The sequence below is a fragment of the Carcharodon carcharias genome, chromosome 15, assembly GCF_017639515.1.
Source record: "Carcharodon carcharias isolate sCarCar2 chromosome 15, sCarCar2.pri, whole genome shotgun sequence".
Taxonomy (NCBI): domain Eukaryota; kingdom Metazoa; phylum Chordata; class Chondrichthyes; order Lamniformes; family Lamnidae; genus Carcharodon; species Carcharodon carcharias.
Window position 1 is genome coordinate 45,042,026 of NC_054481.1, and position 104,482 is coordinate 45,146,507.

The 104,482-nt window shown below is 42.2% G+C and overlaps 1 protein-coding gene across 2 annotated transcripts; it reads left to right on the plus strand.

Moving 5' to 3' along the window:
- Positions 1 to 34,820: 34,820 nt before the first annotated feature.
- Positions 34,821 to 88,928, plus strand: LOC121288579 (actin-related protein 2/3 complex subunit 1A-B). Of its 2 annotated transcripts, XM_041207186.1 has the most exons (11): positions 34,829 to 34,957; positions 53,297 to 53,507; positions 55,635 to 55,734; positions 59,804 to 59,908; positions 65,788 to 66,010; positions 69,164 to 69,271; positions 73,080 to 73,292; positions 75,004 to 75,079; positions 75,862 to 76,055; positions 81,880 to 81,970; positions 88,524 to 88,928. In XM_041207186.1, the coding sequence occupies exons 3-11, from the start codon at positions 55,671 to 55,673 to the stop codon at positions 88,560 to 88,562; spliced, it is 1,113 nt and encodes a 370-aa protein (XP_041063120.1). In that variant the 5' UTR covers positions 34,829 to 34,957; positions 53,297 to 53,507; positions 55,635 to 55,670; the 3' UTR covers positions 88,563 to 88,928. The 2 variants fall into 2 exon arrangements, with proteins under 2 accessions (XP_041063119.1, XP_041063120.1); XM_041207185.1 differs by lacking the exon at positions 53,297 to 53,507 and having other exon boundaries at positions 34,821 to 34,957.
- Positions 88,929 to 104,482: the final 15,554 nt, after the last annotated feature.

The window sequence follows — 104,482 nt, forward strand, 5'->3', positions numbered from 1 at the left end:
AGAAGGAGGAACTTAGAACAATCACCATCAATAAAGAAAAAGTACTGAGAAAACGATTGGGATTAAAGGGTGACAAGTCCCCAGGACCTGATGGCCTACATCCCAGGGTCTTAAAGGAAGTGGCAGCGGAGATAGTGGAAACATTGGCTATAATATTCCAAAATTCCAAGGATTCTGGAAAAGTTCCAGTGGATTGGAAAAATGCTAATATAACACCCTCATTCAAAAAGTGGGGAGGAGGCAGAAAGTAGGAAACTATAGACCAGTTAGTTTAGCATCTGTCGTTGGGAAATTGTTGGAATCCATTATTAAGGAAGTAGTAATGGGGCATTTGGAAAGTCAAAATGCAATCCATCAGAGTCAGCATGGTTTTATGAAGAGTAAATCGTGTTTGAATAATTTGCTAGAGTTCTTTGAAGATGTGACAAGCAAAGTAGATAATGGGGATCCTGTAAATGTAGTATATCTGGACTTCCAGAAGGCCTTTGATAAGGTGCCGCACAAAAGATTGATACACAAGATAAGATCACATGGAGTTAGGGGTAATATGTTAGCTTGGATAGAGGATTGGCTAACCAACAGAAAGCAGAGTCAGGATAAGTGGGTCTTTTTCTGGATGGCAAGCTGTAACTATTGGGGCGTCACAGGTTTCAGTCCTTGGACCCCAACTATTTGCAGATTACACCAAAATAGGTAGGAAAGTAAGTTGCAATGAAGAAATAAGAAATTTACAAATGGATGTGGACAGGTTAGGTGAATGGGTCAAAACTTGGCAGATGGAGTTTAATGTGGATAAGTGTGAGGTTATCCATTTTGGTTGGAAGAATAAAAAGCTGACTTATTATTTAAATGGAGAGAAACTTCAGAATGCTTCAGTGCAGAGGGATCTGGGTGTCCTCGTGCATGAATCGCTGAAAGCTAGTATGCAGGTACAGCAGGTAATAAGGAAGGCAAATGGAATTTTGGCATTTATTGCTAAGGGAATAGAGTATAAAGATAGGGAAGTGTTGCTGCAACTGTGCAAGGCATTGGTGATATCGCACCTGGAGTACTGTGCACAGTTTTGGTCCCCTTACTTGAGGAAGGATGTAGTTGCATTGGAGGTGGTTCAGAGGAGGTTCACTAGATTGATTCCAGAGATGCGGGGCTTGACTTATGAGGAGAGATTGAGCAGTTTAGGCCTATACTCGCTCGAGTTTAGAAGGATGAGAGGAAATCTAATCGAGGTATATAAGATGCTAAAGGGGATAGACAAAGTAGACGTGGAGCAGATGTTTCCCCTTGTGGGGCATTCTAGAACGAGAGGCCATAGTTTTAGACTAAGGGGTGGTAAATTTAAATCAGAGATGAGGAAGAATTACTTTTCTCGAAGGGTCGTGAATCTGTGGAATTCACTACCTCAGAGCGCAGCCGGGACGCTGAATAAAGTTGAGGAGGAGATGGACAGATTTTTAATTAGTAATGGGTTGAAAGGCTATGGGGAGAGTGCGGGAAATTGAAGTTGAGGCCGAAATTAGATCAGCCATGATCATATTGAATGGCAGGGCAACTCGAGGGGCTGAATTGCCTACTCCTGCACATAGTTCTTATGTTCTTATGTTCTCAGTCGAGTGGAAAGCATGTCCTGTAATATGTGCAACAACATGGATGTTACCGGTGTCCTAGATGACGAGATGTGCAGGAAGTGCTGCCAGCTCCAGGAACTTGAGCTTCGGGTTTCAGAGCTTGAGCGGCGGCTGAAGTCCCTGTGGTGCATCCATGATGCTTAGAGCTACATGGATAGAATGTTCAGAGAGGTGTTCACACCGCAGCTTAAGGGCCTGGAGACAGAGAGAGAATGGGTGACCACCAGGCAGTCCAAGAGAAGTAGGCAAGTAGTGCAGGAGTCCCCTGGGGTCCCGTTCACAAATTGTTTTCCGTTTTGGAAGCTGGTGATGCCGCGGGTTCTTCAGAGTGCAGGCAAAGCCAAGTTTGTGGCACTATGAATGGCTTGGCTGTACAGGAAGGGAGGAAGATGAAAGAAAGCAAAAGTGATTGGGGATTCATTAGTTAGGGGAACAGATAGGCGTTTCTGTGGCCATCGACGTGACTCCAGGATGGTATGTTGCCTCCCTGGTGTCAGGGTCAAGGATGTCACAAAGCGGCTGCAGGACAGCCAGTGGTCATGGTTCACATTGGTACCAATGATTTAGGGAGGAAGGGGGATGTGGTCCTGCAATCAGAATTTAGGGAGCTAGGTAGAAAATTAGCAAGCAGGACCTCTAATGTAGTAATCTCCGGATTACTCCCAGTGCCACTTGCCAGTGAGTACAGAAATAGGAGGATAAAGCATATGAATGCGTGGCTGCAAAGATGGTGCACGAGGTAGGGCTTTAGATTTCTGGGGCATTGGGACTGGCTCTGTGGTTGCACCTGAACAGAGCTGGGACTGAGCTCCTTGTGGGGCATTTTCCTGGTGCTGTTGGGAGGGCTTTAAACTAATTCGCTGGGGTGTGGGACCCAAGAGAAAATATTAGAGAGGAACACCAGGGTGCACAAAATACTGGGAGGGACCGTTGGCACTAGTATAAAGAATAGTAAGTTAATAGGTGAAGTCGGGGTGAGGGAGAAAGTGACAAAATCTAAATCAGGGTTACTATGCATGTATGCGAATGCATGGAGTACAGTAAATGAGATTGGGGAGTTACATATGCAGATTGCCATGTGGAAATATGATGATGTGGCGACAACAGAGACCTGGCTCAAGGAAGGGCAGAAATTAGTGTTAAATAGTCCCAGGAACAAGGTGTTCAGGAAAGGTAGGAAAGGAAGGAAGGGAGGAGGGGTGGCGTTATTGGTTAGGAAGAGTATTACAGTCCTGGAGAAAGAGGATGTCCCAGAAGGTTCAAGGACAGAAGCAATTTGGCTGGAGCTAAGGAACAAATAGGGTGCAATTACATTGCCCAGGTGTAGTCTATAGATCATAGTCTATAGTGAGAAGGATGTAGAAGAACAAATCTGCAGGGAAATTGCAGAGAGATGCAAGCATTATAGAGTAGTTATAAAGGGTGACTTTAATTACCTGAATGTATACTGGGACAGTGGTAGAGTGAAGGGCAGAGAGGGGCAAAAGTTCCTAGATTGTGTTCAGGAAAATTTTCTACAGCAGAATGTGACCAATCCAACAAGAAAAGATGCACTGTTGGACCTGGTTCTTGGAAATGAGGTGGGCCAAGTAGATCAAGGGCAGGATTTTACGTTCGTTGGCATGCACCCAACCCAATTGGGCATAAAATAGTGCACGATGACATCGGGTGAGCATACCAACCTCATCGCGCACTCAAGTGATATTTCGGTCAGCAGGCATGCACAAGAGTCGGCAGCACCCCCGCCAACAATTAAGAGGGCTATTAAGTCCATTAATCAATTAATTAAGCAGTATTTTTCACTGCCCATCCGACCTTACGGTTGGCAGGCAGGCAAATCAGCCAAGCGACCTTTGGACTTTTTACAAAACCTCATCCATGGACGGGATGAGGTTTCCGATACTAATTAAAAACAAATAAAAATTTTTAAACATAATTTTTAAGTCCGTGTTCATGTGACTGAGTCACACATGGGGACACATTTCCCTTATTTTTAAAATTTTTATTTTTGATTGTAAAATTCTTCAGCTCCCTGAGGCTGCTCTGTACCTTCAGGGAGCTTTCAGTGCGCGCTCTCCCATGCATGTGCAGACTTTAGCACCCACACTTCAACCTCCCCCACCCCGGCAGCGCTGAGGTTCTCAGCATGCGTTTCACACTGGCTGGCCGCTAATTGGCCAGCCAGCGTGAAATTGTGGTCAGGGCCCAATCGCAGGCAGTGGACCATTTCTCACCCATTCCCAGGCCCACCCACCGTGCCCGCCCAAGGAACGGAAAATCCTGGCCCAAGTATCAGTGGGGGAACATTTAGGAGACAGTGATCATTGTATTGTATGCCTTAGGATGACGATAGAAAAGGATGATAGGCAATCCAGAGTAAGAATCATTAACTAGACGAGAGCCGACTTTGATGGGGCAAGAATGTAGCTTGGCCAAATAGATTGGAATGAAAGGTTGGTGGGAAAAACTGTAGCTGAACAATGGGCTACCTTCATAGAGTCATAGAGGTCTACAGCACAGAAAAAGATCCTTTGGCCCATCCCTTCAAAAAAGAATTGGTTTGGGCACAGTCAAGGTATATTCCATCGGAATGGAAAGGTAGGGCAAGACAAGAGGAGCATTTAGGAGGCAGGAATCATTGCGTTGTATGTTTTAGGATGATGATAGAAAAGGACAATAGGCAATCCAGAGTAAAAATAATTAACTGAACAAGAGCCGATTTTAATGGTGCAAGAACTGAGCTGGACCAAATAAACTGGAACGAAAGGTTGGCAGGAAAAACTGTTAGCTGAACAATGGGCTTACTTCAAAAAAGAATTGGTTCGGGCACAGTCAAGGTATATTCCATCGAAAAGGGAAGGTAGGACAAACAAATCCAGAGTTCCCTGAATGAAAAATGAGTTTGAAATTAAGAAAAAGAAAAAGTGTGCTTATGACAGATGTCAGGTAGAAAGTACAATTGAGAACCAAGACAAGTACAGAAGGTTCAGAGGGGAGGTGAAAAAGCATATTAGCGAAGGGAGGGGGGATTATGAGAAAAGACTGGCAGCCAACATAAAGGGGAATCCCAAAGTCTTCTCTAGGTATACAAATATTAAAAGGATGATAAAAGGAGTAGGGCCGATTAGGGACCTAAAAGGGAATTTACAAATGGATGAAGAGGCCATGGCTGAGGTATTAAATGAATACTTTTCATCCGTCTTTACCAAGGAGGTAGATGTTACCCAGGCCATGGTGACAGATGAGGAAACTCTGTCACTAGAAGGGTTCAAAGTTGATGAGGAGGTTGACAAGGCACCGGGACCGGATGAGATGTATCCAAGGATATTGAAGGAAGTGAGAGTAGAAATTGTAAGGGCACTGGCCATAATTTTTCAGTCTTCCCTCAACTCAGGGGAAGTGCCCAGGGACTAAAGAATTGCAAACATTACGCCCTTGTTCACAAAAGATTGTAAGGATAAGCCCAGCAATTGCAGACCAGTCAGTTTAACTTCAGTGGAATAGAATTAGTAGTCACATGGAAAAACATGGATTGATGAGGAAGAGCCAGTATGGATTTCTGAAATTATGTTTAACTAACTTGCTGGAGTTTTTTGAAGAAGTAACAGAAAAGGTCAATGAGGGTAATGCTGTTGATGTGATGTATATCAACTTTCAAAAGGCATTTGATACAGTGCTACACAACAGATTTGTGAGAAAAGTTATTGTTCATGGAATAAAAGGGACAGTAGCAAAGTGGATACAAAATTGGCTGAAAAGTAGGAAGCAGAGAGTAATGGTCAATGGATATTTTTCAGGCTGGAGGAAGATTGTAGTTGAGTTCCCCAAGGGTTGGTATGGGGACTCTTGCTTTTCCTAATATATATTAATGATCTAGATCTTGGTATGCAGGGGACAATTTCAAAGTTTGCAGATGATACAAAGCTTGGGAGTGTTGTAAATTGCGAGGAGGGCAGCGTAGAACTTCAAAAGGACATAAACAAGTTGGTGGGGTGGGCAGACAGGTGGCAGATGAAGTTTAATGTGGAGAAGTATAAGGTGATGCATTTTCATAGGAAGAACTTGGACAGACAATATAAAATAAGGGGTGAAATTTTGAAGGGGGCGCAGGAGCAGAAAGACCTGGGTGTATATGTGCATAGATCATTTAGGGTGGCAGGACAGGTGGAGAGAGCAGTTAATAAAGCATATGGTATCCTGGGCTTTATTAATAGGGACATAGAGTACAAGAGCAAGGAGGTTATGCTGAATTTATATTAGATACTCGTTAGACTTCAGCTGGAGTATTGTGTACAGTTCTGGGCACCACATTATAGAAAGGATGTGAATAGATTGGAGAGAGTACAGAAGAGGTTTACAAGAATGGTTCCAGGGATGAGAAACTTCAGTTACAAAGATAGATTGGAGAGGTTGGGACTGTTCTCCTTGGCAAGGAGAAGGCTTAGAGGAGATTTGATAGAGATGTTCAAAATCATGAGGGGGCTGGACAGAGTAGATAGGGAGAAGCTGTTCCTGCCCGTAAAAGGATCAAGAATGAGAGGGCACTGATTTAAGGTGGTTTTCAAAAGAAGCAAATGTGACGTGAGAAAAAACTTTTTCACACAAGTGGTTCAGGTCATAGAGTCACAGAGGTCTACAGCACAGAAAGGGTCTGGAATTTACTGCCTGTAAGTGTGGTGGAGGCATGTTCAATCGAGGCATTCAAGAGGACATTAGATGATTATTTGAATAGAAACAATGTGCAGGGGTACGGGCAAAGGCAGGGCAATGGCACTAGGTCATAATACTCATTTGATGAACTGGTGCAGACACGATGGGCCGAATGGCCTCCCTCTGTGACTTCAAAATTTTGTGAGTCATAATTTACGTTAATGATTTCAGTTTAGGAATAAGTAACAGAATATCAAAATTTATAGAAGACATCAAATTAACGGGTATAGCTATCACTGAGGAAGAATGCAACATAATACAAGGAAACGTTAAAAAACTTGCAGACTGAGCAGCTAATGGGGGAGGCAGTGGCATAGTGATATTATCACTGGACTTGTATTCCAGAGACCCAGGGTAATTCTCTGCGGACCTGGATTCGAAACTCGCCATGGCAGTTGGTGAAATATGAATCCAATAAGAATCCAGAATTAAAAGTCTGATGATGACCATGAAACCATTGTCAGTTGTCGTAAAAACCCAGCTGGTTCACAAATGTCCTTTAGGGAAGGAAATCTGCTGTCCTTACCTGGTCTGGCTTACAATGTGACTCCAGATCCACAGCAAGATGGTTGACTCTCAAATGTCCTCTGAACAAGGGCAATCAGAGATGAGCAATAAATGCTGGCCTAGCCAGTGATGCCCACATTTCATGAATGAATTTTTAAAAAGCAGCAAATTTACTTTATCATAGATAAATGTGAGGTGATACACTTTAGAGGAAATATAGAAACTTAACTTCCACCTTAGAAAATCAGAAACTGAATGGGTTAAAAGAACAATTGGATCTGAGAATACAGGTGAAAAAATTATTAAAAGTACAATCACTGGTCAGCAATTGGCAATGAAAATACTATCAAAGCCCTGAGATTTATTATAAGGGTATGGAATTCAAAAGTCATGATGTTGTGTTAAACTTGTACAAGATCCTGGTCAGGCTGCCCTTAAAGTACCATGCAAAGTTCTAGTCTTCATGTTAGAAAGAGTATATAGAAATACTGGAGAAAGTGCAGAAGAAAAGGCTTAAAGGTTGGGACCGGAACTAAAAGATGAAAGTTATCAGAAAGATTGAACAAGTTGGGTTTTTGTCTTTAGACAAAAGACTTAGAGGTAATCTGACAAAATTAGGAATCGTTTGAACATAGTAAATGTAGAGAAACTGATTCCACTTTGAGAGAATCCAAAACCAGTGGCCATAAATACAAGGTAGTTATCAATAAATCCAATAAGGAAATAAGGAGAAATTTATTTACTCAGAGTGTAAAATGTGTAAGTCTCTACTACAGCAAGTGCTCATGCAAATAGCTTAGATTCTTTCAAAAGGAAACTAGCTACAATCATGATTGAAAAGGGAATATAAAGATACGTTGAAAGGCTGAGATAAGGCAGCTGAAATGGGAGGGGACTCCTGTGGAGTATAAACACTAACACAGAGCAGATGGGCTGAATGGCCTGTTTCTGTCCTGTATATTCAATGGGCAGAATTTAGTGGGTGGTGGGGTTTCCTGCCCCACCACGAAAAAGTCACCGTGGAACTCACCCTGCTCCTGATGGCTCTAAGGCGCGTTATTTGGTTGGAGGTGGGTCTTCTGCCCACATCTGGGGAAGAACTCCCACCTCCTAGAGATGCTGGACATCTGATTGGGGTTCAAAGGCCAGCGGGAGGGGTCCCCCAATCACAAAAGGGGACCCATGAATGAGGATTACACCCCGCAGCCCCCCACTCCTTTCCTGCTCAAGGACTAAGCAGGCTACCCTGCCAGGCTCCCCATCCCTCACCCTGGTCTCTGCCTTCTCCCACCAACTGAAAAATTGCAGTCGGCAGGGGGAGAAGTGGCCCTTAAGAAGTCATTAATTGGCCACGTAAGGGCTTGAAAAGGGGGTAAGGCAGGCATGGCAGCCCTAGGCCTCACCTGTCACCTGTAAAATTACTTTGAGGATGGGGTTGGGTGGTCAGCCAGCAGCGAAGTCGCCCACCAAATTTTACAGGTTGCCCCACCTGCAAACCTATTGGGTGATCACTGTAAAATTCTACCCTATGTAATTTAGACAGTAATACTCCTTACCTATTTAAAACTTAAATGGTTCCTTGCACTACTTTTTTCCTTATGGCCATCAGTATCTGACACAGCAAACGAGGTAAGGTGAGAGTGACTGCCCTTGACATCAAGGCCGCATTTTACCCAGTGTGGCATCAAGGAGCCCTAGCAAAACTGCAGTTAATGGGAATCAGGGAAAACTTTCCACTGGTTGGAGTCCTACCTAGCACAAAGGAAGATGGTTGTGGTTGTTGGAGGTCAGTCATCTCAGCTCCAGGACATCACCGCAGGAGTTCCTCAGGGTAGTGTCCTCAGCCCAACCATTTTCAGCTGCTTCATTTATAACCTTCCTTCCATCATAAGGTCAAAAGTGGGGATGTTCGCTGATGATTGCACAATGTTCACCATTTGCAACTTCTCAGATACTGAGCAGTCCATGTCCAAATGCAGCAAGACCTGGACAATATCCAGGCTTGGGCTGACAAGTGGCAAGTAACATTCGCGCCATACAAGTGTCAGGCAATGATCATCTCCAACAAGACAAAAACAGAATTACCTGGAAAAACTCAACAGGTCTGGCAGCATTGGCGGAGAAGAAGAGTTGACCTTTCGAGTCCTCATGACCCTTCGACAGAACTTCGACAGAATCCAACCATTGCCCCTTGATGTTCAATGGCATTACCATCACTGAGTTCCCCACTATCAACTTCCTGGGGGTTACCATTGACAGAATCTGAACTGGACTAGCCATATAAATAATGTCGCTACAAGAGCAGGTCAGAGGCTAGGAATCATGTGACGGGTAATTCATGTCCTGACTGCCCAAAGCCTGTCCACCGTCTACAAGGCACAAGTCAGGAGTGTGATGGAATACGGCCACTTGCCTGGATGAATGCAGCTCCCACAACACTCAAGAAGCTCGACACCGCCCAGGACAAAGCACCACATCCACAAACATTCATTCCGTCTACCTCCGATGCACAGTAACAACAGTGTGTACCATCTACAAGATGCACTGCAGGGATTCACCAAGGCTCCTGAGATAGCACCTTCCAAACCCATGAACACTACCACCTAGAAGGGCAAGGGCAGCAGATAGATGGGAACACCACCACCCGGAAGTTCCCCTCCAAGTCACTTACCATCCTGATTTGGAAATATATCATTGTCCCTTCACTGTCGCTGGGTCAAAATCCTGGAACTCCCTTCCTAACAGCACTGTGGGTGTACCTACCCCACATGACTGCAATGGTTCAAGAAGGTAGCTCACCACCACCTTCTCAAGGGCAACTACAGATGGGCAACAAATGCTGGCCCAGCCAGCGAAGCCCACATCCCATGAATTGGTAAAAAAAAAAAGTTTTTTGTGCGGTGAGTGACTAGTCTGGACAAGTCATGAACATGATTTATTTTCTTCCAAATGGTTCTGAATTTCAACGGTCTGTTGTAATGATATGGATACAGCCCAGCATGACGGTAAACATCATGCAGAGCCCAGGTATTTGAAACTGAAATCTCTACTAATCTCTATGGTATGGAGCCAGGAGATTCCTATAAATACTGTCTGGTTGCTGCCTGTAATGAAAACAGTTTACTTCTTTGCTTTATTTTATGAACAATATAATTTGTCAGCCCCCAAATGATCATGAAAAAATGTGATATACCAGTGGTACAAATGAAGAGTAACAGCATGTGGGATTTAATGATTGTGCAAATTAAAATCTTTTAATCCTAAATTGCTGTTATGGAGCTGATGCTGTAATTACACAGTATAATTGTGATCATCAGGAGAGGTAGTTGCATTAACTAGCTGCAGATAATGATAGCATTACATAGATTAGAAAAAATATCCTTGAAAACAGAATAAGTACTGTGTCCATTTTTTGTCACTGAGGTGAAGAATGAGTTTGAAGGAAAAACTGGAGAAACTTGGGTAAATGGGCAAAGTTTGTTTAACAACATTTTAGTAGAAGACAACCAAAATACCTTCAAAGATATCACGCTGAACATGTAGGATAGATACATAATGAAAACCAATAAGCAAACAGTGACCCAAATTGGATTAACTGACAAATTAAAAATGATATAATGAGGAAAAATTGCCTCCTTCAGAGTGAAGGGAAGAGGGACTCACTGGGTTGAATGGAAGAAAATGCAGAAACATGTTTGTTTTTTATTATTCATTCATGAGATGTGGGCATCCCTGAATAGGCTAGCATTTATTGTCCGTCAATAATTGCCATTGAGAAGGTGGTGGTGAGCCACCTCTTGAACCACAGCAGTCTATGTGGTGTAGGTACCCCCACAGTGTGATGAGGTCAGGAGTTCCAAGAGTTTGATCTAATGACAATGAAGGGAACATTATATATGTCTAATTTAGGATTGTGTGTTGTTGGGAGGGATATGGTTACAGAACCATGTGTCTAAATAAGTCTTTGTGGTCTTCAGTAGGTTACCTGTAAGCCTTTATTGACAAGTAGAACTATTTACACATGTACAGTGAAGGGTACAATCTAGGAGCTTTGTCCACGTTTAGGTCTTTACCCATCTCTGCTCAACACCACTCTGACACACACTGAGTCATGTGCCTTCTTTTGTCACTGTGTGTGTGGTACTGTAGTCAGTACCACATTAACCCTATATGTGCCACAGGCCCTCATGCTACATGTGTGACTTGGACAGGAACTTGGAGGTGGTGGTATTCCCATGTATTTTCTACCCATGTCCTCCTAAGTGGTTGCAAATTTGGAAGGTATTTTCGAAGAAGCCTTGGTATGTTGCTGCAGTGCATTGTGTGAATGATACATATTGTACCCACGGTGCACCAGTGATGGATAAATGAAAGTTTAAGGTGGTGGGGGATTGGGTGCCAATCAATGCAGCTGCTTTGTCCTGGTGATGTCAAGCTTCTTTAGTGCATTAGGGCTATACTGATTCAGCCAAATGGGGCATATTTCATCACAGTCCTGACTTGTGTCTTATAGATGGTGGAAAGGCGTTGGAGTCAGAAGGTGAGTTGTTCTCCACAGAACATCCAGCCTCTGAACTGCTCTTGGAATCACATTTGTGTGGCTGTCCTGATCAGTGGTGAACCCACCCTCCCCTCCTTGGATGCTAACGGTGGGGAATTCAGCTATGGTAATGCTGTTGAGTGTCAAGGGGACGTTCGACTCTCTCTAGTCGTTGGTCATGAAAATGGTCATTGTCTAGCACTCGTGTGCTGTGAATTGCCATTTATCAGTCCAAAGCCTGAATGCTGTCCAGGCCTTGCTACATGCAGGCATGGACTGCTTATTTGTCTGAGGAATTGGGAATGGAAATGAAGACTGTGGAGTCATCAGTGAACATCCCACTTCTGACCTTAAGAGAAGATCATTGATGAAACAGTTGAAGGGGGTTTGGCTTAGGAAACTACCCTGAGAAGCTCCTGCATCCATGTCTTAGGGCTGAGATGATTGGCCTCCAACAAGCACAACCATCTGGAATATAGGAACATAGGAACAGAAGTAGGTAATTTAGTGTAAGAAATCTGATTCATCAATGAGATCATGATTGATCTGTAAACTTAACACTTTTGGATAACAAAAATCGTATCAGTCTTGATTTAAAATTAACCATTTAGCATTAATTGTTCTTTGCAAAGGAGAGTTTCAAACTTCTACCACCCTTCGTATATGGAATGGGGCGGGGGGGTGGGGGGTGGAGGGGGAGAGGGGGAACGGAGAGGAGGGGGGAGGAGAGAGAGGGAGGGGGAAGAGAGAGAGGGGGGAGGAGAGAGAGGGGAGGGGAGGTGGAGGAGGGGTGAAGAGGGGGAGGGAAGAGGGGAAGGGGGGAGGGAAGGGTGATTGAGTGAGCACCAAGAGATTAGGATTGAGCCAGACAGATTCCGTCCCTCTCACACTCTAATGGTGATCTTTATTAATTACTCTTTTTTAAATTATCAATTTATTGCTTTGACATAGCTTTATTTTTGCTCAGCAAGTTGTTCCTTTTCTTCATATCTCAACCCTATTTTGAAATTCATATTTAATGTTGTGCCAAACTTTATCTTTCTGAAATTTTCTCATTGGCCCCTTGAGTGAGAAAATGGAAATGTGATTCCCCTAAGTGAAAAGGTTGGACAAGCTTGGTATAGGGGGTAGACAGGAAAATAGAGGCAACAATCAGATCAGCCACAATCTTATTAAATGACAGAGGAGGCTCGAGGTGCTGAATGGCCTAGTCCTTCTAATTTGTATATTTATTCGTATTATCATGAATAAATTTGAGGATTGACTATATAATAATACAACAAGCATTGTCAAATTTTAATTTAGAAGTGGAAGATCATGCCTGATGAATCTTCTCAGTTCCTTTGACGAAAAAAGATTTCAAGTGGTCTGCAGAAAACCATGAAAAGTAGTCAGCCTAGACTTTCAAAAGATATTTGACAAACTCATGGAGAAAAGTCAGTTAGGTTCCTTTACCAGCTTGCACCTCACCTCAATCAGTATTCGCTACATTCTGATGACCCAATTCTCCCAGGCGTGGATCCAGGGAAATCTCCTCCCTCATGTTTAACATGTCAATAAACAGTGCTAAAATAATGGTATACTGATAGACTGTGATGATAGTGAATAATGATAGATCATCTAATCATTAACCCACATTATTTTGCAGTAGCCATAGCGTCAAGTTGGTATTGTTTACTTAACTAGGGTTCAATGTAAAAGATATAATGACTATATCTAATTCCTGAGATAAAAACAAAAAAACTGCGGATGCTGGAAATCCAAAACAAAAACAGAGTTACCTGGAAAAACTCAGCAGGTCTGGCAGCATTGGCGGAGAAGAAAAGAGTTGACATTTCGAGTCCTCATGACCCTTCAACAGTTCTGTTGAAGGGTCATGAGGACTCAAAACATCAACTCTTTTCTTCTCCGCCGATGCTGCCATATCTAATTCCTGGTTAGATCATGGATGACAAGATCAGTGCTCAGGGTGAGATAGTACAAATTGTAATAGCATGTTGCCATCTTTTAAAAATCTGCCATTCCTATTTATAATCCTGTTACATTTTGGGAAAAAGTGCAAAGTAAGGCTTATGTCTCACAAAGAGAAACTTCCCATGCTGCAGTATAGGAAACAAACTGAGATCAGACAGCAATAATCCAACAATGGTACTGTGTCTTCACCAAATCATCACTTAATCCAGTCTCCATTCTCCTACACAGACTTCTGGGTGGGTTGGCAAAGATGACATATACAGTTCCTGGAGAATGGCAGAACTGAAGCCAAGACATTGGCATCAAAGACAAATGTGGTGATGCCAGGACTTTATTTTATAGTATCGGAGGTTCATTCACGTTTGAAACTAGAGCATTCTCATTAATCAAACTTGATTGAAGCCAATCAGATTTCATTGAAGATAGCTTCAATAAGATGCACATGCACAGATGAACATTAATCAGTTATCCAGGAAGAATAGGGTACTGGCTCAAATAGCTATGATTAATTCATAGCAGTTGGTTCATGTGTACCAGTAAAACAAAGAAAGCAGATTGATTGAGCTGTGGATTTGTCCTTCAGAACGACTTTGCTATTCTAAAATCCCTAGAACAACAGAGGTAAAATCCACATCTACTGTCTCAGGATGTTGCTCATAGATTAAGAACTGAAGGCCTGGGAATGAGCAAGTCTAAAATGGACAAAAACATAAAAGGAAAGAGTAAAGGACTGTAAAAGAGACATGGGAATCAATGAGTAGGAGGTTCAGGGGGCAAGCAGATGTCTACAACTGTTAGTGACAATTCCGGGAGGAGGGCCAAGGGCTACAAGTGAAAAAGCAGATAGATCAGGTGTCAAGGTAAGTCAGGACTTATTCCTGTTTTTCTCTGCTTACTACGTTACTGCTGAGCAGAGAAGTGTCATGGCAACTGAAAGGGTCTTGTCCCTGATTGGTTATTTTTCACAATCATAAAAAAAAGTTAATTTTTTTCCCCAGTATACAAGTGATTGATTTGGTGTTCCCAAGAACAAGCAAATAGCTGGGGTATAAACTGACGGTCAGGCAGACATTACAGAAAAAAAACTGCCATTAAATCAACAGAATTAAATATATTAAATACAATTAAAACATTAAATAAACCTATTGATTGATACAGTACAGTGCCCAAAATGTAACAAGGGCAAGAAGACAACGGCCTGAATTGTTCAGGATGGCAAGGTTTCCCTTCCTGCCAGCTGAAGAGTCAGCAAGTAATACATCCCCGCCAACTCCAAGTGCCCCACCGCCATTTCACACTCAAATGAGTTTTACGTGGCTGCAGGCGGGACTTCCGCCCCTTACTCAGGAGAGTCCCACCTTAGAGAGCCGCCTGAGACTAAGTCTGGGCACTAGGGGCCCAGATAAGCTCAAGGGGTCCTAGGGTAGGGAAGGCTTGTAGGGGCGCAAGGGGGCAATTGGGGTCTTGGGAGAAAGACTGGGGTTGGGGAAGAGGTCCTGTGGCCACTGGACCTTAAGGAGGAAGGCACCTGATTTCAGAAGGGAGCTTCTGATGGAGGTGCCACCCCCACCTTCTCGCCTGAGATTTAACTCTGTTGATTTTCAGCCTTCCCCCATGCAAGTTCAACATTCCCGCCAGCCTAAAAATTGAGGTTGGGTGGGAAATGGCCCTTAAGTGGCCAATAATTGGCCACTTGAGAATTGCACTGGGGCAAGGGTGGGCTTCCCCTCTGAGGCCTTGCCACCCCAGCGTAAAATTGCTGTTTGATCAGGGCAGGAACCTGGAGGGAATCCCGTCCTTCCAGTTTCAAGCCCACCTGCCTAAGAACCTGCCAGTGGGGAATGTAAAATTCTGGCCAATGTCAACCATTAAATAAACAACATGGAAAAAGAATTCCTTGGCACCATCTAGGATCTGCGTTTCTTCAGTATATTTATTGACTTGACAGCCATTGGAATAAAGTTATTACATTCGCCAAGATATTTATGAACATATTAAATATGTCAAAAGAGGTTAGTAAACATGTCTTTCGGCAGTGGGGTTAGCATGTGGCTTCCCTGCCTCAAACTACTGTTGAAGTAACCTATAATTTTTTTTTTTAATAAATTAGTTGCTTAAAAAAAGAGAATATTAAAAAGTGTGGGGAGCAAGCGAGAGTGGAATTAGATTGGAGTACTCATGTGGAGAGAATCCCTGGTAAAGGCTATGTGAGCCAAGTGGCCTTTCTCTGTACTGTCACATTCTACGATTCAATATTTTCCAACACAATGCTTACAATTAGGAGTATGTTGAAATAGCAAAGTCTAAAGTTAACAAAAGCATTTAATGAGGGTTTCAGCAACAGGTGAGCTGAGACAGGGGCAAGGTTGGGCAATGTTGCTGAGGTAGGAATAGGTGTTTTTAGTGAAAGCATGAATATGAGGTCAAAAGCTCATTTCAGGGTCAAATGTGATACCAAGATTACGAATGAATGGTTTAATGTCAGACTGTTGCCAGGAAGAGGGATAAGTCAATAGCTAGAAAATGGAGTTTGGAATGTGAACCAAAATTAATGGTTCCAGTCTTTCCAATATTTAATTGGAGGAAATTTCTGCTTATCCAGTACTGAATGTTGAATAAACTGTTTGATAGTTTAGCAAGAGTAGTGAGAATGAATGTTATTTTTAAAAATATTTTTGGAGAATATTGTGTTATTCTGTGAAGAAGGCTGTGTGTGTGTGTAAATGGTTTAATTAAGCTGGGGAAGGTTACTAAGAAGGCGGGTTGTCTGGGGGTTTAAAACTTGGAAGGAGAAAGGCATTAGGTTTGCACATTTGTAATAAAATATTATGAGGGGCTGAGGTATAAGTAAATTGCTTGGATCTAACATTTGCATTTGTAGATGAGTTGAGAGTTTGTTTGAATATCAAAGGGAAGTCAAAGATATTAAGAAACATGTTTGCAATTTGCAGGAGTTCCATAGGTAAGAAAACAGAAAATATTACATTCTATTGACCTGAAAGTGGAGACAAAATAATAAAAACATGAAAGATTTTATATTTGGAAGGATTTGAGTTTCAAAGATGTGTGAGAACAATGGAACATGAGAGGAAGTGGGGAGAAATGTATTTTAGAGTTATTGTAGCTGGAATTGGTAGCTGTTAGCTGTAGCTATGGGCTGTTGGCTATGTGAGGAAGATCTCCTGGAAATAGTACTTGGCTGGAAGAAGTTGCAGGTTGAATCAGCCAATCCAGTCAAGCCAAGAAAAGTCTTGGGCTGCAAAAATCATTAGTGCTCTGAAGTTTTGGATTTCCACGGGAGAGTGGAGACAGTTTAAGTGGTTGTATGGTATCCCTTTATTAAAGCTCCAGCAGTTTGCCTTGGATAATTTTATTGGAATTTTATAGTTAAACAACTCTAAGGGAGTGTTAAAAACAAAAAAACTGCGGATGCTGGAAATCCAAAACAAAAAACAGAATTACCTGGAAAAACTCAGCAGGTCTGGCAGCATCGGCAGAGAAGAAAAGAGTTGACGTTTCGAGTCCTCATGACCCTTCGACAGAACTTGAGTTCGAGTCCAAGAAAGAGTTGAAATATAAGCTGGTTTAAGGTGTGTGTGTGTGTTGGGGGAGGGGGGTTGAGAGAGAGAGAAGTGGAGGGGGTTGGTGTGTGACACCAACCCCCTCCACTTCTCTCTCTCTCTCTCTCTCTCTCTCTCCCCCCCCCCCCCCCACACACACCTTAAACCAGCTTATATTTCAACTCTTTCTTGGACTCGAACTCAAGTTCTGTCGAAGGGTCATGAGGACTCGAAACGTCAACTCTTTTCTTCTCCGCCGATGCTGCCAGACCTGCTGAGTTTTTCCAGGTAATTCTGTTTTTGTCTAAGGGAGTGTTGCCTGGAAGGTGTTTACTTGTGGGTCTGACCAAGAAGGGAGTCTTTTGGGGGAATGTTTTATAAGACTAATTTTAACTGTGCAGCTGTAATCTTGTGTACTTAAGTTTTCTTTTATTCTTGTTAATAAAACTTTTACATCTTTTTAAAACCCCAAAAGTGTTACTGGACTTCTTGCTGCTGAGATTAGTACGTTTTCTTCTTGTTTTTAGAATACAAAAAAATGGGTATGGCCTGTAAGTCAAATTTCCTTCTGGGATTTGGTTTGCACAGCAATTAACATCTGTTGTGGTCATAACAAAGTGTAGAAGTGAAGAGAGATAGTGGTGAGGTAGAGCTGGTATCGTCAGTGATATGTCAAAACAAATGCTGTGCTTTTGAATGATGTCACCAAGGGCCAGCATGTAGAAGAGAAATAGGAGGAAGCCAAAGAGAGATCCTTGGTGAACACCAGAGGTAATGGTGCGGAAGCAGGAAGAGAAGCCATTGCAAGTGATTCTCTGGCTACAACTGAATAGATAAGAATGGAATCAGGTGAGAGCAGTCTTACACAGCTGGGCAACAGTGGAAGGGCATTGAAGGAGAATGGTGTGGTCAACCATGTCAAAAGTTGCAGACAGGTTGAGAAGGACAAGGAGGAAAAATTCACCTTTGTCACAGTTACATAGAATGTCATTTGCTGGTTTGATAAGGGCTGTTTCAGTATCATGACAGTGGCAAAAATCTGTTTGGAGCAATTCAAACATGAGGATCCAGGGAAATGGGAATGGGTTTAGAAGGCGACAGCACATTCAAGGACTTTGGAAAGGAAAAAAAGTCAGAGATGGTATTGTAGTTAGCAAGGATAGTGGGATCAAAGGTTTGTTTTTTGTGGAGAGGTGACTATGAAGGAGAGAGAGAGAGAGAGACAACACCCAAAGAAACATTAAAAATATTGACTAACATGGAGACCAGGAGGGGAAGTTGGGTGGTTGGCAGTTTAGTGGGAATAGGATCGAGGGAATATGAGGTGGGTCTCATGGACAAGATGAGCTGAGAGAAAGCATGACAGGAAATAGGAGAGAAGCTACAGAAATATGTGAGCTGAGGGCAAGGGTAGGAGGAGCATTAGAGGAGGTTTAGACAAGTGAAAAGGAGAGACAAGGTAGAGGCATCTGATCGGATGGTCTTGATCTTAGTGACAAAGAAGTCCTTGAGCTGCTTATACTTACTTTTGAAAGTGAGGGTGGAGGAGACAGGGACAGGGATTTTAAGAAGATGATTTTTCAGTAGAGAAAAGAAGCAGAGTCATCTTCACATTTCAGGATGATCCTGGAACACTGAGCAGATTTAAACAGATGAAAGCAGGACCCAAGTGATCCAGCCAGATCTGGTGGAGGATGGCTAAACCAGTTGTCTGTCATATCCTTTCAGGTCTGCATTCCTTAAACATAGGGAGCAGAGATAAGGACTGTACTAGGGGGAAAAGCCAGGGTAAGTAAGAGTAATGGTTTTATTGGGACTAGGGGACCAAATGTGGAGGTGAGGTTGTGGTTAGGCAACTCAGTAGCTGCAGAAATGTTGTGGTGAACAAAGGGCAAAGGCTAGACAGTTGGGATTTTGAAAGTACAGTTCTAAGTAAATTGGGGATTAGAATATCCAAAAGTTACTGTCCGAGTGTGTGACTCTGCTGCTGGCTTTGTATAAACAACACTTTGCTTTCTCACTCAGCATTGATATGCATTATCATTTGCATTTGTGCAATAGATTTGAACTAAATTCGCAGTGGATATTCAGGGCTAGTAATTATGAGTGTTAAGTACTCTTTAATGACATGATGTATGTTAATGACTGCCAATCAACCTCTCTGACCATCAAAAAGTAAGTATTGCAAGTGTGGAGTCTCATTCCTTCACACTATGAATCGTTTAAGATTTTAATAATGTCAAATATTGCATTTTTTTTGTTATTTTAACTTTGCCTCCTTTCTTTCCCTTTGGATGCAGTCTTTCTCTCACTGTGTTTAACTTTCTATACCTGATTTGACATTGAATTCACCATCTTCAATTAAACATATTTCTCAGCCCTTCTACTATTTAGTTCCCAATTGTTAAATTTCATTGTTTAAGGAGATCCTTGTTCAGCAAGGTGCCGAATGCTGTGTTCCTTTACTCCATTGTTATCAGCTCACTCTTACATAAATTTTGTGATCAAAATAGTTTTGAGCTTAGGGTGCAGGCTCAAGTCTAACTAATGGCATAAAACTGAAAATGCTGGAAATACTCAGCAGGCAGAATTTTCTGGTAAAAAAAAAAATGGGACTCCATCCCATTCTCTCAGTTCCTTCGCCTCCGTCGCATCTGTTCCGATGATGCTACATTCAAAAACAGTTCCTCTGACATGTCCTCCTTCTTCCTTAACCGAGGTTTTCCACCCACGGTCGTTGACAGGGCCCTCAACCGTGTCCAGCCCATCTCCCGCGCATCCGCCCTCACGCCTTCTCCTCCCTCCCAGAAACATGATAGGGTCCCCCTTGTCCTCACTTATCACCCCACCAGCCTCCGCATTCAAAGGATCATCCTCCGCCATTTCCGCCAACTCCAGCATGATGCCACCACCAAACACATCTTCCCTTCACCCCCCCTTATCGGCATTCCGTAGGGATCGCTCCCTCCGGGACACCCTGGTCCACTCCTCCATCACCCCCTACTCCTCAACCCCCTCCTATGGCACCACCCCATGCCCACACAAAAGATGCAACACCTGCCCCTTCACTTCCTCTCTCTTCACCGTCCAAGGACCCAAACACTCCTTTCAAGTGAAGCAGCATTTCACTTGCATTTCCCCCAACTTAGTCTACTGCATTCGTTGCTCCCAATGTGGTCTCCTCTACATTGGAGAAACCAAACGTAAACTGGGCGACTGCTTTGCAGAACACCTGCGGTCTGTCCGCAAGAATGACCCAAACCTCCCTGTCGCTTGCCATTTTAACACTCCACCCTGCTCTCTTGCCCACATGTCTGTCCTTGGCTTGCTGCATTGTTCCAGTGAAGCCCAACGCAAACTGGAGGAACAACACCTCATTTTCCGACTAGGGACTTTACAGCCTTCCGGACTGAATATTGAATTCAACAACTTTAGGTCGTGAGCTCCCTCCCCCATCCCCACCCCCTTTCTGTTTCCCCCTTCCCCCTTTTTTTTCTTCCAATAAATTATAAAGATTTTCCTTTTCCCACCTATTTCCATTATATAAAAAAAATAAATAAAAAAAAAAACCCCACTAGAGCTATACCTTGAGTGCCCTACCATCCATTCTTAATTAGCACATTCGTTTAGATAATATCACCAACTTTAACTTTAACACCTATGTGTTCTATTGTACTATTGTCGTTGACATCTTTTGATGATCTGCTTCTATCACTGCTTGTTTGTCCCTACAACCACTGCACCCCCCCCCCCCCATCTCTCTGTCTCTCTATCTCTCCGCCCCCCACACACACACCTTAAACCAGCTTATATTTCAACTCTTTCTTGGACTCGAACTCAAGTTCTGTCGAAGGGTCATGAGGACTCGAAACGTCAACTCTTTTCTTCTCCGCTGATGCTGCCAGACCTGCTGAGTTTTTCCAGGTAATTCTGTTTTTGTTTTAGAATTTTCTGGTGACGTGCAGGGGGCAAACCCCACATGTCAGCACTTAAAATGGCACACGCTGACATCGGGCGAGCGTCCCAACATCACCGCACGCCATTGCGATATTTAGCTGGGTGGGCACGCGATGAAGTGCGACGCGCACCCGCCATTAATTAAAAGGCTTGGTAAGGCCCTTAACTCGGCAATCGACGCCGATTTTGAGGCACCCGTGCGATCTTCAGCTCAGCACACAGGCACAACGGGCAGGAAGGTAAGTGACTTTTTAACAAGACTCATCCACGGGTGGGATATGTGGGCTCAGTGGGGATGTCAATGCTTAATGTGAAGTATTTATTGCAGCAAGTATTTTCAATTTGCCTGTGTGATCTGCAGCCCTTCAGAACAAAATCCAGCTGCTTTCTCCGTACTTTGAAGCTTCAGCTCAGCACTCTGCAGTCAGTAATCTTTCTCAGGCCTGCAGCTTTCCGGAGGCCTCCATTTAGCCTGAGTATGGGTTCTGACATCTCCACTGGAGGTAGCTCCTCTGAGGAGGAAGGGAGAGCTAGATTAAAGAGGAGGCCAGGATTAGACAATCAGCCTCCAGGGGAGCCACCTTTGGGAGGCCAGGTGCAGGTACAAAGGGCACAGGGCCAAGAGCTAGTCCAAGGTGGAAGGGGCCGCAGAAGATGCCACTATCCTGCCGCCAGAGTATACAGATGGCGAAGCAGCTACCTCAATATGTCTGAGATGCAGTGCCGAAGGAGGCTCCGTCTCTCAAGGGAAACGGTCAACTACATCTGTCAGATGATTGGCCCTGAGATCTCTCCTAACTGTGTGGGCGGACACCCCATGCCAGAAGCACTGAAGGTCACAGTTGCCCTCCACTTCTATGCATCTGGCTCCGTCCAGGGCTCGGTGGGTGATCTTTGTGATGTCTCCTAATCAGCCATCCACACTTTTGTCAAGCAGGTTACAGATGCTCTGTTCAGACGTGCATTGACCTTCATCCACTTCCGCTGCGACCAGGCAAGTCAGGCACAGCTTCGCGGCCATTGCTGGATTCCCCCGTGTCCAGGGTGCTATAGACTGCACACATGTGGCCATCAAGGCGCCAGTAGGTGAGCTTGGTGCCTTAGTCAACAGGAAGGGCTTCCACTTCATGAACGTGCAGATGGTGCGATCACAGGATGCAGATTCTGCAAGTTTGTGCAAGGTACCCAGACAGCTCCCACAACACCCACATCCTCAGACAGTCCCAGGTGCCGGGACTCTTCAGTGCTCCAGCTCAGCTGGATGGATCGCTGGTGAGTGACAAGGGTTATCCCCTCAGAAAGTGGCTCATGATGTCTCTCTGCTATCAAAGAACAGAAGCTGAGGAGCGCTACAATAGGAACCACGGCTCCACAAGGGCTGTGGTGGAAACAGCCATCGGTCTTCTAAAGATGCGCTTCCAATGGCTGGACCACTCAGGGGGCGCACTCCAGTGCCCCCCCAGATTGCACTCTGTGATAGTGATTGCATGCTGCACTCTGCACAATCTTGCGCTGGAAAGGGGGGATGCAGTGGACGATGAAAACCTTGATGCAATGGATGCGGCTGCACACGATGACTCCAGCAGTGGTTCAGAGGATGAGGGCAATAATGAGGGGCAGCACGCCGACCCGCATCTACACCAAGGAGGCAGGAACATCCAGGAGACTTTAATCCAACGAATTCAGCTAGCTCCACACGAATGGATCTGCAGGACCAGCACTGCCTGGCACATCCATATGCAGCACATAAGTGCTACATCTTCCACTTCATCAGCTGCAACTAAGGGCTTAGTACAGAAACATCAATGTCCACTCAAACACTCATGATATGTCTGTGAAACATACAAATGCAGCACAAGGGAGACACCTTCAGCCATGTTAACAAATGTGGACTTTATTCCCATCCATCCATCAGATGGTGCCACAAAAATCAAACAAAGCATTGCTCCAATGTTGACAAATATAAATTTCCTAATCTAGGGCCAACAAAAAAGCACCAGTGAGAAACCCGTGGTGTGCCTAACATGCCTTATGCTTATGTTTGCGGGTGCCTCATCTTGGTGCCACCCCATCGCTCGGAGTGGCTTATGAGACAGGCTGCTGACTCTGCTGCCCCGTTGGCCTCGATGACCTTGGCGGACGTCCTCTGGCCCGTGGAGCCTGTGCTGGCCCCTCCTGGGAGGGATGGGCCAGTTCCAGAACTAGTACCTCCCCAGTTGTTGCAACCTCCAACTGATGCAACGGTCACTGGAAGAGGGGCGGAGAAGCTGCTGCCCTCATCTAGAGCACCCTGAGAGGAGCTCGCACAGATGACAGGCAGCTGCTGCGCCGACATGAGGTCACTTTGGACCTCCCTGCTCACCACAGATGGATGGGCACCGAGCTGGGACACTTGATGCCCAGAACATCTCCCACATTGCCAATGACCACCTCTGGCCAGTAGCGCTGTGGGGGCTTGCAGGTCCGAGCGTAACCCCATCAGAAGCTGATCAATCCGTTGGAAGCCCCTCTCCTTGAGAGTCGCCAATCTCTCCATGGAGGAAGCCTGACACTCTGACATGAGGTTCATGCCATCACTGACATTCTGCCTGGATTCCTCCACCACAGAGACCAAGTGAAGCACACTCTCATGCAACACTGCCAGACGTTCCTGCACAGCTGGCTGCTTTTCCTGCAGCTGCTGCATGGCGGACATCTCCAGAGGCACATCATCACAGCCTGACTTAGCATGTGCCTGGCCCCCTGCAGTCCTCCAGCTGTTGGTGCCATCGGCACTCTCTGTCTGTGCCATCTCCTCCAGTGATTGTGGAGTGCCCTCTCCACTGTGCTCCGGGACACTAGCCGATGTTACATTCCCCACTGATGTGGTAGTCACTGCACTGGTGCCTGGCTCGCTGAAATGATGGGACGCTCGTGCAACTGACACCCCTCAGGTGTGGAAGGGGGAGTCTGGACATTTTCCTGACAGATGCTGAAATTAACAACAAGGACAGTGAATCAGTTAGCGTTCAGTCAGTAACACAATTCATCCCTTTCCTCCCCAGCTCATAACCTTGAAGAACCTAAGGAGACAAACATTGGTAGGGTGGTAAATAGTCAAGAGGAGGCCCAAACATTACACATGCATACAGACAGGCTGATCAGATGGCCTAAGGAATGCCACATGGAATATTATGTGGATAAGAGTGAGGTTATGCACTTGAGCAAAACAAATAAGGTACGGGAATACAGGAGAAATGGTAGGACCATGGAAAGTGAGGATGATTACACAGACCTTGCTGGGCAGACCTATTAAGGTAGCAGAACAGGAATATAAGGCATTTAACGAGGTAAAAGCCAGACTTGCCTTTATTAGCCGAGGAATAGAATGTAGGAAAAGGGAGGTCATGTTGCAAGTGCAGAAAACGCTGTTAAGGCCACAGCTACAGTTCTGTGTTCAGTGATCTGCGCTTCATGGGAGGGATGCATTGGAGTGGAGAGAGTACAGAGGTTCCTGACCAGGATGCGTGCTGGCCTGGAGAGCTGGAGTTATGAGGAAACATTGCATACACTTGTGACATTTGCCGTGGAGCACAGGAGATTGACAGGTCACATTATTGACATTCATACCGTTATGAGGGGCATAGACTGGGTGGACAGAAGGCAACATTTCCCCTTGGCAGAGAGATGACTAACCTGGTGGCATTTATTTGAGTGCCATGAGGTTGACAGGTGAGGTGCTAAGGATCTTTTGGACAGAGTAATGTGGGGCGCACTGGCTGAAAGGGTGGTGGAAGTACAAACCTTCCTAAGATGCAATAAGTATATGGATGTGCAGCAGCGATGCCATGGCATGGTGGGCCATGGGGATAGTGGTGAGAAATGGGATAAGGTGACTTTGGAAGGTGCTGGAGACGCACATCCTCAAGGGGCTGAGGGATCTTTGTGTATGACCCACATGTCTGACTGTATCAGTCTGTGAATGAGCAGTGTTGCCGCATTAACGATTGCAGCAATCATCAGTGCTTTGGATGGTGGGAAGACAGAGTGGATGGGACTGCAGGCATCTGCACCCCAGCCTCACCGACAACTGCTGACCTGGCCACTTGGCTCCTTTCCAGCTCCATGGCTTGTTCTTCAAATCAGGTGAGTATGTGGAACATGGGCTCGCCACCACTAATGTGTGAACGCTCATGGATGTTGTGTGCATTTTTCACCTGCAGAACAGAGAACACCATTTATTGGGGCTAATCACTCATGTACTGTGCACGCGCATGCCGCACCCCAACCACAGTGGCCCATCTGAGGCCTCCAGCAGCTCCTGTCCACACTACCAGTGATCAGTCACCAAAAGATAGTATGGCTGCTCCCAACCCCCTTCCCCAACGGCCACCTTGGACACATTCAGCATCCATCACTTTCAATAACACACAGGTCTTAGCACCCATGGCAAGGAGGTGCAACTAGGTGCAGTGCTGAGGCCACTAGATGGCTCTTGGCCATGACACCTTAAGGCTCCCCTTCCACCATCTCATCACCGTCAATAAGACATGTGTTGGAGTTCTGAGTGTGTGCCTAGCTGCCTCTCCTGCAGGTTGTCCCCAGACTACTCAAGTGCAACAAACAACAACACATGGTTTGGGCAGAATCCATCTTCTCATCAACCACTAAGGCTGATGTAAGCGTGGTCACTATCTGCTTACCCACCCAGCGTGCACCAAATGCCCAATGCAGTAACAACACTAAGACATGGTGGGGGGGGAGCCTCAAAGGCTAAGGCTACCTGCTGAGTTAAATGGCCAAGGCCAACATGGTACTCACCCTTCCAGAGCGCAACAAATCATTGAAGTACTTGCAGCACTGGATCCATGTTTGCCGCACAACATCCCTGGAGCTGACGACCTCTGCCACCTCCTGCCAGGCCCACTTCGTCACGTGGGGGACCCTCCTCCTCCCATCCTGGGGAAACAGGACCTCTCGCCGTGCTGCCACCTCCTCAACAAGGGCAGCAAGGCAGTCAACAGAGAAACGAGGGGCACATTGGTCCTCCGCTGGCCTACCCTACAGCCTGCCCTCCTCCTCTGGCCTTCCCTCTACCACTGCTGTGCAGACCCCCTACAGTGCAACCTGGAGCTGGCCATGGTGATCAGCCTAAAGGAGGCTGCCTGGCCTTTCTTTATACAGACTGCCGGTTCCCCATTGGAACCGGCGGTCTGTACATGCCCAATGCAATTTTAAAAGTCCCGCTCTCTACAGGAGTGCGAAATGTGCTGGGCGGGCCTTAATTGGCCCACCCGCACAAAATGGCGGCGCGCGATCGGGTCCGCGCCCGCCCGCCAAACGAAAAATTAAGCCCAGCCAAGTCTGGCAGCAAAACTCTGACAAAAGGTCATTGACCTTAAAAGTTGACTCTGTTTCTCTCTCCACAGATGCTCCCTGAGCTGCTGAGTGTTTCCAGCGATTTCTGCTTTTCTTTCAGATTTCCAACATTGGCAGAATTTTACTTCTGTCTAAACAATGGCATGTATCATTGGATGCCCTGATACAGCAAAATCTGACAGAATAATTCATTGCATTAAAATTACAAATTTTCTTTTGTTATACTAAGCTGCCACGTAGCATAAAATCTCAATTAATACTAGTGTTCCAAAATAAGATACTTTATATCTGTGACCTTGTTGCAAATTTTCTTTTCAAACAACACATAATCCGTTGTCTGCTCTCACAAGCTAGCTGGTATCCCTCTGTAAGGCACTCGGCTTTATACTTGCGAACAAGTAAACCTCCTTTGCAGGTACTACATCAGAAAAATCTAACAAACGCCAGAAGGATGAGCTGCATAGGGAATACCAAATGACCAGAAGAGCATTCAAATCATTTATGTGGTTCCATATACAAAACCAAGAACAACTAGAGAAACAGCCCCTCCCTTATCCCTGTAATTTATTTCCACACTATTTATTTACTTCATGAAATATCTAATAGATGATTTTCTTCCTTATTTTAGTTTGTGAAATTTGATGAGCCTTTTTAAAAAAAGTTGGCTTGTTTTTTGCTTCAAGAAAGTGTAGCGATATTGAATCTGAAAATAACAAATGTGACTGCAATTTTGTAAAATCAAGTGGGTTGCACTTAGTATTCATCGTTGTGCTCTAAAGTGAGTCATCAAATTGATTTCATAAATATAAAACAAAAATTGCTATTCTGCCTTTGTATAAGGCCTTGCTTAGGCTTCATTTAGAAAGTTTTATCCAGTTTTGGTCCCCTCACATAGTGATAAGATATAAAGTATCTTACTTTGGAACACTAGTATTAGTTGAGATTTTAAGCTACGTGGCAGCTTATTATAACAAAAGAAAATTTGTAATTTTAATGCAATGAATTATTCTGTCAGATTTTGCTGTATCAGGGCATCCAATGGTGTATGCCATTAGTTAGATAGAAGTAAAATTCTGCCAATGTTGGAAATCTAGATGGTTAGAAGGCCCTGAAATAGCTTCAGAAAAGAGTCAGGTAAGACAAAATACTATGGATGCTGGAAATCTGAAACAAAAACAAAAAATGCTGGAAAAACTCAGCAGGCCTGACAGCACCTGTGGAGAGAAAAACAGACAGACAAATGTCACTTGATTGATATCTACTTTAAAAGGCTTTAAAAGTCATAATAGATTTAAAGAGCTGAAGAAATTTACTATCAAAAAGAGTAGAATTCCAGGAGATTTGATTGAGGCCATTACAGTAATTAAATAATTAGATTTGGGCCTTATGGATAGATTATTTGAGTTAGGTGATTAGGGAGATTCTATGATTATGTTATTTAAGCATGGAATTAGGTTAGGTGTTAGGGGGTATTTCAGAGTCATCTATCTATTTCCTGGCTCATGCAATGAGTGCAGATTCACTGAAAACATTGAAAGTTGGCTGGATGACTCCTGAATATGGCTGACATACCTGCATATAAAAAAGAGACACACTTATACACAGCCTTTCATGACCACCGGACGTCTCAAAGCTCTTTACAGCCAATGAAGTACCTTTGAAGTTTAGACGCCATTGTAATGTAGGAAACACGGCAGTCAACTATGCACAGAAAGCTCTCACAAACAACAATGTGATAATGACAAATAATGTTGATGTTTCTACAGGCCGGGATACTGGGAATAATTCCCTTGCTGCTCTTTGAAATAATGCAATGAAATCTTTTAAGTTTAACTGAGAGGGCAGACAGTGGGTGGATGAGAGGGGGCGGTGTGGTGTGTGATTTCCAGTCTCTATGGTCTCCTGGAACATTTTTGAATATCTTTGAGGGTAAGAGGAATTTTTCAGTATTTTTATCTAAATTAGATTCACAGGCTGATTAAGAGTTTGACAGGCCATGACATAAATATTCCTTCCATGCATGTAACCATCTTTTTATCAGCTGATAGGATGTTAGTCCTAGGTGGTTAGAAGGGTTTTATGGGCTCTTACAGCCTACACAATAAGAATGGGAGAGCACCCATACATACCAGGGCTGAATTTTTGGGCTCCACCTGGGATGGAAATGGAGGCAGACAGAGCCTAAAAATAATAGCACGGCCTGGCATACAGGTTTTTTGATGCTGTTCCAGACACCAGCCATGTTCACCAGGATGGTACTTGGAGAGCTTATTAAGAGCTTGTCAACAGAGGGAGTTAAGAGTTTCATGGGGATGCATGGGCTACATGTACTGTCTGAGGTAAACCAAGTGAAAGGAGATGAGTACAGAGTGGGAATCCAGTCCAATCCACAAAATTACCCTGGAGCCATAAAGTTTCAATGGCGCAGAGGGAACTCAGCAACTGGGATTCAGGTGCCCATTGTGCTGTGCAAGTGACAGGGAGAGTAGGAAGTAGGGGTTCAGGCAATGCAGAAGGTTGTCACCCTCCTGGCATTGGGGGGGACGTGGTTTGGGCTGAAGAGCAGGGGACAAGGCAGCCAAGGAAAACTGGGCACCCAGCTGAGCACAAGGAATCAGCAGCTGGCAATGGGGGCACAATTCTCAGATTTTGGGCCCCGTGGTCATGAGGTGCAACACTTTCCACAAGAAGGGTGAAGCCCCAGCATGAAGGCAGAGGAGATGAATGAAAGGCAGGAAGGACCCAAAGCCCATACCTTCCACGTAAAATCTACAACTCAAGAAGGAGCTACCTGGAGTTGGCCAAGAGCCAGTGCCACAGGAGACTGCGACTCTTCAGGTAGATGGTCAGACATCTGTTCCCTTGTCACTGAAGACCTCGAATGTCACAGCACTGGTTACTGGTGACTGTCACTATGATCTTGAACTTCTTCACCTCTAGCTCCTTCCAAGGAACTGCTGCAGACATAGGTGGCATCTTGCAAATGACAGCACATTGCTGCATCTCGCAGATTACTGACGACCTTTTTGTGAGAATCGCTCAGTACATTCATTTCATGATAGCCAAGCCCTCACAGGGACACGGGGCATTTGGTTTCACCACCATTGCTAGATTCCCCCAGGTGCAAGGCATCATCGATTGCACCCATGTGCATTCTAGGCACCCAATAACCACCAGTGAGATTCAACAGAAAAGGCTTCCATTCCTTCAATGTTTAACGGGGCTATACCACAAGAGTTTCCCCCATATCTGTGCTCGCTATCCTGGTAGCTGCCATGACTCCTTCGTTCTCTGGCAGTCCAGGCTGCCGGAAATCTTCACTGTAACCCCCAAAGTCCCAGGATGGATTCTAGGGGATGAGAGATATCCCTTGATGAGATGTCTACTCACCCCCTCCCCCTAGTAAAAAGAGCCCTTGCAAGGACACGGGGCTTTGGGTTTTGCTGCTAATGCTGGATTCCCCCAGGTGCAAAGCATTATCTTTTGCACCCATGTGCCTTCAAGGTACCCAATAACGGGCCAGTGAGATTCAACAGGAAAGGTTTCCATTCCTTCAATGTTTATCTGGTCTTTACCACAAGAGCTTCCTCCATATCTGTGCTCGCTATCGTGGTAGCTGACATGACTCCTTCATTCTCTGGCATTCCAGGCTGCCGGAATTCTTCACTGTAACCCCCAAAGTCCCAGGATGGATTCTAGGGGACAAGAGATATCCTTTGAGGAGATGGCTACTCACCCTCTCCCCCCATTAACAAGAGCCCACAGATAGAGGCTCAAAGGTAATATAACCAAGGCCATCTGCTTAAAAGGACAACTATTGAGCAGGCTTCTGAAGGTGCATAACAGTGCCTGGACCGCTCTGGAGGTTCCATGCAATATACTCCTGCTAGGGTCTCACTCACTGTAGTGGTCTGCTGCATCTCGCACATTGCTGCATCTCCATAACATGGCCCTCCAAAGAGGAGTGAGCCTATGGACAGTGAAACCCTGCAACAAGATAGCTCATCAGAGTAACAGGAGGAGCAGGACGTGGGGGAGGAGGGGGAAGTGAAGGTGTAGGGGGAAGATGCAGAATACCAAGGTGCCCCGGTTGCACAAGGACGTGGCCAGGCATGGGGAAGGATACAAAAGTCTCTCCAGGATGTCATGAGTCTTTTGATTCAGGAACTTTGTCCCTCTGTCCCAGGATGAAGAGCATGGGATGCAAGTCACTCTGAGGTTACTGTGCTAACACATCCATTTAAGATGCAGGCTTAGCATTGATGATGCACATATGCCTAGAACCTTGGCCCTCTCCTTGATCTCCCTCCTTCGCCACCTCATACCACTTTTTTTTGCCACACTGCCAATGAAAGGAGTCTTAGGCATGTGTCTTGAAGTGTGATTAGTTATAAAATGATAAGAAAGGGAAACAATGCACATAGACAGTGAGAAGAAACCCCAGTGACCCAAACAATACGTTCTATGATGAGGTGACCTCCACACTTAGCCACTCCTATGCAGTTTTCTCTTGTACCCTCAGAAGAGGTGGAGGCAGCCTGTTCACCTGGCCTCTGCCTGCGGTGGTGAAGATGCTTGTGGCAGTCATCCACGTTGTGGAGGTGCCCGTAGGGATCAGGTTTTGTAGGCTGTTGCAACTGCACCTTTTCAGGGACAGCCTCTGTCATTTAGCCCTTCTGCACAGAGGCTCTTACAGTCAGAGGAGCCAAGGAGGCTGAGGATAATGAAGGTGCCCTTGAGGGGTGGTGTCCTCATCCTCCTCTGTGACATCCTCAGCCCTCGTCTGGTGCTCCTGATGGAGGGGAACACCAATTGGTATGCAACTGGCATCCACTCCAGACATCTCTGCGCCACCAAGGTAACTGATTGCTCCAGGCTACAGAGTTGCAAGCATCCTGTTTATGCCAGTGCACTGCTCTTGCACCCACTCAGAGTGATGCCACATATGGCTCTCCACAAAGTTGGCCACTTTATGTTGGAGCTCATGCACTCATTGACTTGAACCATGGTGATGCAAATGAGCTGGGTGGACTCCTCCATCCTCAGCCCATAACCTTGCACTGCCTCAGGGAACTTGGACATGTGGAGCACATCTCCTGCTGCTGTTCCAGGTAGAGCCTCCTTTCCTCCTGAGGCCCTACATCTCTATCAAGCTAAGCATGGCTCCATCTGCCCTTCCTCCTTGGAGGGGAACTGCCTCTGACACCACCACCTGAACACTTGAGCCATGCTCTGCACTCAGTGCCACCCTATCTAAATGCCTACCAGGACTCACCGAGGTGAGAGAATCTACACTGCTGGACAATGCGCTTGTCAGGTGTGATGGTGCTTCCTTGGTTTTGAGAGTTTGCTCTTGGGCTTTGGAGGGAGTTGGAGAGGGTGCCATTGGGTGAACACCTGCACTTGTGGGAGACACAAGAACCAGCCTAGGAGAGCAATTTTGAGGCTTCCCAATGCAGCTCTGTGCTCGGCATGCTATTGAAGGGATGACAATGCACATCCAATTGAACATTTTGACCTCTATAATCACCATCTGCACCATGGATTCCCATCTTGCCAGGCCTGATTTTCCCACATCCAGAATCCTGCTCTTTCCTCCATTGGCATTATCCTCTGGTCGTAGGGAACCCCGCCACTTGTCATCGCCATTCCCCAGGCACTGTGTGCCTGTTTCTCCTGCTAACACAAAAGAGAGTGAGATAAGGCACTGCAGTCTTCTTTGGCCAATGACATTGACCCTTATCCATTAGAAGGTGCATGTATCAGTGGTGGAAGCTCCTCAGCAATGCTATGGCTCTGAGCTATTCTGAGGGATGAGTAAATACCAAGGGCACACACCCCTCCCAAAATCAGGTGTAGCATGTGGCCTAAGGGTCCTCAAGTGATGTGTCTGCTGGAGAGTACATGCCCTGAGATTTGTCCTGAGGGTTGGGTGGTTGCATGCATCTTGCCAGAGCGAAAGAGGTCATTGAGCCTTTTAGGGTCTACCGCAAGCCTACCTTCACTAGCCAATACATGCATTGGGATTCTTACAGCTCCACGTGCTCCCAAATTGGCCTTATCGGCAACCATGTAAATAGGGCCCAAGCAGTTTGCTCATCATGCAAGTTTGATGCTGAAATAGGGCACATCAAAGACATCCTGTGGGATAATGCCTTTCTTGATCAGATCATTTCATGCTGTAAATCACGCAAACTCATGAACGGGCTAAGGCTGTCACTTTCGGCCCTGAAAAGTGCCCAATCTACCTACCTGGAAGGGCAAGGTATCTCTCAACTTTGAGCAACAGGTAAAGCTAGCTGTTTCACGCTGCTACTATGCAGTAGCAACAATAGTGGTATGCGCCACTAACAGGATGCTGCCATCAAGCCAAAAAGACATTCTGCCTATCACACAAATGAGTAATGTGGTATATGAATTTCAGTGCCAGTGTGCTAAAAATTACGTTGACAACCAATTTAAGATTGTCACTCAGGCTCGCAGTTTGGCAGACTTATGTGTACTAGAAGCTACACACATAGGGCCCTGTTCTTTGCAGACAAAAAGAATATGTACACACGTTGCACCCGTTTCAGCTAAACAAAGTAATTGATAGTTATTCACTGTTTTTTTTCTCAGGGCAATGCCTTGACTAATCAGAGTCAAGCTGCCTGGTTTAAATTTCAAACAATGTTTGGCAGTTAACTGTCAGTCACCATTAACTGGTGCATTCTCCATGGTAACACCTCTACCAAACAAAGTCCACTTGCTAACCAATCAGGACTCTCTTCTCATGCAGTAGAAAGTTATTGCTTCCCCTAACATTGGTATTTTTACAATTGTCCTGATTGGTGCAAGACGAAACATTTCAACAAAATGTCTTTTTTCAGCAATACTCAAATTTGAAAATTCTCACCCTTGTGTTCAACTCCCTCTATTGCCTCTCCCTTCCCTATCTCTGTAACTTTCTCCAGCTCCATAACCCCTGTAGCACTTTATGCTCATTCAATTATAGTCTCTTGTGCATACCTGATTTTCAACACATACATCATTGGTGGACATGCCTTCACCTGCCTAGGCCCTAACTACAGAACTCCCTTTGTTAACCTTGCTTGGCTCTTTACTTCGCTCTCTTTGAAGTGGCTGTTTAAAACTTACCCCTTTACTCTTCCTTTGGTCACGTGTCCTAGTATCCATGTTAAAGGCACTATATAAATGTGAGTTGTTGTGGCTCTGAATCCCACACTTGTGATAGTTGGAAACCTGCAGTGGGTAGATCAACACCTGAAAGAGAAACAATGCCTTAAGATTTTGATGTCATTATGTGGAACTGTCTTTGTTAAAGTACACATCGAAATGGCACCACACAAGTGTCAGGCAATAACCATCTCCAACAAGAGAGAATCTAACCATCGCTCCTTGACATTCAATGTCATTACCATCACTGAACCCCCACTATCAACATCCTGGGTGTTAAATTGACCAGAAACTGAACTGGACTAGCCATATAAATACTGTGGCAACAAGAGCAGGTCAGGAGCTAGGAATCCTGAGATGAGTAACTCACCTCCTGGCTCCCCAAAGCCTGTCCGCCATCTACAAGGCACGAGTCAATAGTGATGGAATACTCCCCACTTGCCTGGTTGAGTGCAGCTCCCACAACATTTAAGAAGCTTGACACCGTCCAGGACAAAGCAACCCACTCAATTGGCACCACATCCACGAACATTCACTCCCTCCACCACCGGCACACAGTAGCAGCAGTGTGTACCAACTACAAGATGCACTGCAGGAATTCACCAAGGCTCCTGAGACAGCACCTTCCAAACCCACGACCACTATCACCTAGAAGGACAAGGGCAGCAGATAGATGGGAACACCACCATCGAGAAGTTCCCCTCCAAGTCACTCACCAACCTGACTTGGAAACACATCACTATTCCTTCACTGTCGCTGGGTCAAAATTCTGGAACGCCCTTCCTAACAGCACTGTGGGTGTACTTACACCACATGGACTGCAGCGGTTCAAGAAGCTAGCTCACCACCACCTTCTCAAGGGCAACTAGGGATGGGCAATAAATGCTGGCCTGGCCAGCAAAGCCCACATCCTGTGAATGAATAAAAGTTAAAATTTCAAACCCCAAAAACAAATGAACATCACTATGAGGCAAAACCATCCACCAGTCCAGGTTGGACATGGTCTGTAGGGGCATTTGCTGTTGGCTGCCTGTACCTCTTCCACAGATTTGCCCATTCCTGGCAGATCCTGGAAAAAAGGGCACGGAATTTTTGCCAGGACGCCTGAGACCTTCTGCGACCATCAGACACTGCAGGGACTTGCAGGCATCATTGGCACATGTAACAAGATTATTTAATTTATTAAGCTCCTTTTTTAAGCAATTGTTTCCACTAGTTGTGCCAATCTAAGGAAAAAAAGAGGCACTTCTGTTGAAGTTTTTTGACGGGGTCAATGGCCAACCTGGTTGTCTCACCTAAAGAGGCTGACCAGTTGAACTGACCGTCGCCAAGGGAGCGCACCCTAGCAACAGTTTGCGGGCGCGCCGCCGAACTCAGCGTCCGAAATGCACGCGCGCACGCAATCCTGTACGTGCGCGCGCGCGCCCAGAGCCCGCGTATGTGCGTGCTCGCGGGTGCCGCTCCCGGATCCCGTCTCCGCCTGGTGACCGAATTCGTGTCGACTGACCAGAGTCCGCGAATTCAAGCCCGACACCGATAGCCCGCGCCAGGTAACGGCTGGGAAGGGGAATCCGGGGCGGCTGTGTTAGGGGGCACCGGGAATCCGACACAAGGAAGTCGGGCCCCAACTGGCTGAAGAAGCCGTTGAGGCCTAGGCCGGGAACGAGCCGGCAAAACCGACAGAGCCGGCGGAAGGAAGGGGCGGGGGTGGTGGGGGTGGTGGTAGTGGTGGTGGGTGGAGGGAATAGTCGGCGAGCCGAGCGGCAGGCCCTGGTCTGCCGGTCACACTCCGTGGGAGGCTCGACGAGGAAATGACCGCTGAGACCCAGGAAGGAGAAAAGCTGCCCCTGCACCCGCCCCCCCGCCTTAATGACCTGCCCCCGACCCGGGGGTCAGCCCGGCTTGGGAGTCCGCGGGAGGGAGGTGTTTCCAGGGCTGAGGCAGTGTCCTGGGGCCGGGGGTTGGTAACATAGCCGAGGGAAGGGAAAGTGAATACAATACAGTAAACCGGGACAGTTCGGTACTCAGAGTTACTACAGCGCCAGGGTAACGAGGTGGTCAGAAAAAACACATTTTCCACTGGAGTTCATCAAAGTACGTTTACGATTCTGCCTCAAGCTGAAGCTCAAATGTTTAGCAATTCTCTACTCCCTGTAGTAATTCTCTATTCGGACGACTGAAGTGACATAGCTGTCCTATTGTATTCACTATTTAGTTTCTTCCCCCTTAAAATAATTATTTGAGGCAGGGGAAGGAGTTGATTTGTAGAGCTTTTAATTGGAGGGAGAGAAAGAAAGCCTAAGGTTTTAGGAATTTCAGGCATGTTATCCAGGAAACCCTGCTTGCATACCTGGCAAAGGATTTGACCAGATTGCTGATGCTCCTCAGAAAGCTATTAGGTGTCTATCCTTTGTCAGCTAGACAGCAGAGTTCTGCGTTATTTTCTTTTGTCCAAGCACTATAATGTAAAGCTTGAAAAGGAACTAATGTGGAAACTTTTAACCATCTGTGAAGGTTCTTTATAAATTCATTCACGTTTTGTATATGAGGTTTTGCCACAGGGTTATGTAATGGTCAAATGAAATTTTTTTACCCAGCATCCGTCTAAGTTTAGATGTGCCAAGAAAGAGAATGTTTAGCCTTTCAGTACAAGAGTGAAGCAGTTATGGGTTAGCCAGTGCTCAAATTGACACGGTGAATTTAGATTATTGTATTAGTCAGAGAAATGACCAGTTCTGGTAGTGTGATTGAGGGATACATATTGGGTAAGACATTGGAAGAATACCCCTTCTCCTCTGTGAGATAGATGGGGCCTCAGTTTAATCTTACCTGAGAGACAGTACTATGAGCCATGCACACTCCCTCAGTAATTGTGTTCAAGTTCCTGTTGTAGGGCTTGAATCCATTACCCCGTGTTGTGAGTATACCACTGCGTTAAACGAATAGATTTTTAAATCATTACTGCATTTTTTCTGTGGACTCAGGAAACTTTGCAATTATATACTTAAGAAGCAACAGTACATATTTTAGAGAAATTTCAATAATGTACACACTGCATAAAAATGAATGGAGAAGCTTCCATCAAAGGCTTCTTCCAGAGAAGTCTGATATCTTTTTGAATTTAGAATTGAGGTTAACTGTGTCTGAAATGCCTATTATTACAGAAGGTTGTGTTTTACATTGGTTTTGGAATGCTTTGTGAGTTTGAAGTTGCATTGTACCAACCTCTAATGATTTCAGTGTAATGAGACTTGAGTCATTTGGTTGAAGTCCGAATAGGGTGGGGAATAATAAGATAAGAAAGAAGGAATGTAAAGTGTTCCTGTCAAAGATAAGAATCGCAACAAAAATGAGTTGCTTGCGACTGCAGACTAAAATGCTTTGCAAAATTATTTTCTTCAAGTTTTGAAAACACTCATTTGCAGTTTGCACTTGTTTTCATGTTTTCTCCAGGAGCTAGGAAAATCACAATTTGTACTGTTTAATTCGGTTTAGCCGACTTCTATGCGTTGACATGTTGTAAGCTCCATGGTCATTGAATTTAAACTGACAGTTCAGTGCAGAATCGAGGGACTGTTGCATTAATAGACGTATGATAAACCAAGGCCCAACCCTCCTGTAAAGATCCCATGGACATGTTAATTACATATATGTTGTGTTTAATTGTGGGCGTTAACAGGGAATTCACGAGGAGGTCGCTCTGCCTCTCTTCTGTGGCTATACCCGTGCCCAGGTGCCTGCTGGTACGCCTCAGGCCATCTGGTTCTGATTGCCATCCTCAGGCCTCAGAATGTTACTTTAAAATGATTAACTAATCTTCCTTTAAAGTTTTTTTTGTTACACCATATTAGTGGCGCCTCTTTCAGAAGGGGTTCTTAATTCCACAATATGTAAGTGTATGTTTGTAATGTTAAACACATATCGAAATTGCGTAAAAAGTGTCCCTAGTTTTATCCTTTACCAACTGGCTTTCTGGAATATAACATAGTGGCAGGGAATGTTGCTTCAAAGTGAAGATTGAAACCTTTTTAAAACTTCAGACCGAAAACTACAATCCTATTGACTATTGTGAAAAATGGCAGATAATTAATGTCATCTGCTGGGGTATGATTACTCTCCAATAATTATACAGTATTAATCTTCACATGTCTGCTGACACCACCCAGCTGTACCTCTCCACTGACTCTCCCGACTCCTCCACTGTTGCTAAATTATCACTGTTGCTTATCTGGTGTCCAGTGCTGGGTGAGCAGAAATTTCTTCCGATTAAATATCAGGAATACTGAAGCCGTTGTTTTTTGGTCCCCCAGTCCAAACTTGTTCCGAGCTACCAACTCCATCCCTTTCCCTGGTAACAGTCTGAGATTAAATCAGCTTGTTTGCAACCTTGATGTCATATTTGACCATGAAATAAGCTTCCTGCCTCATTTGCACCTCCACTAAGAACTCCTTTTTTCACTTTTGCAACATGCCTGACTTCGCCCCGTCTTAGCTGAAACCCTCGATCATGCTTTTGTTACCACTAGACTTGACTATTCCAATATGCTTCTTGCTGGTCTCCTACTTTCTACCCACCATAAACTTAGTCATCCAAAACTCTACTGCCTGTGTCTCAACTCACACCAAGTCCTGTTCACCTATCACTTCTGTGATGCTGACCTACATTGGCTCCTGGTCAAGCAAGGTCTTGATTTTAAAGTTCCAATCTTTGTTTTCAAATCCCTCCATAGCCTCGCCCCTCCTTAGCTCTGTAATCTCTTCACTCCACAACGTTGAGATTTCTGCATTTTGAGATTTCTGATTCTAATTGCTCCACCATTGTTGGCGCTGCCTTCAGTAGCCTACATATGAATTAAGAGCAGGAGTATATCTCTCCGCATCTCTACCTCACTTAGCTTCCTTAAGACACTCCTTAAAACCCACCTCTCTGGCTGATTTTTTGGTAACCTGACCTAATGTCTCATGTGGCTTGTCTTATTTTTTATTTTATAATGCTTGTGTGAAGCATACCTGTGAAAATTAATGCTGTATAACTGTCAGAGAATGATCATACCCCAACAGTTAACATTATTTTCTGCCATTTTTCACAATGGTCACTAGGATTTTAGTTTTCGCTCTGAATTTTTTAGTTTTCAATCTTCACCTTGTGATGCTTTATTCTTGGAATATGAACAATATGAACAGTGGAAGAATCAAGTGGATATGTGACTGAGTTATGTCCCAACCAAAATGGAAACACAATATGGTCTTGGCAATGTCATTTCCTACAAAAAGTAAAATCCGAAATATTGTATTATGTGAGATGGATGCCCATGCGGTGAATGATGAAGTTTCAAACCTCTAGGGTTCTTGGATGAAATCTACAAGAAAAATGATCTGTTAAATGCCTATGAAGCATGGTCAAATTTTGATAGGTTTTGGAAATCAGATGGTCCTTCCATGGAAAAATATATCATGGATTTTAACAGATTGTATAAAATATTGACTTAATTTAATTTGGGGATTCCTGGATTAGTTCTAGGATTTAAATCACTGAATTGTGCCAAGGCCCCTCTCCTGGACAGACTGCTGGTTCTAACTGGTGTTCAATTCTTGAAGATCAATAACTTTTTCTAGATCAAATGTCTGTTGCCTTGAAAAAATTCCTGTGGAAGCAGCCAATACCTTCAGCTTTCATGGAGCATTCTGCAGCGTCACAGGATAAAGGACACAAGAATTGCTGAGTTTCGAAATGGACCAGATATTGGCTGCAGGCAACAATATGATAAGATTAAAGACAAGCAGAATGACGATGCAAGGATCTTTAGCAGATTTATCTATTACAGCAGAAGACAGAATTGGAACAGCACTAATATGCAGATGAATCCCAGGAATGCCCAAGGAACAGTTGGTACTTCAGTTGTAACTCAAAGTGCCATTCTGCAGTAAACTGCTCAAAGCGGAGAAGCAGGCTCCTAGAAGTGATGCATGGCCAAAATAATTCTAATGAAGATAGTGGAGATAATGGCATATCTGAACAAATTATGCTGATCACGAGGAGTTTTAGTCCTGTGATAAATGTGTTTGTCATGAACACCTTTAACTTTGCAGTACTAGATGGCCCTTGCATTTAAACGGTATTTGGATCAGCAAAGTGTTGATTTCCTAAGAGTGAGGATTAACACAAGGCTAAGGCATAAAGAAGTAATATTTGCTTTAGGTTTGATGTAGTCTCTAGTGCGATGCTGAGTAAACCTACTATGAAGAAGGCACAAATGAAACTTGACATGAGTATGATAAGGCAATTATTTCTGAAAAGTCAGTGGATGTGCAGTTTACCCATCCAGGACATTTTTGTGTCCGCTTAGCAAAACCTGATGTTTCTCATCCAGTGTTAGACAAGTATTAATGGAACCATGTGATAAGAATCAAAAAGAAACATTGTCTTAAAGATGCATAGGCAATTTGCTCATCCTCCTCGTCAAAAGTTAAAATTCCTGCTAAAAGATGCAAGTGTGGTTGAAGAAATCTATACAAGGCTAATAGAAGAGATTAGTGAGAAGTGTGAAATCAAGTGTGAAATCAGTAAAAGGTGTTGGACACTGAGATAAAAACAAAAAACTGTGGATGCTGGAAATCCAAAACAGAAACAGAATTACCTGGAAAAACTCAGCAGGTCTGGCAGCACGGCAGAGAAGAAAAGAGTTGACGTTTCGAGTCCTCAATGACATGTCCTGTTGTAAACCTTTCATTGGCATGTGGCTTTAGGAGGTAGTTGTCACAGTTCTAAAGATATGGGAACAATTAAATATTTGCATTTTACATTTTGTAAACTTGGCGACCAGATTTAGTCTTTCTACAATAATACATGGTAAAGACAAAAGGGTTATTATGGACAAAATCATGGATAAATCCATAGAGGCTGGACTTGGACCACCAGCAAAGTTTCAGACAAATAATGAAGGCAAATTTGGCAATGATTAGTTCAGAGCATTGAAAATATCAACATCATAATCATAAATATTGCAGCTGACAGTTCTTTCAGCAGTGGACTTTGTAACAGGAATTATGCAGTGATTGATAAAATTCTGCATAAAATTTTAGCTGTTCACCCAGGCTGTAAGTTGACAATCGCCTTAGCATGGGCATTCATGCAAAAAATTCACACTGGGTGATATAGTCCTTATTGATTGGTCTTTGAGCAAAATTGCACATTGCCTTCTGTGCTATATGTCGCTCTTGATCCAGAAGGCAGCACAATCAATGTTTTCTGTATATTTGAATGCCTTTCATGCAAGGTGATGGGTTTTCATCAAAGTTGAGATCTCTCAGAAAATTCAGAGGGCACTGAGGCATTGTATAACACCATCAGAGAATTTAACTCAGATTTGTTGTATTACAAAACAAGGGATTGTAGGGAATGGAAAGGCCCTGGTAAAGTAATAGGTCATGATGATAAGAGATTCCTTGTCAAACATGGCAAACAGTTGAGGTTCATTTCACACTGAAATGGAATTAATTACAAACTCTGACTCTGAACAGCATTTGAGGCGCCTTGCACCTCAAATGTACATCTTTTGTGATGAAAGTTTCGAGGAACAGAATACAGCAGATCAAGGACTAGATAGTGGTAATGTGAGTGATCGTGACACATGACAGAGCTGCCATATCCGAAAGACCAAGTCCCAAGGGTAGGTACTCAGGTGAGATATATTCCAGATGGTACTAGTGGATAGAGGGATGCGATACTTGTGGGATGTACAGGAAAAGCTACTGGCAAGTTTAAATATTGGTTGAAGATTGGTCAGGAAGTGAGGTCCATTGATGAGCAGAATGGTGAAAGTGTAAAGTAAGAAAGCGCAGTGCAAGTAATGAAAATTGGTCCAGAATTGGCTCTTGTCAAAAAAAAAATCACGTACTGAGGTAGGATCCTCCAGTAATGCAAGAGAATGATTTCACAGTAGTAGTTCTGACAAACATAAAAGTGCAAGGAGAGGCTTTCGAGCTTGAACAGATTAGGCAATAAATAAAGGCTTCAGAACAAAGCTAGAAGCAGAAGTCCTCATGATCATGAAGCTTCGGTGGCTGTTCACAAACTTAAGGATAAATTAATGAGCGGCAAAAAACAGAATTAGCTTGGAGTTCTGAGGTACCAGATAAAGGGCAACCAGCTTTATCATATAGGTGGATTTGTACAGGAAATGTCATTGTAGATTTGGCAAAAGACTATTGCTGGGAATTTTGAAGAGTGATTGGATAATACAGATGTTCGAATGGACTCACCCACAGCTGGAATAGTAATCTTGAAAACCTTTTTGGCCACATATTCATGAGTGTGTAGATCAATCAATGTAAAGGCTGTATTTCTGCAGTGTGATACTTTTTGAGAAATAAGCGTTTCTGCAACATCCCAAAGAGGCATCAGAAAAGCTAAACAAATGCATCAATGACCTAAATGGTGCTTCCAGGGTATGTTATTTTTCAGTAAGACCTATTTTTCTGAAAATGGGTTGTGTTCAAGTAAAAGCAGATCCCACAATGTTTTATCATAAGGAAAACTTCCACGCATCTTCATCCTGCATGCTAATTTCTTATGGGCTGGTTCAGTGGAATTTGAGAAATTGACTATTAATAAGGTTGGAGCAAAATGTAAAATTGGGAGTCAATCTTATGGGACTTTTAAATGTATTGGTTTCGATATTCAGAGTATGCCTGCATTAACTTTAAATCAACAATCCTATTTGGAGGGTTACTCCCATTCCAGTTAATTGTACTAGGTCCTTGTAGAGAGTTGAGGTTATATCTGAAGAGGAGACAGAGAATTGTAAAGGGTGATTGGTCAATTGAACTGATTGGTCACTTGGACTAGACCAACTATTCATTTTAGTGTGTTGGACTTGAGTAGTACAATGAAACATCCTAAAGTCTAGAATGTTTTGATGGCAAAAAAAGCAGTAAAGAATTAAATCTGGAGAAATGTATACTTAAGTTCTCACTCATAGGTGACCCAAAGACCATACAACTGGTCATTTTTAAAGATGCTTCACATATTAATCTTCCCGAAGGGATTTCTAGTGCAGCTTGTTTCATATATCTTATGGGTGAAAATGGGAAATGTTGTCCTATAGTTTGGGAAGCTAAGAAAATAAGGGTTGTTAAAATACTTTGCCTACTAAAATACTGACTCTTGTGGAGGTAGTGATATTGGATTCTGTTTCTTAAAGTTTTAAGTGAGATTCTGGATATTGGACATACTAAAGATAGTATACCCATTTAATGCTGTATATATAAATGTTCATTTTGGGATAAATGTGCAACCTACGAAAAATGAGAGTGAGAAAAGGTTACAAATTGAACTTTCCGGCTTGAAACAAATGCTGGAGAGAAAAGAAATCGCAAATTAAATGGGGGGCTGTAAGTCATCAACTGTCTGTACATGCATTTCTTTTTGTGTAACAAATAAATGAAGGGTCCTAAAAGGAGGGGCATTTTTCAATGTAATGCTTTGTAGTGCATATGGAGGTTTTTGATTTAATTTTTTATAAAATTTTTGGTTATGCATATAAAGTCTATTTTTTATTTAAAGGGATAGAAGGGAATCTGTTAATTTTATATAAATCGTGTTTCACTGCATGCAGGTGGTGCTCATAACTGGGGATTCACTGTGCCCCTATTAATAGACAAAGACTAAAACTGGTTGTTGAATTAGGGAATGTATGCTTGTTATATGAAGCTCTGGTAAATAAATGCTTCTAAAATTGTGTAGAATACTGGCTCCAGTTCTATCCTTCACCAAGTGGCTTTCTGGAATATAGTGAGCATATTTGAAGATCTAGAAGTTCTAATGGTATCCTGGTCAACGTTCACCAAAGTAGATTAACTAGTGAGTCATCTTATTGCTTCCTGTAGGATCGTGTTGCTTGCAAACTGCGCCTTTATTAACTAAAACAACAGTGACTGCACTGTAGAAGTAATTCATTGGCTGTAAAGCACTTTGGGACACCCGGAGGGTGTGAAAAGCACTGTACAAATTCAAATTCCTTCTTTCCCACGCTTGTCTATAAGCTTAGACAAAAATAATATTGTCATTTATGCCTCAAGATTTTTAATCAGCTGAAAACATTAGTTAATTTTAATTATCCTGTCACGAGTCCATTGGCTAAGTCCTTTTAATGCTCTTGACCTCACCATTCAAGTCCTGCTGCACAGAATCATGTTTATGTACTTGAAAAAACAATATTCTGAAATATGTTTTCAGCCTTAAGTAGTCATGGTTGATGTAATATGTGATAATATACCAATAGGATGCTGGATAAATTCCACTACTTTGAATCCTTTTATGTAAAGGGTAATAGTTACCAACAAAAGGCTGGAATTTTGGAAAGAGCAACATTGTAGGTTGCAATTAATCCTATCATTTTGCTAGAAATGTCAAATTCTATATCAGGATACTGGGTTTAGCTTTGTTTCAGTCTCTATCAGTAAAGTTTTATGGGTAAGTGAAATTTTTATACCGTCTCCTTGGACTGTGGAAAGCATCCAACAGTACGATTTTAGATTTTGCCCTACCATATTTTTTTTTCATGCTCCGTAAGAGCATTTTGAACTATAGAACTGTTTGTGGGAGAGGGGGAGCAATTACAGGCGAATGAATTAAACTGCATTTATTTTGCACTTATCATTCAATATTGAAACCTACTGGTTATTTTTTCTCCATTACCTATTTATGTTATTAAGCACCCTATGGTAATGCACAACACAAGTGAATGAGTGAAGTTCATTGGACCTGTCTAGTCCATTAACTTCCTCTTTGTACCACACAATGTTTTAGTTACTTAAAAGTTCAAAGTGAAACCTTCTACAAATAATATTGTATTCCTGATTAAAAGAGACAGGAAGCAGAGTGTTAGATCAATATTTAAATCCGGCTGACTGCACATTCAAAGAGCACCAGAATTATTTTTTTTAAAATGCTGACTGTAATTCAATGACAAACGGTGCCATAGCATTTCCACTCAGGATGGCACTAACTTCTAGTGATGCACTTCAGCTTTTCACTGTCATTCCTGTTAACCTGTGCTCCAGAGAAATTAGTTTATGTGAACGTGAGATATTGTATTCTTTGGATCACCAAGGTAGTTAAAACCAGAACGCATTCACTGGCAATAAAACCACAGTGATGCTCATTCAGTGATTTTATGCACTACTGGTGTTTGACAATGCTTCTTTTAAAGTGCCTCACAAAGTTGTTTCTTAAATTAAGAATTAAGCTTTTGCATTATAAGACAATGGAAATATATACATATTTGCAAATATATGTAGTCTAGCCTTTAATTATCCTTGTGTTCATTTTTAGCACTGAATTCATCATGCTATATTACTGAATTAAAACGATAATTTTGATTAATCTGTTTTAGTTCCAAGAATGTTTTGCTCAAAGAATAACTTTTAGTAGTCAGTAAACGAACTCTGGTTGTTACTACTTTGATCAAAGTTTTCGTGATATTAAGGTGAACAGACAGGGTACATAGGACCATTTCAACTGGTTAGGGAATCACGGGCTAAGGTACGTAGTCTAAATATTAGAGCCAGACCTATCATAAGTGAAATTAGGAAAGACTACAATGTATAAAGGGTGATATTCTTAAATATACCATATACTCGTGTAAAAGTTGATTTCTTGAGACAATTTTTTCAGCCAAAAGTCATGTGGTCAACTTTTACTTGGGTAACGTTTTCAAGGGGTTGACCTGCATGCTTGATTTGGGTCACACTGAATGGACAAGGTGACCTCTAGTGGCTAGAAAGCCTGAGGCTTTGTCGGATTAATTTAAGTAGTTTTCAACCCATTATAAAAGGGAGTTGCAGTCTGTTAAATTAATTTTTGAAACCAAATTCTCTGCTCAATATTCATTTTCATGTACTGCTGCAGAAAAAACCAAACCTGTAATTGCATTTCTACTGCATAGAAATGTATTTATGAAAATAGCTTTGCTACAATTTGAGTGATATATCAGTGAGTCCACCTTCTACTCTTGCACTATGCGAAGTTCCAGATAATATTCTCTCTCTTTAAAAATGAAACAAAGCAGTATTTATAGCCTCAGCTAGTAACCATCACTGTATTTATCTCTATATAACTTTTATGACAGCTAGGATTTTTTGCTATCCTAACTCACATGGAGAAGTATTTGGTTGGTCTTGTATTCCAATTGCACCTCAAGCATTTAAAGCAATGGTTTCTCTCTTCCCCAACCCCACATAGAGTCATAGACTCTATCCTCTGTCACATACCCTTTAGTTCTGACATTTTTAGGTTTTGATTCCTGAAAATCTAGGGTCAATGTTTACACAAGGTATATGAAAAGGTATGATTTTTTTAGGCCAGAAATCATGAGATTCGCTTTAACATAAGATTGACGTTTACACAGGTAGATATGGACCTTAACAATGGACCAGCCACAATACCCTAGGGTAGTCAGTTCCACAAGAACATAAATTAGGTGCAGGAATAGGCCATTTGGCCTCTTAAGCCTGCTCCACCATTTGATAAGATCATGGCTGATCTAATTGTGGCCTCAATTCCACTTCTCTGCCTGCTTCACTTAACCCTTGACTCCCTTATTGATCAAAAACCTGTCTAACTCAGCCTTGAATATATTCAATGACCCAGCTCCACTGTTTTCTGGGGAAGCGAATCCCACAGATTAACGACCCTTGAGACGCTGTTATCTTGGTCTTAAATGGGAGAACCCTAATTTTTAAACTATGTCCCCTAGTTTTAAACTTTCCCCACAAGGGGAAACATCCTCCCAATGTTCACCCTGCCAAATCCCCTCAGAATCGTATATGATTCACAAAGATTCACAACCCTCTGAGTGAAGACATTTCTCCTCACCTCAATCTTGAATGATCCTAAGACTTTGCCTCCATGCTCTAGATTCCACTGCTAGGGAAACAACCTCTCAGTGTCTACTCTGTAAAGCCCCTTCAGAATCATGTTTCAGTGAGATCACCTATCATTCTTTTAAAGCCCAGAGAGTATAAACCCAATTTACTCAGCCTCTCATATCTCAGGAACCAATCTAGTGAACCTCCGCTGTACTTCCTCCAAGGCAAATCTATCCTTCCTTTGATATTGAGACCAAAACTAATTGTAGGTCTCTCCAAACAAAACCCAGTACAATTTGTGCTAAAATATCCTTATTCTTGCACTAAAATCTTCTTGCAAAGAAAACAATTTTTTAATTCATTCATGGGATGTGGGCATCGCTGGCTACACCAGCATTTATTGCCCATCTCTAATTGCCCTTGAGAAGGTGGTGGTGAGCTGCTGCCTTGAACCACTGCAGCCCATGTGGTGTAGGTACATCCACAGTGTACCTACACATGGAGGGTACCCTCAATGTGAAGGCTCCACAAGGACTCTGCAAGGGGCACTTCTACTGGTACTGTCATGGACAGATGCGTTTGCGGCAGGCAGGTTGGTGAGGATGAGGTCTAGAGTGTTTTTCCTTCTTGGTTCCCTCACCCCATGCCACAGACCCAGTCTAGCTGCTATGTCCTTCAGGACTAGGTCAGTAGTTGTGCTACCGAGCCACTCTTGGTGTTGGACTTTGAAGTCCCCCACCTTGAGTATATTCTGTGCCCTTGTCACCCTCAGTGCTTCTTCCTCAGAGTGATGTTCAATATGGAGGAGTACTGATTCATCAGCTGAGGGTCGGGGGGAGGGGGTGGCAGGGGTTGCAGAATGTGGTAATCAGCAGGAGGTTTCCTTGCCCACGTTTGACCTGATGACATGAGACTTCATGGGGTCCGGACTCAATGTTGAGGACTCCCAGGACAACTCCCTGCCAACTGTATACCACTGTGCTGCCACCTCTGCTGGGTCTGTCCTCCCAGTGGGACAGAACGTACCCAGGGGTGATGATGATGGTGTCTCGGACGTTATCTGTAAGATCTGATTCCATGAGTGACTGTCAGGCAGTTGCTTAACTAGCCCCAAATGTTAGTAAGGAGGACTTTTCAGGGTTGACAGGGCTGAGTTTGCCATTGCCATTTCCGGTGATTAGGTCGATGCAGGTGGTCCATCCGCTTTCATTCCTTTTAGACTTTTTAGCGGTTTGATATAGCTGAGAGGGCATTTAAGAATCAACCACAGTGCTGTGGGTTTGTAGTCACATGTAGACCAGACCAGCTAAGGACAGCAGATTTCCTTCCCTAAAGGGCATTTGTGAACCAGCTGGATTTTTACGACAACTGACAATAGTTTCATGGTCATCATTAGACTTTTAATTCCAGATTTTTCTGAATTTTTTTGAATTCAAATTTCACCCTCTGCGTGGTGGGATTTGAATCCGAGTCCCAAGAGCCATTACCCTGGGCCTCTGGATTACTCGTCCGGTGACTATATACCACTATGCCGCTGCCTCATACTATTTGCCTTATAAATTGCTTGCTGTATCTGCATGCCAACGTTGTATTCCTTTGACGAGTACATCCAAGTCACTCTTTTAACATCAACATTTAGAAGTTTCATAAAAACAAAAAAACTGCGGATGCTGGAAATCCAAAACAAAAACAGAATTACCTGGAAAAACTCAGCAGGTCTGGCAGCATCGGCGGAGAAGAAAAGAGTTGACGTTTCGAGTCCTCATGACCCTTCGACAGAAGTTTCATGCCTTTTGAAAAATATTCCAGTCTTCTATTCTTACTAGCAAAGTGAATAATCTCATACTGTCCCTTTATTATACTCCATCTGCCATCTTGTTGGCCACTCACTTAACCGGTTTATATTTCTGCAGCCTCTTTGCGTCCTCATGACTTACATTCCCACTTAGCTTTGTGTGGTCAGCAAACGTAGATACGTTACATTCAGTCTTTTCGTCGTCATAAATATAGATTGCAGATAGCTGAAGTCTCAGCACTGATCCTTGCAGCGCTTCACTAGTTACAGCTGCCAACTTGAAAATGCCCCATTTATCCCTAATTTCTGCTTCCTGTATGATACCCAGTTCTCCATTCATGCTAATATATTACCCCCAGCTCATGGGCACTTATCTTGAATATTTATCTTTTGTGTGGCACGTTATCAAGGTGGATAACGTTATCAAGGTGGCCTTTTGGAATTCCAAGTGTGCAGTGTCTTTAGGTTCCCCTTTATCTATCCTATTAGCTACATCCTCAAAAGTTCTAACAAATTTGTCGAACACCATTTCCCTTTCATAAAACCTCATGTTAACTTTGTCTGATCATATATGATTTTCCATGTGTGCTGTTAAGACTTTCTTAATACTAGATTCCAGCACTTTCTTAATAACTGATATCAAGTTAACTGTCTTATAATTCCCCATTTTCTTTCTCCACCTCCTTTCTTGAACACCAGTGTCGCATTTGCTAACTTCCAATCCGCTGTGAACATTCTAAAATTATGGGAATTTTGCAAAATCATAACCAGCACATCCACTATCTCTGCAGCTGCTGCTTTTAGCACACTAAGGTGCTAAAGGGGACTTGTCATCTCTTGGTCCCTTAAGTTTGTCTAATATTTTTTCTCTGCTACTATTCAGAATCACAGAGTGCAGAAGAGGCCCATCGAGTCTGCACTGACACGTGAGGAACACCTGACCTACCTACCTAATCCCATTTACCAGCACTTGGCCCATAGCCTTGAATGTTATGATGTGCCAAGTGCTCATCCAGGTACTTTTTAAAGGATGTGAGGCAACCCGCCTCCTCCACCCTTCCAGTTCCTCATTAGCCCCTTGGTTACCCTTTATTTCTGTAATTTGCGTCTTCTAATGTGAAGTCAAATACAAAATATTTGTTCAATATCTCTGCCATTTCTTCATAATTTTTCCTGGCTCTGCCTCTAAGGAACCAGCATTTAGTTTAGCTACTCCTTTTTATATACACATAAAGGTCCAGCAGTCAGTTTTTACACTCTTTTTGTTAGTTTACTCTCATTCTATTTTTTACCTTATCAACTTTTTGGTAGTCCTTTGATTTCTAAGACACTCCCAATCCCTAAATTCACTCTAAACTGTGCACCTGTATGGCCACACACTTGATTGTTAACACTGCTCCTTTGGTATTTGGAGAATATTCTGCTGCTCCACTAATCGATGCTTTGTGAAGCCGTGATTAAATGTATGGCTGGATTTCCATTGGTGCCTGATCCTGCTTGTTGCAGCTGGCCAGGCCACGTAGCAAAAGCTGATTAGTTGACAGGGAGAGAGCGTGCACTGGTAGCAGGAGATGCAGAGAAGGACCTGCCATTTTAGGAATTGGATTTGTCTGATTGCTACGAACCATTTAGTTGTTTCTGAGAGACCGTGAGCTCTGTTGGCACAAATATTTGTTTGAGGTACTGTTATCCAGGAGGGATGCAGCTGCTGACATTGGCTGGTAAGGAACCAGTGGGATTGGGAACATGAGGATTTCCGGAATCAGCTGTGCTCAGGAGAGGCGGTGAGCCCCGGGGTTCAGGAGGGAGGCAGCAAGCATGAGAGTTTGAAAGGAAGTGGCAAGTAGGGAGAGGCAGCGAGCGAGATGGTTTGGGAGGGAAGTGGTGATTCGGAAACGAGGGGTGGCAAGTGAGAGGGCTCATGAGGGGAGCAGCGAATCTGGCTTGGGAGAGGTGGCGAGTGAATGGGTTTGGGGGAGAAGTTTTTATTCTTTCTTGGGATGTGGGCATCGCCGGCCAGGCCAGCATTTGTTGCCCATCCCCAATTGCCCTTGAGCTGAGTGGCTTGCTTGGCCATTTCAAGAGAGCAATTAAGAGTCAACCACATTGCTGTGGGCGTAGAGTAACATGTAAGCCAACCCAGATAAGGCAGATTTCCTTTCCTAAAGGACAATAGCGAACCAGATGGGTTTTTACGACAATCGATGATGGTTTCATGGTTACCATTCCTGAGACTAGCTTTTCAATTCCAGATTTATATTTATTGAATTTAAATTCTCCAAGCTGCCATGGTGAGATTTCAACCCGTGTTTCCAGAGAAATAGCCTGGGCCTCTGGATTACAAGTTGAGTGACCTTACCATTACTCCCCATCTTCCCCAGAAGAGGCGAGCCCAGGTTGGGAGAGGCAACTAAGCGAAAAGTTTCGGGACAGCAGCAGCAAAGTCAAAGAGGCAACGAGCAAGGGGGTTCAGGAGGGCAGTGTTGAGTCTTAAGAGGTGAACAAGAGGGTTCAGGAGGGCAGCAATGAGTTGAGAGAGGCACCGAGCACGAGGGTTCAAGAGGGCAGCAGCGAAAGCGAGGGTTTGGGAGGACAGCGGTGAGCATTAGGATTCAGGATAGGCAGTGAACACGAGGATTCAGGAGAGGCAGTGAGCGCGAGGGTTCGGGAGAAGCGATGAGTGCAAGGGTTCAGGAGGGCAAGAGTCTCTCTCTCTCATCCTCCAAATCGCTACATCGCTATTTGATTCGCTAGGACACTAATTCAGGCTGATTTAAGTTGGGCCCATCCCTACATATCGCTCTCTCATGGAGCACTGGCACCAGTACTCGGGAAAGAATCAGAACCCATTCTTTCCACACCACTCTTTCAACCATTTGTTTAATTCTCGAATCTGCTTGACCCAATGCCAATTGGCATGTGGCTCAGGTGACACCTTTGAGATTCTTTGTTTTAATTTGGACCCTAATTCCTTAAAAGTCTCAGCAGAGCATCATCCCTAGTTCTACTTATATCGTCATTCCTATGTTAACCATGAAAACTGGATCCTCCCCTTCCCAATTTAAGTTTGATTCCAGCCACAACGGGATGTCTTTAACCCTGGACACGGGCAGGCAACACAACCTTTTGAACTCCCAGTCATGGCTGCAGAGAACAGCATCTATCCCCCTGACTATACTGTCCCCTGTCATTACGTATTTCTTTTCACCTCTCCCACGTGCCCCCCCGCCCCGACTCCTTTGAATGGGTTCTTGCACTATGAAGCTGTGGTTGGTTTGCAGGAGCCCTTGTTCTCATCCAAACAGGTAGCAAGTATTTCGTATCTGTTGGCCAAAGGCAAGGGCCGAGACTCCTCCATCACTACATGCTGGATCCTCATACCAGCCTGCTCACAGTCATACCCTCCTGACCATTGACCATCTCTAAAGTTCTGCTAAACCTAAGGGGTGTGACTGCCTCCTGAATGTTCAGGTCACTCTCCCTTTCCATACCCCACTATCTGCAGCTCGAATCCCAGTTCCGAAATCATGCCAAAGTTACTGAAGCTGCCGACACTTGCCTCAGAGGTGTTGTTTGAGATTGCAATGCTTACAAAAACACTCAAGTTGCAATTATGGCACATTACATGTCCTACATCGTGCCTAACCTTATTTATTGATTTGATTAGTTAAATAATCACTAATTTAGTGAAGTAATAATTAGTAAGTTGCTGTCGCTAGCTTAGAGACGACAAAACACTTTCCAGCTACTGGAGGTAAAATAAAAAAGAATAAAAAGCAGTACCTCCTTCATCCTCTGCACTAATTTCCCGCTTGTATCAAATTTCCAACTTAGCACTCTGTTCCCAATCTCTCTGCTTCACATTCCATGCCTGAGCAAATACTGTCTACTTATATTGTTGATATCAGATCAGTTGAAAATTTTAAATCTGAGATTAATAGATTTTTATAAACCAAAGAGATATGGGGCAAAGGCCCCACATAAAGTTAGGTTGCAGATTAACCATGATGCCTTTGAACAGAACAGGCGCAAGGGGCTAAATAGCCTACTCCATTCCGGTGTATGTTTTCCTTTGTAGACTTTACGCAAAAGCATTTCATATGAATCTGTGATTTCACAGGGTGTGTTTTTTTAATCAAGACCACAAACTGCGCGCACGCATACACGTATCAACTGCACTGAATAATTACAATAGTGACAACACAAGTTTTTATTCCTTCAGTTACTGGTATGTTATTATGGTTCATTTATTGGAGTAGGAAAAAAGAATTGAGTGGGTTTTATTTGTGATGTACTGTTGTCAATCCTCGGATTCAACATCTGGAAATGTCATTTTAAAGTTATTTCTGCATGAATGTATTAGGAGTATTTCAATTAACCTTTTATTTGTAGCTAAGCGCAAAATAACCAGCCAGCTCCAGTTGGCAAAAAGCAAACTCTTGAAATTCTTATGAGTGGAATTGTTAATCCTAGCTAGCTAGCAGAATGAGAGATTTTTTTTTGGCTTTAGTAATCAGCATTTCAATCAGCTTTTTACATGAAATTCAGTGCCAAATGTGTCTATATCCTAGTGCTGAGATTCAATTTGTCACCAACAATCCTAACATGTTCTGATGCTGTAAGCAAAGAATTAACTTTGGTGACTGGTATGTAGAATATTTTAAGGTATTCAACAGTGAAGAATGTCCATTGTTCCAAATTCTTGAAGGTTCTGTAATGGTAGTTATGAAAGACTTAGTAATGGTTCATAACAATCAGCAATAACACTTGAGCCATAATGTACTTGCAATCCAAAAGCAGTTGCTCGAATTTGGCATCTCAAATGAAAGATGTTCTGTTACCCAGGCAACCTTAAACCTCCTGTACCATCTGTCATTAATAAGGTAATAAGAAACCTGTTTCTCTTGAATTAATGTATTTTGTTAAGGCTTGTGTTGAATTTCATAAAATCAGCTTAAGTGGCAATTTTTTATTTTATTCTTTCATGGGATATGGGCATCACTGGCTGGATCAATATTTGTTGCCCTTCACTAATTGTCCTTAAGAACCGCTGCAGTTCGTGTGGTGTAGGTACATCTACTGTGCTGTTAGGAAGAGAGTTCCAGGATTTTGACTTGGTAACAGTGAACAAACGGCGATATATTTCCAAGTTAGGATGGTGTGTGCTTGGAAGGGAACTTGCAGGTGATGGTGTTCCCATGCATCTGTTCCCTTGTACTTCTAGGTGGTGAAGGTTGCGGGTTTGGAAGGTACAGTCGAAGGATCCTCGGTGATTTGCTGCAGTGCACCTTGTAAATGGTACGCACTGCTGGCACTGAGTTGATGGTGGAGCAAGTAGATGTTGAAGGTGCTGGCGGACAGGGTGCCAACCAAGTGCTGCTGTATCCTGGATGGCGTCAAGCTTCTTGAGTGTTGTTGGAGCTGCACTCATCCAGGCAAGTGGCGAGTATTCCATCACGCTCCTGACCTGTGCCTTGTAGATGGTGGACAGGCTTTGGGAAGTCGGGAGGTGAGTTACTCACCACGGATTCCCAGCCTCTGTCCTGCTCTTGTAGCTACAGTAGTTATATGGCTAGTCCAGTTTAGTTTCTGGTCAATAGTTACTCCCAAGATGTTGAAAGTGCAGGATTCAGTGATATAGTGATATCTCAAGTAAGTTTATTTTACTTTTGGAATTTTTGAAAGGTTACTTAATTGAGGAACTGGAACCGGGTGTGGTGAAATTGCCACACACTCTAAGACACTTTTTTACAAATATTTGGCTACATCATGTCCTTAATAGTCATTAATAATACCTTCTGTAAATAAATTCGTAACCTTGCTGCCACAGTTCTTTCTTGGCAAGAAGTTTATTTTTTGTCACCAACTTCAGTTGAATTTTGGATAACTCAACTGCACACTGGTGGCTGCTGCTGAGGTAGTTTGTTCCCACATGCATAATACACAGTCTGCATTATACCTTTTCTGAGAAATATAGGAAAAATTGGTCCCATCATTTGCTTAAATGTGGAACAATCAGTATCTTGTTTCTTTGGACTAAAATATATTTGAGTCACAGCTAAGCAGTGCAAGCAGAATGGAATCCTTGATAATCAAAATTGAGGACAAAATTGAGGACAAAATGTGAGCTCTGATTCGGACAGTGAAAAGTTGCTAATTGCAGCTACCTAATTATATTTAATATTGAACACATGGCAACTTCTGCATAGGTTTAATGACTGAGACCAGCAGCCTCAGTTTTGCAGGAGGTTGTTCAGTTAGGAATTTATTGAAGACCAATATATCATGTAAGGTTTCATTTGAGTTGTCAGCTTACAAAACAAATATAAATTAAGTGATTAACTATTGTTATTCTGCACCCATGCTGACTGGAAGAGTGTAGTGAGTTCTCACATTCCATTATAATAGAGTTCAATGACCTTCATTAAACTCGACTTGTCCCTCAGTCTGCTGTACAGGAGATTGGTGCACTCAGTCAAACGGCACAAAATAGAAACAGCTTTTCATGATTTCTTGTTCCACACACTGGTTCTTAATGTGTGAAACAGACTACCAGCAGAGACAGTGGTGATAGATAGTGTTGATCAACTTGAGAGGGAATGCATTATGTTTTTGTGAAAAAAGTCATTGGAACATAAGTAGAGCTATTTTTCAAACGTTGGGACCAGAGAGAGATGACAGTGGTCTTTTCCAGACTCCTACGTTCCTGTGCTTGTGTGTAAATTGTTGACAAGTAGTGATCAAAGACATTTTAGTGTTCAAAAGAAACATGGTTCAGTTGTTTGTTATTCATTCAGGCTGTAAAGGTGTTTGTGGCTGATTGCGCTGGAACAATTCAAGTGCAGATGGTAACTATTCCAGAGTACCCACCCTGTGAACATATTGATTAGAACACGGGTTGGTGCCAGCAGTTTTCCCAGTGATGTGATTTCAATCTTGGTTTAAGAATTTTGATAAAGGTGTAGGTATAGGCTAGATGCACCTCACTAATGAATATCTTTTGTTCTTCTTTGGTTATTTAGATGTATTACTAGAGGCATTAGAGCAGATCAGCTGCCTATTAATTTCAACTAGAAATTAGACAGAAAAACTTGCATTTACATAGTGCCTTACTTGACCTCAAAGTCCCAAAGTGCTTTACAATCAATAAAGTACTTATGGAGTATAGTAACTATTGTAATATAGGAATAATGTATAATGAATAATGTATTTCATGAGAAAATCATAAAGACTAAGGATTGCCTTCACCAAAAAACACAACTAATGTCTAATGTATCCAGAAAAAGGGTTAATGCTAAGGTTTTCATGTAACGTGTAGTGCTGTGATAATATTTGCTTTATTTTTTAAAAGCCTGTTCTTTTATAATTGGTACTTGTTAGCTACTGTTGAACCCAGATGATATCTTATACAGAATGTGTGATGGCCTTCCTTTCAGTAATTTGGTGTGATTACTTAAGATAATACTAATGCCTTAATATTTTTGACATGAGCAGCATTTTCTTTGACTAGGTGTTTGAAACGCTGATTGAAATGTTATTTTACTCTTCATAAAATCTTATAGGTTCAGTGACAGTCATACGGAAATTTTGACACTAGAATGTCTCGTCATCAATTCTTGTTTGAACCAATCACATGCCATGCCTGGAATCAAGATCGGACACGTAAGTTATATTTTGGGATGCCCTTCTAAGCAGACATTAGTAACCAACCTTTAAGGAAAAATGGAAAGATTGTTGTTATGCTATTAGTTTGGTGTTTTTATGTTGGAGGCAATTTTACGCCAATACTTGTTCACAGGGGCCTGATGTCTTTTTGTCATAGAGTCATAGAGGTCTACATCACAGAAAAAGGCCCTTCAGCCATCAAGTCTGCACCAATCAAACAAGTACCTATTCTAATCCCATTTTCCAGCACTAGGCCCATTGCCTTGTATGCCATGGCATCGCAAGTGCACATCCAAATACTTCTTAAATGTTATGAGGGTTTCTGCTTCTACCTCCCTTTCAGGCAGTGAGTTCCAGATTCCCACCACCCTCTGGGTGAAAAAATTCTTCCTCACATCCCCTCTAAACCTCCTGCCCCTTACCTTAAATTTATGCCCCCTGATTATTGATCCCTCCACCGAGGGGAAAACTTCCTTCCTGTCTACCCTATCTATGCCCCTCATGATCTTATACATTTTATCATTTTTGCTGGCTCCTCATGTTTATACCGCTAAACCTCATATCCCAGAGGTAGAATGGTAGACCCAAAAATGTTGCTTTCGAGATTGGAGAAGATAATTTAACTAAGTACTCAGTCCTACATAAATCTCCTATGTTCTGTAATGTAAAAGTGTCAATTCATACCCTGAGTTGTGGAAACTCCATTAAAATAACTGCAAATAAAAAATACAGCACAATTGACAACTTAATTGAGGCTGTGTAAAAGAACCAATGAGAATTTTAAAAGGCTCTACTTCATGAGAGTTTCTTCACTATCCTTTATTTGTTTGAGGAGCAGCTAGTGACTCATGGTTGGCTAACCATATTTTAGAGGTATTTCCATTGCCCAGGAATGTGATCAGTTATACCATTAAGAAAGCTCTGTAGTTGTATTTGCAAGAGATGGTACATTTAATGTGGTCCAATGTGGATGTCTTTAAATTATGAAAAAAAAATTGTCAGTCACTCCTGTGACACACTGTAGCTGGCACAGTATCATCTTGTATATAGTCTGTTACTTCCAGGTTAAGCAGTTCACTACAAGTTTAAGATGCCATGGATAAATAGAAGTTAGAAACTAATTAAAATTGAGGAGGTAGATCTTGGAGGCCTTTAAGAATATGAAAAAAATAACAAAGTTAAGAGCAGGATATGAAAAGCTAAGAGGACGTATAAGGGAATAAAAATCAAAAAGGACAAATTAATCAGTAAAATTGAATTGTTACAGTAAGGTGGTACCCCTGAGATGAGAGGATTCACAGACAAAGATCATAAAATGGTGTAGCTATTAAGTAAGTACTTTGCATTGGTGTTTACTAAAGAGAGGTTGTTCGAACAGTGATGAATCTTGAAGTGGATATGTCAGGCTGAAGGAAGACTAAGTATCACAGCCTGACAGGATACATAATCTTGAAGGATGAAATGACTCAATCTTAGAAATTATACCTCAGGTGTACATGAATATGGATGCATGTCGGAGGAGTAGAACATGGCTAATGTGGTGCCTTTTTTAATAAAAGACAACTAAATCAGGTATTTAGAGGACAGTTAGCCTATCTGTAGTAAAGACATGAGGGGAAAGTCTTTAAGAAGTTGAGAAAATATTTAGAGATAACCATCACAGCTATCAAAGGAAAGTTGTGCTTGACAAATATAATAAAATTTGAGATGGTAATGTATATGGTAGATGGTGAAACACTGTGGATATAGCACATTGGGACTTTAGGAAAACCTTTAACAAGGTAGCACACGTGCGATGACTAGAGTTGTATAAAAGATATGGAAATGAGAGGAGGGTGGCAAACTGGTTTTAAAATGTAATAAGGGAGAAAACAGAACATATGCAGTTTTTCAGGGTGTAGGAAGTAGGAAATGATGCCCCCCAGACATCAGTTCTATTCACTGTGTATACCAATGTTTTGGATATAGATCTAGAGCAATTGATGTTGAAATTTGCAAATGATATGGTGGATGGTGTAGTTAATTATTTAGCAGACCAAAGGAAGTTGTATTAGGTTATTACATCAGATGGAATGTTAATGCCAGTAAAGTGCGAGATGTTATACCTTGAACTGAAATAGTGCTGTGGAAGACAGGACATAAAAGATAGCATCTCAGGTTGATAAGATCTTAAAACCTAGAATTCCAATTTTAAATCAAGAGGTAAAGAGAATGTAAAAACCATGAGGTAATGATGAACCTGTCTAAAACCTTGATATGATTTCCCTTAGAGAAGTGTGCTTAGTATTAGGCTTCACACTGAAGGAAGGTTGCTGAGGCTTTAGATTAATTTGGTTATTTCCTGGTATAAAGCACTACAAATGCAAAGAAAGCTTTGAAAAGTTGGGGCCTGTCTCATTAGAACCATCTAGATTATGGGACAAAACAATGGTATTTAAAATGTGGAAGTATGGGCCAGGGCATATAGGAGCAGAATGTTAAGGTATGTATTAGTTAAAGCAGCTAGGATGAATGCCAAGAGATATATGTAAGATTTAAAACTAAATGTAAGATTTAAAATGGAGAGCAAGAGAATTGTGAGGCTTTGGGATTTACTTTCCTGAGTTAGTGGGTAAGGTTGTGTCAAAATTCAAGATTAAATAAAATAGGTGGATGACAGAAAGAGGGGAGTAATGGAATTTGGGCACCTGATCTATAAGTATTAGTAAGACAGCTTGCTTGTGTTGCAGATGATCATCAGTGCAGGCTCTTTGAGCTGAATGGTTGGTTTCTATACATTGCTATATAAATATCTTCAGTGGTACCGGTCGTCGTTTTTTTTAAAAGCACGCTTTGATTTGCAAATGATTATCATCAACTTGGCACATGGAAGTTGTACTTACATTTTTTTATTGATTTACATAAGAAAATGTGACATAATCCAGAGATCATTAACAAAATCCATGTTTTAATTTTTTTTTTATTCGTTCATGGGATGTGGGCATCGCCGGCTAGGCCAGCGTTTATTGCCGATCCCTAACTTCCCTTGAGAAAGTGGTATGCCCTCTTGAACCGCTGCAGTCCATGTGTTGTAGGAACACCAACAGTGCTGTTAGGAAGGGAGTTCCAGGATTTTCACCCACCAACAGTAAAGGAGCAGCGATATGGTTCCAAGGTGTATGACTTGGGGGGCAACTTGCAGGTGGTGGTGTTCCCATGCATCTGCTGCCCTTGTCCTTCTAAGTGGTAGAATATGTGGGTCTGGAACCTTAAACTGAACTGAGCGTTAAAAAGACAAGTATATGAGGGAGAGATAAGGGAATAGAGGGTTACTATGATTGATTTGGTTGAGGAAAGCTGGGAGGAGGCTTGAGTAGAGCATAAACATCAGCATGAACTGGTCGGGCCGAATGGCCTCCTTCTGTGCCGTATATCCTATATATATTGTTCCCCTATTATTTATACTTTGCTGTCCCTGTCAGCTTGTTAAAATGTAATCTATAATACTTAGCTTGTGGTCCTCAGTGCACTTTTTGAATTAGCCTAATTAATTAACTCTTAATTCAAAGTTGCTCAGTTCAAATTGGCCAAAAAGCTACATTAAGTGAGCAGGAATAGATTTTGCCCTTTTATGATTCCATCCCTTATTCTACAATATGTTGCACTAAATTAAATTTGCATATGAAAAGAACAGCCTCCAGTGCCCACTTTCTTGATTTAATGGTGTAATATTCTCCTTAATTGCCAAAGAAATACATGGAATTAAAAGATAGGTGTTTCCCACTATTATTTGCATGGTCTACTTCAGTGTAGTACAAGATCACTTCAGTAAATTGCAAAAGTGCCTAATAACCTAATGTGTTAGTTACATCACCACCGTACATGAACAGATAATCTGACCCATTGGTGCAATTACAATTCCTTGAGATAAAAGAATGTATTTGGCCTGAAGTCTACCAGTCTAGTAAAGTTCTCCTTCAAAATCTTGAATTTAAAATTCAGGGACCCTTCTTTATATCTGATACTTAATATTGAATGGGTGATTATTAATGTAAATTTTTACTAGTCGTTTTTTTGATTTCTGCAGAGATAGCACTTAGCCCAAATAACCATGAGGTTCATATTTATAAGAAAAGTGGAAACCAGTGGATCAAGAATCACGAACTGAAGGAGCATAATGGTCGAATAACAGGTACAGTAGAAGCTTGAATGCTTCTGGTTCTAGATATTAATACTCCAAATTTATTTGAAGAATTGAGAGCAGCACCAAACAGCAAAGTTATTGCTACTTTTTGACATTCCACATCAAAATGCAAGTTTCTTGAGTCTTATAGCATTTTCATTCAAAGGTGCTACTAAATATCAACCTTAATAAAGGCAGTGACCATGTAATGTTTTTCCTACTGTATTGATTTTAAAGAAGACTTCTTAAGATCATTAATCTAAAAGTCAAAACAAAATACTGCAGATGGTGGAAATCTGAAATAAAAACAGAAAATGCTGGAAAAACTCAGCAGGTCTGACAGCATTTATGGAGAGAGAAACAGATCCTTCTGGTCATACAGCCTAGAAACATTAACTCTGTTTCTCACTCCACAAATCCTGTCAGACCTGCTGAGCTTTTCCAGCATTTTCTGTTTTTATTAAGCTAAAAATCAAGCAGATTTTCAAACTCTTTCTTTTTTATTTTAATTGTTTCAAATGATGAAAGAGGGTTCTAGTGTTCTTCTCCAGAAGCCAGCTGATGAAGGATGGAACAGGAGCCAATATTTACACACTTTATATCTATTTACAGAGTTATGCATTACAAGCCATATACCTCCTAACCCAACCACTACAGTTTCAATCTGTGTCTATTTATAGAAAACATAGGAAATAGGAGCAGTAGGCCATTCAGCCCCTTGAGACTGCTCTGCCATTCAACCAAATCGTTGCTGATCTTCTACCTCATTGCATTTTCCTGCATATCCGTTGATGCCTCTAATATTTAAAATTCTGTCAGTCTCTGTCTTGAACATACTCAATGACTGAACCTCCGCAGCCCTCTTGAGTAGAGAATTCCTAAGATTCACCACCCTCTGAGTGAAGAGATTCCTCCTCATCTCAGTCCTAATTGGCCTACCCCTTATTCTGAGACTATGTCCCTTGGTTCTAGACCCCGCCAGCCAGGAGAAACATCTTTCCTGCATCTACCCTGTTGAGCCCTATAAGATTTTTATATGTTCAAATGAGTTCACCTCTCATTTTTTATTTTCTCATTCAAATAAATTATCAGTTCATCCCCACCACATGCATGCATTTAAACACAATATACATTTAACATTAGGAGAGTGGCAGAAAGTCAAGTTTATGTCCATGCTTTCACCAAATTAGCCCACAATTTGAGTTTTTCCTCAATGTAATACTGAGTAGCATTTCCCTGTGTTATAGAAATTTAAGCAGTTGAGCTGAGTGGAGGGGAGGTATAAACTTCTATTCGTGAAACAAAAGGCAGAAAATAATCGGTTCTATGCACCACCCTGTTCTGTCCTGGTGATATTCCAAGTTGATAAGATTTACTCTTCATATTGAAAATATAAAGTTAGAATGAGGATGCAGATCAGGGAACTGTTATGGCACAGCCAGTGGTAAATGCTGAGTTGTTCAAATCCCAAAGGGAAACTTGAAATAACTGCCACAACTTGTTTTGCAATTTGTATAAATTTTGATATTCGTGTCCTGAATTCAGTAGTAATAAGACCACCAAGTCTTAAAGGTTTTTACAAAACTAGGTTGAACGTTTATTAATAGAAGAAATGACTTTAAATACATATATAGAGCTACTAATAACCCCCAGTCACACTTTTGTTAAGGCAACAGTAAGACGTAAAGATTTTAAAAGACACAGGCAAAGAAACATGTTACCCTGAACAAGTCGACTTCTGAAAAGTTTTCTTAACTTCAGTCCTTTGAGGCATAGATGCCGAAGGCTTTTTTACACACTTGTAAGATCTTAAAAATGCTTTCCCTTACACACAGCTCTTGCTCCTTCTTTATACATATCTTTCTCTTTGAATACAGATACCCATTGTTTCACTATGTCTTTGGACTTTATCTCCCTGATATTAAAACCCTCTCATAGCACTAAGTTTTACCAGTAATCTTTGGGAAAAATAAACACCGCTTCTAAACTTCACCTGGCTAAGTGCCACATTTCACCCATCCTTTGAAAACGATCCAGTCTGGTTCATTTCAAAATGCAAATGTTCCATTGACACCTATGTTTCTAAACTTCCCCATGTTTATCTAATTAACATTTCAAACCTAACCTCTCCTCTTAGATCAAAGCACCCAGACTAGCTGCCTCTAATTCAATTAAATCTCTCTCTTTCTCACACACACGCACACACACACACACATATATAGATGCATCCCACTATTACTCTATTTTACAATAAATTCCAATAACGTTGAAATTTATTATATCTTCTTGACAGATGCTCCTGTTTGCAGTGTGAATGATTTTTTAAATTGCTGAAGTACCTTGTCTCAATGATTATATTCGAACCATTGTTGCTTATTTAGCTCTTCCCTTGAATAGCTTGCTTGAAAAGTCCATTTTGGAGCTGCATGTGAGAATCAGGAGAAGTAATAACTACAACAGCTGTATTTCCTCCAGGGCAAATTTCTGTTGTGCACTTTCTGCTGACATGCCAGCTTTTATCTTTGTTTTTTAAACTCTTCCTCAAGTCACTTATCACTGCACTCAAATTCCCAAATATCTTGCCTTTGGCCTTCCATTCATCATGACAGCTACTGATGTGCTAAATCTCACTCACTCATGCCTTTGATGCCCTTGTCCACACTAGAAGTATCCTCTGCCTCTCACCCACTCCTCTGTCTTCCTCTCTCCCCTGTCTCCATAATTATTCCCCTTGTATACCCCTCATCTTTGCTCCTTTGAGTCCAAGAGATGCAGACTTTAACATCTTTGAACAATTGGTTTAACCACTCTTGGCCAGATTTGGCTAGACCACTTAAAGCATTATCAGACAATGCCCTCTGTCACTAAAACTGTTCACTATTCAAAGATCAATGAATGGAAAGATGAGCTGAGGTAGTGGTGAAGCTGGGCAATACTAAGCAGGTGCAAGTATGCACCAGTGATTGTATGGATATGTGGACACCTCATCTGTCTCTGATTTATCAATGTTTGTCTAACATCCAATATTGGATGAGCAGAAATGTCCTCTAATTATTGTTAAGACAAAAGCCTATTGTCTTTGGTCCTTGTTTAAGCTGAACAAAACATTCAGAACCTCAGATTTGGGATTGATCCCCAAGTTGAGTTTCCGACCACATATCCATACTGTCACCAAAGCTGCCCACTTCACCTCCATAACATTGCTCAACTCTGACCTTCCCTTGGCCCACCTACTGAAACACTCATCCATGTCTTTGTTACCTATAGACTTGACTATTCTAATGATTCTCTGGGCGGCCTCCCATCTTCCACCCTACATAGACTTGTGCTCATCCAAAGCTTTGTTGCCTGCATCTTAACTCACTCCAAATCTCATTCCCCCATCACCCCTTTGCTTGCTATCCTTCGCAAGCTCCTGATGTAACACTGCCTAATTTTAAAACCCTCATCCTTGTTTTCTGATCCCTCTATGGTGTCACCTGTCTGTGTAACATCCCCCTGCCTTACAACCTTCCAAGATCTCTGCACTCCAATTGTGGACTGTTGCACATTCTCAATTTTCATTGCACCACCATTGTCACCTGTGCTTTCAGTTATCTGGGCCATAAGCTCTGGAATTCCCTCCTGAGATCTCTCCACCTCTCTACCTCTCTCTTTTAAGATGTTCCTAAAAGCCTACCTTTTTGATCAATTTTTAGGTCATCTTTCCTGATTTCTGCCTTAGTGGCTTAATGTTAAAAATGTCTTTTTTTTACTAATATTGCCTTGGGATGTTTTACTGTGATAAATGTGCTTATTTAAATGAGTTGTTACTATAACTGGGCTTTATGATTGGAAAATCTTCATTATGCATGCCTAAGACAAAAGTGTTCACCAGATGTGTTTTAGTGACAGCACATTAACCTTAGTTCTGCTCTTTTGGGCTCATTGATATCCAATTTGCCATATGCCATTTGCATTGCTCATCTATGTAAATCATTCAAAATTAAATTGGAAAAACCAAATCTGTGTTCTTTTCAAGTACTGAAATTGGATGTTTCTATTTTTAAAGTGTATCCCAGGCTCAATTACAAACGTTACTGGAAGATAGATGATCTTTGAGGCTTACCTACAAGATTACATGCTAAACACTAACATTTATTGTTTAACAAGTTAAGCAGATCATTAATCAGCTAATCATTTTCTCTGAGAGTATTTGGGTCTGATCAGAGGTTTACTGTTGTCAGACAAAAAGTAATAACCAAACTAAAAATTCTTCAGTATAGTATGTAGGTTTTGGCTAATGGACAATTAAATCAGTTGCAAAGCCTTAGTGGCTTAATGTTAAAAATGTCCTTTTTTATTAATGTTGCTCTTGTTAAGTGCCTTGGGATGTTTTGCTGTAAAAAATGTGCTTATTTAACTGAGTTGTTACTGTAACTGGACTTTATGACTGGAAAATCTTCATTATGCATGTCTGAGACAAAAGTGAAATTGAGGTGAAATCTCAACATTAGGGATGTTAGGGACATGTTGGTAATTAATAGAAACTGGGTCATTGAAAAATTTATTTATTCTTTCATGGGATGTGGGTGTTGCTGGCAAGGCTAGCATTTGTTACCGACCCCTAATTATCCTTGCTCGGCCATTGTCAAGAGTCAAGCATGTTGCTGTGGTCCTGGAGTCACACGTAGGCCAGACCAGGTAAGGATGACAGATTTCCTTCCCTAAAGAACATAGTGAACCAGATAGGTTTTTTACTATAATGGATGATGATTGTCATGGTCAATCCCAGATTCATTAACTTAATTTCAATTCCATAAGCTGCCATGGTGGGATTTGAACCCATGCCCCCAGAGCATTAGCCTCTGGATTACTAGCCAAGTAACGTTACCACTATGCCACCATCTCTCTAACTGAGCTCATTAACTGGTTTAGCAGTAATTTATTGAGTGTACATTGTTATTGTAAGTTATAGAATCATAGAATGGTTACAGCATAGAAGGAGGCCAGTTGGCCCATCAGCCATCACGTCTATGCTGCCCCTCTGAAGGATCAATTCACCTAATGCCACTCCCCTGCCTTTTCCCCTTAACCCTGCACAATCGTCCTCTTCAGACAATGATCCAATTCCCTTTTGAAAGCCTCAATTGACCCTGCCTCCTCCACACTCCCAGGCAGTTCATTCCAGAGATCCTAACCACTCTGCTATGTGAATGAGCAGGTACTTTGCAAGCATCTAATTCATAGAACATAGCATTTTTTGATATTGATTGTGCTAGAGGAACCAGATAGGAAGAATATTTCAGGCTTGCTAAACTCTTTTACCTTGATTTTTTTTTTAACCATGTAATTTATATCAAATCTACATTCAGTCATGATACACGCAAGTACGTGCGCACGCACATGTACAATAAGAGTTTTTGTTTAATATGAACGGATAGGGAAAATTACGTTAGAATGCTTGTGTCTCCTCTTGGCTTGAAAGCATGATTGGCATGTCACCTGGTTGTATTTTCTGTATGATAAATGAAGTAACTTGAGCCAATAAGCATTGTAGAATCTTTGGACATAGCATCTCTGAAACACAAACGTAGTGATGTAGAGCAAAAAATAATTAAACTTGTTATAATTAGTGGCTAGTTCTAATACGCATCCTTTAAATTAGACTTGGATAGATGTTACCACCATGACCATTATTTTTGATTAACCAGCAAAGGTTAGGTTATTTATAATTGAAATGTTAAAGTCAAGAGCTACCTGTTTTGGCTGGGTGTTTTTTTGACATTTGAAAGCAAAGAAATGTAGCAGCATGAATAAGATTTACTTTCTCTGTGCTTTTATGGCATGTTTTGGTTGTTGGATTCCTAAACAGTTTAAACTAATTGATTGCTATATTATCTGTACAGGCATTGATTGGGCTCCCCAGAGTGATCGCATTGTAACCTGTGGCGCTGACCGTAATGCTTACGTGTGGAGTCAGAAAGACGGTGTGTGGAAGCCAACGTTGGTCATTCTAAGAATTAACCGCGCTGCAACGTTTGTGAAGTGGTCTCCTCAGGAAAATAAGTTTGCTGTAGGTAGTGGTGCTCGGCTGATCTCAGTGTGCTACTTTGAAGGAGAAAATGATTGGTGAGTGAGTATTTGATCAAATCAAGAGTGCAGACAGAATTAAGTGCCTTCCAAGGAATTTGGGTTTTCAGCAATTGGCACTGTTTTGTTAGATGTTTATGATCTATTTCCTGTAGTCAGATGTACAATAGCTATGCGAACATTGCTTTTATTGTAAAATTATATATGATTGTTGATTAATGAGCTGTATCAACAAATAAATGCTTGAGAACAAATGCATTATAGTTTTGAAAGCACAATAGATAGGAGCAAGAGTAGGCCATATAGCCCTCAAGCAGGCTCCGTCATTTAATAATATCATGGCTGATCTTGACCTTAAATTTTATTCAAATTTAGCATCCTCAATATACTCAATGACTGAACATCCACAGCTCTCTGATGTAGAGACTTCTAAAGACACTCAAACTTTTGAGTGAAGAAATTTCTCATCTCAGTCCTAAATGGCCGTCCCCTTATCTGAGACTATGACCCCCTAACTGTAGACTTTAGCTAAGAGAAACAGTCTCTCAACATCTATCCTGTCAAACCCACTCAAAAGGTTGTTTCAGTGAGATTACTTCACGTTCTTCAAAACCACAAGAATATCAGCCCATTTTACTTGATCTCTCCTATAGGACCACCCTTTTGTCCCAAGAATCAATCTACTGAGCCATCATTGCACCCCCTGAGGCAGGTATATCCTTCTTTAGGTATGAAGACTAAAGCATTATTTCAAAGCGCTGTACAATTGCATCAAGACTATTTAATCTTGTACTGTAATCCCCTTGAAATAAAGACTGACATCTTATTTACCTTCCTAATTGCTAGCTATACCTGTGTGTTAACTTGGGTATCCATGTACTGGAAACACAAAATTCCTCTATGTAATAGTTTCTCATCATTTAAAAAATAATCTTTTTCTATCCTTTTTACCTTGCATTTCCCTGCATTATGTTCATCTGCCATCTTCTTTTCCATTTACTGGGTCTACTTATCTATCCCTTTGCAGACTGTCCTCTTTACAGCTTACTTTTCTTCCAAGCTTTGTATCTCAGCAAACTTAGGTGCATTACACTCAGTTCCCTCATCTGAGTCATTAATATAAATGGTAAATAACTTGGTTTGAAACTATGCCTGGATTCTTAATACATTTTGTTCATTTAGACTGAATCAGTGTTAAGTAATTATTCATTCATAATATTTGCAAATGCTGGGACTTGAATGCAGAACAAGGCTTGACAATACTCAGGGACTGTTTAACATATAAACAGATGGAAGGAAATTGAAGAATTTTTTCTTTCTTTAAGTCATTATGGACAAGCTACAGTGTGCACTTTCAGTAATTATTCAGGTCATCATCTGCAGAAGATAGGTGACATTGTTTCAATGGCAAAAGTATTTTTAGCTGTGGAGTTATTTTAGCCTTTTTAATTTGTTCAGGATGGTTTTAACTTCCAGCTGATGCGAGAAAGACATTTTAAACTGCTTAAATATTTTTCCTTAGTAGCTTTTAAAATATGTACTTTTTATTCAGCATCTTGAGGGTAGAAGCGGACACTAGAATAGAAGGATCTCTAAATAGAATATCAGTTTTCAGAGACTGTTGGTTAAAATGTTTTGTTTTGTGGTATTTTCCAACCTTTGCCCTAAACGTTCAGCTCATCTGCTGAATGTGTTAACTCCTTGCTTGCTCGTTTCATAGGAGTCCTCCACTACTAAATTCTGCATATAAAAATATAAATAGTGAGTGTTGGCTAAATATTCAACCACAGACCGCATCACAGCTAAGCCACACCTTCATTCACATCGTGTCCCTTGCAGCAGAAACTGGTAGATAGATATCCAGTGTCTCTGCTTACCAAAACATGGGCACTGTGGACAATTGTTGCTCTACTGATAATCTGTGCCAGTTAGCAGAGTGCTGAGTGTCAAATATGGGACCTTCCTGGTTTGTGCAGTTCAGCTACTCTCTGCCTTAACTAGCTGAGCCATCTTAAGAAGTGTTAATCAATAAGGAAGTACAAGAATGGAAAAGATGCTGTAGTCTATTTTCCTGACCCTTGAATACTTCTCAATCATACATTCCCTTAAAATATCTATCCAATTCCTCCTGAAAAGGTTCCATGCTCCCTTCCTCCCAGGGCAATCTTAAGCCTCTTAAGCAAACGCCCCAGTTCTGGAATTTGTGACAATCTCAAATGTATTATTGGGGTTTGAGTTCTTTAATGCTTTAAGAATGCTTCAATAGTATCACCATAGAAACGTGCCTTCTGCATAGTATCCCAAGTTTTTCCATTTTTCCTCATGAATCCTGTGCCTTAAAATATCAATTTGGTTACACTTTTCTGAGCTGCCTCCAATCCTGGATATCCTTGCTGTAGTAAAGCACTTGGAATTATACCATTTTTCAGGTATAGCCAGTGTAGTTGCTTGTACACGTTTGATTTTTTTTATCTATTATCTCTTGGTTTTTGCCTAAATGTTTGGTTAGCTTTTCTTACTGCTGGCAAACACTACTATCGATTGCAATGAGTTGTCCATTAACGCTTTTAGGTCTGTTATGTCCTGTAGCTTAGAAGCATTTAGTTTCAAACTATGCCATTTGTTCCCCTTCTCTTATCAGCTCATCATCTAAACCTATACAGATCCCTTTGTGTTCGCTTTACTTCTGCAATTGTGTGAATCTCCTCTCCAAATTTAGCATCATCTGCAAGCAGATCTTTCCATTAACAGTTTGGTAAACCTTTGGTTAACTTGCAGTATGTAAATTGTGCTGCTGCATTGCATTGTGATGGAATGCAGGTTTATGTCTACAATTCATACAGCTGCAATTTTCTTGTCTAAACCTTCAGAGGGAGATGCTGAACTCAGACCGATGCTTTCCTCCTTGAGGGTAAAATGGAAAATTAAAGTTAAATTAATCTGTGAGGCTCTTGTGTATCTAATACACACCATTTGCACAGCATTTGCTAAAGCCTGGGAACTGAGCCCATCTGCCTTCTTGCTCATGAAATGATGCACTCCAAAACAGTGAAGGTGTGGAACAGGGAGAGATCTTTGAATGGAAGTTTCAAGATCATAAATCTCACTTTAGGTGAAATTTATATTTTGTGTATTTATGAAAGAGCGCACTTGTTAAGCTTTAACATAATTAGCTGTAGTTCTCTGTTTTAGGTGGGTGAGTAAACACATCAAGAAGCCAATTCGTTCTACTATCCTTAGCCTTGACTGGCATCCCAATAATGTCTTACTGGCAGCAGGCTCATGTGACTTCAAATGCAGGTGAGAGGCACTGCAGCTTCTGTTTGAGGTTTTTATGTAATTTACAGATACTGGTTTTGGTCATCCTGTACCACATCAAAATTAATTTCATACAGCTTCCTATCAATTTTGAAGAAACATATGCATAGTTTCTTCAAAAAGTTTTGAATGTGGATAGTAGCAATTCAGTTTAAGGATTCAGATTATGTCTTAAACTCCTGGAGTGAAGTTCTGATTATTGTAGTCATTAAAATTCTAGTGTAGGAGAAAAAGGTCATTCAAATGCTGGAAACCTGTTTGCCCTTTTCTAATCCGTGGCCCCTATGAATGATTGTAATAATACTACCATCACCCTACCTGTGGCTTGTGCTGCAGGTTGTTCTCACCACAACTGTTTGCTATCATCCCATTTTAGTTTTCTTTTCCTGTATTTTATGCCCATATTTCAATTCTCTATCTAATTCCTTCTTAAATATAATGATTGCTTGTTTCAATAACCACTTTTGATACAAAGAATATCTTTCTGATCTCCCCAGTTTTTCTTTGTATTAATTCCATTTATACTTTCAGTACCAACTCATCAGAGAAAATAAATCTTCCTACTCACTCTTCAAACCCTTTCAATTTTTAGAAGCATTTCTATTAGATCCCTTTAAACTTCTGTGCTCCAGTGAATACAGCCTTTGTCACCAAACTATATCATTTGATTCCTATTATAATTTCAGTGAACCTACTTTGCTACTTTTCTATGGCTTGACGAGCTTCCTCTAACAGCATGCCCAAACTGTGGCATAAACAGTAACTTCTCCCAATTCACCAACTCTTAGCTATATATTCAGTGCTGCTGGAGATAGCACCAAAAATCACATTTGTTTTGTTCTTTTTGCCCTATGATCCTGTATCCATAAATCTCCTCTTCCCTCAATCCATTAAGAATCTTACAGTTCTGATCTTTGATATTACCCCAAAATGTACTTCACATTGTTCTCCATATAATTTTCCACATAACCGTACACTGCCTAAGGCTTCATGTAATCTCCTGCATTATGCCTGAGAGAGAGCTATCTGAACTCTGAAGTTGAGATACTGATCTAAGCTCTTCATTTTGAGTGATTTTCTTGCTATACTGTATATTACTGTGGAAGATTTCCAATGTTTGAAGATTAAGTAGGCCACAACAAACAAAGGGTGCTTTCAATTTTATCACCTGACAATTACCTTTAATGTTACCGTTTATTTGGAAGTACAGTAGATTGAAAAGTATTATTTCATGGCGAATTGAGCATTAGAATTTAATGAACTGAACATTTCTCATGAAAGAGCATGATATAAAAGTTAACAACAAAGCAAAATACTAGATGCTTAAAATCTGAAATGAAAATAAAAAATGCTAGAAATGCTCAACTGCATCTATGGAGAGAGAGAGAGAGAAAAACAGGGTTAATGTTTCAGGTCGGTGACCTTATGCTAATACTCAAAAAAAAAAGTTAGAGGTAACTGGTTAAAAACCAATGCAGAGGCAGGGAAAGGTATGAAGGAGAGGAAAGAACATGCTTGTCATTGGATGTGGTGGGGAGGCAGAAGTGATTTAAATGACGAAATGGAATGGTGCAAGACAAAGGAGCTGGTAATGGGACAAATGAAGAAACAAAAGAGCCGAGAGGAAGCGTAAATGGGAAAAGCAAAATCATCACCAGTAGCTGCCGTCCAAACTGTTAGTGCTCGCGTTGTGTTAGTGCTGTTTCCTACTCTCACCTTGAATTGAAAATTTCATCAGCTTTGCTTTCAATTTGCACCCTTTCAAATGCACATAGCCCATCTCTGACGCTTCCCTTCCTCGGCTTCTTTGTCTCCATTTGTGGGGATAGGCTATCGGTTAATAATCAACATAAGCTGACAGGCTCCCACCATTACCTTGACTGCTTCCTTCTACCTTCTATTCCATTCTCCTAGTATCTCAGTATCCGTCACATCTGTTCCGACAATGCCACCTTCCGTAAAAGTGCTTCTGATAAGTCTTTCTTTTCCTTAACTGAGGATTCCCACTCCATCCCCTGTGGTTGACAGCCCTCAATAGTGTCCATCCCATTTTCCCCACTTTGCTCTCACCTCTTCCCCTCTGTTCCAGAACCAGAGCAGGGTTCTGCTTTTACATAGCGCCATGCATTTTATGTAATTCTGAAACAGGCTGTTTGGCCCAACTGGTCCAAGTCATAATTTATGTTCAATGCAAGCTGCCTCCCATCCCTCTTCATTTAACTCAATCTGCACAAACTTCTATTGCTGTCCCTCACATTTTGAACTAGCATATAGGAACACTGCTGGTCAGCTGATTTCTTGTAAGGCCAATTGTAGGTATCAGCTACTGATGATATTCAAGATGAAATTTATAATGACATAGAATTTACAGCACAGAATCAGGCAGTTTGGTCTCACTGGTCTATGTCAGGCTTGATCCTCCATGCAAACCCCCTCTTACTCCACTCATCTCACCTTGTCCCCTCATGGTCCTCTATTTGCTTCTTCTTCATGGATGAATCAAACTCCATCTTAAATGCAGATGGGGAGATTTAAAGAGTGAAATCCGGAGATTTAGCGCCTAGGAAGCTGATAACACTGCCATCATGGTAGAGCAATTAAAATCAGGATGCTTAAGTGATTTGAATAGAGGAATGCTGATATTTCGGAGGATTGTGGGCTGCAGCAGATTACAGAAGTAGGAAGGGGCAAGGCCATGGAGGGATTTGAAAACGATTTTAAAATCGAGGCATTGCTCAACTGAGAGCCTGTGTAGGTCAGCAAGCCGAGGAATGATGGGTAGACAGGATTTGGGCAGCAAAGTTTTTGATGACAAATTTACAGAGGGTAGAATGTGGGAGGCCAATCAGGAGTGTATTAGAATAGTCAAGTAACAGGCATGATCAACTGCGCAAATATGTGAACGAAAGTTTGTTTTGGGGTCAAATATAACACCAAGGTTGAGAACAGTCTGGTTCAACCTCAGGCAATTGACAGAAAGAGGGAGAGATGGAGTTGATGGCGAGGGAGCAAAGTTTGTGGCGGGGACCGAAGACAGTGGCTGCAGTCTTAATATTTAATTGAGGAAATTTCTGCTCATCCAGTAATATGGAGTTGGGGCAGTGTCAAGGGAGGTGGTGGGGAGGGAGATCTGGGGGCGTCAGTGTACATATGGAGACAGAAATTGTGGTTTGGGTGATGTCGCCAATGGGCAGCATTAGATGAGAAATAGGATGGGTCCAAGAATTGGTCTTCAGGGCACACCAGAAATAACTACATGAATAGGAAGAGAAGCCGGTGATGATGGTTCTCTAGCTATGATTAGGTAGGTAAGAACGGAACCAGGCAAGTGCAGTCCCACTCAGCTGGATGACAGTGAAGAGAATTTGGAGGAAGATGGTGTGATCAACTGTGTTGAAGACAGCAGATTGGTTGAGGTCAAGGAGGGTTAGTTTCTCTTTATTGCATTCAGAAAGAATGTCATTTGTGACTTTGATAAGAGAAGTTTTGAGTACTATGGCAGGGGCAGAAAGCTGATTGGAGGGAATCAAACATGGAGCTTCGGGAAAGTTGGGATCAGATTTTGCGGGGTGGGACGGTGATGACAATGTGTTCAGGGATAAGGTTAAATTATAGAAAAATGCTTGGGTAGTGTTAGCAAGTTAACTCAAGCATTTCTGTCCTACACCAAATACTTTGTAATACTTTGTAATGCTTTGTGATGCCATGTTATCTTATATTTGACCATGCAAAATGTCATAAACCCTCCTTCAGCATATTGTTCTGACAGTTCAATTTCTATTTTCTTTAGAGTTTTCTCTGCTTACATCAAAGAAGTAGACACAAAGCCTTCTGCCACACCCTGGGGTTCCAAAATGCCTTTCGGACAAGTGATGGCAGAGTTTGGGGGTGCCGGTAGTGGTGGTTGGGTCCACAGTGTTTCTTTCTCTGCCACAGGAAACCGCCTGGCATGGGTCAGCCACGACAGCACTATATCTGTTGTTGACGCTGGTAAAAATATGACGTAAGTGCCATTCCTTCTCTTAATTTCAGGTGAAAGTAGGACCATGCTAGCCTCAAATTTAAAATCATTGAAGAGAAACATAGGAGGATGGGTTTTGAATCTAAGCATATTTGTGAATCACCACTGTTCTGATGTTTTTATTTCAAACTTACAGAGCAATTTTGATACTTTGATTTTTGGAAATATCTACTGTAACCATTGTATTGTGAAATGTTGATCTTTGGTATCCTTAGTAGTGGTGTTTCATTTTCACTTGCAAATTAAGGTTAGGTTGTGTGTTTATTGTGGGATTCAAATACATTCAAATTTGGTGTTTGACATTTGGACTATCACAAATCAGTTAAGCAGAGGTGAAGAGACAATTTGTGTTTGTACAAAGTAAATTCATATCAGTTGCACTGCTCACTTTGAACATAGTGAGCAGTCGACTCATGTTCCTATGTTTCTGTGTAAAGTGTTGGGATTTCTTTTGTATTGAGTTGTTGCATTTGCATAGTGCTTTCCTGTGTAATGCATGTTCATCCCACATGGTGTCAGTAGGATGCTATGTAAACTTGTACATCTAACAGTGGGAGGAAAATGTCGGCTAGTAGTCTTGATCAAAACAATCCCTGATTTTATAGAAAGTACATTATATTGTTGCTAGACATAAATTCTTAAAAGCAATTTTATTTTTATCTTTAGTCCCTTAAGTAGGTTCTTCTTTCATTCTAGGCTGTTCCTAGGGTGTCTATTATGAAATATCAACCATAAATCCAAGATTTATTCTCTTGCAAGCAGCAGTTGGTGCAGCTTCAGGCCAGAGTGAGGAAAATTTAGAAAATCTTGCTGCAGGCTAGGAAATTGACATCCCAGTCTTAGCATTGATTCCAGTGAAATCTTGCATTCCATCATGCTTGTAATGGAGCCACTCCCTATAATTGACATCACTTGAGCAGTTGGACAGGGAATAAGATCCTACTCGAGAGTCTCCTTGGGGCAATGGTGATGATTAAAATATAAGTCAAAGTATTTCACAGGAATATAATTTTCTTCAATACGAGCAAGGAGTACTTGAATAAAATGTACTCTTCCCATACCTTCGCTCCCTGTAAGCTATGGCCGTGCTTATTACGAAGACAAAAAAAAAGGACATTAGCAATTTCTCACTGTGGTTGGATAGTTCAGTTTAGTTCAACACTGAAGTGTAAGAAATAGCAATTTGATTAGTGACTAGATATTTTGTTCTATTTTCCCAGGCTAGTACAACTGTATAGACCAGAAGGAGCCTGATCTGTCTTGCGTTATCTAATCTCAGCTGACACAGTGGTTTAACTCTCTACAATTGTCTTCAGTCACTCTTGGTTAGAGACAGGGGAAAAGTTAGCCAGCACTTCTCCTGAACACATTCAGTGATGTCAACTGGAAAGTGTGTATGTGTGAATGCCTAGTCGAAAACAGAATGGTGCTTTACGACACTTTCCACAGTTGAACAGTCTGCCAGCACCTACTGTCTAGCTGCATTCGTATCAGAGAGCTGGCCTGCAAACTATTATAATAAGGACCTGCTCTGTCAGGAGAAAATTGGTCAAACAATTTTGACTAAATTTGTGTCAATTCTACCTACAACTGTAGGAATTCTACCTTTTAAAAGGGAAATAGGTGAATAAATAGTGGCTAAGAATGCTTAAAAGATAAGTGGTTAGAATTAAAGTGCAATCTTTCTTTATAGGGTTTCTCAAACGAAGACCGAATTTCTCCCTCTGTTGAGTGTGATTTTTGTCTCTGAGAATAACATAGTGGCAGCAGTGAGTACAACCTAGTTTCATGTTACAAAAGTCTATGAGAATGACTCGAGCTTCTGTATTGTATAGTCCACAGTTGCTATTAAATGTCTTAAATGTAGTGTTTGCCACTATGTGGCAGAATGCCACTCATTGGATCCTCACTCGTACTTTGATATTTTAGAACCAATCTAGCATGGGTAAGTCAAAGAAAAGTTGGATCCCTTGGGATATACTGTACAACTCATCACTGGGCCCTGGACCAGGTAGAAAGGAGGAGGAATAAGAGAAGAGAGACTCAGCCTTGTGTGTTGTTCAATGGCCTCTGTTAGGAAAAGCACCTATCAAATGGGGCAGGTTTGCACTTAGCCAGGATTTCACCCTCTAGCAACTAGTCTGCTGGCAGTTTGTGCCTAAGCTTCCATATTACTAATGGCAACCAGAGGGCTCAGCCACTTGAGATATCTTACTCCCGGAGGGGTGAAAGTCTTCAGGACTAAAGGTGAGGAAACTGAGGGAGCGAAGGAGGTAAAGGATTCTGATCCCACTAGCAGTACTGCTTCCTGATGCTCTGTTTAAATTAACACTGTTAAAAACTCATCTCAGTATTAATGTTTAAGTGTGTAATAGGTTGGTAATGCTATTTTTAATAAGATTCCACTTACTGAACACTGATTAGAAGTAGATTTGTATGGTAGTATAGAGGATCTGGTTTTTGATTCTAAAATTGTGCACATTTATCAGTATTTATCCATGATAAACATTAAACTGGATAGCCTGTTCTACAGCTTTCTGTGTATCTGTAGGGCCATGATTGCTGTCCGATGCTGTTCATGTATGATGATCGTGGTTCTTTGACCTACATCTCCAAGCTAGACATTCCAAAGCAGAGCATTCAGCGCAACATGTCTGCCATGCAGCGCTTCCACAATCTGGATAGAAGGGCAACCACAGAAGATCGAAATACCACACTCGAGACTCTCCACCAGAACAGTATCACGTAAGTTTGAGACAGTCAAGGCTAGCAGTTTTTCAGCCAAACTACCTTGGGGCCCCATTTACGTGTACTATTTCGTTAGACTTGAGTGTTTATATTGCTTGTCAAAATTCATCTAATTGGAATAGTTAGGTATTTTATGCATCAGGAATGTTTTCCAAATCCAAAATCACAGTTGATGAGTTCCTATTCTTAGCTGCTTGTCAGTTAGATCACCCCGTCTCAGTCATGTTGAGCTTCACCTGTTCACCTGTTCTCATTACCACCCCAATTTGCAGGAACCCATGAGATGGCAACAAGCAAAATACATCATCATTCTCATTTACCTACAAGTGGAACTGGTACCTAGCAATCAGGAACATCATTGGAATCAAAAACAGAAATAGAAATACCTGGAAAAACGCAGCAGGTCTGGCAGCATCGGCGGAGGAGAGCACAGTTGACGTTTCGAGTCCTAGGGTCATGAGGACTCAACGTCAACTGTGCCCTCCTCCGCCGATGCTGCCAGACCTGCTGAGTTTTTCCAGGTATTTCTGTTTTTGTTTTGGATTTCCAGCATCCGCAGTTTTTTGCTTTTACATCATTGGAATTACTTGTTTTGAAATGTCATTGCTTAAACCTTTTTATCTGTCAGTTTGTTAGAGGTGGTGTGTGTTGTGATGGGAAGACAAATGGGGAAATTGCAGAAATTTGAAGGGACGAAGAAAAGGATTTGGTAACTTAATTCTGTTTAAGGGTTTTGGAGTGGGTGATTATTTCATGCTTAGATCTTTGACTTGTGGATTAACCAGGCAGCTTTCAAACTATTATTGTCAATATTCTTGTTCGGTTCTCTGCATGAAAGCAGGTTCCAAATCTGCCCCAGCTAGAACGGGGACTGTGCCATGTGCTGTTGGCACCAATCTGATCCACACTGGCCTTCCAGCCAACCAGTCAACCACCACCCCCCATGAAGTCTGAGTTACTGTGGCAACATGCACATTTACACGCATATTGTAGTCCCGGAGCTTGAACAGTGATGGTAGAGGCTCCAGTGTTCTTTCATGGCTGATCAGGAATTTTTCCTGCCCTTACCAACTGCTTTTGGCATATTTTGGAAGGATTTGCAAGTTGAACAACTTGTCTGGCACGTTATAAGCAAACCTTCCTTTGCCATAAAGTCCTGGAGTGAGACTTGAAACTGGAGCTTCTGGCTCCAAGGCAGGGATGCTATCAGTGCAGCACAAGACCTCTGTATTATCAGTATTGTGAATGCAGAAATATATAGCTTATTAAATTTTTTAAACTTTTTTTAAAAAATCTGAATGGGAAGCTTTTGAAGATTTGCAAGATGAATGTTTTTTTGGTAAGGGATAATCAGATCTGAGCCACAAGAAGGATGAGTCTTCAATCTGATGGTTTTCACCTGTGTATTCCAGGATATGTTTATGCTACCAGTACTCAGGAATACACTCAACATTATAAATAGGGTGGATTCCAAATGACAGCAGTCAAGGCAAACAACTTGTACTAGAAGCAGTTCTGTACATTATAATGACAGCATTTTAGGTTATAACCTACTCTTTGGAACTAACTAATGGACACTTGAGATTCTGTAACCAAATCATATTTTTTCTTGAGGAGCTGGGTGGGAGTGGACCCTAGAGACCAAACTGGATAGGCAAGAATGTGTTGGATAAAGCTATAGTTCTTCCCCTTTACAGTATAAGAATGTTTTTCCAACAAATAGATTTGAGTGTGTTGTTCTTAGAATTTTAGCTCATTTAAATTGATGTCTTTAGAGAGAATTAGACAAGCTGCATTAGTCCACTTATCAACCAGTAAAATTTATCTGTAATCTAATAATGTGTACATTTGATGTATGTGTTATTTCTTTGAAAAATGTGGTATGTTTTATGCAAGAAATCCCCTCTAGAAGCAATTAGTTGGAAGTTTTGGACCCCCAAGGCTGGCACAAATCCTAAAGCTTAATAAAATTATGCTATACTGCTGTTTGTTTTGGTTTTGGACTTTGACTTTTACTTATCAAGGGCTTGAGAGGAATGGTTTTATCTTTAATATTGCTGAGTGCTCTGGTCCAGTACCCTGGAAGTACCCTGTTACCGAGCCTGATTGTTAATGCCATTTGGAATTCAATGGTAGATATTGACTACAATATGAAACAATCTGATGTTTAATTTTGTTTGTTAAATGACAAGAGTTCTTTCCCATAAACTAGATCCTTTATAAGGCTGGTGGTAGTTTCAGACCATAAATGTTCCATAAGAATATAAGAAATAGGAGTTGGAGTAGGCCATTCAGCCCTTCGAGCCTGCTCCACCATTCAATATGATCATGGCTAATCTGATTGTGACCTGCACTCCATTTTCCTGCCTGCCCCCACAATCTTGGACTCCCTTACAGATCAAAAATCTGTCTTAACTCAGCCTTGAATCTATTCAATGGCCCAGCCTCCATTGCTCTCTGAGGGAGAGAATCCCAAAGATTAACAACTGAGAATAAATTCCTCCTCATCTCCATCTTAAATGGGCAACCCTTAATTCTGAAACTTTTCCCCCTTCCCCCTTGTTCTCAATTTCCCCATGAAGAGGAACATCATCTCAGCATCTACTTGTCAAACCATTTCAGAATCTTATATGTTTCAATAAGATCACCTCTCATTCTCCTAAGCTCCAATGAGTATAGGCCCAACTTGCTCAAATTCTCCTCATAATACATTCCCTTCATTCCAGGTATCAACCTAGTGAACTTTCTCTCAACTACCTGCAATGGAAATATATTCCTCAAATTAGGAGACCAGAACTGTACACAATACTCCAGGTGTGACTCACCAACGCCTTGTACAGTTGTAACAAGTCATCCCTACTTTTATACTCCATCCCCCTTACAATTAAGGCCAAGATTCCATTTGCCTTCCTAATTTCTTACTGTACCTCCATGTTAACTTTCTGTGATTCCTGTAAGAGGACACCCAGATCCCTCTGTACTGTAGCATTATGTGGTCTTTCCCTATTTAAATAATATTTTGCTTTTCTATTCTACCCACCAAACTCACATTTTCCCACATTATACTCTTAAATTTTTGTATACTTACTTAACCCATCTATATCTTTTTGCAGACGCTTTGTATCCTTCTCACAACTTGCTTTCCCACCTATTTTTGTAATGTCATAAAATTTGGTTACAGCACATTCTGTCCCTTCATCCAAGTTATTAATATAGATTTTAAATAGTTGAGGCCACAGCACTGATCCCTGTAGCATCCCACTATTGATAGGCAGTTGGTGAAGGAAAACACAAGTCAATCTTTGCTCAATTTGATTTATTTGCAATGTAAAACATCGCAAGTGTTTAGCTCCTAACTCTACAACCCACCACCAGTACCAATAAGTGTGTCTCATTATTTGCACAAGTAATTATCCAATGAGTGCCCACTTGTATGTTCTTAATCTTATTAATTATTATTAATCTTAATAACTACTTGATCGCTAACTTGAAAATTACTCATTTTTCATGATTACTGTGTCCTCTTAGTTAACCAATCCTCTATTCATGCTAATATATTATCCCTAAACCATGAGTTCTTGCATAATAGCCTTTTATATAGCATCTTATCAAATGCCTTTTGGAAATTCAAAAACTCTACCTCGATTGATTTCCCCTTTATTCACCATGCTTGTTACTTCCTCAAAAAACAAAAATAAATTTGTCAAACATGATTTCCCTTTCACAAAACCAAGTTGACTGCTTGATTGTATTATGGTTTTCTAAGTATCCTGCTAATACTTTCAATAACGAACTGCAACATTTTCGGAATGATATCAGGTTAGCTGCCCATAGGTTACTGCTTTGTCTTCTTCCTTTCTTCAATAGGTGTTAAATTTATGGGTTTCCAGCCTGCTGGGACCTTTCCAGAATCTAGAGAATTTTGGAAGATGACAATCGATGCATCCACTGTCTTTGCAGCCACCTTTTTTCAAACCCTTGAACGCATGCCATCAGGTCCAAGGGACTTGTCAGCCTTTAGGCCATTAGATTTCCTAGTACTTTTTCTCAAATTATATTGAAACTTCTTTCCTTTTTCCCTTCAGATTTTTTTACTGTTGCTGGGATGCTTTTCATATCATCTACTGGGAAGACGTATACAAAATACTTGTTCAAAATCTCTGCAATTTCCTTATTTCCCATTAATAATTCCCCAGCCTTATCCTCGAAGGGTCTTGCTGCTAGTTTTAGCTGCTCTATTTATTTTTATATACTTGTATGTAAAATATATATTCTCATACTTTAATATCACCCTCTTTATTATTTTTTTAGTTCCCCTTTGCTGGTTTCTAAAAATTTTCCCAATCCTCTGGCCTACCACCAATCTTCACAGCTATCAAACCCTTTCTTTCAATATTATGCCATCCTTAACTTCCTTAGCCATGGGTGGTTCATCCTTCTTAGTCTTTCTCAATGGATATGTCCTTGTTGAGTGTTATGAAATATATCCTTAAATGTCTACCACAGCTTCTCTACCATCTTACCTTCTGATCTATTTTCCCATTCCACTTTAGCCAACTGTGTCTTCAAACTTTTGTTCTTTCATTCATAGGATGTGGGGCTTCCCTGTCTAGGCCAGCATTTATTGCCCATCCCTTAATTGCCCATGAGAAGATGGTGGTGGTGAGCTGCCTTCATGAACCACTGCAGTCCATGTGTTGTAGGAACACCTACAGTACTGTTAGGAAGGGAGTTCCTGGATTTTGACCCAGCAAGAGTAAAGGAATGGCAATATAATCCCAAGTCAGGATGGTGTGTGACTTGGAGGAGACTTTGCACATGGTGGTGTCCCCATGCATCTGCTGCCCTTGTCTTTCTAGGTGGCAGAGGTCACGGGTTTGAAAGGTGCTATTGAAGGAGCCTTGGTGAGTTGCTGCAGTGCATCTTGTAGGTGGTACACACTGCTGCCACTGTGTGTTGGTAGTGGAAGGAGTGAATGTTGAAGGTGGTGGATGGGTGCCAATCAAACAGACTGTTTTGTCCTGGATGGTATCAAGCTTCTTGAATGTTGTTGGAACTGCACTCATTCAGGCCAGTGGTGAGTATTCCATCACACTCTTATGCCTTGTAGATGGCGAACAGGCTTTAGGGAGTCAAGAGGTGAGTTACCCTCCACAGAATTCCCAGCTTCTGAGCTGCTCTTGTAGCCACGGTATTTATATAGCTGGTCCAGTTCAGTTTCTAGTCGATGATAATTTCCAGGAAGATGTTAGTGGGGGATTCAGCGACAGTAATGCCATTGAATATCAAGGAGAGACAGTTAGATACTCACTTGTTGGAGATGGACATTGCCTGACACTTGTGGGCACAAATGTTACTTGCCATTTATCAACTAAAGCCTGAATATTGTCCAGATCTTGCTGCATATGGACTGCTTCAGTATCTGAGGAGTTGTGACTTGCAATTGCCTTTATTTAAGTTTAGGTCACCAGTTTCAAGCCGACGTTTTCCAAACTGAATGTGAAATTCTTTCTTGCTCATTGCTTCCTAGAGGTTCCTTCACTCTGATTATTAATCCTATTTTATTATAGATTACTAGGTCTAAGTAGTCTGTACCTGGTTAGTTCCATGTTGTATTGTTCGCACTACTTTGTCCAACAGATGAAGTAGGATGGAAGGAACTAGGGATTATGTGCTGTAAACTCAAATGTAATATCAAACCCCTCATATCTGAAGTTAAAGAGAGTTGCCTGTAGACTCCTGGTTTCTAAGCGGACTGAAGTGTTTTGGTGCTTTGTGCCAATTGTGTGTATTATATAAAATTATGATTTTCTCTCCACAGCCAAGTCTCAGTATATGAAGGTGATAAGAGAGATTGTCGGAAGTTTTGCACTACTGGTATTGACGGCGCAATGACAATTTGGGATTTTAAGGTGAAGTCACATTTATTTTAGGGGGTTTTCAATTGGTTCCAACCACATGATAAATGTTTAAAAATTGTTTGTAATTAAAACTTCTAGCTTATTGCATGCATTGTATAAAACTCTATGCAGTTGGAATTTATATTCAAGCCGTTAACCAGTTCAATGCTCTGTTACCAGTTTCTTCAGAATTACTTGGACTGATTTGAGAAAGGCTGTGTTTGCTGGCAATGCAGTGCATGTGCAGTTGTAATGTTTTACTTTGTGACACAATTGCCTGCAGTCTTTCCTGCACTGCAACCATGGCTACACCTCCCCAAATACATTTCACTGATGACCTGATTGTGGATTACTTCCATTCCCCCTTCTCCCCCCTTCCCTCCCCACAAACCATTTCTCAATTTAAATCATTCATAAGTATGAAACATGGCCATAGTGTGTCATAATTTAAAATGGTAAGAAAGAAACTTTTCAGAATGCATTTCAATCAAAATTAATCCTCAGATGGGGAGAGAAAAAAAAGAGATTTTGACCAACATTAAAGAGCAGGAGAAAGATGAGCAGAGATGGGGGACTAGATAGGTACAGAGAAAAGGGGAGAGAAACAGAGCAGGAGAAAGAGAAGTGACTCTGCTAGAAGTGGAAGATTCAATGTTAATACTTAATATTACCACCACCACCTTCTCGGGGGCAACTAGGGATGGGCAATAAACGCTGGCCCAGCCAGCGAAGCCCACATCCCATGAATGAATTTTTTAAAATGTACAAACAGCACCAATTCTGGACTAAGCTCCACAGAAATTTTTTTAAAGACAGATTTTGCTGGCACTGTCAGTGGCATCATGGGTTTGTTGCACATGCTTAGATGAGTATCGGTGTATTTTTGTTGGCAGGAAACAATGTTTGAGAAATATCAGGTATTAACTGTAAAATTGTGTACACCCCTGACATGTTAATCATCCATCCACTAGTTAATTAGATAACTAAATCAGGTTTTCAGAGATTAGGTTCAGCGAGTATAAAAGTAGACTACAATATAGTGCTGACTTTGTCTGCACTGGAGTACTGTGTTTGGCTGCAGTAGAGTGCTTCAGTTGGAGTTTGGTGACTGAGAGAGTTCGGTGAGAAGGGAGGAGATGCTCCTTTTTCTACCTTTGCTCAGAAAGAAGAACGGCGGCCTTGGTAAGTAGGAACTTGTGAGTAAATTAGAAAAGTGTAATATTTTTAAAGTTCCTATACTTGGATTTGATTGTGAAGCACCAGGAATAAGGAAAATTTAACGGCCAATATAATAAAGTAATATAAATAATCCAAAGTAGAATAAAGTTAACGTAAGGGAAGTAGAGTTGAGACATGGCAGGGCAGGTCAGTCAAGTGGAACGCGTGTCCTGTAATGTGTGCAAAGTCATGGATGCTACCGGTGTCCTAGCTGACCACATGTGCAGGAAGTGCTGTCAGCTGCAGAAACTTGAGCTCCGGGTTTCAGAGCTCGAATGGCAGCTGGAGTCACTGTGGCACATCCGCAAGGCTGAGAGCTACGTGGATAGCTTGTTCAGAGAGGTGGTCACACCACAGCATAAGGGCCTGGAAACAGAGGGAATGAGTGACCACCAGGCAGTCCAAGAGAGGTAGGTAGGTAGTGCAGGAATCCCCTGGGTCCCACTCAAAAATTAATTTTCTGTTTTGGAAGCTGGTGAGGGGGCTGGCTGCTCAGGAGTGCAGTCAGAGCCACGTTTGTTTACCATGAGCAGCTCGCCTGTACAGGAGGGGAAAATGAAGAAAGGAAGAGCGATGGTGATAAGGGAATCATTGGTTAGGGAAGCAGACAGGTGCTTCTTTGGCCATAGACATGACTCCAGAATGGTATATTGCCTCCCTGGTGCCAGGGTCAAGGATGTCAGAGTAGTTGTAGGGCATTCTTATGGGGGACGGTGATCAGCCAGAGGTTGTGATCCACATTGGAACCAATGACTGAGGCAGGAATGGGGATGTGGTCCTGCAATCAGAATTTAGCAAGCTAGGTAGAAAATTAGCAAGCAGGACCTCAAATGTAGTAATCTCCGGAGTGCTCCCAGTGCCACGTGCCATTGAGTACAGAAATAGGAGGATAAGGCAGATGAATGCATGGCTGAAAATATGGTGCAGGAGGAAGGGCTTTAGATTCCTGGGACTGGCTCTGAGGGAGATGGCACCTGTACAAGCCGGACAGGTTGCACCTGAACGGAGCTGAGACTGAGTTCCTTGTGGGGCATTTTGCTAGTGCTGTTGGATGGGCTTTAAACTAACTCGGCAGAGGTGTGGGAAGCTAGAGAAAACATTAGAGAGGAACACCAGGGTGCACGTAAATCTAGGACAGATAGCTCTAGAATAGAGAATAGTAAGTTAATGGGTAAAGTCGGGATAAGGGAGAAAGTAACAAAATCTAAATCATGGTTACTATTCATGTATGTGAATGTATGGAATCTTGTAAATAAGATTGGGGAGTTACAGGCCCAGATTGCCATGTGGAAATATGATGATGTGGCGGTAACAGAGACCTGGCTCAAAGAAGGGCAGAACTGGGTGTTAAATATTTCCAGGTACAAGACCTTCAGAACAGATAGGAAAAGAGGGGGGTGGCAATATTGGTAAAGGAGACCATTGAAGTGCTGGAGAAATAGGATGCCCCAGAGGGTTCAAGGACCGAATAATTTGGCGAGAGCTAAGAAGCAAAAAAGGTGCAATTACATTGCCTGGTGTAGTCTATAGACCGCCAAATAGTGAGAAGGATGTAGAAGAACAAATCTGCAGGGAAATTACAGATGCAGGCATTGTAGAGAAGTTATAATGGGGAACTTTAATTACTCGAATGTAGACTGGGACAGTAGCAGTGTAAAGATCGAAGAGAGGCAAAAGTTCCTAGAATGTGTTCAGAAGAATTTTCTACAGTAATATGTGTCCATTCCAACAAGAAAAGACGCACTTTTGGATCTGGCTCTTGGAAATGGGGCGAGTCAAGTAGATCAAGTGTCAGTGGGGGAGCATTTAGGAGACGGTAATCCTTGCATTGTACGTTTTAGGAAGATGATAGAAAAGGACAATAGGCAATCCAGAGTAAAAATAATTAACTGAACAAGAGCCAACTTCAATGGGCCAAGAACGGAGCTGGGCCAAATAAACTGGAACGAAAGGTTGGCAGGAAAAGCTGTTAGCTGAACAATGGATTTACTTCAAAAAAAGAATTGGTTCGGCCACAGTCAAGTTATATTCCGTCGAAAGGGAAAGCTAGGACAAACAAATCCAGAGCTCCCTGGATGAAAAATGAGATTGAAATTAGGATAAAGAAGAAAAAGTGCGCTTATAACAGATGTCAGGTAGAAAATACCATTGAGAACCAAGTGGAGTACAGAAGGTTCAGAGGGGAGGTGAAAACGCAGATTAGAGAAGCGAAGAAGTATTATGGGAAATGCCTGCCATCCAACATAAAGGAGAACCCCAAACTCTCGTATAGGCATATAAATAGTAAAAGGGGGAGTAGGGTCAGTTAGGGACCTGAAAGGAAATTTACACATGGATGAAGGGGCCACGGCTGAGGTATTAGGTGAATACTTTGCATCCGTCTTTACCAAGGAGGTAGATGCTATCCAGGCCATGGTGACAGATAAGGAAACTCTGTCACTAGAAGGGTTCAAAAGTGTTGAATAGATTGTTGGTACTTAAAATTGACAAGGCACCGGGACCGGATGAGATGCATCCAAGTACATTGAAGAGAGTAAGAGTAGAAATTGCAGAGGGACTGGCCATAACCTTTCAGTCTTCCCTTGACTCAAGGGAGGTGCCAGAGGACTGGAGAATTGCAAACATTACGCCCATGTTCAAAAAAGGTTATAAGGATAAACATAGCAATTGCAGACCAGTCCGTTTAACTTCAGTGGTGGGCAAGATTCTAGAAACAATTATTCGGGATAGAATTAGTAGTCACATGGAAAGAAATGGGATGATAAGGAAGAGCCAGTTATGGATTTCTAAAGGGGAAATCATGTTTAACTAACTTCCTGGAGTTTTTTGAAGAGCTAACCGAAAAGGTCAATGAGGGTAATGCTGTTGATATGATGTACATGGACTTTCAAAAGGCATTTGATACAGTACCACAAAATCGACTTGAGAAAAGTTATTGCTCATGGAATAAAAGGGACAGTAACAACGTGGATACAAAATTGGCTGAAAAATAGGAAGCAGAGAGTCATGGTCAATGGATATTTTTCAGGCTGGAGGAACGTCTGTAGTGGAGTTCCCCAGAGGTCGGTATTGGGACTCTTGCTATTCCTGATATATATTAATAATCTAGATCTTGATGTGCAGGGGACGATTTCAAAGTTTGCGGATGATACGAAGCTTCGGAGTGTTATGAACTGCAAGGAGGATCATGTGGAACTTCAAGAGGGCATAGGCAAATTGGTGGAGTGAGCAGATAGGTGGCAGATGAAGTTCAATGCGGAGAAGTGTGAAGTGATGCATTTTGGTAGGAAGAACATGAACACAATATAAAATAAAAAGTGAAATTTTGAAGGGGGCGCAGGAGCAGAAAGACTTGGGTCAATATGTGCATAGATCTTTGAAGGTGGCAGGACAGGTGGAGAGAGCATTTAGTAAAACATATAGTATCCTGGGCTTCATTAGTAGGGGCATAGAGTACAAGAGCAAGGAGGTTATGTTGAATTTATATAAGACACTTGTTAGACCTCAGCTGGAATACTGTGTACAGTTCTGGGCACCATGTCATAGGAAGGATGTGAACACGTTGGAGAGAGTGCAGGAAGGGTTTACAAGAACGGTGCCAGGGATGAGAAACTTCAACTATGAGGATAGATTGGAAAGGCTGGGACTGTTCTCCTTAGAGAGAAGAATACTGAGGGGAGATTTGATAGAGATGTTCAAAATCATGAGGGGGCCGGACAGAGTAGATAGGGAGAAGCTGTCCCACTCGTAAAAGGATCAAGAATGAGAGGGTGCAGATTTAAAGTGATTTGCAAAAGAAGCAAGTGTGATGTGAGAAAAAACTTTTTCACACAACGAGTGGTTCAGGTCTGGAATGCATTACTTAGAAGTGTGGTGGAGGTAGGTTCAATCGAGGCATTCAACAGGACATTAGATGATTATTTGAATAGAAACAATATGCAAGGGTACAGAGAAACGTCAGGGCAATGGCACTAGGTCATAATTCTCATTTGGAGAACTGGTGCAGACATGATGGGCCAAATGGCCGCCTCCTGTGCCGTTAAGATTCTTGAGTCAGCAGGTTGCACTTTTGCTTCTTTTCTCTACGTCTGTAGCATCCAAAGTCTTAAACATAAATTTATCGACTATGGATGTTAAAGGATAGAAAAGAACTGGTTAGTACCTTGGCAGAAATATTCAGTACTCAAAGGATGAGAGCTGAGAGAATGGAATGGTCCAAATAACTGTTTTGAAGAAAAAAAAAACAAAGAAAGAATTTGGATTTATGTAGCACCTTTAACATCCTTGGGTGGCCCCGTAATACTTCAGAGCTATTTGATTACTTTTGTGTGTTTTCATTGTTGTTTTGTAGGCAAACATAGTGATCAATTTGCATACAAAGTACCACAAAGAGTAATGAAATGAATGACCAGTTAATTGTTTGGGTGACATTGGTTGATGGAAGAATGTTGGCCAGGCCATTCCCCTGCCCCCTCGCCCCAACTGCCACTGATCTTCAAAAGAGTGCTCTGGAATCTTTTACATTACCTGATAAGCAGGCATGGTCTCAACTTATTGTTTCAAGTACAACATGGCCCCTTCTGCAGTATCACTCCCTCAACATCATAATGAAGTTTCAACTTTGTGTATGTTCAGGAGTCTTTTGCATGGATTTGACCTTTTAACTTGAGTGCAAATGCTACCACTGATCAAGGTGACATATAAAGGCATTATAAAATACAGAGATTGGTCAGCATCTACAAACATAACTTCTGAAAGGGCAAGAGGGAATGTTTTAAGTGACAGGACTAAATTTTTATGTTGCCTCCACTGGGGTAACTTGCTAATTTTGGGCTGAGGTGGATAAGCTCCTAACAATAGGAGAGAATATTGGAGGGAATTGAAACTGATATGGTGGAGGGCAGAAAGGAAATCATTTAATGATCCCATTGCCAGCTGTTTAGCAGTATTATTGGGGTGATGAAATCTGCTTGAGACACTGTAAGTATTGCAATTGGGTCAACAGCAAGCACAATAAGGGGCTGTAATGAAGTTTCAAAGTGTCAATTCCGAAATCTGGTAACAGCTAAACTACAGAAGAATTAGCCTCTCAGGTTGCATATATTATCATTAAGCTCCTGCTTTGCATTTCATCCCCTCAGCTGTTACATTTCTAGCTTGCGTGGTGTATTGTTGACTTGCTCCACCTTTGCCGCCCCCAATTAGGATTCCCTCAGTATATATGAAATGTACAATCTGCAAATTTTGGGCTCAGTTTTTCCCCCCCAGTATTTTCATCCAGTTTGTCAGAATACTATTCCTTCCTGCTGCTACCACGCACTTATTTGGAACTCTTATTTACTTTCAGTCTCTGGAATCCTCGATCCAAGGTGTGCGCATTATGTGAACAGGAATCCTTGTGATCTAGCATGACAAAACGCCATGAGAAAAGAAGAGCTTCCCCCTGCCCTCCCAGCAGCAGCTGACCAGAGGCCGGCGAAAAAATCCTGAAAAGAAAAACAAGGAAAGGCACTGAAAAATACTGAAATCAATGCTCCACCGCTTTATCGTTCTGGGAATTGTTTTTTGTTTTGTTTTTAAAGGAATTGGTTTGAAGTGGGTTTTTTTTTTCCTTTTTTCTTAGCTAAAGCTGCCTTCAAAGCAGTTTCTACAGCATTCTGAGGGACATACCCCAAAGAGGGTAATAATGTACACTAATTTAAGGGGACTTTTATGAAGTGTGTCTGCTAGAAAATAAACACTACAAAACTTGGCTGTTAACATGCCTCTTTATTGTCAGTTAAGTTGCCGAAGAAGCAATCCAAGATAGTGTCATGCTTGTTTCTGGAGAATGATGTACATAGGCATATTAAGGGGGATGAGTGCTATAGTGCCAGAGTGTAAAGTGTTTCCCTGCAAGGTATTTCTCTCTTCACCCACCTATTTGTCTTTAACAGGGGAGATGGAGGCGTAGTGGCAGTGTCATTGGGCTAGTAATCCAGAGACCCAAGCTAATGCCGTAGGGACATGCATTCAAATCCCACCAAGGCAGCTGGTGGAATTTAAATTCAGTTAATTTTAAAAGAGAGTCTGAAATTGAAAGCTAGTCTCAGTAGTGTTGACCATGAAACTATCAATTGTCATAAAAAAAACTCATCTGGTTCACTAAAGCCCTTACCTGGTCTGGCCTACATGTGACTCCAGACCCACAGCAATGTGGTTGACTCTTAACTGCCCTCTGAAATGGCTTGGCAAGCCACTCAGTTCAAGGGCAGTTAGGGATGAGCAACTAATGCTGGCCTTGCCAGTGACATCCACATTCTATGAAAGAATTTTTTAAAGTCTCATATCATTGACTATTGGCTAACCTCTTTGGAGTTTAATTGCTGAAATGACATGCTTGGGAATGAAAGATATCCCCTGGATTTTTATTCTTTCGTGGAATTTGGGTGTTGCTAGCAAGGCCAGTATTTGTTGTTCATCTCTAATTACCCTTGAACTGAATGGCTTGCTAGGCCATTTCAGAAGGCTAAGAGTCAACCGCTTTACTGTGGGTCTGGAATCATGTAGGCCAGACTAGATAAGGATGGCAGATTTCCTTCCTTAAAGGACATTGTTGTAAAAACCCATCTGTTTCTTTAATCTGACAGATGTCATGGTCACCATACTGACACCAGTTTTGTATTCCAGATTTATTAATTGAATTTAAATTCCACCAACTGTCGTGGTGGGATTTGAACCCCTGTGCCCAGACCATTAGCTTGGGCCTCTGTATTACTAGTCCAATGACATCACGGCTACCACAACACCACTGTCTGCCCATCGGTCCTGTGATATATTCATTAATTCGATATCCAAGACTGCAGATCTGCAGCACTATAAGGCACAATAGGTGATTGATCTATTAATGAGACTGGAGGGTAGACCTGTCACTGCAAGTTGGTTTTCTTCTACTGTGCTTCAGATACCCTCAAGCCAGTAGCATGATCCTGACTTAAAAAAAAACAGCAGGAAGTTTTCCATGTTGGTAAGCTGCTTGCTATTAGATGGTTAAACTCCAGCAGTAGCCTTCACAAGCTTGGGATTCCCTAAGCCTATTGCCAACCAGTGCCTAAGCTTTGCTGAGCTTGCAGAAGTCAGTTATGTCCCTGCAGGGTAAAGAGTATGCATTCCATGTAAGCAAACAGAAATGAATAACCTGTGATAATTTTTAATCGGCTGGGTTTGGAAAATCAATGTAGTCAGACACTGGGTTGGCCAAAGCAAAATAAAACCTATTTGGAGAATTCATGGTGGCACAGTGGTATATTTCCAAAGAGATTCTGCATTTTAGATCAGGCTAAATCACATTAGAGCAACCTAATCAAATTCAATTTCCCCTGCTTTTCTCCATGACCTTGATTAGTGGAAGTGTAGATTAAAATGATTTTCTGTTTCCAGATACTGATAGGGAGCAATCATTCCCCAGCCCATTACCAGTTTATTGAAAGTTCCCACTATAAGACTCATCTCCTTTAAATACTTGAAGATTTGATGCATCTTTTTCAAAATGACTAGGTATTATATTTTGTAATGCCAGATGAATCAAATGAATGGGAGTGCTTTGGTACATTGAAGTGCATATTCGAGGTGCATAACTTGTGACATTGTGTTCCATAAATTCATTGTATGTACCCTTTATAAAAGCTGTAGTTTCAAAACCTCAAGATTAGTCCTTTTCAAGAGATCCACTGGCTGATAGTATGCAGAATGTGAATATTGCTGAAAAGGGAGTAGTGGCTGAAGCTTTTCACCTTGCATTCATCAGGACCAACACAAGAATGCCAAATTTCAAATGATCAACAATTTATACTACAGAAAAAAAAAGGTGCTGATTAGTTGGGAAGTCAAATCTGGCAGAGTTATGTAGGCCACATGCCCCAGTGATTGGCTGATCGAATCAAATGCCCTGTTCCTTTGGTTGTTCATTTAAGGCAGAGTCCTACCATACTCAACCAGCCTGCGCTTGCAAAACACAAAGCAAAACATCTACTGTTAGATATGACTTTTGATTGGGCAGCACTTCCTGAACAATCCTGAGTGCGCTAATAGCTACACTAACAGCCAATTTAAGATAACTAGCCAAGCTTGTAACATGGCTCACTTACGCTTGCTAGAAGTGACATACATTCATACACGGACCCATCTTCTCCAAACAAATGGAATATGTTCAAGCTTTGTGCTTTTTAAAAAGTTACCCGGGGGTTGGGTAGCCTATAGTTCCCTGGCACTTTCTCCATGGCAATGAATCGGCCAGTCAGTCGAGGTGATCATTTAAAATTTTGCATTCTTGTGTTTGCCCTGGTGAGTGCAAGATGAAAAGCTTCAACATGTCTGTCTTTTCAGCAATATGGAAATGTGTAGCTGTCTTTCTGATGTGCCTTCTAAGTTCACTCTTTTTGGCTGTGTGTCATGTTCTGTCTTGTAATGAGAAAGATTCAGGAAATGGTATGGAGCTCTGTGGTAAGATTACATCAGGGTCTGGCGGTGATTGGAGACTGAGATAACTGCCTCTCAGCAGAATTCTCTAAACACAGTTTGTAAGATATGTAAATATTCTATCTAGCCAGTGAGCTTTAATCCTGTAGATTCTTTCTTTCAGCAGTGGTGGCTATCATATTGGATAAGTGAACACAAAAACATTCAAACAGTCGTGATGCAACTTGCATTCTGTATTTGCATTAAGGCTTTTAATCAACAAGGAGGTCGAGGGTTTTCTGGGACAGGCAGGAAAGTGGAGTTAAGGCCACAATCAGATTAGCCATGATCTTATTGAATGGTGGAGCAAGTTCAAGGGGCACAATGGCCTACTTATGCTTCTATTTCTTATGATCTACTGGTGAATGATGGTTAAATATGAATCCTAGCGCTAGTAAGAATGGTACTGCTTTTTAAGTGATCGACCTGCTCCCAAAACTCTTCAATCAGTAGCGATATTTGGCCTGTACATTTAAACATTCATTGGGGAACTATAAATATACAATTCAGTCAGAAACCTCCAAGGATTGACAAATTATGATCTACTGAGTTAGGTAAGTTTTTACAAATGGTCAATGTTCATAGCTCCTTGTAATTAGTTGTGATTAATGGGTATGAAAAAGGCTTTTGGATATTCATACCCAAAGTAAGAGCAGTCTTTCTAGAAGTTATTCCAGAACATGATTTTAAAAATCATGTTTGACCTTTGTTGGAATGGGACATGGGGATGTACTAGTAAAAGATAACTTTTAAGACGGATATCTGGAGTTTTCATGCAGAGTGTAGTTAACATTTGGAATGGACTTTGAAGCTGAGTGATGAGGTGAAAATTATGTAAGAAACGATTAGGCATTGTAAGATGAGCAGTGTCAGTTGTTGTGGATGGATGAAGTAAGATGGGCCGAATGGAGTCCCTCATCCTTAAGTATCTTGTGAACTTGGGCATGAGTTACTTTTCACTGGCACTCATTATGTCTTGGACCACAACAAACTTTTAACCTGGTGACTTGATTTCATAAAGATGATAAAATATAAAATGTTTTGCTCGGGAAGAAATCAGGTGGAAGTGATAGTGGTTGAACATGTTGCAATATTTTTTTTAGTGTAAGTAAATTCTGCGTGACCCTGCACATAGTAAATTGATTAATGTACATTCTTATATATACAAGGTGGAGGAGAAAACTTTCAGAAAATTACTCCGCATAGTTACCTGGTGGCTGGGATCTGAGATTACATAGGGACAGCTATGACAAAATGAAATGGGGAAATGTTGAAAGTGGGCGGAATCGCCCCAGGTTTGCACTAAGTATGGTAGTGGGCAGGAAAAAGAACATTTTACCTGCCGGCCACAGTGGTGGTATTGTCCCAATCCCACCTCATTAATCTCACACTGCCAGGAAACATGCTGGGTTGCTGGCAGGGCAGCGCTTCATTCCCCGCCCTGCTGTTACATCAGGCCTTTAGTAAACTGAGTGCCATATTTAAAAGACCCCTGCAAAGAAAGTGCTCTTTAAGGGATAGGAAGCTGCTGCAAAATCATGGCTGCCAAAGGGAGGAAACATCTTGCCCTCAGATTCACTGATGCCTCCCTCGAGCACCTACTGGACGCAGTGGAGGCCCACCATGTCCTTTACCCCCACTCTGGGTGACGGCCAGCAAGCAAGGTGACAAATTCAGCATGGGTGGTGGTGGTCAGAATAAGCACCAACGCCCTGCAAAAGAGGACAGCCAACCAATGCCGAAAGAGGATCAATTAACTCCTCGATTCTGCCAGGGTAAGTCACTTATCACACTCAATTCTCTCACTCTCAAACCCATCACGCATCCACAGGGATCCCACTCACTGCCAGTTCAGGGACATCACCATTCACTCTCTCACATACACCTTCATTGTCCTTATCTTGTCCATGGCACCACTCACCATCCATAAATGCCAGGCATATTTATCATCCAGCCTGACAGGTGTTCTGCTTACACTCCATCTCTATTCATACAGGACAAGCTAGCATACAACAAAAGGGAGAGGTCACAGACTATTGGAGGAATAGCTGAAATCAAGGTGCTCATGGGCTTTGAAAATAGCCATCCAACTAGCCTGTGAAGATTTGAACCATTCCTGCGCCAACGGTAAGGTCGACAATGCTAAACCAAGATAGGATCCACCAAAGTCCATCAGACACCCATGCTGAGTGATGAGTCCTGTTTCAGAGGGCGCTGCAATGCACTAAATTATCTCTCCTTGTTTTCGCAGGCACATCTGGGAAACAGTTGAGGGAGTCCACAAGCCAGGGCCACCAATCAAGCCCCAAAAAAGAGGAATCTGCTGAAACAGTCATTGAAAACCCGTCACAGCACTCACCCACACCCTCCACCAGTGCAGAGACGCACACTTTGGTGGAACCTAGCTTTAGAATAGCCTCGGGATCACAACCTGGTGAGCACATCGCAATGTCTGATACACAGCAGGCGACAGCAGGGACTTCCCAGGTTTACGCACTCGAAGGACTGCTAGAGACCAGAAATCTCTTGAGTCTGAGTCAGATGAGAGCCTCTGGACTCGATTATCCCTCAGTTGCTGGAGCTGTAAAGGCAAGCTTGGGAACATCAAGAAGACATGTCCGCTGCACTCCTCAGATTGCAAGGCATGATGGAGCAGTCCATCTGCCTTCAGTCTGAGGTGATAGTGTTGGCATGCCAATGCACCAAGGTCAACACTGGTAGGATGGCAGCCACCATGGAGACCTTGATCCAGGACATCAGTCCTGCATTGCTGCATGTGCTGAACTCCATCGCTGACTAGTTGGCCTCCAGCAATGTCAAAGTGAGAGGGGTGTGGGGCAGCTCAACCTCACTCCAGCTTCCCCTTCTTGAGGAGTCAGCCAGAGGTCCTCAGGCACCTAAAGGAGGATCAGCAGGAGCAGACCCTGGGCCCATCCATCCAGGTGATTCCAGGAGTGTCCAGCCCAACTGAATCCCCTCTCCCTGGGACCCTAGCAAATCCAGCTCCACAGGCCGAGAAGGGTGCCACTGCCACACTGCAGGATCTCAAAAGCAGGCCGGGGTCCTCCAGGTCTCAGCCCTTCAGAGGATGCCCATCAAGGTCATTACAGATGGGGCGCAGCAGTCAACAGGCTGCCTCCAAGTCCGCTGTGGATGTCTGGGGAGCACCAAGATGTAACGGCAGGGTTAGGAAGGTTAAGAAGATGTAACTCTTTCGAGTAGGTTAAGAAGATGTAACTCTTGAGTACAAACCCATTTTCCATCTGTTTCAGATGAAGTTACGTTGTTTCATAGTTTGCCATTGTGAGATTTGAACTCTTGATCTTGGGGTTACAAACCCAGTACCATAACCACTTGGCTATTTAGGCCAAGCAAAGCAGACCTCGAACCCATGACCCTCACGCAGGGGCGCATGCGCTGCCGACCGAGCTAAGCAGGAATGGCACAGGTATTAATCACTTGTACATAATGTTCAGTTTGTCAGTAAACTCCCAAGTATGTCTCCTTTCCTATGGCTCCTTGTTCTGATGAACAATGTTCGTGTCGCTCAGGTGTGAAACCTTGGTCCCTGCACAAGATAAAGGCAGGTGTCTCAGTCGAGGGTCTCTTCCCTTTGCTTTGTGCAACCTTCCCTGCACACTGGTGGTGGGGCCTTCACCGTCATTGGTCACATCAGTTGTGCCTGCACCTTGATGGGACTTATCATCGCTGCCAGAATATTCTGGGACTGTATTGCAGAATTCCACCAGACCAGCCCAGGCCCTGGAACCTCATTTACAACATTCCGAAGGTGAAAGTTGCAGCATAAGTCCATTGCACCTTCTCTGCTGCAGTCTGAGGCCGCTGCACATGTGTCATCAGCCATGTCCTCTGCAAGTAGTCCTTGTCCCCAAGGAGCCAACCCTGCAGCCTCTCTGGACTCTAGAAGACCTTCTGACAACTACTGAGAATGTAGGAGTCATGGACTCCCTGGGAACCCAGCACTGACATGCAGGATGCACTTGTGGTGATTGCACACCAGCTGAACATTCAATGAGTGATTGAAATAGTTGACCACTTGTTGTCACGGAGATTTGAGCACCATGAGTGCAGTCGATGGCACCCTGCACCTGAGAGATCTGGGCAAATCCCAGTGCTCTTGCTTCCTGGCTTTCCTGATCCCAGGCAAAATGCACAAAGTTATGTGCCTTCACAAGATTGGTGTCCGTGACCTCATAGATGCATTTGTGTGTGGAGTTTGCCATATCCCACAGAGGTCACCTGTGGAGCCCTGAAAGGAGCCACCAGCATAAAAATTGAGCGCCGTGGTCACTTTCACAGCCACTGGCAGTGTTGCCCTCCATGTCCCCTTGGCACCAAATCCTGCAGCAGATGGCAGATGTAACTGACCGGTTTCCTAGACATGCCAGCCTTTGGCAACACTGGTTCTCAGTCATCTGCAGGAACGACAAGCGCTGTCTAAGGACCCTGGGTCTAGCTAGGCGCCAACCAACGACGGCTTGCTGTGGCTCTTCAGTGGCGTGCGTGGGAAACCCAGCTGCCCCTCTTCCTGAGGGTGCTGCTCCTCCCTTTCCTATTTCTCATTTCTGCCTCTCTGCGACATCATCTGAAAACAATCAGTTTCTGCACGTACACTGATTATACCCAGCTCTACTTCCCCACCATCTCTGTCACTCTCTTTTCCTTCATCTCCGCTCCCTGGAAGCCATCAGGTATGCAGCTAGGTCATCAGGTTCCATGCTCCTGATGTACTCCTTCTGCAAGATGAAAGAGACGCATGGGTTAGCTTGAGTGTACTAAAAAATCTCTCTTGATTAAGTCTGAAGGCCCCTTAATGCACCTCATTGAGTTCTGGCCACCACTTGGATGGCCAGTTTTGTGTGCTGCATGGCTGCTCCACCCCACTCCACATGACCGATTGGCGGCAGCTTTGCCCACTGGACTGAATGCTGTGCTCTCAGCCCGGTCGCAGGCATTGTCCTAACCCGCACTGCAAGGCTGCACTGTTAACTTGAGCCAAGGGGGAGACTGGCCCCACAACTCAACTCAACCGCAGTGCAACTTTCGCCCCTCCCCCACCACCACCCCTCCAACTCGCCTCAACCGCAGTGCAGCCTTTGCTCCAGCACCACACTGTCAGCCAGCTGGAAAAATGCGACTTGCCTGTGCCCTTGCCTGAATGTGTGGCGCCTCACCGGAAGTGAATGAGTAATTAGAGAAGGGGTTAGTCACTAAGGAATAAAGGAGACAATCTTACAGGAGAGAATAAATGAATAATGGACTAAAAACAAAACACTAAAAATACTCAGTAAATCAGGCAACATCTGTGGAGAGAGAAAACAGAATTAATGTTTCAGGTCAGTGGTCTTATCAGATCTCAGTTTGGATGAAAAGTCATTGACCTGAAATGTTAGCTCTTCCTCTACACAGATACCTGATCTGCATATTTTCAGCAATTTTTGTTTTTATTTCAGATTTTCAGCATCTTCTGGGATTTTGGTTTTATACAAATGATTGATGGAACTGTTTAACACTATTTTGCCTCTAGAGGAGGCTGAACAGCAACTGATAAATATTTCAAAAGCTGATCTCAAATGGACTGTGCTGCTTAAAGGATGTCACCATGCCTAGATGTATTCTGGAGGCTAGTGATATAGCAAAGGTACTAACTAAATTTCCAAATTCTTTGAATACATAAATTGCACTAATGTGTTCGAGACTGTCAAATGTTACACCTCTATCCAGAAAAGGAGAAAGGGGTAATCTAAGTAACTAGAGCAGTTAGTTGGTAGAGATAAGAAGTGATAATATAAACACTTAAAATTGAGAAGTTTGGTCAAAGTTAGAGAAAGTCTATTTATTCTGGCCTCAAAGTCAGTGACAAGGGATTATGAGAACATACGACGTAGGAGCAGCAGTAGCCTGTATGCCCTATTGAGGTTGCTCCACCATTCAATAAGATCATAGCTGAACATCTACATCAACTCCATTTACCTGTCCTATTCCAATATCCCTCAAATCCCTTAATATCTATCAATCTTTGTCTTGAATATATTTATCAACTGAGCATCTGCTGTCTTTTGGGATAGAGAATTCCAAAGATTCACAACCCTCTTCATAAACAAATTTCTCCTCAATGACAAATCAGAGTATTTTCTTAATGACCAGATACAAAGAATTTGGAGTAGCAAAGGGTTTTGGATGGCTAGCTACAAAAATCACTGAAAGCTATTGCTTAGATACAAAAGGTAATGAAAAAGATAATGACATAGCTGCCCTTATCTCATGGGGTCTGAAATACAAAGTTTGTTTTAGTTGTACAAAGCCTTGGTCAGACCCCATCTAGAGTATTGCATTCAGTTTTCAGCACTTAACCTTGGGAGGTGTAATGGATGGAATGGGTCCAGTGCAGATTCACCAGAAGTTTATACCAAGTTATAAAGGGTTAAATTATGAGGCCAGGTTGCAAAAGACTTTGCTTGCACTCCTTTTGGTTTAGCAGATTGAAAGGTGAACTAATCACTTTTTTCAACATGCTAAATATATTTGATAGAGTAGATGTAGAGAAGCCTATTCCCCTGTGGGGCAAATTCAGAACAAAATGGCATCATTTTAACATTAAGGCTAGTCGGGGTGAAATGAGTGAACATTTCACAAGATGAGGTAGTGGAATCTGGAACCTTCTTCCCCCAAGGTTGTGTTTGCTGAGAGTCAACTGAAGTTTTCAAGATTGAGATGATCAGATTTTTGTTAGGTAAGGATATCGAGGGATACAAATCAAAGGCAGGTAAATGGACTTGAGGTACAGATCAGCCACAATCTAATTAAATGGCATAAATAAGCTCGAGAAGCTGAATGGCCTCCTCCTGTTCCTATGTTATCACCCGAAAGATGGCAGTAACTTTTGTGATGGCATTTTGTCATGAATCCTATTAAGAGTTCACAAAAGAGAAAAAAAAATTCCCCGATGCTGGTGAAGCACTTTTTTTTATAAATTTGTGGATTAGAAATAAAGACAACTGATTAAGTCTTGCATTCTGTAGCATCTCATTGAATTGAACCATCTTGGCAGCAATTCATACAATTAAATTCTGAAATTCTGTGGCTATTATATAGGGAACATTTAGGCCTTCAATTTCACAGACTGAGGCTTTTCCAACTGGGGATGTTGGTGTAATTACAGAAGCAGATGATAAATTGACTTAAATAGGCAGATTATGAATATCTATTTATAAAAACTTGTTTCCCCATCCAATCAGCAATTTTTTAAAAATGGAATCTGCTGCAATGATAGTTTCATTTCTGTAGATGCAATCTACAAAAAATGACAGTTCCTACTGGCAATTTTTATTGATTTATCCACTTTGACTTTCTCTGAACCAATTTCCCTAATTGTGCAGTATATAACTGGATGCAAACAATTCAGACACATATGTATCTTTAAGTGTGTATAATATCCCACCCCCAACAAGTAGAAATCAGCTTCCTTTCCACAGGGATCTGTTTTCCACACTTCTCACTTTTTCAAGTTTTCATAATAGATGAGGAATCATAACCTCTTGTACTGGGGAGAGGTGGTTTGAGGCAGTGGCACAGTTGTATTGTCACTGGACTGGTATTCCAAAGACACAGGGGCCCCAGGTGAAATTTCAATTGAATAAAAGCCTGGAATGTAGAAGTCTGATGATGACCACAAAACCATTGCCAATTGTCGTAAAAACCTATATGGTTCACTAAAGTCCTTTAGGGAAGTAAATCTGCCGTCCTTACATGGTCTGGCCTACGTGTGACTCCAGACCCACAGTCATGCGGTTGACTCTTAAATGCCCTCCGAATAAGGGCAATTAGGCATGGGTAATAAATGCTGGCCTAGCCAGCAATGCCCGCATGCAATGAACGAATAACATTTCTAAATGAATCGAATCAATATAAACACTAAATAGAAAACCAAAAGATCCAGTGGTGACATGAGAATTTTTTGGCGGAATGAGTTATAATCAGAAATGCACTGCCCGAAAGGGTGGTGGAAGCTAGGTTTCAAAAGAGAATTGACTTAATTCTTGAAAGGGAAAATTTTGCAGGGTTTTTGGGGAAGAGCAGGAGAATGAATCTAATTGGAAATCACTCAAAGAACTTGCAAAGGCTTGATGGAGCAAATGGCCTGTGTTATCAATTTACGATTCAATTTTTTAAATAAATGTCAGGACTCGACAGAAATCAGCTTATAAGAAAAGAAATTCAGGTTAAATTTCAGGTGTGCCTCTTCAGAGCTGTCGCAAAGAAGCTCAATGTTGGACAACCAGTGACGCTCACATCCCACAAAATAAAAAAAACACACTGCTTGCATTAGCTAGAAAGCTGCACTAAAGCTGTACATCTTCCATCAAAACATAATTCTTTCAAATAGCCTTTGAAATGATTTTTTATGTTGGGATCCAAAACAGGGGATAATAGGAAGCCCTTGGACACATTCCAATGTATGAATTATAAGTCAGATCTCTGAAGTATTCAATTTCTTGATGGTGCGTTTGACTCTGTTTCCGTCATGCAATTGAATGACAGCCTAGTGTAGGCCTGGAGAAAACAAGGGATTCCCATCATGGGCCAATATTCAAGAGTTTGAGTCTCCAAAAATGCTCTTGGGACTCTTCCAGAGGTGATTCGTGAGTACGTCCATTGCTGCACCTTTAAAGGTGTGAATCTTTTCATATTTTCTCTAAAACTCAAAACGTGTGATCTTCAAAAGAATTCTTATTGAGCTATGCGCCCATTTAAAAATTTCTAAAGCTGTCATGCAGCATGAAGTTTTCTTTTCTTACCAGCTTTTAAATGCAACATTTATAAACTCAAGATAGTTACTGTCCCTTTAAGACTCTGTTCAGGAGGAACAGAGAGTTGGGGGTGGGGAGCTATTTACAATTTTATATGGACTGGTGTATTTAACTCTCATTATTTTGTCATTCCCCCTTGAACTGCTCACTTATAGAATATACTTTGAAGACCTTGGCAGCAAAGAGGGCTGTGCAATTCGAACTGTAAAATCAATTTGGCACTGTGTTCTGAGATGGAGAGGAAACACGCCCGTGACATTCCTGAAGTATAACTAAGAATAACATGAAACATGTGTGGCTGTGTTTCGACAGAGGAATGGAAACCATAGGGTGTAGGCAGAATGCTACTGTACTGAACCTTGACCACAGCCTGGACAACTAATCATTCAAGGTAGCCATAGCTCCAAATTGCTAAACTCTTCACTGGACATTTTTATTCTTCCCTATACTCGCAAGACAAGTGGGTCTTTTGTTCATGATTTAAGTATTATGAAATGAAGTTTTGACCATTTTAACAGCACCATCTTCAATTTAGGAGAACACCGAAGAAAATTTAGCATAGTAAGTAAAAGAAGGTAATGGAAATACAGGTTTATGCTCTCCCACCTCTCTCATGTTCTGAAGTTTGTGTAGATGTGTGTTAAAATTATGGAGCAGGCGCTTTTCATTTTTGGACTCCCCATAACCAGCTTAAAAAAAAGGGGAGGGGGAAGGCTTACTAATCAACTGCTCACTAGCCACCTAAAACCTCACCCAATTTCTGAGCAGTGGACAGCCAGCAATTCTGCCCAAAACAGGCACTGGGCCTACTTCGCATATTTAAATCAGCCTTTTGTAAGGCCCTGAAACAATTTTGGTGTTCCTCTGGGCTGAAGACATGCTCCGCTCAGTGGGACTGACGGTTAAGCAGCCAAACCAGCCGTTGTCACCACAAAAACAACATCTAACCTGTTGCTATTCGCTCATTGCCACCACCACGGCCCCCACCCCCACATTGGCTCCCTATCTTTCCTCCCTCCCTTGTCTTTACTTGTGGCTCAGCTGTGTGGAGAAGCTTCTGGATTTCTTGCACTTATTAAGTGCTGGTACCTCGCCAATCAAACTAAAATGACGTACAGTCATGAAAATGGCTCACTGCATCTTGCTACTGTGGACAGACATGCAGTGCAATTGGGCTGGCGGTGTGATTGGACATCACAGGTTTGTTCCTGTAAATGCAAAGTAATGTAGTTTCTCACTTTAATAATCTTGAGTTCATGAAATTTTAATAATGTAGGCTGTAAAATTGGCCTTGGCAGCACCTATTTGAGCACTATGGGTGCTGCTCAGGGACCAAAATGGCATCCAGTAATGCATACATACTTCTGTGCATTGTGTAAGAGGCCATCTTGCTGAGGGCATGTGTGCATATCTAATTCTTTTAATTTATTAACAGGTATTGGGCATCGTTGGCGAGGCCAGCATTTGCTGCACATCCCTAATTGCCCTTGAACTGAGTGGCTTGCTAGGCCATTTCAAAGGGCAATTAAGAGTCACCCAGATTACTGTGGGTCTGGAGTCACATTTTGTTTTATTCATCTGCAGATGTGGACTTCGCTGGCTGGGCTAGCATTTATTACCCATCTCTAATTACCTTTGAGAAGGTGCCTTGAACCACTGCAGTCCATGTGGTGTAAGTACACCGACAGCGCTGTTAGGAAGGGAGTTCCAGGATTTTGACTCAGCGACAGTGAAGGAACAGCGATATATTTCCAAGTCAGGGTGGTGAGTGGCTTGGAGGGAAACTTCCAGGTGGTGGTTTTCCCATCTATCTGCTGCCCTTGCCCTTCTAGATTGTCTTGGTCATGGGTTTGGAAGGTGCTGTTGGAGGAGCCTTGGTGAAGCCCTGCAATGCATCTTGTAGATGGTACACACTGCTGCTACTGTGCACCAGTGGTGGAGGGAGTGAATGTTTGTGGATGTGGTGCCAATCAAGCGGGCTGCTTTGTCCTGGACAGTGTAAAGCTTCTTGAGTGTTGTGGGAACTGTACTCATCCAATCAAGTGGGGAGTATCTCATCACACTCCTGACTTGTGCCTTGTAGATGGTGGACAGGAGTTAGGAGGTGATTTACTCGTTGCATGATTCCTAGCCTCTGACCTGCTCTTGTAGCCATAGCATTTATATGGCTAGTCTAGTTCAGTTTCAGGTCAATGGTAATGCCCAGGATGTTGATAGTGAGGGTATTCAGTGATGGTAATGCCACTGAACATCAAGGGGCAATGGTTAGATTCTCTCTTGTTGGAGATGGTCATTGGCACTTGTGTGGCGTGAATGTTATTTCCCACTTGTCAGCCCAAGCCTGATGTTGTCCAGGTCTTGCTGCATTTGGACACGGACTCCTTCAGTATCTGAGGAGTCGTGAATTGTGCTGAACATTGCACAATCATCAGCGAACATTCCCATTCTGACCTTAAGATGGAAGGAAGGTCATTGATGAAGCAGCTGAAGATGGTTGGGCCAAGGACATTACCCTGAGGAACTCCTGCAGTGATGTCCTGGAGCTGAGATGACTGACCTCCAACAGGCACAACCATCTTCCTTTGTGCTAGGTATGACTCCAATCAGCAGAGGGTTTTCCCCGATTCCCATTGACCCCAGTTTTGCTAGGGCTCCTTGATGCCACATTCTGTCATGAGCTGAGTGGGCCTGGCAGAACCCAAACTGGACATCAGTGAGCAGGTTATTGCTAAGCAAGTACCGCTTGATAGCACAGTTGAGGACCCCTTCCATTACTGATGATCCAGAGTAGACTGATGGGGTGGTAATTTGGCCGATTGGATTTATCCTACTTTTTGTGTACAGGACATACCTGGGCAATTTTCCACGTAGCTGGGTAGATGCCAGTGTTGCAACTGTACTGGAACAGCTTGGCTAGGGGTGCGGCAAGTTCTGGAGCACAAGTCTTCAGTACTATTGCCGGAATATTGTCAGGTCCCATTGCCTTTGCAGTATCCAATCCCTTCAGCTGTTTCTTGATATCAAGTGGAGTGAATTGAATTGGTTGAAGATTGGCACTTGTGATGCTGGGGACCCTGGAGGAGGCTGAGATGGATCATCCACTCAACAATTCTGGCTGAAGATTGTAGCCAAATGCTTCAGCCTTATCTTTTGCACTAATGTGCTGGGCTCCTCCATCATTAAGGATGGGGATATTTGTGGAGCCGACTCCTCCTCCAGTGAGTCATTTAATTATCCAGCACCATTCACGGCTGAATGTGGCAGGACTGCAGAGCTTAGATCTGATCCGTTGGTTGTGGGATGGCTTAGCCCTGTCTATCACTTGCTGCTTATCACAGATGTGTGCGTTGTTGGCAAGGTCAGCATTTGCTGCCCATCCCTAATTGCCCTTGAACTGAGTGGCTTGCTAAACCATTTCAGAGGGCAATTAAGAGTCAATCACACTGCTGTGGGTCATTACATGTAGGCCAGACCAGGTAAGGATGGCAGATTTCCTCCCCTAAAGAGCATTAGTGAATCAGACAGATTTTTACAACAATCGACAATGGTTTCATGGTCATCATTACTGAAACTAACTTTATATTCCAGATTTATTAACTGAATTCAAATTGCACCAACTACCATTGCGGGGCTTGAACCCATGTCCCCTGTCCCCAGAGCATTAGCCTGGGCCACTGGATTATCAGTCCAGTGACATTACCACTACACCTCCATCTCCCCTAAATACCCACCTGTAGGACGCAGAGCAGGGAAATCATAACATTGGTCAGCATGTATTGCCAATTTGACCTCAGTGGTACCATTTTGAATCTCAGTGCTCCAGCAGTGTCCTCTATTAATCCCATACAGCTGAAGATGTTAAGGACCCCTCCCCATGCCCCGCACCTCGCCACATCCCCCCACGCCCGCAAGAGTTGTCAACTATTTATAGGTTAGTTGTTTATTAATTTCTTATGGCTGTTGCTACAATCCTACAAAT

Excerpts from the sequence above, each read along its gene's own strand:
- LOC121288579 (XM_041207185.1), top strand. The coding sequence starts at position 55,671 with ATGTCTCGTCATCAATTCTTGTTTGAACCAATCACATGCCATGCCTGG. Across the intron at positions 73,293-75,003 it reads GACGCTGGTAAAAATATGAC|GGTTTCTCAAACGAAGACCG; the intron begins GTAAGTGCCATT and ends CTTTCTTTATAG. Across the intron at positions 81,971-88,523 it reads TGACAATTTGGGATTTTAAG|TCTCTGGAATCCTCGATCCA; the intron begins GTGAAGTCACAT and ends ATTTACTTTCAG.